Raw genomic sequence first — 144179 nt, 5'->3', positions numbered from 1 at the left:
CATGGGGAGAAGCATCTGCCAACGGAATGTCACAGAAGCTGGTGCAAGATCCCAAAACAGTCTTCTCAAAATGAAAACAAATATTACTCTCAAAATCAAAGAATCCACAGCAAGTTTCTGCGCTGATTCACTTGGTTCCTATGTTTCACTCCTACAGATTGCCCGAAATAAAATGTTTTAAGAACTGTGGTACCATGAGAACTTATCAGGTGCCTCTGGTTATAAATGTACTGATCTCATTCCCTTGCGTTAAACCTTTCAAATTGTCCTCATCAGTTGCCAAAAACAACCAGGTAGGCAGCCCGTCTTCCACCTGGTGCGGCAACGTAGTTTCTCAGTTACCGACTTGGATTATTGCCACCCTTGGCTCATGAAAACAGAAGAGCATGTAATGACAAGGCAAGCGTTGGGTTTTCTCCGTTGTACTCAGGTGGGCAATTCACTGGTATTGTCACTGGTACCATTCTCGTTCCTTCCATATTTCTCTGTTCCTCCTAACTTAGAAGAAAAGGAGCCATGCTTTGGATGCTTTGTTTTTGTGACTGGGAGTGGAGTGGGCACATGGAGATGGATGCCGGTGGAGTTAAACACATCATTCGTATTGAGCGGATGGCATGGCTTTGGAATCAGATAGCCACACTTTGGGGTACTATGCAAGCCCCCTAAAGAGATTTAAACCTCAATTCTTTATCAGTAAAAGAGAGGATAAGAATGGAACCTTTTTATTAGGATTTTTTAGAGATTTTATTTAATGGAAAGAGAGTGAGAGAGCACGAGTGGGGGGTGGGGAAGGGGCAGAGGGAGGGAGAAGCAGACTCCCCGCCAATCAGGGAGCTCGACTTGGCTCAGGACTTGATCTGGGGACCCCAGGATCATGCCTGAGTGTCGAAGGAAGGCACTCAATGGTTTGAGCCAAGCAGGTGCCCTTTTTATTAGGATTATTGTAAAAAATTATATGAAAAATGCATAAAAAAACATTTAGGACGATACCTGGGTCATGGTAAGCACTCAATAATGCTCTTTACTCAATAGGTATTTCTTGAATTAATATCCAAACATAAAAGCTGATCAACATAACAGTTTGAAAGATCCTATTACCGTTTCTAGGGGGAATCATTTGAATTCTGATTTCCTGTCTCTGATGCTGGACAGGAGGTGAGAGCTTCTCCTTTGCTCCCAGTTAGCAGCAGTGAGCGGGCTTTATGTAAATGGGACACTTGCGTTCATAGTGACTGGAGGAATGGGGTTTAAATCGTGTGGACTCTTTTTTTTCCTTTTTTTATAATAAATTTATTTTTTATTGGTGTTCAATTTGCCAATATACAGAATAACACCCAGTGCTCATCCCGTCAAGTGCCCCCCTCAGTGCCCGTCACCCAGTCACCCCCACCCCCCGCCCTCCTCCCCTTCCACCACCCCTAGTTCGTTTCGTGTGGACTCTTGAGCACCTCATTTTCTTGTTTTTTGGTGTTGCGCTAATGCCTGCATCCAGGGCACCTGGGTCTTTGCGTCGGACTGAGCTGAAGTCACGAAACAAATATGTGGAGTCTCTTTTTAAATTAACGACATATGCTTCTCCACTCTTTATGTTTTCGGCAAATAATAAAAGTTTCCAATGCAGCTATGGGCAGTCCGTAAACGAAGTGAGATCTCACCAGTTAAATGCTTACCTTTGCAAATTGCTGGTTCGTTTTTATCAGGGACAAATGGAAAAGGTTGCTGATACTGGTGCTCGCGTGCGCTTTTCATATCAGCATAACCATGTGATTAAATATGATTAAATAATGTATTAATTTTAAAAAGTTCTTGGGATGCTTCGATGGCTCAGCAGTTGAGCATCTGCCTCCAGCTCAGGGCGTGATCCCAGGGGGCCCGGGATCGAGTCCCGCATCAGGCTCCCTGCAGGGTCTCTGCCTCTCTCTGTGTCTCTCATGAATAAATAAATAAAATAAAATCTTAGAAAATTTTTTTTAAGTTCTTCGCATATTTTCCTTTGCAGGAATGTCTTTTCCACTCTTCTCCCATATAGAAGTAGTAGTAGTAGTAGTAGCAGCAGCAGTAATGGCAGTAACTATATTACGGATTTGCTTTATATCAGGCATTGTTCTACGTCCTTTACATGTTTTAAGTACATTTAATCTCAACATCCCTTGATATGGCTGCTACTATTGAATTCTACTTTTACGACTACAGAAATTAAAGCTCAGCAATATTAAGCAACCTGTTTAAGGCCCCACAGCTAACTCGGTGGCACAGCTGGGATTTAAGGCCAAGCAGTTGGTTCCAGAGTTCATGCTCTTAAATATTATACTACGCTGCCTCTCCATTTAGTTCATTCTCGACCTTTCTTAAACGCTCAGTTCATTGCCACTTTCTCCTGACCCAGCGTACCCCGCTTCCCCAACTCCCGTGGCATTATTTCATTTATGTCATTCATTTGTCATTCAGGGAACTCGACTCAGTGTTCAGAATGAATCGTTTTCACGTATAGGTCTGTCTGTCCCCACGTATCGTGCCCGGTACATGGCCTCCTTGGAACAGGCGGCGAGGGGGGAGAAACCCTCACTTCGACCATCTCTCTCTACACGGGAAGGGTGCAGCACACCTTTATCAGCTGTCCAGGAATAGATTCTTTGCACCTATTTGCAGATATATGAGGCAGAAAACCAGTCTGAGGTGGGAGGAAAGCTAAGCACTAAGGTTCTTGGATTGAGTCCTTTGTTGCTTGTGTGTGAATGATCATCTTGAGTCCATATGTTTGGAGAGTCATTTTACCCTGGCCAACATTTTACTATAGAGCTTTATTTATTAACATTAACAAGAATCATGGGACCAGGCCCTTATGCCTCAGATGGAAAGTTTACACCTACTAAGAGAGTCCAGAGCAAGGCAATTAGCACTTATGTTTTTGAGTTGAATGAATGGAAACCATCTGAGAATTAGAAAGCATGCCAAAGTAGCCAGCACAATGGAAATCAAGGTTTCAGAAATGGCTAGCTGGATCCTGTGCCTGCATAGTCCTTCTCAGAGACATTCCGCAGCCAGAATTTCCGAAGACCCACAATACACTGGTTTCTTTCCATAACACACGATGCTTGTTCTGTAGAAATCTTTATCCCCTCTGAGCGAGGTGTGTTTCAAAATGGGACCGGGACTCCTCTTGGCCGTTGGGAGTGGGTGAGCTAGATATGGCTAAACTCAGGACCTGGGGTTGGAGCATCCAGTACTTGGTGGGCTCCCTGGGCCCGTGGGACAAAGAAATCTCTACTGTGAATTGCACCATTTACGGTCCTCGGGCAAGAATGGGTCCTGGCACCAGCGAGAAATGAGGGAAGGCGGGGTTCCGTTGTTGTGCTTTAATCTCCCCCGAACCAAAGATGAGAATCGTGGCTGCCGTGCTAACCTAATCTCAGTATCAGCTTCAAAATGTCTTCAGGCGGAAGAAAGCAACAAGCGAGAGGCTTCTTTGTTAGCATCTACCTGGAAAACTGACGTGATGAAGCAGCACGCCCCTGCTGGTGGATGGGAAAGTGGGGAGGAGGGGCTGTCCTTTGGATAAATCCAAAGAGGCATTGATTTTCTAGTGCTTTTTGGGAAATGCCTGTGTTGCTTCATGTTGCATTTTCATTCACTCGTAGTTGCTTCTGCTAATAAAAGGTCCTCTGGTGGCAGTAATTCTTCTCCGCAGAGTGAAGTCGTTTAGCAGTGAAATCCTTGGTGTATTCACCGACGTGAAGTGCGAGCTGTCCTTGCACCTGGTGCACATTCAGCTCTGCGGAGAGTCACGCCGCTATTTATGCCTTTTGTTTAGTCACACAAGGGAACTAGAACAAGAAGTGTAGATTTTCACCTTGGCTTTTACAAGGTACGTTATGAGCTACGCACCTCCTTAGAATGAGCTCGGCGGTCCCCAGTTCGTAGGCAACAGTGATTTGCAACTGGATGTAAGGAAAAGGGACATTAATTGCTAATAATTAGTAGTTCGCGGTGATTTTTTTTTTTTTTTTACACCATGAATTAATCAATCTCTGAGAATGAATGAGAAAAGCAAGGATGATTAGAAAAGCAAGGTTTTGGCTTCAAACTCTGAGCGGTTCGAGTTTACTGTCACACCAATGACTCACTCCAGGTTTACTTTGTGGCTCACAAAGCTCTACGTCACCTTCCCTCTTTTAAAAATTTAATGTCATTTTTATCAAAGTTCTACATGTACATTGTTGAAAAAGTCAAATCTTTTACAAAGCTCATAATGAAAAACCGCAATCTCTAGCCGCACTCCTTTCCTCTTTGATTCTTAGTCTCCGGAGGCAACCTCTTTCAGCCCGAAGCTCTTTCTGCTATTTATTGCCGTATTTCTGATGACTTGCTTGCAAGATCATTTCTTGATTTTTTTTCTTCAGCTTTAAGAAATCAGCTTCACTGATTTCTTACTACGGCAGGTAAAAACTTAGTGCTCTTCATGAGGAACCAGGTCCTGCCGTCCCGGGACACACGCCCCCTCTTCCTCTTCTCTTACTGTCGCTTCATCATTTTTGATTGCACCAGTCTTCGCCCATCACACTATTGGTGAAATTGGTGTAACGTCGTGAATATTACTCGCGGATGTGACGTATGCCGAGGTATCGTTACGTTTCCTATCTTTTACAAGGTTAGGGTTCCTCAGAGTTAATAGTTGGCTTTCTCGGTTTCCCTCCTTTCCTCCTTTTATCTTCCCTGTGCCTTTCTGTCCTCAAGTGAAAACGATCAGTGACTCATTCTCAGCTGTGTGCCAGCAGGGTACATCTCCTCTGCGATACAACCCGTCTCTATGAAACTATTAGGAAATCAGTCCGGGTCCCTTTGTTTGGGGAGGGACGGAGCTGGAAGCACGTCCCTGTGGGGGCCTCTCTTCTGTAGGGTCTGGACTGGTTGCTCACGAGGCTCAGCGCTGAGCTGGACCCCGCGCCTCCCCTTCGCCACCCTTGGAAAGCTGCTCTTTGCTTCGCTTCCATAACCGAGCCTTTATTTCCTGGATCCTGTGTCTTTCTTGGTTTTCTCCCATAATCTGGTTTAGAACATTCTTTAGTAGTTGATCAAAAAGGGGGCAGGGGGAGTAAAGATTTTAGGAACTGACACGTAGATCATGATTTTATTTTGTCCTCACACATGACTTCTCTTTTGGTCGGGTAGCGATGCCTAGGGTGGCTGTTGTCATTTCTGCAGAGTAGCTGACACGACTGCCCCTGATTTTTGGGGCTTCAAGGGCCACTACAGGGAAATCTTTTTTTTTTTTAAAGATTTTATTTATTTATGCATGAGAGACACGGAAAGGGAGAGAGGGGCAGAGACACAGGCAGAGGGAGAAGCAGGCTCCCTGTGGGGAGCCCAATGCGGGACTCGATCCCAGGACCCTGGGATCACGCCCTGAGCCAAAGGCAGATGCTCAAACACTGAGCCACCCAGGCGCCCCTATTGTGTTTTGTGGTGAGGACTTTTAGGATTTACTCTCTTAGCAATGTTCAAACATACAACACAATATTGTTAACAGTAGTTACCATGCTATACATCCTCAGAACTTAAATTCATCTAACAACTGGAATTCTGTACCCTTGAACCACCTTCACCTATTACTCCTCCCCACCCCCCCTTCCATAGCCCCTTACACACTGCTGGTGACTACCCATCTACTCTCTAATTCTGTGAGTTCAATTTTTTAGATTCCACACACAAGTGAGAGCACACTCTGCCTTTCTCTGTCTCACTTATCTCACATAGCACAATGCTCTCGGAGTTTACCCATGTTGTCATACATGGCAGGATTTCTTTCTTTTTTATGGCTGAATTATATATATATATATATATATATATATATATATATATATATATAGTAGTTATATAATTTTATATCTGATTGTTTCACATTTTCTTTATCCATTCCTCCAATAAATGGTGATATGACAGTTGAATTTAGTAAAGAAAACCCTTCTTTTTGAAGAGCCTTGCATTCTGCTGGAGAATATGGTGATAATCTAATAAATGCATATTATAATGTCAGTATGATGTACGTGTCATAAAAATAAAGCAGGGTAAAACAATACAGCATGGTGATGCTGCTTTAGATAGGATGGTCAGATTCAACCTCTTGAGGAGTGACTTTGAGATCTAAACAAGCTAAAGGTGGACCCCGTGCGTATATCATGCAAGGAAAATGAAAACAAGAAATAAGTCGCCTAGGTAACTGGTCCACACTGTGGCATAACACTTGCATATTTAGAGTCGGAAAAATCTTAATTTTATTTGGCAATCCAGATCCCCGTTCATCTAGGATTATGTCCTCTGCAATGTGTGTGATAGACCAGATATACGAAGACCACGGGTGTCATTTCATTTGGCACACGTGTATTGCATCCAAATCCAGTGATGTTTATGATAGACTTCTTATTTTATAGAAAAGCAAGATTCAGGTTCCCTTTGCCATTTCATCTGGATGCAGAGATTTGTTAGGTTTACTAGGAACTACCTTCAGGATCACTTTGGAAGTACATGGGCTCCTGGGAGCACAGAGGGGTTAGTTTTCTGATTTTCTGTAAACCTTGGGGGAAGGCGCTGCCGTGGGTCCGAGGAGCCCGCCGCGGGGTCCTCTCCAGCAGGCCTGCTACTGGGAACGCCTGCTCTCTGCCGTCGCTGCCACAGGTCTCGGTCCACGGGATGGAGCATCTCCTCCCCGCGTGTTTTGGAGAGTGATTTGTTCTGTAGTCTGTGTCTAGCAGACAAACGTGTCTCCTTTTCTTTGGGAGCCATAGCAGCCGGGAGGGGGGGAGGCCACTGGCCCAGCACGTCCCCTGTTGGCCGTGGGCCCTGCCAATACCTGGTGCCCTGGCGCGTGCGTTCACTTTTCTCGTCCTCTTTGAAGCCGAGCTATTTGCACTCCAAAGAAGTTAGGATCCTCAAGATGTCTAGGCTGAAGGTGGTATCAAATCCAATGTTTTATTTACTGTTCAAAGGCTCTTTGAGAGCGTATTTCCCAACAGGTGACCTAGGAGGATTTGCATTGATAACTGAAATATCACCAGCTCCGTACTTAAATCGCCCCACTTTTAGAATGTGTTCGGTTTAGCTGTGGTTAAAATAACTTAATAGGGCCAACTGGTACTTCGGAGTGAAACATATTTTGCACCACTGTTTTTTTAAATCATGCAAGTGCTTTGATAGCTCTGCAATTAATTATAGTGTGCTCAGTAAATGGACATGAACAAAATATAAACATTCACCACATTAACTAAACTGGTTGATTACTCAAACATGAAAACATTGATAAATTGCCTTTAGAAATGACTTAATGACTTGTCTGTATTTTTACCTTTATAAGGTTAGAATTTAATAAATAAAATCTTCGTGGGTTATGTTGTACGCATGGCTCAAGTTCCAAGTAAAGGAAAGAAAAGACACACTAAACTACCCCGAAAGTCAGTCCTGTAACGGCTGATACTTTTTTTCCTGTGGGCTCTCCCCTAGTCCATGGGTCCCCAGAAATATTAATCAAAAGTGTGCTGTGTATCTGAGCCGTTTTCAGTAATACAATATATTTCATACGGAAAATCCATATGTAAACTATTAGTAGGCAGAACATGAATACAGATTTTTATATCATTTGATTATGTGGCTCAAATTTGTACTAAGGTTTACTGTGTATTTTCGTAGAGTTAATTGGTCACATAGGGCTTAGACTCTGTTTTGACCTAATTACTTGGTGTGGAACCACGTAGAAGCTGCTGGCAACTTCCCTTGCATGATTATTCTCTGGAAAGCTAGAGCACCTTTCCCCAAAAGAAATTTCATGCGTTGTATGTGATATTATTGACTCTTTGTACGTACTGAGGCTGGTAAGACAATGTCCCCCTGTCCTCAAGAGCACCTCTTGCTTGTGTGTGTGTGTGTGTGTGTGTGTGTGTCGGGCGTAATCTGGAATTCAGGCTCACGATCACCCGATCACCCATAGGGAAGGGGTTTTTGGTTTTTGGTTGGATTGTTTTGTTCTTGCCTTTTATCAGAGGGATCATTGTGTTATTGCTGAGAACCTGTAGGAACTCCGCTTACCAGTCTGTGTGCGTATGCCGTCTCCCCTGCAATGCCCAGTAGTCTGTTTTGGGGGCATTTGCCTCCCTTTTCCTGAGACTCTCCTGTATGCTTAGTTTTTCCCAGATCAAACACACGCTTGGTTATAATGAAGATATCATAGGACTATCAAAGTTGTGACTTCGTTTTTCTCTTAGAGGACCCAAGGGAAGGGCCTGTGGATTTGGTGCTTCAAGGTGAGGGTGTTCACATGCACATTCTCTCTCCTGACCCCTCTCCTTCTCTTTCCTTTTAATTCTTCAGCTTCAAAGCACCCACTCATGTCCCTTAGACGAGTGCCCTCAGGTGTCCTTTGGGGAACATCAGTCTCCTCACAAGATGAAGAGAGAGCCCCTTCCACACGAACCCTTGATCCTCCCTGGGGTCTTACGGACTCTCAGGCCTCGTGTTTGTCTGGGGACTGGTAGAGGCTCTCCTCTGCTCGTCAGTCAGAGCTGGGCTCAGACACTGTGGCTGAGGTTGCATGTGGGTGCCCTGTAGTGGGACTTATGGCCGGTGTCTTCCTTGTTGCTGTAAGAAGCAAGCACACGATACTAGACCAGGCAGAGAATTATGTTTTCTAATCACACACGAAGAAAACTTATTCCTCACGTCACATAACTTTGGCCATGCCCCAGAAAACCATTAGACCCTACATTCTTGTGCAAACGGGCAATTTATGTGTCATGGCCCCGTATTGGTTCTCCTGTCCGTGGATTATGTCTCCCCTGTTAGAATGTCAGCTTTATGAAGACACGAGTGCTTGTGGTTTTGACTGATCTGTTCAATCTCTGGCCCGGTGCCTAGCACATAGTGAGTGCTCGGCACATATTCGTTGACTAAGTGAATATTATAAGGGTTATACACTACCTACGAATTTCTTCTTTTTTGCTACAAAAAGCGGGGTTATTTGTGAAGAGTAGTGTCTATTTTATTGTAAATTTCATGCCAAATACAAAAGAAAATAATTTTCGAACTTACACTTTAACCCAAACGCTGATACTGATCAGGAGCGACTCAGGTAAAGCGACTCACTTGACTGAGGACAGAGAATACCCAGAGTTTATTTTACTAATAGGCAACCGGAGGACTCTAGACTTGGACCTACTTCACGTTGATCTGGTTTAGTGGCTCACACTCTGCATTCAGAATTGTAACTACCATTTGGTGAGTAGACAAAGTTTGCCTCTCAAAGCTAACAAGTAAATCTGAAAGGTATACCTATCAGGGGCACCTGGGCGCTCAGCGGTGGAGCGTCTGCTTTGGCTCGAGTCGTGACCCCGGGATCGAGTCCTGCATCAGGCTCCCCGAAAAGAGCCCGCTTCGCTTCTGCCTCGGCCTGTGTCTCTGCCTCTCTCTCTGTGTCTCTCATGAAAAAATAATTAAGTCTTTAAGAAGAGTATACCTATCAGTAATAAGCAAACATTATACAGACAGCTTTTTCCAAGCTAAAGCTCGCAGTACACTCAAGGGTGTTGAGCATCTGATTTTTAAAAACAAGAAAGTTCGATAAGAGTAGATTAGGAATAAAGCAGATACCAGTGCTGGCTTCCAGAAACGCGAGCTTTGTGGTAAGTGGCTTTCACAACCAGAAATCGTGTTGTGCGGGGGCTAGTCAAAGGCAAAGAAATGTGAATATAACGCAAACAATGGAATGAATGCAGGATTCGTTCTTTTGAGAATATGAGCATGAGAATATGTATCAAAACGAGAAAGAAGAGCTGATTGGGTTAATTTTCTTTCTGGATAATAAATACTGCGGCATCAGGCAGTAAGAGAGGGAAAGGACCGCTGTGAATGACTAAAAAGAAAATTGCTAAAATCTCTATGTTGGTAATTGATCTTAATGGAACTTAATTATTTTATTACCATAATCAGTCACCTCTTATCTTGCTTTTGCTTCCACTCCACTTTGGCAACTATTAACTCCTATTACCTAGCTGTGGTCAGGAAGAAGCTGCTTGATGACAAGTCTTAATTCCTGGTGCGGCGCAACTTCGGCAAACTCGTTGGTCTGCATCCAGAGCATTGGAAAAAAAAGTTATTTGTAAGATGAGCCGAGGTGGGTGAGATCGGTAGATGTGTGTATCTCTGTGTGCGTTTTTACTCTCAAGGCCTGTCGTGAGTGCTCTGAAGTCACAAATCAGGTTTACTTTTTCTGTATTCCCGGTGTCACACATGGTACCTGATGTAAAGTAGACACCTCATAAGTACTTATTGAATAGAATGAGCCGTAAAAATAACTAACGTCCACTTAACGCTTCATATGACTGTTGCGTCTCAGAAATGGAGATGGTCCGTGTGTTGTTACAGGTCAAATGACTGTTTTAGGTGTTTCTCTATCAACAGATACTACAGGCGCTGTGTTTCAGATGCGGACGTACCCCTTACTGACTGATCTGTTTACCGTTTGTCTAGGCTGGTAGGCATCTCGAGGATGGAAACCCACGGCCAAGTAAACCTTGGTTCTGTGCACTTGTTAAACATTTATTTTTATTATTACTTTTTTATTTTTTGCTTTTCAGTGAAAAACTGACTTTTTAATAAGGTTTTAGACTTGCAGATTAGAAGATCATGGTAGGAAGCCTTAGGAAATATTAATGCTATTGTGACCATTTTATTCGTAATTGTAGTTCCCAGCAAGTCTGCATTTTTTTCATGTATACCTAATGAATTGGATGATTCTGGACAGCCTGTTATTTCCATCTCTGTTTTCTTGTGAAAGTTATATGCTTGATTTTGTAAAATAGCTTTTTATTTTGAAACAGTTTAAGACTCATGAACAGTTGCAAAAACAGTACAGAGAGTTTCCAGGGTACCCTTCACCCGGCTTCCTCTGGTGATAACATCTTACATAAGGAGAGTGCGTTGTCAAAGTCAGGACAGAGCTTTTTCAGATCTCACTAGCCCTTAAATGGACTCTGTGTGTGTGTGTGTGTGTGTGTGTGTGCATGTGCGTGTGCAGTCCTGTAAAGTGGACCGCATGTGTAGACTCTGGTAACCGGCACCACATTCGGGGTATGAAACTTCTACCACCGTAGACACACCTGTGCTTTCCCGTAAAGGTCACCCCCCGCCTCCAAACCTAACTCCCACAACTACTAATCTGTTCTCCAGCGCTCTACTTTGTCACTTAGAGATTGCTGTATAAAGGGGATCATATGATATGTAACCCCCTGATACTTTTTTCACTCAGCGTGATATCCTTGAGATCTGTCCAAGTTGTTGAGTTAGCAATATTCTGTTCCTATTTATGGCTTCGTGATATTGCACATATGCTTGGTTTTTTTTTGGGTAACTAACCTTCAAATCCACATCCAAAGCATCCTTCAAACTGAAAATAAAGGTCTCCCAAGAATTATGGCCTTCGGGCATGATATGGAGAAGGCTCCTAACGCCAGAGAGTGATACGAGGGACGAAGAAGATAGTCTTTCTCGACTGCTTCATGTGCTCTGAAGTTTCTTACAAATGAATGCCATCCAGTCCGGCTTCCACTTAGTTTACTAATTTCTTTATATGGTGGTGACATTTTGGGATTTCCCACCACCTTCCTCAGCTTCCTGGGCATTGGCTGCTGCTTTGGCTGTCTATAATCCTAAACTTCAATTCTTTCTAACTTATCTTTCAAATCCTGATTTTAGGGCAGCCTGGGTGGCTCAGCGGTTTGGCGCCTGCCTTCGGCCCAGGGCGTGATCCTGGAGACCTGGGGTCGAGTCCCGTGTCAGGCTCCCTGCATGGAGCCTGCTTCTCTCTCTCTCTGTCTCTCTCACTGCCTATATTCCTGCCTCTCTCTGTGTCTCTCATGAATAAATAAATAAAATCTTAAAAAAAAAAATACTGATTTTAGTGTTGGCCCCAGATTGAATAAGCCTAAGTTGCCCCTCCAAGGAGTCAAGCAGTCTAGGAACATGTGTTGATCCCTGCGGTAGGTCTGGCAGGCCTCTATTTGCATGAGTGACAGTGGTTTGTTTGTTTGTTTGCGGACAGTGGGACGAAATCTACAGAAAAATGTACTTCTGAGAATTCCGTGTCTATTCGCTGAAATTTTCCAAGGGGGTTTCAAATAGAAGACCCTGAAAAAAATAAATGAGCTCTTTCTCTTTCATCTCTGACAGGTACTGAGTACAAAACATACTGGCGGTGTTCCAGGAGCACTACACTGATAGGCAGTGATGATTAGGGCAGCTCTGGCAACAGAGGTGAGATCACCGTGTCAGCGGCAATATCAGTGCACGAGGGGACAGCACCGGAACGCTTGACCTTGTTACTGGTTCCCTTAGCCATGGCATCACCACCTCTGCGCTTCGGCAGCCGTGGGCAGACCTCCGCTGGCTTGACCGGGTGGCAGTGTCTCCTGTGACCACTGGTAGGAAGGCGCTGTTTTCTTTCTTTTTCTTTCTTTCTTTCTTTCTTTCTTTCTTTCTTTCTTTCTTTCTTTCTTTCTTTCTTCTTTTTATTTATTTATTTTATTTTTATTTTTTATTTTTTTATTGGAAGGCGCTGTTTTCAACATCATTGTTGAGAGGTTGTGTGTGTGTGTGTGTGTGTGCGCACCCACGGGTGCACAGGTGCGCATGCATTTGACTTTCAATCTCTGGAGGTATCATCTTGCAGAAGTATCACAACCTCTCAAACGATTTTCTATATTGATTTTATAGAAGGCAAGTGGATCTAGGCCTCTGCCCTGGCCAGAAAACTATTAAAAAATTCTGCCGAACTTCAAAGCTTCGCTTGGTCTTATTGTAGTAACAGGTGAATGTCAACAGATATTGATATTCAGTTATTATGGGCTCAGTCACTATGCAGGTATTAAAAACACACAAGGCAAAAAGTCAGACTGGTTATCTCAACGTTACTTTCTTTTGGGAGACGGCAAGAGTGTGCAGGAAAATTACCCAACTAATGCTCATCAAGTGATTCCAGTCAATGAACTGGTTTTGCCTAAACTGTAATTAAGTCTCAGTTTGGTGATGTGGGCTTGGCATAAGTGACTACCTTTTGGGGTTGTTGTCTTGTTGTTAACCCTATATTTACTTATCTGATGAATTAAGTTAGAATAAGTCACCACATACTAGTGGGGATATCTCAGAAAAGACCGTATTTGACCAAATAACTCAGACCTTCGGGGAATATATTTCTGCGGGTGACTGAATTGCACATGATTCTTCTTCTTCTTCTTTTTTTTTTTTTTTTTTTTTTTTTTTTCCGATTCTTGAGGAGGAGATGGATCTTAGAACTAGAGAGGGGAGGCGGTTTCCCTAAAATGGGGAGACTTATGTGGCTATACATGCAGTTACCAGTGGAAATCAGCAAGTAATTACTGGGGAAGTTGAGGCCATTGAAAGCATTTACTGCCATTCCGATCGATATATTTTGCTGCTGTCCTTCCTTCAAATGACACGTACAAAGTATTGTCCGCCGTCACTACTAACACCTCTGTGGTCCATAGTGGAGTTCTCCTGAGTCTTTTTGCCCTCCGCCAACCCCACATCCTGCCGTTGTTTCCAGCCTGGGATACTCTGAGCTGCAAGGCCCGGGAAACCTTTTTGTCCTCTACTGTCACTGCCAAAACCAAGGAGTTGCGTTTTCGATATGCTGGATTTGAATTCAGATAGGAATATTAAGTAGACTATTTTGTCTGAAGTTCAGAGGACAGGTCTGAGCTGTTAAGCTTGCTTATTACCAGTATACACGTGGTATTTAAAACCAGGAGACTAGATGGGACAGTCAAGGGAGTCAAAGCCCTGGGGTGATTTTGAGGGGGAGGAAGAAGAGGAGGAACCACCCAAGGAAATGCAAAAAGAATGGTCTGGTGAGGAAGGAAGGAAACTTGGAGACTCAGGTATCCCTGAGATAACTGAAGTCAGTCTCAAAGAGGGTAGTGAATCAGGGCTATAAAATATTAGCGGTGCCTGCACATGGGCCATTGGAGGTCATTTTTGACTGTGATAAGAGCAGATTTGGTCAAAGGAGGTGGACAAAATTCTGTTTGGATTGGATTTAGTAGAGAATGAGGACAAAAGAGTCGAAAACTGTGGGAACAAATGAGGAGAGCAACGAAGCAGGGAAGAAGCTGGTGGGAGAAGTAGAGTCAAGAGAAGATAATGTCCAGAGGTGTCTTGGCACTGCATCGAAGAGGGAAGAAAACGTTTTTAGCCAGTTCGTGTCTCCTAGTGTCCTGCAGTTTTTTTTCTAATCATGATGAAAGAGAAAGAGATCTGGGGATGCCGGGGTGGCTCAGCGGTTGAGCGTCTGCCTTTGGCCCAGGGCGTGATCCTGGAGACCCGGATCAAGTCCCACATCGGGCTCCCTGCATGGAGCCTGCTTCTCCCCCTGCCTGTGTCTCTGCCTCTCTCTCTCGGTGTTTCTCATGAATAAATAAATTAAAAAAAGAAAAAAAGAAAAAAAAGAAAGAGATCTGGTTTAGGTGTTGGTAGGCGTGAAGACAGCACCACAGCCTTCACAGGGACCTTCTCAATTCAACCTGCGGTTCCTCGTTCTTTTCCCGAGATCTGGAAGCGCACCTGGATGATTCGGAGGTCAGCAAGTTTAATAGGCAATTCTTCACTTAAGACCCCAATGATGATAATCCCATCTTTCCACGCCAACTCTGCTGCTTCTCTGACATCCTGGCTATTATCCATATCCTTCCTTTTAATTCAAGGAGGAGGACAGATAGGGTGACTCTCTGCAGCATCACTGATCCCCATTACGCTCCGTCCCCTAAGTGCCCGTCTGTCCTCCGGGGTATTGAAGCTAGACTCTAACAGTTTGGAAGCTGATTGCCTCATTCTGTCATCAGTCCAGTGTCCCACTAAAGTAATCATCCATCATTGTACTGTCCCACTAAAGTCATAACCTATTGTTATTCCAGTGCTCTGGAAAGAAAGAATTAAGATTAAAAAAAAAAAAAACACCTCAACTTTGTGGCATAATTACAAACAAACAATGTCAGGAAAGTGTTGGTTGGGAGCTAAATTATATACTAGACTTTTAAAAAAGACGTCAATAGACTTCTACCTGCTAAAGCAAATCACATTTCTTCTGAAAAAGAAAATGCAAAACAGCAGCATATTCCCGGCTCTTCTCCCGGACAGTGATTTAAGTCGTGTAAAAGCAACCGTCCCTTCCTCTCCTTGTGCCCCCAGGCACTCCACCGCTGCAACCTCACACTGGTAACCAGGGAGCCCTGCGCCTCTTGCTTCTCCGTCAAGGAGCAAACTGTGATGTCAGCGTGTCCCTAACACGCGAGGTCTGTATCTCTGGAGGTCGCCAAGGCAGATCTGGAACCAGAGCCTCCCTACGAGCCCTAGCTCCTGCCACCGGGCAGACGAAGCATCCCTAGACGCTCTCTGTTAGATGCAGTGCTGGCTTCTGGCGGTGGGCTGGCATTGGGTGCGGGGGACGGGGAGTCTTGAGTCGTCGTGAAGCGTCCCTTATTCTATAGACGACTTTCCAGGGCTGGAAATGTAGCAGGTGCAACAGGATGCTAAGGAGACCCTTTAAGTTAAAATCTAGTTCCTGGCAGTTCCGTGGGTTCTGGAGTATTTCACTGATTGTGGTTATTTCTTTTTCTCTTTTTTTCTTTTTTTTAAGATTTATTTATTTATTTATTTATTTATTTATTTATTTATTTATTATAGACATAGAGAGAGAGGCAGAGACACAGGAGGAGGGAGAAGCAGGCTCCATGCCGGGAGCCCGACGCGGGACTCCATCCCAGGACTCCTAGATCGCGCCCTGGGCCAAAGGCAGGCACCAAACCGCTGAGCCCCCCAGGGATCCCCGATTGTGGTTATTTCTTATGGCATTTGGCGTCTGCTGATGAGGGCTGATGAAGAAATATGGCTCCGTAATAGCCAGGCCATCATGTGATAGAACCTATTAGAGGAAGAGGAAGACAACTGATAGAGCCGGGATGTTTTTTATTGGAGAAGTATCGATGCTTTCAAGGAGAGCTGACGTCGACCATAACACTCTCCTTAAATGTTACACACTTTCTCTTCCCTCAATTATCACGAAATCATCCCCGCCACTTTGCTTGAGTGTCATAGTTTTTTATCTAAGAGGGTCACAGGTCACAACTATGTAATAGGAGAAGGCCTGTAGTTCCGCTGTGTTACCGGATCTAGCATGGTAGCTTTAGTACATCCACCAGGTCATGGTTTTGATGCTGAGCTGTGGTCTTATTTTCTGCAATATAGAAACATATAACCTGTACCTCATTTTAGGGAGTAGAAATTGATTTGAGTCAGAAAAGAGGTAAAAAAGCAACCCACATGATCTGCCTTTGTCAAGGACACAGACATTTTTGACATAGTTCTTAGGGGAGTAAGAAGATTTTAATAGAATATAATAGCTCTCTGGAGAGAAGAACACATTTCCTATACGAGGAGTGTGGTGATGTATTATATCTGCAGAAGTTTTTCCTTGAATCCAGATTTCAGATCTGGTAAGGGGGTGCTGGGAAAAGACCACTGTGGGGTAGAGGCAAGAAGGGAATGTGAGATGGCTCACATTTTCCCAAGAGGTAGACAACACAACAGAATTTTAGCATCCACCAGGTATCTGTCAGATGGAGGCAATTTCCAGCGACAACATAACAGGGATGTATCAGTGACAGATTGAGTCGGTTATCTAGAGATGAAAGGCTCCCCAGACCGTCGTTTCCTCTCGCATTCAGCTTTTGATGGCTTGCTTTGTCCTTTGTATCTCTTTTCTTCACTATCTCCTTGGTTCTTTCTCTTCCTTTTCAGAACCTTAAGCTTATCTTTTAAACTGATTTATTTTGGGTTTTATGGCTTAGGGAGCAGCTGAAACTAACAGGAAAGATATAAAGGACAAACCTGGGTATTTTCTTATTGTCAAAGAACAGATGCTGCGGCAGGTGCTGCTGGTAAGATATTATAATCAAACAGGCACGGAAATGTAGAATTTAATTTCTGCATCTTGCTGATTCATTCATGCGATTGAGGGCAAATTAATATTTCAGAAATTTGCCCACAGTCTATAAGGTGGCAAAACCTTTGTGCGCTCCCATAATGCAGATTCCTCTGGAAGGAATGATGTTCGCCTCTTAATTAAGTCCTTCTTATGTTACATTTCATGCCATAGTGAAACGGGAGTTGCTCTCTGCTCCCAAAGAGGAGAGGATATGTACTCGTTCAAACTAATCTCAGTAGCCAAAAGAGTGTCTGGTTCTGATAAATCTCCGTGTGTTGATTATAAGCAGAATATTCAGGTTTTTTGCTTTTACATTTGTCTTAGGTCTGGTGCAACATTTCTCTCTGTAAGTTGCTCGTGTCTCAAATATTCTTTTTGGCTTACTTTATGTTTTTATTCTTGGAGCCAAAAAGATACCTGTCAGCTCCCTTTAATGGCTCTTTTGGCTAGTCTTCAGATACTCGGTTATCCATTTTTTAGTAAACTGTTGATAATGGGATTTAAACCACGTCTTTTGCCCAGAGAAGTTGCTGTGTCCCGGGCCACAGTTGTTCAGGCTGTTTGGATACCTGGTCCCACAGCGTGGGCGGGGCAGGTGCTGGTCCACGATGTGGCACTGCCACTGAATCTTCTTGATTTTAGAAAAAAAGACATTGGGCATCTTGGTTTTTTGAGCAAGACTATTTCCAGAAAAGTCTGTCTTGTCTTTCTTTCTTTCTTTCTTTCTTTCTTTTTCTTTCTTTCTTTCTTCGGGAGGGGAGGAGGTCAGGGAGGTCGGTGCGGCGGGCGGAGGAGGGCGGCGTGAGTCTGGCTTGCGGGCCTCTGCTGTCCTTCCGCCCGTCATTCATTCCTGCTTCCTGCATTCCTTCTTCCTGCCCTCCTTTGCCTTTCTCTCTTCTCCTCTTTCTCCTCTCTCTCCTCTCTCTTTCTTTAAAAAAGTTTCTTGATTTGGCAACTGATAAAATTTCTGGTATGGCTGCATCAGTGTATTCAGCAAGACTGCTAAAGATCATTTTGTTGTTAATATGTACTCACCTTCCATCTTACCCAGATTTATGTGTTTTAAATACTTGAAGACTTGGCAGTAGCGATTTCTTTAAAGATCAATTATTCTTGTGAGCAGTCCCAAATGATGTCCATGATTTCTCTGGGTCAGAATTCAAATGAAGTTGGGCCCTGTTAGTAGTGTTCTTTCTTCCCATCTGTCTTTAGGATGATAGAAATGCTCTGGGAAATGTGTCCTTCCAAGTGGAACTGGAGCTTTTCTTGGGGAACATTGAGATATCTTTAGAGCTTAGGCAATTGGTCCATTTATCTGATTGGAAGAGAGCGGAGAGAAAAATCGATTCAAGAAGCAACTATTGTGTCAGTGCCATATTGTTTTAATTGCTCTATCTTTGTGATCTGTTTTGAAATCAGGAAGTGTGATGACTCTAGCTTTGTTCTTTTTTAAGATTGCTTCGGCTGCTTGGGATCTTTTATGGTTCCATGTGAATCTTCTCTGTTTTGGGGCACCTGGATGGCTCAGCCAGTAAGTGTCTGCCTTTGGCTCAGGTCAAGATCTTAAGGGTCCTGGGATTGAGACCTGCATTGGGTTCCTTGCTCAGCAAGGAGGTTGCTTGTCCCTTTACTCTCCTCCCCACTTGTGCTCTCTCTCTCTCTCTCTCCCTCTCTTTCTCTCTCGCTCAAATAAATGAATAGAATCTTAAAAAAACAAAGAGTTTCCTCTATTTCTGTGAAAAATGCCATTGGGATTTTGATAGGGGTTGTACTGAGTCTGTAGGTCACTTTGAGCAGTGTGGCCATTTTTTTTACATTGTTAAGTCTTTTAATACACAAACACAGGATGTTTTTCCAGTTTTTTGTGTGTTCTCCGGTGTTCTCATTTTCAGTGTACGTCTTTCACTTCCTTAGTTGTTTATTTGTAGGTATTTTATTCTTTTCGGTGCTATTGTACTTTCTTTAATTTCCTTTTTAAATAGTTCATTGTTAGTGTATAAAAATGCAACTAGTTTTTAAATGTTGATTTTGATCTACAACTTACTGTTGTAGAACTGCGTTTGTTTGTTAGTTCTAACAGTTTTGCTGTGGCATCTTTTTTCTTTTTTAAGATTTATTTATTTAATCATGAGCAGTGACACAGGCAGAGGGAGAAGCAGGCTCCATGCAGGGAGCCCAACGTGGGACTCGATCCCGGGACTCCAGGATCAGGCCCTGGGCTGAAGGCGGCGCTAAACCACTGAACCACCCGGGTTTCCCCTGTGGCATCTTTATAGAGTCTTCTATATACAAGATCATATCACCTACAGACAGAGATAATTTTACTTCTCTTTTTCCTATTTGGATATCCTTTGTTTCTTTTCTCCCCCTAATTGTTCTGGCTAGGACTTTATTACTGTGTTCAACAAAAGTGGCAAAAATGAGCATCTTGCCTTGTCTTTGATCTTAGAGAAAAGTTTTTAGTTTTTACCATTGAGTATGATGTTAGCTGTAGACGTTTTCTATTTGGCATTTATATCTATAAAAATTCCTTCCCTACCTAGCTTTTTGAGAGTTTTTATCATGAGAAAATGTTCAATAGAGAGCCTAGAAATAAACCCATGTGTTTATGGCCAACTGATTTTTGACAAGGACATTAAGAATATACAGCAGAGAAAAGAAAGTCTCTTCAACAAATGGTCCTGGGAAAACTGGATATCCACATGCAAAAAATGAAATTGGGCCCTTTCCTTCCACCATACACAAAAACCAACTCAAAACAGAGTAAAGATTTAAGCATAAGACCTGAAACTATAAAACCCCTAGAAGAAAAACTAAGGGAAAAGCTTCTTGACATTGGCGTTGGCAATGATTTCTTGGATATGACACCAAAAGCACAGCAACTAAAACAAAAATAGACAAGCAGGATGAGATCAACTAAAAACCATTGACAGAATGAAAAAGGCAACCCACAGAATGGGGGAAAACATTTGCAAACCATAAATCTGATAAGGGGTTAATAACCAACATATATAAGAAATTCCTATAACTTCATAGCGAAACTACAAATAACCCAATTAAAAAATAAGCAAAAGACCAGAATAGATATTTTTTCTAAAGAAGACTTATAAATGGCCAACAGATATATATGAAAGATGTTCAACATCACTCATCATTTGGGGAGAATGCAAATCAAAACCACCATGAAATACGGCATCACATTTGTCAGGATGGCTACTATCAAAGAAAAACAAAAGATAACAAGTATGGAGGAGCATATGAAGAAATTGGAACCCTTATATATTGTCGATGGGAATAGAAAATGGTATAGCCACTGTAGAAAATAGTATGGAGGTTTCTCAAAAAAATAAAAACATGACTACCATATAATCCGTCAATCCTACTGGGTAGATACCCAAAATAATTGAATTAAGAATCTTCAAGAGATATCTGCACCCCCATATTCACTGCAGTGTTATTCACAGTACTCAAGATATGGGAACCTAAATGTCTCTTGACAGATGAAGGGATGAACAAACTGTGGTATATCCATATGACGGAATATTATTCAGCACTAAAAAAAGAATGAAATCCTGCCATTTGTGATAACACGGATGGACATTATGGATATTATATTAAGTGAAAGAAGCCAGTCACAGAAGGACAACTAGTGCATGATTCCGGTTACATGAAATATCTAAAATAGCCAAATTCATAGAAACAGAGAGTAGTAGAATGGTCGGTTGCCAGGACCTAGGGGCCAGGGGAAATGGGGAGTTGGCGTTCAATGGGTGGAAGTTTCATTCATGCAAGATGAGTAAGTTTTAGAGGTCTGTGTGCGCAGTACGCCTATAGTTAACAATATTGTAGTGCACACTGAGGAATTTGTTCAGGCATAGCTCATGTCAAATGTTCTTACGACAAAACAAGAGAAAAAAGAAGAAGTAATGTAGTGAAGAGGAGCACGGGCTTGTTGTCAAGGCAACCTGGCAAGAAGCCTGGCAACCTGGCCTCAAAGCCCGGTTTACCACTTACTAGCAGTGTGAGTTTGTCTCTCTGAGACCAACGGGATAAAGATCTGGCAGGGTTCGAGTCGGGGGACAGGCACGACGACCAGCGTACCTCTCGCAGTCTCACTGGAAGTTTCTACCTCTTATCTTCCCCTTCTCTGAGATTCAGTTTCCTCATTTGTCAAATGGAGAAAACCACAACTACGTCCCAAGGTTGTTGTGAGAAGTAGAGAATTTGGGCTTCTCCACGGTGATGGGTGATTACTGGAGAAATCCGTGTTCCGCACAAGAACGTGTCCGACCCACGGTCCCCACATCCCCTCTACGGGGAAAAAATGAGGCCACGTGAGAGGTGGGGTCGGGGGAGGCCCGGACGCAGACACTGGCTAGTGCTCACTTCGCTCTGTTGCCGTAGAGCACTGAAGCATTCTAGGTAACCCGGCTTGGGGATTTGGACTGAGTTTTAAGCCCTGTGATGAACAGACTGGATGTAGTACTACACTTCTATGATATCAGGAAATATTTGGAAATGGCTCACTGGACATCCAGATTTACCAGAAGAGAAATCAATGTGCTGTGAGCATAAAACTCAATTTTAATTTAAAAGAGTGGTTTAAATGTAATTTTAAAAACTACCTCAGACTATTTTCTTTGGCCATCTTTTTTTTCCCCCCTCTATTTTTTTCTTCTTTTAAGTACCATCGGTGTTGGCTAATAATTTTGTCTCAGTAGATTCTTTACCAGGTGTCTCTTTACCCTGAAAAGCCAAATAATAACTTCATTCTACATGACACCGATAGCAAAGTCAGATAAAAAAGGTTTCATTGCAAGGCTAAGAAAGAGCTAATTTTCTAAAATTGGAACATTATCTGTCATGTGTTACTACTCTGTAATTATGACTATTATTCTCATTGGGAAAAAAGATATTTCAGGAGGGGAAAAGATTTTTATAAGAGGCTTTTAATATAAATGGGCAATTATATTAAAATACTGACTTTCATACTTAGACATTATGTTGTAGATACATTATATTATATTTGATGTAAATTAGTAAATGATATGCATGTGAAAATCTGAAATATAGGAGTACTACTCCCTTAAATGGAAAGCATGAATAGTCTGGCAAAATAGATTTTTGAGAATAGATTCATGACTTTTATGCTTACAGAGATTTTATTGTTAATAATACATTGTGTTTTTCTTTTCTGGTGAAGAATGAATCATTTTCACTTGGCGATGATTCTGAATATTTTTTTTCTGCAAGAATGATTATGCTCTTTTAAATTGTGTGTGGGACTGAACAAAGGGCAGTGTGGTAAAAATAAAAATTATTACCATGATTCATCTTTTTCTAGAATAAAAAGACAATAGTATAAATTATGAAGATGGTATCAATTTTGCTTCAAGTGATAAGTACAAGGAGAGTTCACAGGTGGGTAGAAAGTTTGGACATGGGAGGAAATAATTGTTAATCTTTCTGAGTTTAGGAAGTTCACGTTGAATAGGCAGGTACAGGATCTTCCCAGCATAATTCACCTCAAGTGTTACTTCTAGCATGAGAATATCCAGAACTTATAGGCCAGAAAGTTATAGTTTTGGAACCTCTTTTTAAGAAAAATAACAGAGGATTAAAGCATACAGAATGAGAACCGAAGATGATATTTATTTGGAATGAGAAAACAAAGCATTATACATTTAACAAATGAGAAATACTACAAATATATCCAGAGAAACATCACAGTTTATTTATTTTTTTTTATTTATTTTTTATTTTTTATGATAGCCACACACAGAGAGAGAGAAAGAGAGGCAGAGACACAGGCAGAGGGAGAAGCAGGCTCCATGCACCAGGAGCCCGACGTGGGATTCGATCCCGGGTCTCCAGGATCGCGCCCTGGGCCAAAGGCAGGCGCCAAACCGCTGCACCACCCAGGGATCCCGAAACATCACAGTTTAAATAACTGTCTGACACAACTTCACAACACCCTTTTTCTTTATCCTTTTAGCAGATTGTTTTGATTGCTTTTTCAAAAACGTGGAAGGATTTTTGTATTGTTTTCTATGAGGAGAGTATGAACGAACATAATCCAGTGTTTCATTAAACATGGGTTACTGAGATTTGTTTGATGGTTTGATAGTTAGGACGCTTTAAGTATGACCACACACAAATCCGCTGCTGGGAGGGACTGCTAGCAGACGTGCCCTTCAGACACAAGACTTCTTCTAGGTCCAACTTCCCATAAGTCCTAGAAAAAACCACGGTTTATCTATAATTATGTTCTCTGCATTATCGAGACTTCCCCAAGATGTGAGAACTTGTGTTTTAATGAGGTTAATAAAGAGATCCTCTACTTAGAATTTTATTCATTTGATGATTGGAAGAATTTTCTATAGACTAGCTTTTGGTTCTATACAATACAAAACTTGTTTTGTTTTCTATTTTCCGCATACTCCTAGTGCTGGATGCTGCATTAGACAAGTTTATCTCAATATGACTTTTATAGTTGTCCCTCCTGGTCTGGCTCAGTGGGCAAAACAAGTATTTCTGGAAGCCATTCCTACAATGAGATAGCTCAGAATAATTTACCTATATAAAAATACACTGTGAGCAACATAAATATATTCCACTAACCCAAACTAAGTGTATCTCAACTCAACTTCCTCTTGGCTGGATCCCCAAAATGCTGTTAGCCACTCCCTTGCCACCTGACGTGAGGGAAATACGATGGAGCAGTCAGAATGGAAAGACTCTAAACAATCGTGTTTATAAAATAAATCTCACTTTTGCAAATGTCACAAAAACGTACTCGCTAGCACCTCTCCCAGGGCCATGGAGGAGGCCCAGGCAGGTAAATGGGTCTAAGGCTTAAGCTGTGTTTACTTTACCAGAGGCCTGCCTGGGCTCCCAGGTGTGGGGGTCACATGCCAAGGGATGCACGTGGGCCTAATGGACAGACATGAAGCATCATGGGGAAATCTCTTCTTCTGAGCTGTCGACTTCCCCAAAGACTTGCGCTGGCGCATTAGCGATTCACATCTTTCTCTTCTTCCTTGGCCTTTCCCTTGGCAGTATCCTCTTCTGAAAATGCTACCTGTCTTAGGAGGAGGGGCGCGTACCCCATGCGGCCTTCTTCATCAGAAGATTTAAAAAATCATCAGAAATTTATAAAAACCATCTATACATGGTTGTTGACCTATTGAAAACCTGTATAACATTCTCAAAACAGTAACTCAGTCAATGTCCCTTTCCTCATTTTCTTTTCCCCTAAGTAAAGTTAGGGATCTATGGAAAGTTAGGGTGCTGGGCCCGGCAAGGGAGCACAGTGGTGCATGAGCAAGGCAGGTGAGGTTTCACCACAGTCGCTGCAGCAGCGTCATGCCAGCCCTAGAGCTTTCAGGGCCTTTGTTGTTGCGCGTGTATGAGCATCATCGTGTCGCATGTGTCTTTGTGCATTTATTTCCTTTGTGTGTTTTTTGTACGTAGCTGTGCCGTTTTCTCAGTGTATTTTACATTCGTAAAAAATAGGAACAATGTCAGCTGCACCTTTATGATCCTCTGGGGAGGGATCACCTACTCAGGAGCAGGGCTGCTGCTGGACAGGAAATGCCACAGGGAGCTGGCTACACGTTTGACGTTCTCAGTTCACTCAAGTATTAGCTTTCGTTCTCTGGACCCGTTTGTCTTTCATGTCCTGCTACCCTCACGTTCTTTTTAAAGCAGTGTATATATTTCTAAGCAGAAATCTTTTAAGCTGAAGATTTTAATCTTTTTAGCTGAAGATAAACCTAATTGATAAAATAGGTACAGCCTTCATTAAAGCAGGGCCTGGGAGTTAAAGGCCTGGTACCTGGTCTCCTTCCCTTGTGGCAGGTCCCCACGTGAAATTCTAGAAGCCCTTAGAGCTCCCATTGAACAAAACTTTAATACTCTGGTATAGAGAAATGATTACTAGACAGAGAATAAAAAAATAGGGATTTTTATTGTGATTTGCATTTCTGCTAGTGCGGTGATAATAGGCAAGTCATTAATTGCTGTAATCCCCCCTCTTTTTTTTTTTTTTTTTGCATTTGTAAAAGTGGATAATAATATATGGCCTTGCTCAGCTTATATTACAGTGAGGCTAACGAAAGCCAAGTGGTTCATATATGTGAAAGCTCTTCAAAGTGCTTTACACTTAGGCTTGATTCTAGTGTTATTCCCTTAACCTTTCTAATAAAACCATCATTTAGATTATTAAAATCACAAAATCATGAACGATCAAATCTGCATTATCTCTGCTATTCTATGTCCTTGATAATATTCCAGGTCCCAGGTCAGTGGCCACCTACTTCCTGTTCATCTTGACAAGAACACCACAAATAGGAGTTTGGCATTTCCCAATAAGCAGTGGGACAAAAAGCCCACATACGATGACATGAAGGACAATGACTAAGCATATTAAGAAATAAATAAAAAGTCATAATGGACTATAAGCTTTCCTGGTGTTGGCAAATCTCTGCTGCGACTAACAAAGGCTGGATAACACCTGTTTATATGATACGGTATACAGAAACAAAATATTTGAAAGTGACAAATTAGTCTCATTTTCAGTTTATGCCCAAGTGTATCTGATTGTAAAATTCACATTGTAAAATGACATGACATAAGAAGACCTAAAGGAAAGCAGAGGAAAAAAAAAAAAGAAAAAGAATAGGCAGGGAAAGGTGAATACAAAGTATTTGTGGACTACTTAGCCCGAAGAAAACCCCCTGAATGGTGATTTAACAATTGGTTTTTAGGACACAAAGAAATTTATCATGTAGAGAATGTTGTATGTCTGGCTCTTCACAAAGAATTCAAGGTCTGTTGGAGCTCATGGATCCTGACCTTTCAGGGAGGGTCATGGAAAATGGAAGAGGGAAGTCATCCTATGAGAAACATTGACCCTTCCGCCATCAAATCCCTTTGCTACCTAAATCATTTCAAAGGGATGAAAATATCCCTCATCCTTAAAGACATAAACTTGATCCTAGATGGGATTTAGAATGGAATGACCATGGAGGAACTGAATTGGAAGCAGGATCCTGGAGAAAGGCTGATGATTGACACCAGTGAATTAGAGTCAGGAGATGGGGAGAGGGAAGTGCTCAGCAGCTCTTCAGAAATTACAGAACCCACTTTGGTTACCTGGAGAGATTGGCCTCCACACAACACAGATAAGGAAGAAAAAGCCCATAATAAGCAGCTTTCCTTAATTGACATGTGGGATGGCCCTGGGAGTCAGAGAAGCTCAACCTACATCAAGATAAACTTGGTTTATGATCAGACTAAAGGGCTTGTCTTTGGTTATTCAGGTTCTTAGGAATGATATCCAGACTGGGAAGTCCTAGAAGGGAGGAAAGATACACAAAGCACAAAGCGTCCTCTCCGGGTTTGTAGGCTTTCCACATTGTTAATGTAAAGGATTCGTCACATATGGTGGAGTCGGTACACATGGAATGGATCTGTGTTCATACTTCTTCAGGTCAGTGTCCCATATACTATTCACCCCAATCGCAGATACCAGAAAACAGGCTGGAAATACATCTCCCAGGAAGGCCAGATCCATCCATTGCTCGTCTCTTAGCCACAGACAGATTGCCTGGGTATGGTACTGTTCTTTGTCTTCATAACTACTGGACACAGGCCTGACACCTTCTAGATCACTAAACTTATTTGAGGAGAACAAACATGATCTAAAGAGTCAAAGGGGTGAGAAGTGAGATTTAGCAGGTGTCATATTTTGCTGTATTTTCCATTTATTTTTCTTTGGGGAAGGATTTTAGTTGTCATATGGTCTCGTTAAAAAAAAAAAAAATTTACGGAACCCACTAGTACGTAACACTGGAGAACGCTTTTCCTATCTACTTCCAACTATCAGACAAAAGTTTAAGCTGCTACTATCCTTTTTATAGTGAATTGTTAGAGGTACTTTAAAAACCACCAGGAATTATGGTCACTGTATCTTTACTACCTTCTTCCTTACTGTAGCTGATGATAAAGCATCGCCAAGAATGATCTAATGTGTGCTTGTATCTCAAGTCCGTATCTGTACTGTATTAATATAGGTAACATTCCTCTCTACAGAGTGGAGCCAACATATATCACATGTTAGTCCCAGAGATTGTTTGGCTTTCTGAGGTTTGGTTCTGCTTTATATCAAGATTTCAGTGTATGAAGTTCAGATTTTCATGGTAGCATCAGTCAGAACTGAAAGAGAGTCTATTACTTACGAGGCCATAGAGAACAAGCACTTCAAGACACCTGGGGGCCTTGTCCAGTACAGTCAACCTAGATAATGGGAAAACTAGCACCATGATACGTGGAATGTTCTTTGCATGTAGCACATCACGATACCTTTTGATATTTCTGTATCTGGAGAATCCCAGCATGGGGCTAGAGTCAGGGGCAGATAATTGGGATGCACTCCAGCCCATCAAATGCTAGGTGGCATCTGTCTCTTTGCACGTCTGATGAGTAGATGGACAATGCTTCAGTTGGACTTGTGCGTTGGAGCGGAGTAGACAATAATTTGCTGTCTATGGTCTTTGTTCTTGAATAGATTTGTGTGAGCTAAGCTAGTACCTGTGACTCATAAACTAATAATCGGTATTGCAAGTGAGATGTAGCAAACCTGATGGTTAGAAATATTCCTTGTGAGAACAGCAGTCTCTAGGAGTTCTGGCCTTCCCACCTTGGGCAACAGATATCAAGAGGGTTTTAAAAACTCATGGTCTCCTGGAGATAATCAAATGGGTTGGTTTAGAATGAATAAACCCATTTAATGGGATGAGAATTATGTTATTATACTTCTATAAACTTTGAATGATAGCAGCTGGAGGTATGATACTAATTTCCAATGCCCCATTAGTCAAATTTGGTAAAACTATGTAATCAAGTATAGCTAAGGGAGTAATATCTGTTCTGCACCAGTCTGTTATTCTTAAGTGTCTAGTTTCTAGGGATTCTCCTATAGGGGATTAATGCTCCTCTCTTCCATGGCTAAGCTGTCAATGTCATATTCTTGAACCAGGAGCCTGTGCTCTCCTGTGATGTCTCTTGTAAAATCCTTGCTGCTCGCTAACTCTCCCTGCAAGTCCTTTTCCTCTTCCCTGCAGCTCTGCAGCTGTCTGTGTTTTCACTCCAAGCACACCTTTTAGCAGAATGGTTGCCTCTCCTCTTTGGCCCCGTTGTGGCAGGGGGAGAGGCAATTTAAATCTTGCCTATTTTGGTAGAACTTCTGTAACTTCCCAGAGACAAGCTGAAACTGGCCTTCTATTCTATAGAAATGTAGCTGCCAAGTTCTGCTATCAAGGAGAATAAGCTTATAGCAGATCCTATATAGTCGGGTGCAGGGGCTATTGTAAAAAATGAGCCCAGTACTGACTCTAATGGTCTCTTAGCCTTGCTTTGTTCCCATATTATCTTTTTTAAAAGGTTGTATTTATTTATTCGTGAGAGACACACAGAGAGGCAGAGACACAGGCAGAGGGAGAAGCAGGCTCCATGCAGGGAGCCTGACGTGGGACTTGATCCCAGGACTCCAGGATCACGCCCTGGGCCGAAGGCGGCAGCTAAACCGCTGAGCCACCCTGGGGATCCCATGTTCCTATATTTTCATTGTGATCTTAATGACCATCATGTCACAATATGACTTTAGGGGAGGAAAAGGGCACTTTTCAAAATGGTGATCAAAGCGAGTGTCAGAATCTTTCGTTAATGACCCAAGCATCTCTGCAATCAGAAACAGCGCAGGTATTTTACTCTTTAGTAGTTTCATGCTACATGAGCACAGCCCCGAGAGTCTCCATTTGCACCTCCCAGCTGGGAACTAAAGGGGATTGCTTAGATGGCTGGTGTTGCTCCCGGTAGATGTGGTGGGAGGGCTGGCGTCGTGCCGGTGTTGGCAGAGGGTGCAGTTTGACTCATTAATATGTATGATGGTTTGTACTCTGTATTGAGACTGGGTGTGTTTTAAAGCTGAGACAGGGAGCTAAATAAACTCACAAACACAGTCATAAAATATCGGGCTAGGAGATTTTAACATGGTAATAATGTGAATCTCCATTAGTACGTATCCTGTACTGCCTTAAAGAGTAAGTCTTTTATTAGAATGCTGCAAATCTTACAGAGAATTTTGAGAATAGATGAATAGCATCTATATAAGGAAAATCTGAAAATCCTTGACAAAAGCACTGATTGCCAAATGCATTTATAATGCTCTGTAAGAGAAGGGAGAAGGATGGAGAAAACCTTATATAAAACAGAGAAGGGCAAACAAAGGCTTCCTAACATTCTCATTGCCATTATCAATCTTTTTTTTTCTAGGCCTAATGCCTGTATACGAGACGTGTACATTCATCTACCCATGACATCTGTGCGGAGCATGGCACAGCGTATCTCTAAGTCTGTAATTGCTTGCCACTCTGTGCTGGGGAAAATGAACTCCTGATATTTAGGAAGAAAGAGATTTTGCTTTTTCGGCAAAGCGATGGTACGCTTGCCACGTAATGTTCTTAGCTACTTTGGAGACAAAGGAATATAAATAATGATAATATAATAACATATATTACAATATATAATGTAAAACTTAAATAATTTAAAGTAGTGTTGACAGCATTTCATTCCAGTTATCTATTAGTGTTGAGAAATAATTTTCCCTCTAACCCTTCTGAGTTCTTGGCTGAGACCCCTTGTAATAAAAGACAGATTAATGTGGAAAACAAACAGAAGTTTATTAACATGTGTATCTCATGTATACTTGGGGGATGCCCAGGGAAACTGAGTAACTCCCTGACGTGGTCCAAGCCATTAAATTAAATACCAACTTAAGCTAAATACCAAAGAAACACGGTGTAGGGAAGGGAGGCCAGTTATGAGGACTATGAGGCAAAGCACAGTAAAGGGTAAGGTCAGCCATGGAGATTTAAGGGGGTACCTTCTTTATTGACAAATCCTCTTGTGATTTACAGTCATCCTCCTCTTTCTGGTGCAGACAGGGAGACACTTCCAAGTGGGGATCTGCTTTATGAGTGTAAGTTTCCCTTATAAAAGGGTTACTTCTATTTTTAGAACTTCTCTAGTGTCTGCTCTTTCTCAAAAATAATCAGCTCAGAATAATCCTTAGGGCAGAGGCATGTTCTGGGGGACATATTCTGCTGTTCTTCACTGTATAATGAGTCACTCCAAAACTCAGTGCCTTAAAACAACCATTATGTTGTGCTTTGATTTTGTGGGTCAAGAGTGTGGGTGAGTTTGGCAGGTCTGCGGTCTCTGATCCACATGGCATTGGCTGGGACACTAGGGCACCTGGTGGGGGAGGGGGTGTCTACCTCGAAGGTGGTTTTTGCACTCATATGTCCAGTGTCTCAGTGGTTTTGATCTTTCTCTTGCCACGCGAAGTCTCATTCTCCAAGGCCTCTCCAAGTGGCTTGAATTTCTCACAAAATGGTTGTTTCAGGATAGTCATGTTTTTTACATGGTGTCTGCGTTGCAAAAAGCACAGAACAAAAGTTGTCAGGTAGCCGAAGGCAATCCTGGCAGTGGTGCAGTGTAATTTTGGTGTATTCTACTGGGAGCACTAATCTCAGCACACACCTAAATTTAAGAGGTTTGAGAAATAGACCCCACTTCATTTTTTTTAAAGATTTTATTTATTTATTTGAGAGACAGAGTGAGCATGAGAGGGGGAGGGAGAAGGGGCAGAGGGAGAGGAACAAGCAGACTCCCCACTGAGTGGGGAGCCTGACTTAGGGCTCGATGCCAGGACCCGGGGATCATGACCTGAACTGAAGTCAGACGCTTAACTGACTGAGCCACCCAGGCGCCCCTAGATGCCACTTCTTCATAGATGAGTGGAAAAGTCATATTGTAGAGCGGGTAGGATGGGCAATGTATTTGCATCTGTCTTTGGAAAATACAGTCTGTTACATGCTTGAAGAAAATGAGGCAGAGGAGAGAGCGGGTGGGCCCAGAGGAAGATGGAGACGTAGTTTTAGTAGGTTCCAGTTGACAAAGCTTGGAAAGAAATGGTCAGTTTATACTCACCTACTGCCCCATCAACGATATCGATGTCGGAGTTTGCATGAGGAGTGACAAGCTAGAAGACAGAAACTCGACTTCTACCTTCTCTGAACACGTGCCTCAGTTTATCCTTAATCACTGGCATTCTTCTTTTCTGCCTAATTATGTGCGAAAGGTGTTAAATTTCAGTGCTGACTGCTCAGAGATGATTGTGGTACGGGGTTCCTAAATCCAAATGCAGACATATCAAAATTGATGTTGCCTGTAAATGCTCATGATCCAGATGAGTGGAACGGGGCTGTGGGTGTTGGCAGCGCTGTGAGTGACGGAGCAGAGAGCCCTTCAAGCCGTTTTGCAACGATGTCCATCACAATTAAGGAGGGCTTGGTTCCTTAATGTTTTTGTAAAATCATTGTCGATTATTGACCACAAGTTCTTAAAAGCTTCCCAGGAAGTCACGTGCACCACTGGCAGGTTATGAGCTTATGTTAAGTAGCTCAGCAGTTAGGGCACTCTTAATTTTCTGGGAATAGAATTTCTTCTTTGTATATGATGTATTAAGTAAACTCTATATGCAATGTGGGGCTCTAACTCACAACCCCAAGGTCAAGAGTTGCATGCTCCACCCGGCCAGGTGCCCCCGGAATCCCCTCTAAGGCACCAGTCCTTGATCTGCTTAACAGCTTCAAGTAAACAGACTCAAAATGTGTTGCACAACACTTGTTGTGCCAGTGCTCTCGTTTTTTCTTTTGGTGAGTAAGAATTTCTGGCGGACTTTTGAAATGCTAATTTCTAGGCCTTACCTTCAGAGTTGCTAATTCAGTGAGGTTGGAGAGAGCCCTGGACAGTTGTATTTTTTTATTTTATTTTATTTTATTTTATTTTATTTTATTTTATTTTATTTTATTTATTTTATTTTATTTTATTATTTTATTTTATTTTATTTTATTTTATTTTATTTTATTTTATTTTATTTTATTTTATTTTATTTTTATTTATTTTATTTATTGATTTATTGATTTTTTAATTTAATTTTTTATTTTTTTGACAGTTGTATTTTAAAACATTTCAGATCATTCAGAGGCAGACGTTCAAAGAATATACCACTTTCAGTTAATGGCTCAAGGACTTGGTGTCAACGATATTTGAAAAACATTTTTTAGGCCGTATAATATGAAACCCATCGTATGCTCAATATACTTAAGGACTGTTATTGCATTTGATTTCGATATAATCCTGACTGTGCTAAAGCTTCGTTAACGCCATTCCATTTAATTTCATTCAACAGCCATTCATTAACCACCTATAGTGGGTAAGAGACTATGGTAGGTGCAGAGTCACAAGGATGGAAAAGACGTGATACTTGTTCCCAGGGAACCTACAGTTTTGACTCTCCATTTAGTTTCTTTTCACCAATAACTATATTAGAGAATGACTTAGTTACTGCTAGGAAAGTGAGAGATGGGAAAGCATGGTATAATTCAGCTAAATTCAGAATTAGGAAATCATAGAGTCCCGATTTACCTTAAGTTTGTTTTTGTGCTTTGAGCAAAAACACTATGTATCTCAAGTCTTCACTTATTTTATATGTAAAATAAAGAGGTTAGATCATATAATTTTGAAGTGTTTTCGTATGTCTCAAATTCAGTGATTCTCTATCAAGGATACTGTGACTTTATGTTAGAAAAACAATGAACAGAAGAAAATATAGGAATTGCCAATTAGGGCATGAAGGGATGCTCAACATCTTAGGTCATCAAATCACAGGTTAATTAAAATCACGGTGAGATACCATGTCACATCCACTAGAATGACTATAATAAAAGAAGACAATGAAGCCTTGGCGAGGATATGGAGAAACTGGAAATCCTCATGCTTTGCTGATGGGAATGTAAATGGCCTTTGCTGCTTCTGTTAATGATGATAAGGTCACCAAACAGCTGCGGCTTCAGCGAGCAAAGCACACGGACGACTCATCAGCCCTTTGCGCTGGTGACGTCCCTTCATTGTGACCTGAAACCTGTTTTCTGACCTCATTTTCCTTCTGAAGTGGTTGCTTTCCATTGATTCCTTTATTCCTCAGTCTTGTATCTAAGCACATGACCAAACCCAGGCTTCTTTCTGGTGTTTTCTCTCAGAAAATCCTTTGGTTGATATACTTGACTCCTGAAAAGCTGGCAGTGACTCTAGGACCCGGGAAGTAGCGGCACATCCAAGACTCCGACTCCTGGGAATCTGGATAATCATTAATCTGAGGTCCTGTCTTTTAATTCCTTTGAGATAGTCCGCGTTTCTCAAAGGGTGATTCGTGGACCACCTGCGTCAGCCGTCGCCTGATGGGGCTTATTGAAACTGTAGACTTGTGATTCTGTTTCAGATCACAATATCTAAGGGTGGACCCCGGAGAGTCTTAGATTTGCTCAAGTTTGAGCATCTGTGGCTAGCTGTCCCAGTACGATTCCCTAAGACTGAAGCAGGTGAAAAATGATCGATGAGGGACGCCCGGGTGGCTCAGCAGTTGAGCATCTGCCTTCAGCCCAGGGCATGATCCTGGAGACCCGGAATCGGGTCCCCCATCACCGCCCTGCATGGAGCCTGCTTCTCCCTCGGCCTATATCTCTGCCTCTCTCTCTCTCTCTCTCTCTCTCTCTCTCTCTGTGTGTGTCTCTCATGAATAAAAATGATTGACCAACAGCAGGACTCCAGAAGGCTCAAGGAGGTCCGCCGAAGGGAAGCCCGAGGAGAACCGCAAGGCTCTGTCGGAGCAGAGCACCAAGGATGCGCTTCCAGGAGGCGGCAGACAGGGCGGGGGTTACGTGTCACAGCTGCTGTTCCAGCGCAGGATCGTCTGCGTGCATCTGCTGAGTGGGACGGCTGCGGGGTCCGCGTCGCCGCTGCCTATTTGCGCCCTTGCATGGAACTTGCTGAGCGCCGTGTGCCTGCTGATGAGCTCACTGCTATCGGCGTCCACGGAAAAGTGCCAGGGCTCTGCCCTTGAGGGAGCGGTGACGCGCGGGAGAGCCACCTGGAGACGGCCGAGGAGGGCCCGCAGGTGCGAAGACGGGGTCGAGTTCTGCGGAGCAAGCAACGAAGGGAGAGAGTGCCGGAGGCTGTGCTTTACACGCAGTGACTGCCGCTGTGCTTGTCGCTCTGGGCGCCCAGAGTGCAGAGAAGGTCACACCCGCCCCTCACGTCGGGATCGCTGTCAGAGGCGTCAGCTTTAACACGATTCCGCTGTTTTCCCCCGTAGGCGATGCTGGGGTCTCACGAAATTACCTCTGTCTCTCGCTTGCGTTGCATTGTTGAAGGCGACACGGGGCTGTGCAACCCACCGGAATGAATTACAGTCCCCCTTGGAAGCGATGCCAATTAGATTCCTACTTTGTTAATTAATTCGTCGCAGTCCTTGTTCTACCTCTTGCCACTGTCTTTGTCCGCACGTGCTGGGTCACGGTGTCTCACCATCGGAGATGGGCGTGCCCGGCGTGCAGGGACAGCTCGGCAGGTGCTTGCTGTCGCCTCCGTCGCCGTTCTCCTCGCCTCCGCCAACGCGCGGCTACGTGAGAAAACCAAGGCCTGTTTCTTCTCATGGAATCCTGGGGTTGGGGACGCTTCAGAGGTCGTACACTTGAATTTCATTAGTTCATATTAGGATGCTCTCTACTATGTTTTTTTGAAAGGATTTATTTTAGGGAGCGTGAGAGCGAGCAGGAGGGGGGCAGTGAGGGAGGCAGACAAGTGAGCCCGCCGTGAGCACGGACTCGGTGGGGCACGGTCTCATGTCCCCGAGGTCGTGGCCTGCGCTGACATCAAGAATCCGAGGCTGCGCCGAGTCCCCCCGAGGACGCAGTCCGTCCTTGTGTCCCTCCCGCCCGTGTCGTCTTCTGGGCCAGCTCGGGGCAGCGCTGCACAGGAACCAAGCGTGACGCCGTGTCCCAGGGCTGCACCTGCGTCTAGCGAGGCCCCCTCTGCACCGCGAGGGCCTGGCAGTGGGTCCCCCGCAGAGTCAGCCCGGCTGCCGGGTCACACCGTGTCCCCGCCTGGGACTCCACCGTGGCTCTGAAGCCAGCAGCCCCCTCCCGTGGTCTCTGGCCTCCCCGGAAGCGCCAGGCCGAGGGCGCTTCCCCACACGCACTTGTGCCGGGGTTGGGGCCTGTGCACGCCGAGACGGCTGGGGCGCGGGGCCTGGGCCTGCTCGCACGTGCCAGGGGCCTGGGGCCGCTCGCTTACCGGCCGCAGCGGCATCCTCGCGGCTCTCGGCGGTTTCCAGCCGGGCTGAAGGCTCGGTGTGTGGCGGCGCTTAGGGCGGCTGCTGTCCCGGCTGCCCCGCTCCCGCGGCTCGGGGCTGTGACGAGGGGCAGCGCCGGGGACGGTCACCGGCCGAGGAGCGCCGCCCGCATGTCCACAGGCGGGGAAGGAAGCCGCTGGACATTAGCCCTGAGCTGTCGCGGTCTCGAGCACTAGCCCGAGCAGGGCTGACGGGGGACGAGACTCCTTGGACTCGGGGACCAGGCGGGAGACACAGGGCGACGACGGCCGGGCAGCCGGGCTGGGCGTGACCAGGCCACACCGCGCCCTCCCGGCTGCCCCCCCCACCCCGGGGCCCGGGGCCGCCCCCTGGAGTCGCTCAGCTCCCTGAGGGGCGGCCGGGCGCCGTGACCAGGACAGAGCCGCTTGGTGGCCCTCGGGCGCCGCTGGCTCCCTCCAGGGCGCAGCAGGCTCAGGCCGGGGCCCTCAGCCACGGCTCCCCGGGCCGCAGCCCGTCCCCGGCGGCCTGTGCACTGCAGGGTCCCCCGTCCAGGGACTCGTCCGGGCCGCGGCGGCCCCGGCTGGGGTGCCATGTGGGTGCTGGCGTTGCTCGCCTTGCTCCGGAGGACAGTAGCTCGCGGCCGGCCACGTTCCTAACTCGCGGGTGCTCCGGCCCAGTGGGGGCAGCGGCTGCCGCGTGGGGGGCAGCGGGCCGAGGCCGCCTGGGAAGCTGCGTGCCCCGCTAGGGCCCCGGAACATTCCCTTGAGGAAGAGGTAAAGAAGCTGGTCGGCCCGTTCCCCTGACAAGGAATGTGCCGGGGGAAACGAAGGAAGCCGGGGCCAGAGAAGGGGCGTTCAGTCTCGGCTCTGGGCCCCCGTGACCTCGGCCGACCTTGGCTGACCTTGGCTGACCTTGGCTGACCTTGGCGGCCTCCGCATCTCGGGATCGCGGCCTCCGGAATGAGCGGGGCTGTGGACAGAGACCAGAGCTTCCGCACGCGTCATGGGCCTGGGTCTCGGCTGCCGTGGCTTCTTCCTCCCTTCCCTTCCCTTCCCTTCCCTTCCCTTCCCTTCCCTTCCCTTCCCTTCCCTTCCCTTCCCTTCCCTTCCCTTCCCTTCCCTTCCCTTCCCTTCTCTTCCCATATTGCAAAAATGTTCTCGGTGTCACAGTCAGTTTTTTTTTTTAAAAGATTCTGTTTATTTATTCATGAGACACACAGAGAGGCCGAGACCCAGGCAGAGGGAGAACCAGGCTCCACGCAGGGAGCCCGAGTGGGACTCGATCCCGGGACCCCAGGATCACGCCCTGGGCCAGAGGCCGACGCCCAACCGCTGAGCCCCGCGGGGGCCCCTCAAAGTCAGCTTCCTACACTTGCAGCGAGCCAGGAAGCTCGTCTTCTCAGCCACCCCCCGCCCCCGCCTTCCTGGCATATCTGAATTCTTCCCCGAGCCACTTTCTGGAGGGTCAGCACCCAGAAGGTGTCAGCTGTGCACCCGTGGCCTGGTTCTGAAGCCCCGGCGGCGACCTTGCAGGCCTTTGGCAAGCGCGGGCTCATCGTTGCGAGGAGGGAAGAGGCGGGCCCGCGAGAGCCTCCCGTGGAGCAGGTGCCGGGCCGGCCGCATGGACACCCCCAGGGGCGTGGACCGCGCCGGAGGGCAAGCAGGGGGCGCGGAGGGGGAAGTGTGGGACCTCAGCCTCGCCGCGTCCTGTAGTTCGTGGTTTAGGTCTTTGCTGCTGCTTTTCTTTCGTTTACGTCTTGGCTGCCAGACATGTGAATAGAGATGAAGAGGCTGGAGTGGTTTTTTTTTTCTTTTTTTACTTTTTTTTTTTTTTTTGACATCAAAGGCGAACTGTTTGGCAAAGGATGGCTTGGTGTGCGCTTGATGGCCCCGGAGTGCCCGATGCGGCCCCTCCGGATGCGCAGTATTTCCCCAGGAGGACTTTATTCACCGCCGCCTGGCACCAGGACGGACGGTGGCTTGCAGGCGGCGTGTGCTCCTGCCCCTGCCTGCTCCATCTCCTTTATGGCCGCAAATACCGACGCAAGGGTTTCAGCACAGAATCCAGGGCTCTTTTATGTTGCTCGTCGTTCGCGTCTACGTGCACAACGATACGTCCCTGGCCGAGGCCTACCAAAGCTAAAAGACGGTAATAACGGGCCACGTGTTCCCGTGTTTGCACAAAATGTTAGCACACTCTAGGAGCACGGGGTTTGGGTTGTTAATGAGGCGTGATGGGTCTAGGAAACATTCACGATATTCCAGACCCCTCCTGGCGAAGGTCTGGAGGCGTTTCCGCATTCCCTTTTCAGCGGGAAGACGGGAGACGTGACAATTCAGGGTCTGACGGTCAAGTGATTCCGCTGCCACCCAGACACCGTCATTGACGTGCCGCGATCATGCTGATGATGGATCTTTCCAATTTTGTCAGCGTCTCCCGTGTCATTATTCCTTCAGCCGGGTAGGTCCTGGCTGTCATATCAGCCCCAAAGAAAACCAGTTAACGGTGCTCGCATTTCTGTTGCTAATCTTTGGTTTATTAGATCTCTCCCTATAATTGCATTTCAGGGGCTCTGCTCAGCCGCCGGAATGGTCGGTGTGTGTCAGGTATTATTGTAAGACTTGGGGACGGTAATCCCGGGCTTTACGGGGCAAGACAAATGTGCTATTGGAGAAAAATAGATTGTTGATGGTGAGGCTTAGGGAGAAACATTTGTTTTCCTTCCAGCCTTGGTTGTTAAATTAAATTATGACTTTGAGGAACAGAGGCTCTGCATTCTTTCTTCCTGCCTTGAATGCGTATTCGTGGCCAGGATTTTCCGCCGCGTCCTTTCCCTTACTCTGTCAGCGGCTGGCACCCCGAGGAAGACTGCTGTCAGCTTAAGAGAAATCATATTTCCAACCTATTTTTTTGTTCGGCCCGGACAGCCAGAGTTAGCGCAAGGAACGTCAGTCTGTTGCCAGATCTGTCAATATAAAGTTTAGATCACAGTTAACCGGTGCCAGTCTAGTTAACTACCTGACAGAAGGGCTCATAATATGCCACGAAGAGTGATTTCATTCTTAAAATGATAGATGCTCAAAGCCAGCAGGGATGCTGAAACCCACACTGGCCCGTTGACAAAGGGCTTGACGACGTTGTGGGATAATGGAAGGAAGGGAAGCCTGACCTGGAAACAGGGGGAGCTGGAAGAGCCCTCTCTCTGTTTTACACGACTTACCCGCTACAGTAAAAGAAACCCCGGAGCACCCTCAGTCCGCAGCCACGCAGGGAGATCTGCCGTGCGATACAGTAGCCTCCTGGTGGGTTCACGCTGCTTGTGAGGTGTCTGTGGATAGTCCAGATTCCAGAACGACACAGCACGGGCTCAAGATGGCTTGGGGATAGCCGCGTCTCGCTGCATCTGTTGGCGTAGCCTCCTCTGTGTTGGTGAACAGAGGCAGACGTCCGCGGGCCCGTGGGCAGGTGGTCTCCGCGGCTTCCACGAGCGCAGTGCAGAGGCTTCTGGTCGGCTCGTGGCTTTCCTCCTCGGGACAATTCGGGGCCTTTTGCAGCCGTGCGTCTTCCAGGCTAGCCTCCCGCATCTCAAACCTCCATGCATATATGGCCCCAGTGGGGAGCCGCGGTTGCGGGAGGCCTGGGAGGGGCCTACGACCGACCTTGCATTGCTCAGGCGATGCCCCGTGATGCCAGCGCCGCTGATTCACGGACCAGGCTCCGAGGAGTAGCGCCCAGAGCACCTCGCCATCAACTGCGTCCGCCCGGTGGAAAAGAGCACGAAGCCTGTGGGGGCTTCTGGGGGGCGGGTTTGGAGGTGGCATGTAGCCTATGTGCTCCCTTCTTATTGAGTAGAACTCGGGAGATGGCCGCGTACCCCGCTCAGGAGTGGCCAGGGAACGTAGGTGAGCTGTGTGTTCTGGAAGAAGAAACATCTCGGTGAGCTCCCGGAAGCCCCCGCCGTGTTCGGTGATCGCAGCTGCCAGATAAAGTTCTTTCTTTCTTTCTTTCTTTCTTTCTTTCTTTCTTTCTTTCTTTCTTTCTTTCTTTCTTTCTTTCTTTCTTTTTAAAATAGTCTGCTGATAATCCTATATAAAAAATATCTGGTCTAGATTTCCCTTTCTGCTGTGCTTTTACAGTATTTAAAAGAAAATGTTGAGCGTTTGCTCTCCTTCTCCAGGAATGATAATACCTGAAATAATTTTTTTTTAAAAAAAGAAGCTCAAAGCTGCTTTTGAACCTGGTTTCATTAATCTTGTAGATTAGAAATGAGGGTGGGCTCTCATTTCCATTCCTCAAGCACTGAGCTGTGCAGAACGGACGTGGCCTCGGTGTGGCAGCGGGAGGACTGGCTGCGTAAGGAGTCGTCCTGCCACCGTCGACTCCTCCTGCAGTCCTCTGGGGTTTCTTCCGATGGCAATGCCCAGGGCTCTTCTGCTTCTCTCTTCTTCGTACGGAAGGATTTGCCATATTCTTTGGCTGAATAAAGCTTTCTCCGGGCTCGATGCTATCCATGTTTCTATTCATATGGTGCATTTGTCCTTAAAGGATTCAAGATCCATTTAGACCATGTAATTAATTTTAAACAGCGTAGCAAAGGGTGAGATGAATGCAAGCTCCAAGGACAATTTCGAACAAACGCATGTGTTCCTGGAGCTGGTCTTCAAACAGGAACAGAGGGGGATGGCTGCGGGGCTGCTGCGAGGGAGGCACTTGTTTGATTGCAGCTTGTGGTCAGCAGCACGTGATTCATTACGATCTTACTGATGCCTAAGCTGTAGGTGGGCAAAATGGAACGTTCTCTTATTTCTATTTTATGCCAACCTGGAGGAGAAAAGTCGCTTTTATAGGTTTTGCAGCCCTATCTTCCCACCGAGGCTGTGGTGTGAATGCTAAGTGATGTTACAGCCGTTGGTAGCTTTTCAAGCCTACTCTATGTATTTGGCTTACAAAACCTGGCCTGGTTAAAGGAATCTTTCGTCATTACTCCTGTGGTTTTTTTTTTTTACTTTTAATTAATTTTTTTTTTTTTTTTTTTTTTTTACTTATAAGCCTGGATGAACTCATTTAGCCGGCCTTCTAGAAATCTATAATAAATTTATTTTATTTTATTTTATTTTATTATTTTATTTTATTTTACAATAAATTTAATGTTTCGTTAATAAGCTTCATTAATTCTTTCTGTTTCGAAGCACGGCATTCTGTTTTGCGGTACTTTGGTACAAATGCGATCTTGGAATGTGCACTGAAAAGTAGGGCCAGATATTTCATTCGACAGCTCCTGGGAGGGACACAGCCTTCTTCCTCAAGAGTCCCACCCCGAGTCAGTCCAGTCTTTAGGCCTCTGCAATCCCATATGCCAGTTTCTCTCTCTCTCTTATTTAAATTTATTTATTTATTTGAGAGAGAGAGTGAGCATGATTGGGAGGGGGGAGGGAGAGAGGGGCAGAGGCAGAGGGAGATGCAAGCTCCCCACTGAGCAGGAAGCCTGCTGCGGGCCTTGATCCCGGGACCCTGAGATCCTGACCTGAGCTGAAGGCAGACACCTAACCAACTGGTTTCTGTCTTTCATGGGGATTTTCTGGGCACGTATTTGGGAAAATGAGAGGAATCTGGCACAAACTCCTGAGTTACCTGCTACACCAGCTTCTTCAAGGCTGAGTCTCCTTTGTTGGGCTAGTTACACTGTCATCCACCATTGGCTTTGCTCCTGATCACTGCCTTGCACCCTTGCACCGCAGGCCTCTCAAAGGGTCTCCTCCCTCTGCCTAAGCATCCGAGCCAGATCACAGGTCCCTTTCTTGTCCTGCTCCTTGGTTTTTCATCCTCCCAAGTGTGTGCTCTGCAGGCATACATTGACTAACGTGTTGGGGAAACTAAAAGGAACTAGAAGAAAAATTTCAATTCCGTGTCTCATGTGAGAGTGTCTATCATCTGAGGGAAGAACACAGGCATTTAATTGCTTACTAGATGTTAGGCTAATGCCCCAGTTCTTACCGCGACCTTATGCTGAATGACCTTAAGATCCTTGACCTTATGTCCAGCTTCTCGTAAAGAAGGATGCCTCCTTTGTAAAAAAAAAAAAACTCTACAGGATTTGTATGTGCTTTCTGCCAAGTTCACTATCACCCCGTGATCCCGCTCTTTCCCTCATCTGGTAGCAGGACCCTGTTGTTCCTGGCAGCACTTTCCCTACATTTGAGACTTCATGTCCTCGGGAACATCCAGTGGCAGGGATTGGGGCAGGCTTGGCAGGAGAGTCAAAGATGAGTGTGGGCAATTTTGGTCCAGTAGAAACCTCCCAGTGGATTTAGAATCTTCCACTCTGGTCCCCTTCTAACGTTCATGCCAAAGGGAACTGGAGAATAAGAATTCTTGTTGGTCATCCAGTCAGCAGGGACTGAATAGAATGAACACACATGTATATTCACTTGCTCCCCAAACATGTATTAATTCCCAAAAACAATAGCGTTTATTAATCAGTGCTAAGCAGAAAAGTGGTTCATGAAGCGAAACCTAATCCGCACAGACTCCTGAATTACGCATGCAGATTTCTGGCTTTGAGGAGTCTGAGTCCATTATGCTGAAAGCTACACAAATACCTTGAAGAAGGTTTGAAATAACCAGTTTTGGGCAGCCCAGGTAGCTCAGCAGTTTAGCGCCGCCTTCAGCCCAGGGCGTGATCCTGGAGACCCGGGATCCAGTCCCACATTGGCTCCCTGCATGGAGTCTTCTTCTCCCTCTACCTGTGTCTCTGCCTCTCTCTCTCTCTCTCTGTGTGTCTCTCATGAAGAAAGAAATAAAATCTTAAAAAAAAAAAAGAAATAACCAGTTTTTAGTAGGTTAGGATGGATCACATCCTAGTCAGGACACCCACCCCCTTACTCCTCTTTCCTTAAGTTTAAGGGAAGCATCATTCAGGTTGGAGTGGGGAGATGGGGAGGCAGTGTCAACTCTTTTACTGGCTTTGTCTTGCTCTTCTGGTTTATGGAAACTTTAGTCATTGTTTTCTAGTGAAGTATTTGTAAACAGATATTTGAAATATAAATAGCATAGTGGTCATTCTGCTGGCATGGATTAATATATGAAGTGTAATATCCCTATCTTTTTTCCTATCTTTATATATGAGCTTCTCAATGGAGGCTAGAGGATGTTAGTACCATGCAAGTCCTTAACTACCTGAATTTTATGATATATATATTATAGTTATTATATATAATCTTATATTTAATTTTATATATTATTAATAGTATAATTATATACTATATATTATATCATATATAATAACATATATTATTAATGTATTGTTATATATTGAGTTATACATGTATAATATATATGTTTAATAGATTGGAGTGGATAATTATCTGGTCTAATAGCAACTTGATTTTTTTGTAATAGCAACTTAATTTTAAGAGTCATCACTTTGTGGGCCTACACTAAAAATAGTACAATTCTATTAGTGTTGAGTTTCTTAAACATTTTGTGCGTCTTTGAAGAGACAGGGAAGCAAACTTCAAAAATATATTAGAAAAAAATCAGGGGCATCTGAGTGTCTCAGTCAGTTAAGTGTCTACTTTTAGCTTAGGTCATGATCTCAGGGTCCTGGGATGGAGCCCTACCTCAGGCTCTCTACTCAGCAGGGAGTCTGCTTCTCCCTCTCCCTCTGTGCTTGCTCTCTCTCTCTAATAAAATCTTAAAAAAAAAAAAAAGAAAAAATCAGATTCTCAGTTTTAGAAGTAAACTCTGAAATTGTCCATACACTGCAAATGAAACTGAGGGCCAGAAAGATTAGATTCAGTGACTCCACTGTATGTCATTTAAAAACAGTTATGATAGAAAGAGAACATCAGGACAGTAACAGCCTTCTTGTGTTGGCTACAAGATCCTACATCCGTCAGTCTAGGAGAGAGGAAGAGGAAAAAAAAAAAAAAAGTGGTAGAAAAGCATCACTGGCTGAAATCTTAAACAAATTTGAATGTTTCTAAGGGATGTTACCTCAAGTAAACCATGTCCCAAGCTACCCAAATCATAGAGTATTGGAATTGGGGTAGTTATCAATGGTCATTCATCTTTACTCCAAAGGATAGGTTTGGAGCAATCGAGTGGACTGTTCTTGGTGACAGTCATAGGATTAGAATTTAGGTCTTCAGAATCTTCACCCTAGAATTCAGGTCTTTTGATTGGTGATTTCTATATTTCTGTGGAGGGGTTTAGAAGCGATCTTGAGGGTGATGGTGAGGTTGAGCCTTTGGCACAGGGGCCCACTTTAATCAGCATATCTGGAATTTTAATTGCTTTAATTATTAAGGTTCTAAGACTTCATGATTTTAAAAAATGCTTGAAACCTCTGTGTTATTAAATGCTTTTAAATGATTTTAAAAAATGCTTGAAAACTTCTGTGCTATTAAATGTTTCCATTTATGTACTGCAAACAACTTATCTGAATTATAAACTAGGAATGTCTTTTTATGCCTATTAATATGGCCACCACCTGTGTAGTTATTCTTGCTTTGTTCAACAATACCCAAAATAATTAGCCTTGTAGACTTCAGCAGATGATATGGTATATCTTTATAAATATAGGTTATACTTTCAGGAACCTAGGCAAAAATAAAACTCCTGATTAATTACTTTTTGAATCTAACAAAAATCTATTAAAATGTTTAAGACTGAATAGTTTAACTTCTCATTAAGTCCATGGATAATTTTCTTTTAGTCTTTTTGAATTTCTTTAGGTTAGACACTTTTAAAAAGAGCTTTTTATTTTTGTTTTTAAATATTTATTTATTTATTTATTTATTTATTTATTTATTTATTTTGGAGAGAGTGAGTGAGAGAGCACGAGTTGGGTGAGAGGCAGAGAGAGAGAGAAGCAGACTCCCTGCTGAGCAGGGAGCTCAATGAGGACTCAGCCAGTCCCAGGACTCCAGGATCATGACCTGAGCCAAAGGCAGCCACTTAACTGACGGAGCCACCCAGCGCCCCTAAAAAGAACTTTTAAATAAAGGATGTGGGGTAACTTGTAGACATGAGGCAAAATTCAGATATTGCGAATTGAGCATGAATACAAAATCCATAAAGCTTAAAAAATGGTCATTGAACACAGTGTGCTTGGGATTCCCTACAGTTGACAAAGGATCTGTTTGGCTTCTTCCTTATGGTTCCCTGTGGCTTAGCAATTAGGAATGATCTTTCTGTCATCATCCATAGATGATAGAGCCCTTCAAGAGAACTGGAAACCAAAGATGGGAGAATATAGCATGGGGGTTTGTGGGAATTCATGTTCAGCAAAGCCTTGAGCTTTTAGTTTTATTTTTGGGACTTAAGTTCTTATAATCATGCTCCTAGAGTATGAAAGACTACAATAGAAGGGGATGGGGACCAAAGGGGAAAAAAAGACATGACTCAGTTGTTTTCATTGTGTCTATGAACCAGAAGATGTGCTTTTTATCAGTAAATCTTTTATTTTTTTAAAGATTTTATTTACTTATTCATAGAGACACAGAAAGAGAGAGGCAGGAGACACAGGCAGAGGGAGAAGCAGGCTCCCTGCAGGGAGCCCGATGTGGGTCTTCGGGATCACGCCCTGGACTGAAGGCAGCGCTAATCCAGGCTGCCTGATTATCAGTAAATTTTTATTAATAAAAGAAGAGTCCCTAGATTTTAAAATGTAATGAGATTTAAAATTAGAATTTTAAAAATAGTGGTTATCAATGTACTTTCAGCTTCAAAGTGAAAAAGAAAATATATCAAATTCCAAAATGTCTAAATAGAGACATGTCTCCTTTTCTAAGGACATTTGTCTCCCCTACTTAAAAGATTAGTTTTATCCAATAACTTTAACACCAAACCTGAAATAGGAAAATCCTGATATTTGATTATTAACACCTACTCATTAGAGTTTGATTTTTTTGTGTTATTAAGTAAAATAATGTCTAATTAATATACACATGGAATTTCTTATGGAAATACCAATGGAATACCCATGGAGTTTTAGGCTTACATTTATTAAACTTAAGATTTTGCAGTTTTACTTGGTGTATTTATGTGCCACGCATCCTGTTAAAATATTTCTCCTTGTTCTCCTTTCTAAGGCAACTTTTTTGGTTGTGGTGGGGAGAGGGTCAGGAGATTTCTTAATGCAAAATTCACCATGGAAATCTTGAGGGACTTTACATGATTGAAGACAGGATCTTCACTTTGACAGTTTAATGCATTTTACATTATGATGCTTCACAGTTCCTGAGAAAAAGCTTACGTTAGGTCTCAAAGTAGCCTCTTTTTCTCCTGGTATTTCCTGATCATTTCTTTTACTCACATCAGATCCCAGAGGGGATCCATTTGTGGAGGAGAGATAATTTTGCCCCTTGGGAAGGATTCATACGGTTCTCTGCCTTGAGTAAAATCAGCTACTTAAGGAAAGAATCTTTCCTTGAAAGTGCTTTGTCCAGCCATGGAACGGCTTAGAAGATTAGCCCCCTGACTACATCTTGGCTCATGACTCCCTGCAGAAATTCTATGTGTAAATGATTCTGCAATTTTCCTGGTGTCAGGATTAAGGAAATGGATACTGACACCAGACTTCAGTCTGCTCATCTCTTCCACCTACGTATTTCCTCTCCATGTAAAAGAACAAAGAGATTTATTATGTATGCATGGCACACATCTCATTTCGAGGGCCCCCAGTCTATCCTGGACTCTTCCATTTATTCGTCGTAAAATTTTGGATATTGGATAAACCATCCAATTTTTGTAAAATTTTGGATATTGGATAAACAATCCAATATCTGAGTTTCAGTGTCCTTATGTTATAAGAGGGAAGATCACAGTATCACATATTAAGTTCTTGCTCTGTATCTTAATTTATGTCAGTTCTTTAGTTGAGTAGTATTTACCTGGGAAATAAATATCATTAGTCCCTTAGTACCAATGAGAAGGTAATTCCCAGAGAATTTAGTGGAATTGCCCACCGTCTCATTGCTGGTGAAGGGCTTTTGAGCCCAGTTCATATCAGAATTCAAAAGTAATGCACTGGGTGTTATTCTGTATGTTGGCAAATTGAACACCAATAAAAAAATAAATTTATTATTAAAAAAAAAAGTAATGCTCTTTCCAAGATGCTGGAAGCTGCTAGAAAATGCAACTGCTATGCTGGGTATTATCATGTAAAGTGCAGTGAGGGTATTCTAAACTGCAGGGAGCTAAAAAAATGTCTTGTAATTTACTAATTGGCTCATGGTGTTGTTATTAATGATGCCACTCTGACAGGAATAAGCCTTTAGCATGTTTTGATGTCAGGTTCCAGCCTCCTTGAGTAGCACAGACAGCTTGGTCTAAGAGGCCCTCTGTGTCATGTTACTTAAATTTATTCAGCATTTTGGCAAATATTCTGTAATATTGGAGGACAGCAGTCACTGATCTATTTGACTTTGGGTGATAACCTCTTCTGGGGCGGATTGAGGTAATCAGCTTTTTTTGTTTTGTTTTGTTTTTTGGTTTTTTGGTCCAAGTCAAATTATCTGTTTGATAACTGCCGAGGAGAGGTGGACATAATAGTCTGAGACAGTCCTTTAACATTCTGGAGAAATTACTTTAAACTGATGGATAAATATTCCCAGGAAGTCGGAGAATCCTGGTTACGACGTGAAAAGAAGAGCACTGCCAAAGTTCTAAGTCTATTTAGGGGAGCTGAAGGCCAAACTGATTATATTTTAAAGGTTATTATAATAGAGTACGATAGAATTAGAATAGTTGGCTCTTGATCACTCCAAATCCTGCATATTTCACATGTTATCCCTTAGTGCTCAATAACACATGGAGCAGGAATTAAGTTTGTTGTGATAACTTCTGATTTTTTTGACCCAGGATAGCCAAGTCTGTCCTAATTTGCCTGGACTGCCTCCGCAGCTGTCTGTGTCAGAGCCCTGAAGAATTTGCACTGGTGCGATAAGAGGAGGTTGGAACACAGTGAACCAGCAGCTGCTCCCTCCCCTGGGATTTAGGATGCTGGACTCTAACCAGACTCCCTCCTTGGGAAGGAGGAGCTGATGGACAGGGGTTCAAAAAGAATATTATTGCCAAACTCAAATTTCTACTTTTAGGATACATACCATCCCTCCCCACCCCCCAGCAGTGGCAGTTCTTTTTTCTGAACTCCAGAGGCACAATTGTACACAACCCAGGAGGGTTACTATTATTTTGTTTTTCTTATCTTTGTCCTCAATCTTGAGATTTCAAGTAATATGGGGGCCATTTCCCTCTTCTATGGTTCTCTGCATACCTTGTGCTGTGAGTACGTAATGCGTGTTTTAAGATCTCGATAGGTTAATTGGTTCCATAACACTTTTTTTCATAAATTAGGTCTCATCATTTTAGGAGATATATTTTCAGTTCTGTGTATGAAGCCAGTAATATTTGACAAAGTTGAAAAAATATTGGGAAAAGAGATTTCCTTGTACAAATATAATTTATAACTTTAAATTGCCCACCTTAAATCAAACTCAGCCAAAACAATGATAGCTAGTCTATTCCCCATTTAAACTAATAGATAAGAGCACAATTTGTGGGGGGAAAAAAAGAGCACAATTTGTGTTACATATGAATGAAGGATTCTGAAAAAAATGGACTATGCTTGAAAATAAATGACTGTTTAAATATTTTTAAAGAAGTATTTCAAAACAGCAAAACTAATAATTGCTTGTAATAAGGAAAAAATGTCCAAGCAAGAGAGAAATGCTATGACAAAGAGGAAATCCTCCTCCACAATCTCCCCCAATGTGGGAGACACAGTCTGGGCCCCGGAACCTCCACTCTCTTGTGTCACAACAGTGAATATTTTACCCTACGTGGCAAAAGAGACTGTAGATGTAGTTGAAGTCCCTAATCATCTAAGATAGAGAGAGTACCCTGGATTATCCACGAGAGCCCAATTTAATTATATGAGTCCTTAAAAAAGTGCTTTCTTCTGGCTGAAAGCAGAAGTCAGGTGGCTTGACAACGAGGAAGGTCATGTACAAGGAGGACCAGAAAGAGATCTCCAAGAGCTAAGGCTAATCCACAGCTGTCAGCCAGCAAGGAAACAGGAGCCTCAGTCCTACAAATGCAAGGGACTGGGCTCAGCCAATGTCTCGAATGAGACTGGAGTCCCCAGAAAAGAACACAGCCATGCGGACACCTTGATTAGAGCCTCGTGGTGCTCTAGCAGGGGAACCAGGTGGCTTACACAGTAATTGGACTTTTGATCTATAGAACCGTGAGATAATAAAATGAGTGTTGTTTTAAGCTATTTTCAATGCCTGGTAATGTGTTACTGCGGCAATGGGAAGTGGATACGCCCACACCCGTTCGCAAGGAGCGAATGGCTTGCTGGGACCCATCAGACCGTGCGTGTGTTGGAACGTTTCTGAGTGGAAGTCTTAGGAGCACGGGTAAGCTCTATTATCATCATGACGAAGGCCTGGCCTGGTGAAGCTAGACGTCTGCCACGGTCGTGCTGAAGGAGGCAGTTTCCAGTCCCGGGCTCATGACTTCGCAGTTCTAACGAGTTCCACCAATGGCAAAACCTTAATAATCAGATGAGAACCCGCCTCACGTAGGAGTGTCTGCCTTGGATTCCCTCTTTTGTAAATGAGCACTTTGAGTCATTTTACTTGTATTTGTGAATGTTTTCCGGCTTCTACAGTGATGGAAACTTGAGACCACGAGCTCTCCATCAGGGACTGAGGGACCCGCATGGGACTCCTCCGGTCAAGGGCTCCGGTGGCAGGGTAGAGTTTCATGCAGTTCACTCCAGCTTTACGCTCCAGTGCAGGCTTTATTGAGGAATACCAAAGCAGATGACTGAATACAAACTTTTTTCAGAAGGTGGGGGACGGGGAGAAAAATAAAGGTGAGCTTACTACTGTAATCCTTAAAGTTTGCTTTCAGCTTTCTCTTTGACGTGGGTGCACGAAGCAAGCTTCTGTGTTGAATTTAGGCAGCGTTTCTGTAGCCCTTTAAGTAAAGTGGCTGCTGACCTGTTTGTTCATCCACGTGTGCTTTGCTACGGGGTTTATCACTACAGGTTAGCACCCAGCGACTGATGGCCTCGACTTCAGACTCCATTTGACCTAATTGCAAGAGTAGCTGTAATGGAAATTTAGTTAGTGGAAAGAGATCATCTAGGGCTGAGACTCAGCAAATATATCAAGATACTCATCTATCTTACAGCATTTTTAGCTTTGTATTTTACTCTTGTAAATATATCAGAGCATAAAGGGCAGAGCAGACTAGAAGTGCCTTCTGGAAGAGAATGCATGCTGAAGGAGGGAGGACTAAAGAGTAATGACTTGGACCTAATAAAGGATTTTGCACCCAATTCTAATGTTGGCCGTAGGTATTTTCTACCACCAACAAACAATTCTTTGACACCAGCTAAGTGTCCTACAATTCAACTCAATTTCTAATGCTGTCGCCCCAGGGATAGCGTCAAATTCCACAAGCTAAGGGCTCAGCCCTATGACTTTGCCACCCACCCTTTCAGAGGCTGAAAATGTATTATTACCTGTCCTTGTGACCAACTGACTATAGATTGGAGGTTCCAATATCCCCCTCCTTACATTCAATTAATTTGCTAGAGCAGTTCACAAAACTCAGAGAAACATTCTATTAATAGATTACTGGTTCATAACAAATAGCTATAACTCAGGAACGGCCAGATGGAAGAGATGCATAAGATAAGGTCTGGGGAAAGGGCACTGAGCTTCTACATCCTCCGCAGGTGTGCCATTCCCCCAGCACCTCCATGTGTTCATCAGCCTGGACGCTCTCCAAAACCTCTTCATTGGGGTTTTCATGGATGCTTCATTATGTAGGCATGATTGATGCAATCATTGGCCAGTAGTGATTGAACTCATTCTCTAGACCTTCTCCCTCCCCAGAGGTCGGGGGTAGGAGTGAAAGTTCTAACCTTTTCATGGTTGGCACCTCCAGCCTTAGGTGGAGTTCACAAATCACATCACAGCATAAGAAAGGACACCTTTATAGCTCTCATAACTTAGGAAATTGCAATGGCTTTAGGAGTTCTGGGCCAGAAACAGCAATGAAGACCAAGGATATACATAGTTCTTATTATAAATCACAATATCGTGCCCAACAACAACAACAACAAAATTAGTTACCAGAGGAGAAGTGAGATTTTGCGTAGAGAGGAGATCCCTTGACTTTGAAACAGATCCTGCCTGGTTTGGCACCGAGGGTTCCATTTCCTCTGTGGCAACGCATGGTGGAGCAAAGCAGCGACAGTCCTAGCCAGGAGGATGTGCCGTGTGGCAGTACGGCAGCCTTTCTAGGAACTCTCAGAAATGTTGGGAAGAAAGGGGATTTTTTAAGAGTTGGAATGTTTAGTTAGTGATTGGGGCAAGAGCTGGTAAAGTTTAATGTATCTTGCGTGACTTTGACCTGCAGGTGACTGGAACCTGGAGAGACTCCATTGTATATTGTGGTAGCCAACTTCCAGGGTGGCTCCCAGTGATTCCTGCCTGCTGCTATTCGTGCCCTTCGGTAGCCCCTTCTCTCCTTACATAGAGCTGACAGGGTATTCTGGAAATGATGGTGTGTGACTTTGGAGGGGCGGCCATAAAGAACTCGCCAGCTCCACCTTTCCTCTCTCTCAGATGACCCGCTTTGGGGAGAGCAGCTTCCATGCTGTGAGGGTGCTCAGGCGGCTCAGGGCAGACACCCATTTGGCAGGGAGTTGAGACCTCTTGCCATCAGCCACATGACGGAGCCATTGTGGAAGCAGATCTTGCCACCCTAGTCAAGCCTTCGGATGACTGCAGCTCCAGCTGATACCCTGACTTCAATCTCACGAGAGGCCCTGGATCGGAACTACCTAGCTAAGGCACTCCCAAATTCTCAACCCCCAGGAACTGTGAGCTAGTACGTGTTTTTTGTTTTAAGTTACAAAGTTTTGAGGTAATTTGTTGTGTGAATAGACATACACATACATCGCTATAGATGTTTGAATTTTATTCTCCAATACGTTCTCAAATACTCGTTCTTTGAGGGCAGCATCTATGTGATTCATCTTTGTATTCTCCATAGTTCCAAGTACAGTGCCCAAACACATTCATACACACACGTGTGTGTGGGGGGAGTATAATTTTTTTGAGAAAAAGAATAAAATGCCTTGGACAAATCTCAAATTTATTGACACTGGGGGATGATGAAATATCAGAATGAAAATAATTATTAACAAATTAAGGTCTTCGTTTATTCTTGTTGTTGAATATCTACAAAATGTTTCTTGAAACAACCTGCATTCCCTTCATTTTATTAATAAGGAACCTGAGGCCTAGGGTGGTTCTGAGGTTTTCCACCATGGATTAAAGGGTGAGGTGTGATTAGAACCCTTTTAACTCTAAGCTGAATATCTGACATAGATATTTGAATATCTATCTTTGAATATCTATCTCAAAATACCATTTGAAGTTTCTTTTCTTTTTACTCTTCCAATATGCAACATCAACTATATGCATGTGCACAAAGGAAAAACCAGTACTAGGCTTCTTATACACATTTTCCCCTAGTATGTAACACCCATTATGTTAACTTTAAAGAAGAAAAATACTATGCTATGCTTATTAAATATTGGAGGTCTTTTAGAAATGGTTTTATATTGGAAAAACGAGATGGAGGAAGCGAGTGCAACTCACTTTCCCCTGACTCTGATACATGGTAAGTGTCACTAATAGACCCCAGTTCATCATCACCATCATTATGCTAATGATGATGATGATGGGATAATAGCAATAACAATAATAAATACGGTAGAAAGAATCCTAGTCTGAGCCTAATCAGTGTGTGCCCATGTATTCAGACATGTCTGGGATGTCTAATGGAGGCGGGGTGTCTATTTATATGAGAGACCATGAATCTCCAGGGAAAGAACACACCCTGGAGGAAGACAAATGGAGTGAACAAAATTGGCTCAGAGATGATGGGCCAAGAGAGAAAAGGAAGATAACTTTGGGTGCTACCTGGTAACGTTATTCTGAGGCTGAGGTGGCTGCAGATGAGGAGGGCGTCAGTCCAAGTGTTCTGTGTAGCTGCCCTCTCAGGACCAACGATGTGCTAGGAGCAGTGGCTCTGGTGCTGGCAGCTCCTGCAGACACAGGAAAGGACATTCTCCTCAAGAGACTTAGAGTTGAGAGAGCGGGCCCTGGTGGTTGCTGCACAGATTTGGTGAGGATTAGCTGTGGCACAGGCACCTTGAGTTGGTGTCCGTAGCAGCAGTGGGGGCATCAGCAGACATTAGCAGGACAGTTGATACCAGGTACTGGGCGCATTGGGCTGGACGACTGGAGAGAGTGGCTGGTGCTGTTGGGTGGGGGAACCACAGCCTGGGACCCCAGACTATTTGGGAGGAATTTGAGGGGAGGGAGAGACTCTAAGACTGGAGAGGGGTGGGCTGGTACAATTAGAGAAGTACTGGCTCTCTGATTTGAGCGTAATGCTGTTTTTAATCAAGCCGGTGTGGACCTATTGCAGGAAGTCATTATTAGGGAAATCATCACAATCCACTCTATGCCTGTACAGTTCCCATCCAGGAATGTCAAGTAGGCCACCGAAAATGCATTCAGCTCAAAAGACCTCAGTCATTAAAATAATTATAGTACAAGCTATGCAAGTTAAAACAACAACCCGATTCTTATTCCCCGTCAATTCAGTAAGTGTGTTTCAGAGCGGGTGATGGTACTGCCTGTAACTGTGAAGGATGATCTGTTTCTTGCCCCTTGACATGGTGCTGTCTCTGTGACTCTCTTCTAAGCTCTTGCTTTCCAGGGGGAGCCTGAATAGGTCTCTTGATATAATAATTATAATAAAATGATAATAGTCCCCAACCTCAAGGTCTAAATCACGGCCCTTCCTGGATCCATGAGAGTAAATACTGTAAGGTGTCAGGGTAAAAGCAGCCACATTCAACCTCTGTTTAGGCACGAGTAGAGTGAGAACCTGATCTGTGTGGTTGAACAGGATGGGTCTTCCATTCCAGGTGATGTTCCTCAGGTGGCCACCCACTGAATCTGTTGAGCAGCCACCCCAAACTAGCCTTCCATTAGCCTTACATAAGCAGGGGGCACGACTAGCCCTTGCATGAGCAGGATCTTTGTATGTACTGCGCATACCAGTGTGTAGCAATGTCACGATCGCTTGGATGTGGTGCCACAAGATTTCCATGACTTTCTGAGGAATGGTGGCCACTCTAGTGTGTAAGTAAGAACACAGACTTTGCAATCAAACTGTTCTGGCTCAGAATCCCAATCTTGGGATTGGGCAAAGGGGCAAATCACTAGCCTGTTTTTTTACTTTGGTTCCCTGTCTCTAAGATCAAGACATTTATATTCCCTACCTCACAACCTTGTTATAAAGATTGAGTAGATTAATGTAGATAAAGCTCCTAGAATGTTGCCTGTTTCATTCTAAGCATCTAGTAAAGATTAGTTATTTTAATCATTACTCATTGGCCAGTTTAGCCTGACTTGGTATTGATGAAAACCAAGGTCATTGTAGCTCTTAGGAATTTGTGAATAGGGACACCTGGGTGGCTCAGCGGTTGAGCATCTGCCTTCAGCCCCGGGATCGAGTCCCGCGTCGGGCTCCCTGCATGGAGTCTGCTTCTCTCTGTGCCTGTGTCTCTGCCTCTCTCTCTCTCTCTCTCATGAATAAATAAATAAAATATTTTTAAAAAAAGGAATTTGTGAATATTCTCACCGGGGGGGTGGGGGGGGGGTTTCAATTAATGGGTCAGTTCCAACAATTTATAGTTTCTGTTTCTCTTCTTCGTGAAATTTCCGGGAGAAAGAGTAAAATGGCCTAGCTTGGATCAATTGTCCACTCTTAATCTAAATAACTCTAGTCAGGATCACCTAGAAACTGGGGCCCATCTCTGTGGGGACAGTGTCAGTGAGTCATGGTAAGCTGAGAGCTACCTCGTGGTATCTGTTATATAAGCCCAGCATCAGACACAGATAATCTGTGTTTCTGCAAATGTGTGCTGTGGGCACACATGTGTCGAACTGTCGAACAATATTGACAAGTATCTAGGTGACCTAAGGTCATTTAATAAAGCTGTTGGTCGGACCAAAAACGTGCAGGCTTTCTGAAGAGCAAGTTCTTAATTCTAGCAACAACCTTATAATACTGCATGACTTTGACACAATCATGGGTTACTTTTAGAAATTTATCCATAAGAAAATAATAAAAAATTATTGTAAAGATACTGTGATGAAGAATTCCATCAGAACATATTTATTAACATGGGAAGAGCATAAATATTCAACTACAGGGAGTGATTGAATAGATATCGGTACATCTATGGACTATTTATCCTCAATGGTCATTGAAAATGTTGTAGGAGAACATTGAATAATATGTAACTTTTCTTCATGATATATTAAGTAAAAAGAGCAAGTTATGAAGTAGTATGTAGGGTGATTCCATTTTTGTTAAAAAAGCATAAAGGACGTTTGTGTAGAAGTAAAACTTCAACAAACCGTTAATAGTGACCATCTTGGAGTAGTGAGAGTACAAATAATTGTTATGTTCTCTTTTTAAATTGGAATTTTGATTTTTTTCCTCAGTAATGATGTTTTCCTTTTGTAGTAAGAAGAAAATGCATAGAGTAATTTAATGTGAATCTGTGAACCACCTATTTGGCTATAAACTTTCTAGCAGCCAACACAGGCAGCAACATTACCAGGTCCCTGATTCACTATGCCAATAAAAGGAAAACGAATTTAATTGCCTGAGGGAAACACAGCTCTTTCCAGCACTAAGACCTATGAGGAATCTATCCTGTGGGTCCTCTTAAAGGGGTCACTGGGTATGTAAGGAGCAACGTACTTGATGGTATCCTTAAAGCAAGTGTGGTCCTGAGCTTTGCAGGGCTCGCCTTAATATTGTTCCTTTTGTCGCTCGGCATATGCTGATAAGAGATTGCTAGAGCACATTCGGGAAAGGGCCGTTTACCTAGGAAACCGGTATTACACCATCCGATTACGCAATTTGCTTATCAGGCTTAATCCAGTAGAGGCCTGAATGGCTGAAGGAATAGACGGATGCACAGCCCTGGGCTTCTCCCGGGCAGCAGAGTTCAAGGTGATCTTCCCCGACAGGTAGCTGGGCCTTCCAATTTCATCCTGCCTGTGCCTACGGACAGCTTTGTCCTCGTCAGGAAGCCTGAGCGAAATCTGTGGAAAGAAGGACAACGTTGCCTCTTCGTGAAGGTTAGGGGCCTGACAAGGAGACATTCCCAACCGCAGCCCCGGTCGAGATGACGCACACGGTCAGGATCACGCACAGAATGTGAGTGTTGAGCCACTTCGACTCGTAGACAAAGACGAAGGCAGATGAAGCGGAATATTTTTCATAGAACGGTGGGTGCCCCGATGCGTGTGGCCTACGTGGTTTTCTATGCAGGAGCAACCCGCTACCCACCTATTCTCGTAGGGCTGGACAGAGCCACACGGTCAGAGCTGCGCTCGGAAGCCACGGGACACTGACAGGAGTGGTTTCATTTCCTGGCTCGTAGTTTAAGATGAACTGAATGAGTTAAATCATTTAATTTTGAGTCAATCGGATAACAGCGGACACCTGCCAACAAAGGGTTACCTATTTCATAATGTTTTCTTTTGTGGCTCTTCTTGGCAGTAGTTAGGTGTGTTAGTGGGGGCAGCCTTTAAGGGAAGTCCCAGGTCCCCCCAGAGCGCCGTGTGACCTGCGGCGAAGAGCACGCTTCTCTCTGCATGGCCTGGTAGTGATGGGGGAGGGAATGTGTTAGGGTCATGAAGGAGACATCGTGGTATGTGTCCCCATCTCCCCCTTCCTGCCATTCAGAAACAGATTTGTATGCCGTAGGGAGTCCATGCTGTATCCCGACCAAAAAAATACACTCCCGAGCTGGTGGGCCCTACTCCGTTTCTCCTCTCCCAATCTGCTTTAATCAAAGGCGGGGCGAACGTGCCTGCTGATTTTGGTCCCGGTCAAAGAAATGTGGGGCGAGGGGGAATGGGCATCTCTCCTCAGTAGTGGGTTCTCTTGCTTATGTTCTCTGTCCTCACTGCTTCTCCACTAGGTATTGGAATTGGTTTCTGTTGCAAAAATAAAAATGCTGGCAACGTTGATTGATGGAGCATATGAACCATGAACTGCAGCAGCGCTGGGAGACCCAGTGAATTTCTCCATGATAAATATGGTTAAAATGCTTAAGTGTTACCAGGTGTATTAACAATCCAGTTGTTGGACAAGGCGGTCTGGCACAGGACAGTCAGAGGCCCCTTGATCACATGGGGGGACTTCACATTTTCTGTCAGTTTCATTTAAAAGTTCCTCAGGGAGAGGGAGAGAGGGGGTACGTGAGCATTCGAGTTGGAATTTGGCGAATCACGCTTATTTGAATACACGGGCGTGAGCCTCCTATCGTTGCACCTTTTGAGACTTGCCTGGATCACTGCAGACAGCAACTGCCCGGCCTCCTGCCCCCTGTCCTGCTCCCTGGCAGCCCAGTCTATGCACAAAAACCAGACGGATTGTTTGAAGATGCAGTTGGTGGTTCCCCGCCGGGCTCCTAGGCTGGTGTCCGAACTCCTCAGGTGTAAGAGGCCTGTCCTGACCCGTCTTGGGCTCACCTGCCAGCCTCAGCTCCGAGTTTAGGTGCTGTCCCCCAACATGTCCCACTCGTGATGCCTTGAGGCTGTCGGGCCCTGGCGTTTTCGGGCCCTGGTCGCTACCCGTGGCAGTCACACCGCAGCCTCTCGTCCCGGGTGGATGCTTGGGGATTGGTTTTCATCGGAGTGCTCTGGGCTGCAGGCTGGGGGCCCTCCTGGGTCTCCCACCGCGGGGTGGGTGTGAGATACTTGGGAGGGGGGCAGGGGCATGCGTGTGGGAGTCGCTGTGTGCACACCGCCTGCTGCTGAAGCCATCGCTGCCCTGTTGGTGGTTCCTTCTGCCCGGGGCGAACTTCCTTGAGGACACACACTAAGTCGTTTTTATTACACTATTTTCATGATTACCTATTTCCGTGCGCGGCATGTATTTGTGGCCAAGCCAGTGACTTTCACGGCTGGTATTTGGCACGAGGCTGTGAAAAGCACAAGGAGAACAAGCCTCTGCCAAGCCACAGGGTGGAGAGGAGGGACGCGGCGCGGTCAGGCAGCCAGGGCAGGGTGCGGCCGCGGGACAGGGGCCTCCGGGCCAGTGTACCTCTGGGAGGGCTAGGGCGGGAGCACCTTGGGGGCTTCTGCAGGGCACAGGTGGTGGGGCTGGGGCAGGTGGCAGCTCGGAGACAAGAGGCTCGCGATGCGGTGCCACCGGGGCTCCTGGCGGGTGACGGGGGAGCAGGCCACCCCGGGCCTGGGCCGCGAGCAGAGTGGGGCCTGGGCCGCGAGCAGAGTGGGGGGCCTGGGCTGCCAGTAGAGCGGGGCCTGGGCCGCAAGGAGAGCAGAACCTGGGCCACGAGGAGAGCAGGGCCTGGGCCGCAAGGAGAGCAGAACCTGGGCCGCGAGGAGAGTAGGACGCGGGCCGCCAGCACAGCGGGGCTGATTTCGGAACATGAGGCTGAGGTTGCGTCCCAGCTGCGCCCCGCGTGGAGGCCCCGGGCTCGTGAGCCCACGGGAAGGTTCAGGGAGTGGGCGTCCAGGGCACCCGGGGGGGTGGGGGGGGCTCGGTGGCTACGCGTGTGCCTGGGACTCGGCTGAGCATCCGGGGCGCGGGGCACAGCTGCCACCGGGCCTTGGCCTGTGTCCTCCGCGGCCGAGGCCCCAGCAGGAGGCGGCGGGGCGGTGCAGGGAGGCCGCGGAGCGCAGGCTGCGGGGAGGGGCCCGGGTGGGCTGGAGGGCGGCGGCAGTGGGAGGGCCCGGGAGCCGCCCCGCCCCCGCCCCCGGAGCCCGACGCAGCCGCAGGGCCATGCGGGACAGGCGCAGACACGTGCACAGGGACGCCGGCCTCGCGGCCCATGAAGGCCTCACGTGTCCTTCCTCCCGAGGGACGCGGATGGAGGCGGGGCGGGGCAGCCCGCGGGTCTGTGGGGTTTGCGCCCTGAATGGCGCTGGGAGTTCAAAATCCGACGTTTGTCCCGAAGTCTCTGAAACCTCCGGACCGAGCCGGACGGGGACAGTGACTCCGGGTCCGCTGGGAAAGTGGGAACGTCGGGCCAGTGGTGACGAAACGCCTTGCTGGAGGCCGGGCCTCCAGGGACGTTCCGACTCCATCCACGGGACCTCGGGGTCTAGAGACTCCCTTTGTGTTTGCAGCTTTCCGTATTATTTACCTCGTCTATTTTATTATTATTATTATTATTATTATTATTATTATTTATTTTATTTATTTATTTTTTTACCTCGTCTATTTTAAAAAGAAAATGTCACAGTCAAAACATGAGGTTCAGGAGCAATGACATCAACTGTAAGGAAGTCTTGAACACGAGAACGTGATCCCTCTCCCTCTGTGGCTTCCCGTGTTTCACTCCCAGCGTGGGGCCAGCACCTCAATAATCTCGTCCCCTGATTTTTTTACCTTCGAGGTGGATTTCTGTCCTTTATCTAGAGGTCAGCGGGGTCAGCTGTGTGACCAGCTGGCTACTCCAAGGCCGAAGGCCGGAAGGGCGATATCCTTCCTGCCCAGTAAGCCCAGCAAGCCCAGTGCGAGGGCACCTGGTGTGTTGGGACGGGGTCCCTTAGGTCAGAGACAGGCCCTCACAGACGGAGGCCACAATCACCTACGAGGCCATCATCTGCCCTGTTTCTCTCTGCCCCACGTGCTTCCAGAATTTTGCTGATACAAATATAGGAAGTGGAAAACAGGATGCTCTTTGCCAGGGAGGGAGCACCTTGAGGCCTGCCCGTGCAGCTGGGGCTCAACACCGTGCACGCCTCTGCGGTGAGCTCCCCCATCTCAGGGCTGTATCCGTGGGGCCAAGAGTGTGCACAGTCACCATGACATAGAGATGGGCCAGCGCAGGAGCCCCTGAGAGTGAGCCCCTGGGGTCTCATCTGCATGCTCTGGAGGTGACGTGAGCCGGGCACAAGCCTCCAGGGCTGCCACAGAACCGGCGGGGCCCTCAGCCGGTGGGGCTTCTTCTACCTACTGCAACAGCTGCGGTCACTGAGGCTGTGCTGCGACCAACAGTCTTGAATAATTTGAAAATAAAAAAGCAAGTGTGGGTGCTGGATCTGCTGGAAAACAAAACACAAAAACAAGGATCCCACCTGCAGGTTAAAATAGAAGTTTTACGGTCGCTTCAGGTCCTTTCATGGAAGTTCTTGAGGAGCTGCAGGGTGAAGACCAGCAGACCCGGGCCTGTGGGACCCCTTCATCTTCGGATGAGCGTGATCAGCAAATCTGCAGCCTGGACCGTTGACCCACAGCCACATGACGTGCAGCCGTGGGGAAAACAAAATATGCCAAGACCTTTGTCATGATCTGAGGGGACTTGAGGGAAGAGGAGGGTGATTCCAGATGATGCTGAGACCTTGAGACCCTGGAGCTACGCTGAAGAGTGCTGATGGCGCCCGTTTCCAGAGTCATAACCCGGTGCACCAGGCTTGCAAACCTGTGGTAAAGGGTTGGCACGGGGACAGATTCTGCACAGGTTCTATTTCCGTCCCACCTTGTTCACAAAACAAATGTCCCCCCGATGCCCGTGTCCACACTCCAGCGACTGACTCCTCTGCCCTCTTCCCAGAAGGTTCCATGTGGCCGGCACTCCTGTTCTCCTTTGAACAAGCTCACTATTTGGCTTTCTTTCTCTCTTTCCTCCTCCAGGCCCCTTCTTTGTAGACTCTTAATGGGAAAAGGCCACTATGCGTCTTTGCCTCCAGGGGCATTGCAATAGCTTCCTAACTGCCCCCCCCCCCCACCTCTCCCATCCTCTGGGTGTGTGCGTGGGTATGGATTTCTGACCCAGGTGAAGCAAGACTTTCTCGTTGGAGAGCAGATCTTTGTTATTGAGAGTCCTCTGGGTGTATCTCAAAACAGTTACCTTTCCACTCCCCTTGCCAGAGCCATGAGGGGATCTTGCTTGGTTCTTTCCCGAAAGAATCTGGGGGATCCTGGAGGGGGTGTGGGGCGCGGGAATCAGGAAAGCTGAGGGTCTCCCTAAGCCGTCAGGAGCTATTTGCTGTTTTCTATCAATTTGTCAAAATTACCCTTCAGATGTTCCTACCAGGTTGTGGCTCTAGCTGCTTCTGCTCCAGATGAGTACATCTTGGCTGTGAGCTCTACATTCTCCTGTGTCTTCAGATTTCAGGGTGGCCCTTTGCCCTGTAGCCTCAGTTCTCTGGCAAGTCCAGGAAAATTACTGATTTTCAGTTTGTTTCACTTTTTCTGGTGGTTAGGAGAGGGGTGACAACTTCTCTTTACATGTTAGTGCTGAAACCAGAAATCTATCCATAGCCTATTTTGAACACAGCAACCCATCAAATTCCCGGAATGTATAAGGCAGGTCACGTTGCTCCTCTGCTTCCATCTTGTCTTTGAGTGAAAGCCAACGCCCTTGCACTGGCACATAAGGCTTCCATGGTCAGCACACACTCTTGTCTACTCATTAGCCACTTCTCTTACTTCCTTTTCCTATGACTCCTCCAGTCACCTTGGTCTTCTGCTGTCCCTTGGACATACCAGGAGGCTCCCACCTCAGGGCCTTTGCACTTGCCTGGAATGATTCTTTCCCCTAGATGTCCATTGTCCCTAAACAAAAGTCACAGGTACCTTGTGATGCCTTCCCTGCCCACCCTATTTAATCTAACAACCCCAGCTCTTCCATCCTCATTTCCTCATCCCTTCCCAGCCTTATTTCCATAGCACTTTGCACCATATAACATACTTCATACAGTATTTTTCTAATTTTTTATGTGTGTTGTCTCTCTCTCCTACTGGATATTAAGTTCCAGGAGAGCGGGGATTTTTGCTTGTTTTATTCCTTGCTTTATAGACCACTGATATAATGAAGTTGTTAATTCAGGATTATCAGCTGTTGTTAAAACCATAAGTGAATGGACAGGTGGTGAATGAAACACTTGTACCATGCCAAAGCGACACCCCACAAATTAGCTTCAGGTTGCAAAGGGAAAAATGTTAGCTATTATATAGGGAAACCAAACTATCACAACTCGAATTCAGTGGTCTAGCTTAGTATTATTAACGGTGGGTCAACCAGATGTTCTCTGCTTTCTTGTGTTGCAAAATGAGATCGGTAACCTCACTTGTGAGTTATCTAGCCAGATATGCTTGACTTGAATCACTAGAGCCTCTAGATGTAGTTCTTAGTTATGAAGTAAGGAACAAGCTAAAATTCATCACGAAGAAACTGGACAAATTTAGAATGTGGGGTCTATCCTGTAAGACAACAGTTCAGGATCGTTAAATAAAGGATCTGTTGTAAATGGAAGGAGACAGAGGAATAAAATAGGTGCGATATGAGCTTGGCTAGGCTAGGATTTGTGCAAATCAATCTTAAAAGGTATATTTAGGTCCATGAAGAGTATCTAAATTGTAGTATTAGGTGAGATGAACATTTTCTGAAATAAAGATGATGAATGTGAACTGGAAAAATTAGCTTTCAGGGGGCTATGTTGATAATGATCTCATTTTGGTAAAAAATATATATCATTTTACTGTTGGGTAAAATAGTTACAAACGGTATGTACAGCATATTAAAAAGAAATATACACGTGCAGATTTAAAAAAATCAGACACTTAGCTCATAGATTTCTTTGAATTTTTGTTTCTGGATGAGAGGAAGGAAAATTGCTCTCAGGTACAAGTAAGAGAGGAGAGGGGATACACGGAGACCAGACTGCTTCATATTTCAAGATACAAATCTTCCACACGCATAAAGGCAAAGTGTTTGTTGTGGTCGTTTGAATGGCTGTAGGCACAGAACGGCTTATAATTGTGTGCCTCTAAAGACTCAAAACTTCTGGATTTGTTTAATTCAGATTGACCCTCCTCTAATTAATATAAATTCATGAATTTTATTAAATTATAATCTAGCCCTACTTATACATTAAAGTAAGTGTTTCAGAAAGTCTGGAAATTTCTACTTTAATCTGGTTTTTAATTTATAGACTCTACCTTGAAAGACAGAGTCTCAATGATTTGATCTCCAAGTGGTAGACTCTAAAGATTCTCCTTTCTTCCCTTCTCCATTCCTGCCTTCGCCCCTCCCTCTCTGTTTTCCTCTCTTCCCTCTCTTCATCCCTTCTCTCCCTTCTGCCGTCTTCATATTTTCTCTCTTTCTTTGCACCACCCACTAACACCGTATTCATTTCAGATTTTCTTTAAAGATTTTATGTATTTATTCACGAGAGACAGAGGCAGAGACACAGGCAGAGGGAGAAGCAGGCTCCACGCGGGGAGCCTGATGCGGGACTCGATCCCAGGACCTGACCTGGAGTCAGGGCCTGAGCCCAAGGCAGATGCTCAACCACTGAGCCACCCAGGCGCCCCATTTCAGATTTTGTTTTTAAAGAAAACTTAAGGGTCTTTCCTAACAAAACTCTCTCATTTCGTTCTTATCTGTCCTTTTTCAGAGAAAGCCACTACTTTGTTTTGTTACGTTTCTTATCTGTATGATTTTGTACTTTTTATATAAATACAAACTGAATGTTTCATGGTTCAGTAAAGCATAAATTACCATAAATTGCCTCTATAAACAATATGTCATATTTTTCATACTTTTGGACTTTATGTGTATTGTGCTATTCTAGAGTTTTACAGCTTTCCTATTTTGTCACCACTGTGGTTTTGAGATTTACCCATGTTTCTACAAGTAGGTAGATTTAGTCTGTTTCTTTTTAGCTGCTGCATAGGGTCTCACTTTATGAATATATCAAAATACATCCTTTAAAATTTTAAATATGTTTGAGTTCCTATGGTTTTGTTTTTAGAAATAATGCTGAAATTAACATTTGTTATGTCTCCCTTGGATATATGCAGTTTCTCCAAGATACCCACACAGAATCAGAAATGCTACGTGTTAGGCATCATGTATCCTCAACTTTACTAGACAGTACTAAATTGTGTTCCAGAGTAGTTGTTCCAGTTCCATCAATTATATATGGGAATTCCTGTTGCATCACATCTGGCCAATAACAGGTATTTCTAGGATGTAAAAATTAGTCAATTTGGGGGCACCTCAGTTGGTTGAGCATCAAACTCTTGATTTCAGCTCAGGTCATGATCTCAGGGCTGAGATGGAGCCCTGCTTTGGGCTCCACATTCAGTGTGGAATCTGCTTGAGATTCTCTCTCCTTTCCCTTCTTGCATTCTCTCTTTCTCTCTCTAAAATAAATCAATTAAATTTAAAAAAACTAGTCAACTTGATAAATTGTGAAATGATATCTCATTGCTTTAATCTTGTTTTCCTTATTACTAGTCAGATTAAAAATCTTTTCATATATTAAGTGGCCATTGGTTTTCCTGTTTTGTGAATTGCCCATTTTTCTGTTGGGTTATAGATTTTTATTTTTTCTTTTTATGTTCTGGATACTAATTCTTTTGTTAGTTACGCGTGTTGCAAATATTTTCTCCAGTCTTGTTTTTTCACTATTGGTGTTGTGTTTATTATAAAAAAAAAAAGCTTGGTTTTAATATAGTATATTTGCTGATCTTTCATTGTGCCATTTGTGCTTTTCTGTGTTTTATGTAAGAACTCCTTCCACACTTCAACATCACTTTAGCGTCTGTTCTTTTCTCCTTTTTTAATATTTTTAAGTAATCACTACATACAACATGGGGCTTGAACCCACAACCCTGAGATCAAGAGTTGCACGCTCCGTCAACTGAGCCAGCCAGGTGTGCCTCCTTTATTTCCTTCTAAAATGCTTAAGTCTTACTTTTTTCTGGAATATTTTGTTGAAGATTTTATTTATTTATTTGTGAGAGAGAGCATGAGGGAGAGGAAGAGGCAGGCTTCACCACTGAGGAGAGAGCTCAATCCCAGGGGCTCCATCCCAGGACCCCGAGATCATGACCTGAGCTGAAGGCAGATGCTTAAATAGCTGAGCCACCCAAGTGCCCCTAATCTTCCTGGAATATTTTTAATGTTTACAAAGTAAGGAATCATATGGATATCTTATTTCCCAATCACCACTAATTTATTAGCTCTTCCTTCCTCCACTGTAATCCCACCTCTGTCATATATCGAGTATCCACACATGTGGTTGTGTTCCACTTCTACTGAGCTATTTGTCTCTCACACTCTCTCATTTCTCTGACTTATGAATGGGATCATTTTTTTTTGTATTACATTGTCTAATTAGTTATTCTTGGTACATACAGTTACCAGTTTTTGTATGATGAGCTCATATTTGCCAGTCTTGCCGAATCTTTCATTAATGGTATATTTCTGACTTGAATTAAAGAGGCCTAGTTCCTACTCTCAGCTTTATCATTAACAAGTTCTGTGACCTTGAGAAAGTTACTAGTGTCACCAAATCTCAATGTTCTCTTTGGAAAGGGGCAGGTCATAATTATCTAATTCATGAGTTGGGTTGTTGTGAAGGGTAAGAAAATGGATGTAGATAGCCCGACGTTAAGTAGAGATCCCCAAAATGCTAGGTTCTTGTAAGAATCTTATTGTCTGGCAAAGAGTCTGATAATTAATAGATGTGTAATAAGGCTAATGAAATTAAAATTTACAAACACACACACACACACACACACACACACACACACACTGAAGACCCTTCTTGCCCTCCAAAGCTCCAGGTTACACAGGTTACTAGGACATTTCTCTAGTTAGGATGTCACAAGCTTCACTGTTTTTTTTTTCTTTCTTGAATAAGAACATACTATCCCTTTTATTAAAGAAATACAAAATATTAGGCTACGGGAAACTATTCTGGGGGAGATAACCACTGGAAGGACACAAAGTCATCTCTTGGTTTCAGGTAAGATGCATGTGCTTTATGTGATTCATTAGAGATCTTAAAGCTGTCAGGGGAAAAATGGCCATTACAATTATGTGACTTTAAAGTATTTTCCAAAAGAGCCATATCTGTCATCAGTTATGAAAGCTGACCAAATGTGCATGATGACAGACAGACAGCTGGTTCTCATTCATATTAAGTTCCTCTCAAGCAAAAGGAATGCTAAGGCAATCTGGCCTCATATTATGTTGATTCCAAAGTAATTACATTTGTTATTTCCTGGCGATGCAGTAAATCAAGCTGTGGCAAGTAGGTGGATATTTCACAGAAGTAATTTCGGAGACCATTAAATACGATCACGTGGTGTGTTGAACCCTCTTCTGCCTCAAGACAAATATTGTCCAGTGCAGGTGTGGGGGAAGGGAGAGAGTGAGAAACAAACTTATTTCCTTGAAAAGATGGGAAACGCAGGGTTTCCTACATGCAGAGCAAAATTTGTAAGAAACAAAGGGGTTCAGTGAAGGCATGTGTGGTCAAAGGAATGGACAGACTGCCCCTGTGCGAGAGATTTGCTATCTCTCTGTTCTCACTCCAGAGGCTGCCAAGTCCAGCTGCTTCCCAGGCAGTCATGTGCCTCCCCCAAACACACCTGCTATCCCAGCACTTTACTCTGGGGTAGGCCGGCCATTCATTAATGTCTACAGCACAAGGGTTTATGACCCTTCTGATTTCATTATAGTTAGAAACTCTGTAGAGCTTACTCCCATTCACATAAAGGCCAAATGCTTTTAGAAGCCTTTAATAAACCGATGGCCTAAAGGCTAAATTCAGGAGGGAATCTAATATAGGCACTAAAGGATCATTTTGTTGTCTAAAAAGTCTCCGTTCAAAAAATGGACATAAGTCTTCTTTTAGCCTGTGATCTGACCTCGCTTTGATACCAGCTTCCTAAAGTGTTATCAAAATGCAAGAATAAAGAAAACAAAGCTGAATTTGACTTTAAAGGGCATCCGATTTGCCTAGAAGTAAAATTAAGACTCACTGACTCTAACATTTCTTCCTGTAGACATCAGAGATTTAGTTATCAATTGCTCAATGCATTTTAAAGAATCGGAGAATAAAAAAATCTGGAATGCTTTAGAGGAGCACTGCCTGGAGGCCTTAGGAAAAGATGACCTCTGGAAGACCTACCCAGCTCTGCGCCATTCCTTGGGAGAGCACACAAAATGGATCCGTGTGTACAGCGGCAGAGGAAGGCAGGGCTCTTGACCCATTAAGGGGAGGTTAGTTTCAGCTGCCATGAAATAATTCAACCCAGTGGTGCAGACTTTTCACTTTGAAACTCTTCAGAGAAATCGGGTCTTTCTCAGTGTTTCCCATCTTTGTTTAACTTGGCCAGTGTTTGTCAGTTATTTAGCTCATAGCCCATTGAATTTCATTCAGGGAATCTGGAATCAGAAGTGACATAAACATATGGGGGCATGGGGGAGAGAGGGAGAGAGGGAGAGAGGGAATGAGAATTACCAAATGGGGAAAAAAAGACTTTTTTTTTTTTTGCTTAATTTTGTTTCTTTCTCTCCAGATCAATTTACTTCATCTACATATTATATTTCAAAAATGGCCAGGGACGGCTTATTTTGAGGGAAGTGGGTTTTGGTTCCTTATTTTGGGGAACATTTGCAATTCCAAAATATTCACTAAGTAAAATTAGTTTTTTATTTTTAAAGTAAGATTTATTTGGTAAATGGAAAGAAAAATGAATAAATATGTATAATGCATACAGTGTATTGTATATACACATAAGACATCACCTTTAGCAGATCCACAATACAGATAGTATAGAAAGTTCTGAGAAAAGCAGAATAGAGGAGCCCACACAAAATGGTGTGGAATTGTGGGTGAGAAATAGTCATTATATGTCTCTTTATTTATTCTTTTCTTTCCTCTACTTCGTATGAAGATGTCACAGACTTTCTGCTCTGTGGGGCCCACAATGCCGGCCGTGCCTAGGCTGGGTTTTACGTGCTCATTCCCCCCATCTGGGGAGCACCACGCTGTGGCAGGAGCCTCAGCTGCGTGGGGATCCAGACTTTCCTGCTAGTTTTCCCACTAACCATCTGCGTGCCCTGGGAGACCTCACTTCATCCCTTAGCCCCTCGTTTCTGCACTTAACTTGATATAAGGTGGATTTGCAGTACAGTTTCATTAATTAATTAACGAGTATGGATTTGACCCGGAACTTGGAGACTTAAGGCTCCCCCTGTCCCATTCAGTAGTTCTGGTCACCATTTTTCACTCAGAAAAATCAATGGATTTTTACTGCATTGGCTGACAAGATGGCATATCAGCTAGCAAACTTAGCATTTCTAGATATGTCAAGAAAGGTGCACTTTAATATTATTAAGAAATTCCTGGGGATCCCTGGGTGGCGCAGCGGTTTGGCGCCTGCCTTTGGCCCAGGGTGTGATCCTGGAGACCTGGGATCGAATCCCACATTGGGCTCCTGGTGAATGGAGCCTGCTTCTCCCTCTGCCTGTGTCTCTGCCTCTCTCTCTCTCTGTGACTATCATAAATAAAAAAAAAAAAAAAAAGAAAAAGAAATTCCTGAAATTGTTTGTTTCAGCCTTGGGGTTTTAAGCTATGCTGATTTTGCATACTTTTCAAAATGATTTAAAATAATTGCACCCCTTCGTCTAGCATGATGTAACCTTCCTCCAAAGCACATGGCTCAGGGAGCACAGCATAAGTTAGATGTCGGGTCCATTCACCCTCCTCAGCCAGGAAACACCACTGTGTAGCACACTGTGAAACAATACGTGGGGGCCCAGGAGGTATCGTGTGCATGACAATTCCAAGGCATGCGTAAACCTTACACTACCTGGGAAGCGGTCATGTCTCCTTCCAATCACTGATAGGTACAGTTTGGCTTAAAATCAGAGGTCTCGGGCAGCCCAGGGGGCTCAGTGGTTTAGAGCCGCTTCAGCCCAGGTCATGATCCTGGAGACCCGGGATCGAGTCCCACGTCGGGCTCCCTGCATGGAGCCTGCTTCTCCCTCTGCCTGGGTCTCTGCCTCTCTCTCTCTCTGCTCTCTGTGTCTCTCATGATTTTAAATAAAATCTTAAAAAAAAAAAATCAGAGGTCTCCAGAGTAAGGAACTGTAAAGGGAGCATAAGATGATCTATGAGTATGCCAAAGGATTATAATAAAAATTTAATTTACATTAACCTTAAAAAATTAAACTTCACCAATTTTCTGGTGATTTTGTGTGTGTGTGTATTAAAATAAATAAAATACGATATTTACATTTTACCTATTTTTAAATACAATTCACTGGCAATAAGTATGTTCACAGTATTAGGCAACCATCACTACTATCTACTTCCAAAACTTCTGCAGTATCCCAAACAGAAACTCTGTGTCCATTAAACAATAATTCCCCCCCCGTTCGCTCTTCCCCTTCGCTCATGGTAACTTCTATTCTACTTTCTATCTCTACGAATTTGTCTATCAGTGTCCATATTGTCTCATTTGAATGGAATCATATATTTATCCTTTCTTGTGTAGCTATTTCAGTTAGCTTAGTGTTTTCATAGTTCATCCATGATCAGAATTTTACTCCTTTGAGGCTGAATGGTATTCCATTGTATGGGTTTACCACATTGGCTTATTTATTCATCCGTTGAAGGACATTTGGGTTGTTTCTACCTATTGGCTATTGTGAATAATGCTGCTATGAACACTGGCATTCAGGTATCTGTTTTAGTCCCTGTTTTGAATTCATTGGGGTATAGACCTAGAATTAGAAGCCCGGATCACATGATAATTTTATGTTTAACTCTTCAAGGAACCACCAAACTCTCTCCACAGTGACTGTACCACTTTCCATAACCACTAACAGAGCATGAATTTCCAGCATCTCTACATTGCCAGTGCAGGTTATTTATTTTATTCTTTACAGCAGCTAGCCTAATGGATGGGAAGTATTGATTGGCATTTTCCTGATGATTAGTGATGTTGAGAATGTTTTCATGTGCTCATTGGCCATTTGTATATCTTCTTCAGAGAAATGTCCACCTAAGTCCTTTGCCCACTTTTTAATTGAGCTGCTCATTTTTTTTGTTGTGGAATGATAGGAATGTTATGTATTCTGGACATTAATTCCTTATCAGATATATGATATGAAAATATTTACTCCTATTCCATGAATTATCCATTCACTCTGTTGGTCGTGTCCTTCAATGTACAGATGTTTTAAAACTTTGATCAAGTGGGACACCTGGGGGGCTCAGGGGTTGAGGCCTGCCTTTGGCTCAGGTTGTGATCCCAAGATCCTGGGATTGAGTCCCACATCGGGATTGCTTCTTCTTCTGCTTGTCTCTGCGTCTCTCTCTGTGTCTCTCATGAATAAATAAAATCTTTAAAAAAAAAACAACTTTGATAAAGCCCAATTTATCTATTTTTTGTTATTCTTTGCACAACTAAATATATTCATTACCGGTGATGTCTTATCCACCACATGACCATTTGTCATCCGGTGTAGAAGCTATTTTGTAGGTAGGATAGGAGTTCGATATCATGAAGAGTTGGTAGTGGTAGCTTCATGCGACTGGTTATTACCAGTGTAGTGTAATGCCTTGTAATTCAAGTGTTTCCAGAAGTTGATGTTTGGGTCATATTTTTATGTTATTTATATATATATATTTCTATTTTCATTTATCTCTTTGCTAAATTAACATTCACAATTGTGGAACCAAATCATAAAGAAAATATTTTACCGAAAATTCAAGTGCAAAATAAAACTAATAATGTAAGCTGAAGGCAATAATAAGACCATAGCAGAGTTGACACTTCTACTCTTTGTAGCAGCTCTTTATCAGCCACATTAAGAGGATCTGACAAGAAGTCAGTAAAAATTAACAAATATCAACGCAACTATTTAAAAATATGTATTTAACTCAACTATGGTTAACCGCATATCAAAGTAAGCATACCTTGTGTGTTAGGGTATTAGTCGATGTATGGACATATGAAAATTTGTAAGATACTTATAAATATTTAATTTATTATATCATTTTAAATACATTTTAAAAACTATTGCATCTAGAACATATTTTTAGGGTAGGTTAATACCATACATGTACATAAATTTTTATATAACCAACATTTACTGGGGACGCATCCTCCAATTTTTCTCATTGATATGGGTATTTTAAAAAGTTTAGGGTCCACTGGAATGCATAAAAAGAAGTAAACTTACAGATATATTTATCTATCAACTTTGTCATATGGAAAACTGGCACATTTTTATGCCTAGAATTTCCTCTCATTTAAAAAATGTAACGTTGACTTGATTCCAGTCTGTTTGGCAAAAGTTCCCTGATGGATCACTGCAAAGGCAACAAAGCATTAGCACATTTGGCTTTATTATTTATGTGACAACAAGTGTGTTTTTTCGTTTGTGTCTATACAGAGTCTGTGTATATATAGTTGAGTAATCCTTGGGACAAAACACTTGTAACCCCAGGAGACTGGTCTGATTCCCAAAGAAAATAGCACAGCTGAGTTGTGTGGTGAAAGCCATGCTGGACCTCCGTTGTGTTAATAGAGAAGCTAATTTTCTCAACTGCAAACTGTGGATAATCCTTCACGTTGAATCTGGGGTTCTCAATGTACCATTCTATTATCCAAGCTCATAGATTTGCTAGGGTCCTTATTTACCCAGACATGCTCCCACTGTTTACCCTTCTGCCCATTTCACTGCTCATTAGCACATCCATCCAAGTGAACCAGGGCAGGGATGGGAATTTTATTTGGTGGCTTTATTCCTTTGTTGTTTACATTGGCATGAAAGTTTTGGGTTATACATGAATCTTCTTTACCCATATGGATCTTGACTTCACAGCCATGGATAATCAACTGCCAATCAAACCTACTTTCAAAACATCCATCTTAAAACTAAGACAAGCTTTTCTGATCATGCTTTAGATGATCATAGTTGTAAAGCTGCTTATGAGAAAACCTGGAATTTTGATGTGACTTTATAATAAACTTATGCACTAGAAGGGCAGCAAAGCCAGGCTAGATACTGAAAATTTTTATACTTGAAACGACCTGAAGTTAATCGAGAAAAATGTATTCAGCTTGTAGTTATGCCCCTCACTTAAAACCTGCAGGTTGGGGGCCCCTGGGTGGCTCAGTCAGTTAAGCATCTCACTCTTGATTTTGGCTTAGGTCATGATCTTAGGGTCATGAGATCGAGCCCTGTCTGACTCTGTGCTGGGTGTGGAGATTCTCTTTTTGACCCCTCAAGCCCTGGCTCATACTCTTTCTTCTCTGAAAAAAAAAAAAAAAAAAAGAATCACAGGAGTTAGAAGGGAACCTCAAGAGCACCATATCATCTTTCCTCCTCTCTGAAATTTATAGTATATAAGGGAGTATTAACTCTCTTAACACAGAATTTCCCTGTATAATTTCCTTGAGAGACATCCTTTTTGTCCATTTCAGAGGATAATTTCTGGACTGTTTGAGGTGATGGGGAGCTTTCTACCTTCTAAAGGGGATCACCAGCACCTTAAATTGTTCAAGTCCAGATTTGATCTTCAGTTGGCTGACCCCTTCCCTTATCACATCTATCTATGGCTTTCTTACTCTTTAGTCCCAAGGAATCTGTTCTTTGGCTTTGCTTAACCTCTAGGTCGATCGTCTTTTCATTTTTCTCTAGTCTACGAGACATATTTGTCTTCATATGCTTCTCTGCTTAGTCAGGATCCCACAGTCCTTCGCCTCAACTTCTCTCTTAACAACTAGTTCCACTTCCCTGGTTTCTTTTCTGAGTGTAATCCTGCAACTGGCCACGTTCAGTCCCATTGAATCATCAGACCCTGGCTATCAGAGAAACCTGTCCACTTAGAGGCCCAAATAAGAAAGGGCTCTTCTGTCCAACATGCAGCCCAGCTCTGTGTCTTCATGCCCCTGGAACCCCCAGCACATCTATGAGACCTTTGTCAACTTGTGACATTTTTCAAAGGTGCAACAGCTCTCCGAGTAGCATCAACAGATCTTACTCACTCCAATCTGCTGGTGGTTCTTGGGATGGGATGCAGAACCTGCTCAAACTGGGTAGTGGGAAAGGAGGAGTGGAGTTATGAGTGGACCAATAAAGGCAGTAGGACATTTAAATAAAATATAAACTGAGTCATTCTGAGACTTTTTATAGAATGTAGGTCACCTAATAGAGAGACTGTATTTCTTATCTATCTAAATTACAAAAAAGGTGACCAGACTCTGATCAAGAGTGATAACGTGTCAGAAAACGTCCAGGATAAATAGCCACCCACGACACCGGCTCCACATCCTGCATCAAATCATTTTTGTTTAACCTAAAAGAAGGAGAGAGACATAGAGAATGCTTGAACAGAACACTGGAGCTAGGAAGTAAATCTTCTCCAATCATAACCAAACTGGGTTTCTTAGTTTCCTGCTTAGAAAGTAGGCGCTGAGTCAGGAATCTGGGTTTCCCAAGGCAGAGCATCCTTAATGAATGTTTAGTATATTTTTGACACAGACCAGACTCCAGAGCTTTCCCAGTGGAGGGCTAAGCCTGTGCTGTTGTTGACAAAAATGTCTTTCAAACGGCTCGCGAACAGGGACAACCCGGACTCTGCACCGGGCCAGCAGTCTGCTCCCTCTCACCCTGCACCAGGGCGTCTGCACCCTGCATGGTACTGCCTGCACAGCACAGTGTCTCTACCTCAGCCAGGAGGTTGTTCAGGTTTCTCCTGTTCAGGTTTCCCGTGGCAGCTGTTCTAATCCTTCAATATTCTGCAGTTTGATGACTCAGTTACACTCACTTTATGCTCAACAGGTAATCATGCTTCCTACTTCACGGGAAATAGATGGCATCACTGCTTAGCTAAGAACAAGTCATAAGAATTGCATCTCTTATTACAGTAATCCCTCCCTTATGTGCAGGGGACATGTTTCAAGACCCCAAGTGGGTGGTCCCTAGAGCCTTGGATAGGATAGTATCAGACTCTACATATACTATGTTTTTTTTCCTTTACATACATACCTGTGGTAAACTTTATAAGTTTGGCACAGTAAAAAATTAACAACCATAACCAATAATAAAATAGAAATATTACAACAATACACTCTAATAAAAGTGATGCTAACATGGCCTATTTCTCTCTCTCTCAGAATGTTTTAATGTACTCATCCTTCTTCTGGTGATGGGAGATGAGAAAGTGCCTACGTGGGGAGAAGTGAGCTGAATGATGTCGGAGCTATGACATAGCATCGGGCTTCTACTGACCTTTGGACCCTATTATTTGCTTTCAGATGCAGTCAGTCGACCCCTGGTAACTGAAGCCACGGAAAGTGAAACCAGACATAAGAAAGGCTGGCTGTTCCAGGTAGCGCTTTTATTGTTTTTCCAAGTGGTCTCATTAATATTAACATCACCTTTGTGTAGACTTACTCTTCCCTCCTTTCAAGACACTATGAAGCCTTGGAGAGTTCAAATCTAGGTCTGAGGAGCCACTAAGCCTCTGCTCTTTTTAAAAACAATTTTTTTTAAAGATGTACTTGTTTTAGAGAGAAAGTGGGTGGGGAGTTGGGGAAGGGGCAGAGAGAGAGGGAGAGAAGCAGACTCCCTGTTGAGTGTGGAGCCTGACCTGGAGCCTGATCCCATGACCCTGAAATCAGGACCTGAGCCGAAATCAAGAGTCAGATGCTCAACCAAAGGAGCCACCAAGATGCTCCACCTCTGCCCTTTTTATTACTTCATGCTTTCTCTAGAAAACAGAACATATTGAAACAAAAACTAATCCAAACCCAACCTTTTTTTCTCATCTGCTCTAGCTATCTTTTAATGTGGACAAAGATCTTAAAGTTTGGAGATCTTTTGACAAAGTAAAAGCTGAATAGAGATTGCGTTCAAGGGTGCCTGGGTGGCTTGGTCAGTCAAGCGTCCGACTTGATTTCAGGTCAGGTTATGAACTCAGGGTTGTTCAGGCTCTGCACTGAGCATGGCGTCTGCTTGAGGTCCTCTCCATCTCCTCTCCCCCTCCTGCTCACTCTCTCTCTCAAGTAACTAAATAAAATCTTTAAAAAAGAGAAATTGCATTCAAATGTGAGCAGTTGATAGGAATGCATTTCCGTACAGATTGTAATGAAGGGGGAGCGTGAGGGTGAGGCGCTGGTTGAGGACAGAGTGGGTTGAGGGTGAGCTGCGGGACGGCTTCAGCATGTGAAAGGAGGAAACTTGGGAAAACCAAATGCAAGCACTAAGTGGTTCTCAGCGTTACCTACTCTTGGCCGCGTCTGTCAGTGTGGTGACTACTTCGGCAAGAAGAAATAACCAAGGCATTGCCTCTAAAAAAGAGCAATGGCTGGAAAGTTAAGGGAGTGACTTAGGTTAAAGGTCATCGATTAGAGATCACCTCCGTTTGTCTGAGGGTAGTCTCAATCAGTGTCTGCCCAAGTGTTAGCCAAGACTTCATTATGGTGAAAAAGAACCATCAAAATATTCATTTGTGGAGCATGGTCGTAACCCAGGGGGATAAGCCCTCAGCTCATGGATGGCAGTGTGACCAGATTCAAGGACAACATTGTTTGTTTTCCGGAGGAACATTCCACTCACTTCCTCTCTTTTTTTTTTTTTTTAACTTAACAAATTGTGGAACCATTCATTCTCTAGAGGTTCAAGGAAGAAAAACAAATTGTATTTAAATGAACATTTGGTATTTGGTTCAGCAAACTAATGTGACCTGGAGTCATCTTAAAAACTTTTTTTTTTTTTTTTTTTTTTTTTTTTTTTTTTTAGCAGAAGGAGTCTCTTTCTATGGCCCAGACACAGGTCCAAGTTCTTATTCGGCTCTGGACTTAAATTGAGTAACTCCTTATTGAAAGTAGACTGCTTGGCTGTGTGTCTCCTGGAATTGATCTCCTCCAGGACATAAATGTTCTCAGCTAATGAGACGCCTTCTTGTTATTACTTATAAAGTCACTAATAATTTTCTGAGAGTCTGTGTATAAAATTTATGTTCAGTGCGTATCCTCCCATACAATAACCTGAGTAGCTGTTTTCCCATTAAGGCAAACTCATTGCTAATGTATTTCAGTAGAAGTTTTATTCCAAAGGGTTTCTCTGGCCGTTGGAAATATTTTTTTCATAATTTTATATAAGCCGATAGGTTATTGATAGGCTTGTTTATAGATTATTCCACTGTTTATATCTCTGATTAGGAAATGCATAGGATCAATTGGGATTTTTTTTTTTTTAAGATTTAATTTATTTATTCCTGAGAGACAGAGGCAGAGACAGAGGCAGAGGGAGAAGCAGGCTCCATGCAGAGCCCAATGGTGGACTTGATCCCTGGACCCCGGAGTCACACCCTGAACCTAAGGCAGGCGCTCAACCCCTGAGCCCCCAGGTGCCCCTAAAATCAATTGTTAAGGAAGTGTGATTCAGTAACACAGCTCTTTGAGGAGTATGCGAGTGAGACCTGGAGGCCGCATAGAGGTGTGACTCTCCTGCAGTCTGTCACTAAGTATCTGTTCTTCTCTGTGTAAACTGTTCATCCTGGCCTTTCTGAAGCAAGAACCAAAGTTGAGGGGAAGAGAACCTATCGGAGTTAACTCTGTATCCAGGGAACAAGCTTAAGCTAATTGTCCCATCAGGGGTTTGAATCCATGACCTTGATCAATTGAGCTAAGTGATAAGGGGAAACCTATGAGAGAAACCTGATGTCAGGTCTAAGGAACTACATGGTCTCAGGTCACCCCAGCATCAGCGTTTCAGTTGTCACTATTAACTCAAGGAATTTTGGAAACCATATTTTTAGGAACATTTTTTGATATGCCTTACAAAGCTAGAAAATTCTTCGCCTCCAACAGTGTAGATATGGCGCCATGACAAACTCATGGGGAATGATAATAGTCTCTGGACTTACTGGGGTTACAATGGGCATTTTCAAAGCAGAAAGATTTCTTTTCTACTATATGTGTCACAATGAGAAAAAGCCATAAGGTACTAGAACTATTGCTATCATCATTCACTTCCAGAGGGAAAATGAGAATTGACTTGACTTCCTATTGACCCATAATCCTGGGCATGAGGGAAATGTGTCATTCATTCATTCATTCTTCTTCTTCTTCTTCTTCTTCTTCTTCTTCTTCTTCTTCTTCTTCTTCTTCTTTTAAGATTTAATATATTTATTTGAGAGAGAAACAGAGATAGTGAAAGCATGAGTGGGGAGGAGAGGGAAGCAGGTTCCCAGCTGAGCAAGGAGCCCGATATGGCGCTCAATTCCCAAGTCCCTGGGATCATGACCTGAACTGAGGGCAAATGCTTAACTGACTGAGCCGCCCAGGTATCCCTCATTCTTTTAATCAAAAATATTCATTGAGCTTCTTTTTGGTGGCAAGAATTGTCATAGGCAGTGACAATGCAGAGATGACCAAGAAGACCAAGACCAAGATGGACAAGGCCTGGTTCCCATAGAGCCTGTATTATAGCAGGAACATAGTGAATCAACAAGGAAGCAAGTACATGAGCAAGAATTGATCACCACATGCTGATAGTACCTGACCCCAAGTTCTCATGATGAGATTTTCTCAAACTTCAAAAATATGCTCTCCTGGAGTCACAAATTGTTGAAAATTATAGATAAGTTGCAGTGGATGTGGTTTATTGGATGGAATGAGATGAAAGATCAAATATGAAGCATTTTTGCAGTTTCCATTAAAAGTCTGAAATCACACACACATTCAAATCCTACCTCCTCCACTTGTTAGTATTAGGAACTCGGGAAAGTTTTTTAATCTTTCTGAGTGTCAGCTTGCTGGTCTGTACAAACGATACAGGTTTGGTGTACTTTGGTACGAAGTAAAACACGTGGCACTTAGCAGATACTCAAGAAATATCATTCCTCCCTTCCAGTGAAAAAGGACGGCATTCCTTCCTACAACAACCAGGTGTGACTTATTTTGACCATTAGGTATAAGCAAATTCAGAAATACAGTAAAGAATTTGAACTATGTTGCTTTGCAGAATGATTTTATTAAAATACATATAGTTCCCTCAAGAGCGTTGTTGCCCTTACCCGTAAAGGCAGTTCCATTATAACCCTGCTTTTCAAGATAAAATGAACATTTGCTAAATCATATTTAACTTTTCACTAGTGATTTACAACAGTCTTTATCTGAAGATACTTTTCTTCCAACTTTCCAGAGTTGAGGAACAGAGCAGACAATAGGTTAAGGGGAGAACTGCATGTTTGACTTAAAACTTTTCATCTCTCTGCTCTGATCTAAGCATTCCTTTTCCAGGTAGAGGTTTGGCATTTTCAAAGCAAAAGAATCAAGTTTCTTGGCACTCTGTGGCCTGAAACATTTATCAAAATAAACCCCAGGAGCTGGGCCCTGCACCAGCCTTTGGAGATTAGAAGAATGCTGTGCATGTGGCCAGGGGTGTGAGAGAGGGGAGATGATTGCCCCTGAGGGACCTGGTTTCTGGAGGCTTCTGTGCTCCAGCCCGGCTGTCTCTCTATTAGTAACAAAGACTAGCTTTCCTCAGCCCTAGGCATCTGGCTTCGTTCCCAGATGCTGCTCTGAGGCCAGAAAATGTCTGGGTGTTTTAGATTCAGTAATACTTGGTATAGTAAGAACGGTGATAGTAATAAAAATTACATTAGTTATTATAAGTATTACATACTTAATATTTATAAATCTATAAATACACATAGTATATATGATAATTGCATTAAATAACATATAACAATAAGCATTGTTACTTACAGAAATAACGATATTTTGGTGTACTTACCGAGAATTTCACACACATCACCTCTTTGAAACTCGGACCCAAATATTTTGTTTTATTTAAAAAAATGTTTTTTAAAGATTTGTTTATTTTATTTTATTTTTTGCTATTTATTTTTTTAAGATTATTTATTTATTTATTCATGAGAGACACACAGAGAGAGGCAGAGACACGGGCAGAGGGAGAAGCAGGCTCCCCAGACCCGGGACCTCGACCTGAGCCAAAGGCGGACGCTCAACCACTGAGCCACCCAGGTGCTCCTGTTTATTATTTGAGAGAGAACTGCAGAAGTGAGAGAGAGCATGCGGGGGTGGGATGGGAGGGGGTAGAGGGGGAGTCTTAAGGGGACTCTGCACTGAGCACAAAAGCTGACTTGGACCTGGATCTTATAACCCTGAGTGCATGACCTGAGCCGGAATCAAGAGTTGATGCTTAACTCACTGAGCCACCCAGGTGCCCCGAAACCCAAATATTTTGATTTAGGTGCTATTATGTCCTCATTTCACAGAAGGGGAAACCCAGCTGCAGTTCAGTGAAATAACTTCTCCCAAGTCACCTAGCAGGTAAGTGAAGCTGGGAACCGAGGCTTTACAAGTCGTCTCTCACCCCCATGGGCACGTCTACAGTCAACCTCCTTTTCTGTTAGTGACCCCAGGACTTAGGTAGCAGCAGCGTTGAAATGTAAATATCAGCAACATAATCTGTCGTGATCAATGACATTAGGAGAGCAACGCGGGCCTTCCCCCGAAGAAATACAGAGAACACACATTTCCTCTCCATCCTAGCTAATGCTGTGCACTTGGGACGGTGCTCTAATTTAATTAGCAAAGACAGTAAATCAGTTGAGGAAAAAGGAGGAAGCACTTGTGATCTGGAGAGACAATTTATATCTTTGGTTTGTAAAAGTCCAAAGAGCTTGTGTTTTCTTTTCCCTTCTTGATGTCAATTCTTATGTTAGTCCTTGTTGTTTTTGCATCTGCAAGTAAATGACCCAATGACTAGTTTTTCTTTTGTGCTCATGGACCTAAAGCCCAGATGGCTTCAGACATAACCTTCTCACCCTTTGCACGGTTTTTTGGCCAATCACTGAGCTCAATTCTGAGAGAGTCTTTCAGGCTCATTTGCTACCAGAACCTGAGGTGAGAGTTTACACCTTCTGGTTTTTGTTTACAAAGGTTGCTTTCATCCAAAATAGCATCCCGTGTTCCAGAAAAACTAAGATGTGTCATTGCTCACTTTGAAGGACCCATATTAGGCTGACATTTTCCCTGAGGTCCCACGCGCTGGAGGAGTAGTCAAAATTCTAACATTGCAGGTCCACCAACTTGGCAGTTTCTTTCAAAAAGGTCAGCTGAAACACAAAAGCCCAGTTTTTGAAAAAGCAGGACCACGAGGCGCTTTGACCACGAGGATAAACAAATACCCATTAGACACCCTTTTTTGGTTTCACGTTATTTTCTTCTGGTGATTTTAATGCATCTCCACACGCGCTGTGAATCGGAAACTGATTGGGAATCCAAAGTCCAGACTGACTTACTGGCTTAGTATTTTGGAATACTCAAGTCAATTCAGAGCTCTCCAGCCAGCCCCACTGACCAGGACATCTGTAAATCTGTTTTCATGTGATATTTGTCGGGGAAAGGAGACTAAAGGATGGTGGAAAGAATGGAAAGGAGAAATTAGCGTGAATCCTGCCTTCTTGCCACAATGTTTAGCTCAAAGAGCCCGAATAACTCATTTATTCACCTAACAAATATCGTGAACACTTACTACGGTCAGAGGACCATGTGGGGAGATGCTAGTGGTGGAGATACACCAACAATTACAATAAAGTGTGGCAAATGGCACAATGGGGGTAGGAGGCTTTCTTGTAATATTTGAAGGATTTGGTTTGGTCACATGATTCAATTTATCGTCTGTGTTTTCAAAGGAAGAAATTAAAAATAATGTTTAGAGATATGAAATTCTGACTTCAGCTGGGTTATAATAATAGTGCAAGTGTGTACACTGCAAAGTAGTGAACTTCTTGTCACTGGTACTAATCAAATAAAGGCCTGTCATTCAAGAGATTTCTGCTTGGGAAAAACCACTGGAGCTGATATTTGTGAGGCTTCCAACCTAGAGATGGTGCAATTTTGTGAGTTAAGTGTTTCCTTTGAGTCGTTCCTGGTCTCATGAGAAGACCATGGCCTGAAGCCCACACATATTGGCAGTTTATAAGTGGGAACAAAGGGCAGTAAAACAGGTGAGAAGACCCCTGACTTTTCCACGTAGTATGCCCTGTATTACCTCGGTTTTGAGCAATTGAGTCCAATGGTTACTTACTGTAACTGGAATTTCCCTAGAGACAACAAACCGGGGCCTTTCCCATTACAATAAAGAGAAGGTAATACGTTTTATTTCGAAATATAAGTGTTTTAAAATGAGCTCTATTTTTCCGAGCTTTCTCTGGCATTATTTCTTTAAACAACATTCTTCCTTTCTTATTTTACACGTAGAGCCTGAAAGTAGTCATGGGCTTTTCCAGTCACAAAATCTCAGCTCCTTTGAGATTGAATAAAGTTTAAAAAAAAAAAAAACCCACAGGTGCTTATGAACACAGGTTTGCTAGTATATACATCTGTGAAACCCATGTTTGCAACAGATAAAGGAGTAGCCTTTGATGCTAATTCAGGTAATTACTAAGCGTTCTTTACATTAAAATGTTTTTCCTACTGACAGAGCACCTTGGCTTTTAATCAGAGTTTCAGTCCCACAGAGCAACTAAGATGTATCCGATAAATATTCTGGAAAACCAAACTTCTGAGAATCATGAACCTTCCCTGTATTCATTATTTTTGTTATTATTATTTTCTTAATAATAGATTTTTGGTTATTTTTTTTTCTAGTAACTCTGTCATTCCGCTTTTATTAATAGATTTTAATTATTGATAATGGCAGAAGTAGTTAATCCTAATTGACATCCACTGAGCCGGTCTTCTATGCCAAGTATTCTCTTAGTCACCGTAATGTATAGTTTCGAGACACCTAGATATTCTTCGGTAGCAGAGCTGATTCCTGCAAAAGCCAGCACCTCACACAGTCCACAGGGAAGGAGGCTGTTTACCTGGCCCCCAAGAGCTTTAAGTTAGTCATGGTAACACAAGAAGGGATTTTCCCAAGAGAGAATTGCGTCAAAAAATGTAAAGGGGATTTTCCTTATGCACGGTTAAGTACATCTCATTTAATGAGTAACTATTAGCTCCTTTTACATATGTGAACTTTATTTGTATTTTCTGGATGTGGGAGTTAACCTTTGCTGTGGTTGCAGGAACACCTGCCCGCATTATACAGGTCAGGCTGGGAAGGTTGAGGAGGGTTGTCAACGGAAGGGGAAATGCAAATGCTCAAGGAGAATGCTTGGCAGCACTCACTAATCCCACGTTAACTATAAGAACTTTTTGTGACTCATTCACAGTTAATTTCTGAATCATTCGCAGAAGAATCTTTTTGGAAGAAATATGTAGCATGAATGGAAGTTTGATCCTTCCTGATGTTCATAGGACTCCCACAGAAATAACATCAGATCCTGCTGCACCTGGAGAATCAGAACAGAGCCACCTTTCTCACGCTGTGCATGCGCTTTACAGTTTGCAGGGCGCCTGGGTGGCTCAGTCGGTTAAGCATCTGCCTTTGGCTCAGGTCATGATCCCGGGGTCAGGATCGAGCCCTGCATTGGGCTCCCTTCTCAGTGGGGAGTCTGCTTCTCCCTCTCCCTTCACCCGGCTTGTGCTCTCTCTCTCTCTCAAATAAATAAATTAAAATCTTCTTTTTTACAGAAACATTTTGCTCTGAAAGGAAATTAGCACAGAGCAGCCCTGGCTGCATCAAAAACCTTTTCAATCAACAAATATTTATGGAGTATTGTTATAGGCTTTATGAGGAAGGCAGATTCTGTCCTCAAGAAACTCACAATGTATTTGAGTAGAAAAATTCAAATTAAAAATAGTTTTGTAACCCCAGTGAGTGCATTAAGACTTAGGAGGAATTCTCCGGGTCCTGTGGACACATGTAAACACATTATCATTGTTCCACAGATGCCATTTTAATTGTTTCCTAATTAGTCCATGAGTTAGGGGCAGGAGTAGTGTTCCGTAAGTCTTGTGTCCTCTATAGCTTTCAGTACACATTTGTTGATTGATATTTATGATCTTGGTAAAATTACTTTCTTTTCTTTGTGAATTGTTTTCTCCTATTGTCCAATGTCTCAGAATTATTCTAAGAAAACATCTGGGTTTTCCCATGCTGTGACGTAGTCCTTTGAAAGGTGACATACCCATTTTTTTTTTTAACCACAAATGGATGATATGGCATTATCTGATCAGAGACTCATACGAAGGAAATTAGCATTGGATAGTTATTAATTCATCTCTTGTTCCAAAGCAGAAGTGCGACATATTCCCACCTGTCACCTACTCTAAAGGCTGCTGATGTTTTAGTCATGTCTTCAATAAAGAGCTGCATACGAGGGTGGTGTCCCATGCCGTATTATTCACTGTTGGTAGAGCTGAAACAAGAACTCTGTTTGTCAGGGCTAAGTCAAAAATAGCCAGAGCCATTGAAGACTAGATCAGCATGAGTAAAATGCCATGGCAAAGCAGTGAAGTCCATAGTCTTTAGTGTTTCAGACGCGTCAGCAGACAGTAAGTCCTCCTAGGATAACAAAAAGTTGGAGAGAGGCACTGAAGAGATAGGCAGGCTTAGAAACAAGATGGAAACAGCTTAGAACCAGGGATCAAGTATCTTCTTGAAAATGATTACATTACCCCCTAAAGTCCTCCTACCCTTCATTTTTATCCCTTTTTATGACTGTTCAGAAATGAATGCCGATAAACTTTTCGGTGTCATTACCACCAAGTCAATGTTTTTCTGTTGTGGAATTTAGGAAATCAGAGGCTCAGAATTAATTTTTAAAATAAAAAAATATATTTTTACTATAGATTAGGAAACTTTGTCTCTGTGCAGCTCTTGGATACAGTGCCGGAATAGTATTTCAGTCAATAGGTATTTATTCCTTTTACAATTTAACCAGAGAAGTCCTCTTGACTCTATTGTATATTTCTGACTATATATTGTCAGTGTTAATAGGACATGGGTTGGGGCCCCTGTGGAAGAAATCCATGCTATCAACATTTTTTGAAATACTGTGACTGTTAAAGTTATGGGTAATGAATCAATGTAGGTATATAAGCTGGTGGTGGATTCATATTTTGGATTTATGAGTTAATATTTTATCCTTTCTCTATGTAGGAAAAAATAGTAGCTCTTTGAACAGAAAAAGAAAAAAACAAACTTGAAAATCATGTGATATCTCCTGTTTTAGTATCAACTGGGCAAAATTTAAAAATCCAGTTTGGGTAAAATTATGCCCCACAATCGCCTTGTAAATATTACTATAAAAATCCGGTGTCTGGAGGCAATGCAAATGGACTATGAAGATGACTCCCAGTTATTGAACAATGACAGGGCTCTGGAGAGTGAGGCAGTCTTTCATCCTGCCCCTGACTGAAGCCCAAACTCCTGGACTCAGCAGAAGAGTGCTTTGTTCCCAGATGTGCAATGATGGAGTGAGACATGATGCTGAAGGTCACTGATTTTAGAGCTCTATTTAGGGGCTGCTGCTTCTAGCTGAAATGGAGTACCTCTTACCAGACTCTTCTCTTTGGTATCCACTATAAATTTGGGCAAAATTCAAGGTAAATAAACAAAACCAAAAGTCATCATGGAGTCATTAGAGTATAACCTAGAGAACCAGGACTTGAGGTGCTAAGATCCTATAGAGAAGCATAACCTTGAAATTAAGACCCAGTAAGGATATTACAAAAAGGAAAATCTTACAAACAATTTCTTATATAAATATAGATTTAAAAATCTTAAATAAAATATTAGCAAATCAAACACATCGTGACCAAGCTGAGTTTATTCTAGAAATGCATGGTTGATTTAATATTAAAAATTCAATCATCATTAACAGACCACAGTAAGAATTCAAGAAAAACCACATGATCATCTTAGTAGATGCAGAAAAAGTATTTGATAAAATTCAACACCTATTCATGCTAAAATTTCTTAGAATCTAGAAAGAAGCGTTCTTAACTGTTAGCGGATATCTGTGAAAAACTTATAGCCAACCACTTCATAGGCAGATAATAAATGCCTTCTTTCCTAAAGTCAGGAATAGCACAAGGATGTTCATTCAGTATTGTACAGCTGACAAAAAAAAAATGAAAGTCATAAGAATTAGAAAATGTAAAAATTTCATTATTTGGAGATGATGTGATTGTGTTTATAGAAAATCCAAAACAATCTACAAACAAAATAATTAGGCTTGATAAATGAATTAGCAAGGTAACTAAATATAAGGTAACTATACAAAAACTATTTTTTATATAGTAGCAATAAGAATGCAGGTAAATTCATTTGTAAAATGATACTCTTTACAATGCCATAAAAACATTAAATACCTAGAAATAAATCAGTCAAACTACAAAATAGCATTGAGGTAAATGAAAGAAGAACTAAGTAAAAGAAGGCATATATAATTTCCAAGGATTAGAAAATGCAATGCAAAGATGTCTGTTCTCCCTAAACTGATTTATAGATTTAATGCAACCCCAGTCAAAATTCCACTAGCACTTCTTAAAATGAAAATCGATAAGCTAATTCTAAAATTTTTATGGGAAAGCAAAGAATCTAGAATAGTCAAGACAATGTGAAAAACAAAATGTGAGACTTATGCCAGCAAATACTTATCATCAAAGTCTATAATGAAAGCATTATCGTACTGGCACAAAGGTAAATAAATAGGCCATTGAGCAGAATAGTGAGTCCAGAAATAGATCTATACATATATAATTACCTGACTTTCAACAAAGATGTAATTTTAATGCATTTTGAGGAAAGGATTTAAAAAAATAACTTGAACTGGATTATCCGTATGGAAAAAATATAAAGTTTGGTTCCTTCTTCATATCATACACAAAAATTCCAGATTGATTTAATGTATGTACTTAGTTAAATATAGAATGCTTAAATGTAATATGCTTAAATGTGAAAAGTAAAACAATAAGTTTTTTTAAAGATCATCATACAATAAGATTTCCATGACCATGGGTTGAAGAAAGATTTTGAAAAAGGATGCAAAACAGATACAGGAAAAACTTGATACATTTGGTCTTTTTGTTTTTGTTTTTAATAATCTTATTTATTTGAAATAGAGCATCAATGGAGTGGAGCGCGGGGTAGGGAGTGGTAAAGGGAGAGGGAGAAAAAGGCTATCTATTGGGGCAGGAGCCTGATGTGCGGCTCCACCCCAGGACCCAGAGATCATGACTTGAGCCAAAGGCAGATGCTTAACCAACTGAGCCACCCAAATGCCCTGATACATTTGGTCTTATTAAAAAAATTAAGAAATCTTGTTAATCAAAAGATACCATGAAGAGAGTTGAAGCTCAAGCCATAGAGGGGAAAAGATGTTTGAATCGCATATATCTACCAAAGGTTACTATTAAGAAATTGAAATAAAGAAATAAAAAGACAATCCAAATAAATTGGGCAAACGTCTTGCATTGGCACTTACATGTGCAAATTTTTCACGTGATAGGACACTCAACATCATTAATTACAGAATTATATATGTTATATTCACAGTGGTATAGGACTACCCACCCATCAGAGTAACTGCAATGAAAGAAACAAAGAACAGATAACACCAATTGTTAGTAAGAATGTAGAACAACCAACTTCCACACTACTAGGTAGTGTAAATTGGTGCTGCTATTATAGAAAACAACTTGCAATATCTACTAAAGTTAAATACACATAAACCTTACATCACGGAAATTCCGATCTTAGATATACACCTAAAAGAAATGCATATATATGTTCACCAAAAACATGTACAAAATGTTTATATTAGCATTATTTGCAAGAGTTCCAAACTAGAAATAACCATCAATACGTTGTGATATATTTTACGATAGACTCTTTTACAGCACTGAAGAAAGATCAAACTATGGCCACAAGTAAAAATTTGGATGAATCTTGCAGATAAAATGTTGAGCGAAAATGCTGGACTCAAAAAAGTATATATATATATAAGATAATGTAGGATTCCATTTATATAAAGTTCAACAACAAGCAAAATTAATCTATGATAATGGAAGTCAGAATTGGTTACCTTTGAAGGAATAATGATTGAGGATCATTGAGAGAGGAAAGGAGGAATTTTCTGGGGCGCCGTTAATAGTTTTGATCTTAGTCTACGTGGTAACAGGGTGTGTTGAATTCCTAAGAATTTTTTGAGCTGTGCTCTTTACTGTATACGCAGTGATCTTTGATGTATGTATATACTATTTTAATACAAAAGTTTACCAAAAAGAACCCCCCCCCCCGCCATTTTCAGTGACAAATTCACACCATTTCAAAATATCAGGCTTTTACGCCTACTTTGAAAGAACACTTCCTAGAGATACGTTTTTATAGTTAAGCATTTGTAAGATTATACTTATTGTATACCAGTTGTGAAATTATATAAGTTGTATGATTACAGCTATTACTTGGGAAACAGGCCACAATTCTTGGTGTCATCTTTATCACAACCCATCAATTTAAAAAGATCCAACTAGTTATTTTATTTCTATTTATAATGGTGAATCATTCTACAGTGGCGTATTCTACAGTTAGCTCTACACAACACAAGATTTGTCATTAATTTGGGTCTCAGCAAACTCAGCGGTGATTCTGAACTGGTCTTGGTAGCTTAAAGAAAGCTTCATTTTGGTAAGGAAGTGGTTCTGGCGTAGCTTCAAGGAGTTCAGTGAATTTATCTTGGCCTCGAGGCATCAAAGGCAGTTTGGTTGAATTTGGCCGTGTGCATGTGTGTTTTGCCTGCTACTATTCATTTTGGGTAATTAGGAAACAAAATTCTACTTAATTTTAGGATCTTTAAAAAAAACATGGCTATTTTAATGAGTATAACACTGGATTGTATCTTTGAAATAACATGATTAAGAGTTTATAGGAAAAATATTAAATTCTTCCAACCATAACCATTACTAGCTAGTGTGTCAGTGTGCAATTCACAGAACTAACCACACCAGGTCTTTAAAAGTTCAATGCAGTTTGAGTGAGTAAATAGTAAATGAAGAACTTATGATGCCTTCTGATATTAATTATTGGTTTATCTTTTTTCCTGACCCTTTATTCATATAATAAACAATAACATAAGTAATACTAAGTAATAAACATTATGATTTCTTGATATTCAGTATTAAGTTGTTCATATTAATAATAAAATTAAGATGTATTAATAGCACAAATCCTTATGGAAATGTCACTGATATAGCTGAAAAAGTGAGTCAGTTATGAAATTATAAGCCCATGTCAAATATCTGAAGAATAGACAAAAAACAGCATTTCCAGAACAGTGCTACTTGTCATTTGCTCACCACCTCCTGGACTAGTCTTATTAATGAAGAAATTGGAGATTAAAAAAAAAACAACAACAGATTTTCAGAAATTTCAGGGAAAACGAAAACTCTTATTCTTATTTTGCTGTTATAGCTAATAGAGAGTTTTCACATGCTCTATAAACATGGGTCTTTTAAAACTTATTAAATTGAGAAAATAAATAAAAGTAATGGTGGTTAACTTGGATTTCTCCCAAAGCAGAGCCTGAGCGAAGGGTTGGTATGAAAGAAGTTTATTTGGAAAGTGATTTCAGGGTGCTGGGGTGAAGAGTGAGAGGAATTAATCAGGGAATTGGAAACAGCCAAAACATGGCTGTGCTCTTGGATTGACCTCGTCCGTGGGTGACTGCTGCTTGATTCCACAGATCTTCTGATGGGTCCTCATGAAATGAGCATCAGAGCCATCCACTCAGGAGACAGAGGAAGAAGCATTTATGCTTTGGTTCCGATCTCTAGTCAACGGTAACCTTAAGGACGATAATTGCCCTGTAGTTCCAAATTGTACATACACGGGCACCAAGTAGATTTTCATGGATGTTCCATGCTGCAACCAGGGGGTCCCAGGAGCAGGTGTGAGAGATACTTGGGGCAGGTTCAAGTGAGATGTGACTGGATGACATCTGCATGAAGCCCTTTGGAGGGAAGTAGGACAAGTTGCTGCAGTGGTAGCTAGCGTAAGGAGTGGGCAGGAGAAGATTCAGAATGGCAGATGAGAGGTGCCCAATGAGGTTCCCATCAAGACTGTATTAATCTGGACTTTAGAAAAATATAAGAAATTGAAACAGAATTCAAACCCCCTTAATTAAAAAGGAAATTGAATTTCTTGAAAATGAAAAGTTTACTCATGGAAAGGCAATCTCTCAGACTTTCCACTTGCTAACCAGATAACTGGGTGAATTACTTAAGCCATCCTGTACTTGTTTCCTCGTCTGTAAAATCAGGATAATAAGATCTGCCTCATTGGTTTGTTGTGAAGATTAAATGAGTTTGATCCTGTAAAGTACTTAGCGGAGTACCTGGCTTATAGTATTAATCATCATCAGTATTGCCATTATAATATTCATTGCTATAATTTTCATGGTTGCTACATCATCATCATCATCATTATCATCATCATTGCTGTCATCATCCGGGGGTATCATGTTGCCAGCACTGTTTTCCCTCATGTCCTAGATGGGCGGCAGGCTAATAGGCAACCCAGTAGCTTGAAAACCCAGCAAAAGGAAAGCACCATTCTAGCAGAAAGCTAGTGGGGAGGACACTAATTGGTCTGCTCATGGCTGTAGCAGTAGGGTGACGGGCTCTCTGTGGACTGGATCTGGATTATGAATCCATCCCTTTGGCTGAGAGCTGGAGTTGGAGGAGGGAAAGGTCAATACACTGCAACCACAGAGCACGTGCTCTCCACACATAAGGAAAGGTCTATAACTGGATGATGGTAGTAAGGTTACTGGGAGGGCAAAACAGAAAATACCTATCAGCAGCAATATTTTAAGTGTATTTTAATTGTTCCTGCAGTGAAAGAAGGGAATATATTTTATGTCTCGTTCACGTCTCCATAATACACATACATTAGCTTCTTGCTTGTTGTATCATTGAGAATTCCCATGGACATGGATATGAGTATTAGTGAAAAAATTTCAGTTGATACACTATCATATAATAGAAAACACTTCATATTTCATCATAAAATTTATGATAACTCCACGGGATGATTTTTTATTTAGGCTTCTTAACAGCTCGTCTTACCCTCTATACAAAGAGGATAATTCTTTCCGCATTTTTTTCTTTTTCAACACAAACATAATACAGACTCATTATTTAAGTTTTAAAAACCCAAATATTAAAAAATGTAAGTCCCCTTTTTTTACTCCTTCTGTGAGGAATCACTAATAATGATTCAGCGGCAAGTACCCAAAGCAATATTTTCCCCATCAGCTAAAAGTATATATCACATCAAATGTGGGGTAAGAGGTTTATGAAAATAGTACCAGAAGCTGAATTAATACTATGTATATTGGTATTATTGAATAGTTTTAATGGAGTTGAATTTCAGCTCTCACACATTGGCAGTTAATTCTCTCTCTTCAGATCCCATAAGGTCATAATTTAACTCCGGCCATAATATTTTCCAGGTCCCATTCATTCAGCTGTTGGTTAGTCCTCCTGGGTTGAAGTAATGTTTATGATAACCTTCATAATAACCAAGAATTTCTATCAATTCCTATTGGGATGTCTTTCCCCAAAATAAGAGAGAGAGAGAGAGAGAGAATGGGCTCCAGGGAACAGGGGATTGAACATAAGAGAAAGGAAGAAGTAATTATCAGGATGGCGTTTAAAAGAATTCCCAAGACAACAGCTATACAGCAGCAGCCCTATGAAGCAACCAGACAAAACTGGAATAGGAAGATTTAGGTTTTTAGAAGGATTCCTTAAGAGAAAACAAAACAAAAACTATATGTGTTTTATACAAGTTGTTGAATTTACTGGCATATTATTCATAAAGGTTCTCCTATTTTCCATTAGATATTTGTAGGCTACAGTGAAATCACCTTTCTCATTCCTGATACTGGTAATTTGTGACTCTCTACTTTTTTCCTGATCTACGTGACAAGAGGCTAATAAATTTTATTGATTTCAAAGGACCAGCTTTTGGGTCTTTAAAATTTTTTATTTAAATTCTAATTAGATAACATATAGTGTAATATTGGTTTCACGAGTAGAATTTAGTGATTCATCACTTACATGTAACACCCAGTGCTCAACCCAGCAAGTGCCCTCCTTAAAACTCATCACTCAGTTGCTCCCCGCCCCCCACCTCCCTCCATCAGCCCTCAGCTTGTTCTCTATAAGAGTCTCTTACGGTTTGCTCCTCTCTCTTTTATTTCCCCTTCCCCTGTGTTCATCAGTTCTGTTTCTTAAATTCCACATTTGAGTGACATCACATGGCATTTTTCTTTCCCTGACTTATTTCATGTAGCATAATACACTGTAGCTCCATTCACGTCGTCGCAAATGACAAGATTTCATTCATTTGATGGCTGAGAAATAAATATTCCATTGTGTATATATACCACCTCTTCTCTATCCATTCATCAGTTGATGGACATATGGCTCTTTCCATGGTTTGTCTGTTGTTGGTGATGCTGCTACGAACACTGGGGCTCATTTGCCCCTTTAGATCTGTATTTTTGTATCCTTTGGGTAACACCTAGTAGTGCAATGGCTGGTTCATAGGGCAGGTCTATTTTTAACTTTTGAGGAAACTCCACACTATTCTCCAGAGCAGCTGCACCACTTTGCATTCCCACCAACAGCTTCAGAGGGTTCCCCTTTCTCCACATCTTCGCCAACATTTGTTATTTCCTGTGTTGTTAGTTTTAGCCATTGTGACTGGTGTGAGGTGGTATCTCATCATGATTTTGATTTATATTTTCCTGATGATGAGTGATATTGAGCATCTTTTTATGTGTCTGTTGCCCATCTGTATGTCTTTTTTGGAAAAATATCTCTTCATGACTTTCTGCCCATTTCTTAACAGGATTATTATTTTTTGGGGGGGGCGTTGAGCTTGATAAATTCTTTATAAATTTTTTATACTAACCCTTTATCAGATACATCATTTCCAAATACCTTCTCCCATTTTGTAGGCTGCCTTTTAGTTTTGTTTCCTCTGCTGTGCATTGATCATTCTACTGTTTTCCAAATTTCTATTTCATAGATTTCTATCTGACCTTTGTTATTTCCTTTCTTCTGCTTACTGTGGGTTTCTTTTGCCCTTTTTCTTCTGGTTTATTAAGGTGGAAACTGATTTGAGACCTTTCTCCTTTTCAAATGTACACATTTAGTGCTGAAATTTTCCTGCAATTTCTCCTTGAGCAGCATCCCACAAATTTTGGTATGTGTTTCTTTAATTTTGACTCATTTCAAGGTACTTATTAAATTCTGTTTTGGGGCGCCTGGGTGGCTCAGCGGTTGAGCATCTGCCTTTGGTCCAGGGCATGATCCTGGGGTCCTGGAGTCTAGTCCCACATCAGGCACTCTGCATGGAGCCTGCTTCTCCCTCTGCCTGTGTCTCTGCTTCTCTCTCTGTGTGTCTCTCATGGATAAATCAATAAAATCTTTTTTTTTTAATCGAATTAAGTGAAGTGGAATTCTTTATTGCTTTGTTTTTTTTTAGTATATTTTTATTGGGGTTCGATTTGCCAACATATAATAAAAAACCCAGTGCTCATCTCATCAAGTGCCCCTCTCAGTGCCCGTCACCCAGTCACCCCGTCCCCCTGCCCTCCTCTCCTTCCACTTCCCCTTGTTCGTTTCCCAGAATCAGGAGTCTCTCATGGTTTGTCTCCCTCTCTAATTTTTACCACTCAGTTCCCCTCCTTTCCTTTATAATCTCTCTCACTATTTCTTATATTCCCTGTATGAGTGAAACCATATGATGATTGTCCTTCACCGATTGACTTACTTCACTCAGCACAATACCCTCCAGTTCCAGCCACGTCGAAGCAAATGGTGGGTATTTGTCGTTTCTAATGGCTGAGGAATATCCCACGGTACACATAGACCACAGCTTCTCTATCCACCATTCTGTCGATGGACACCGAGGCTCCTTCCACAGTTTGGCTACTGTGGACGTTGCTGCTATAAACATCGGGGTGCAGGTGTCCCGGCGTTTCACTGCATCTGTGTCTTTGGGGTAAATTCCCAGCAGGGCAATTGCTGGGTCATAGGGCAGGTCTATTTTTAACTTTGAGGAACCTCCACACAGTTTTCCAGAGTGGCTGCACCAGTTCACATTCCCACCAACAGTGCAAGAGGGTTCCCCTTTCTCCGCATCCTCTCCAACATTTGTGGTTTCCTGCCTTGTTAATTTTTCCCATTCTCACTGGTGTCAGGTGGGATCTCATTGTGGTTTTGATTTGTATTTCCCTGATGGCAAGTGATGCAGAGCATTTCCTCGTGCTTGTTGGCCATGTCTATGTCTTCCTCTGTGAGATTTCTCTTCATGTCTTTTGCCCATTTCATGATTGGATTGTTTGTTTCTTTGCTGTTGAGTTTAATAAGTTCTTTATAGATCTTGGAAACTAGCCCTTTATCTGATACGTCATTTGCAAATATCTCCTCCCATTCTGTAGGTTGTCTTTGAGTTTTGTTGACTGTTTCTTTTGCTGTGCAGAAGCTTTTTATCCTGATGAAATCCCAATAGTTCATTTTTGCTTTTGTTTCTCTTGCCTTCACGGATGTATCTTGCAAGAAGTTGCTGTCGCCAAGTTCAAGTTCTAGGATTTTGATGGAATCTTGTCTCACATTTAGATCTTTCATCCATTTTGAGTTTATCTTTGTGTCTGGTGTAAGAGAGTGGTCTAGTTTCATTCTTCTGCACGTGGCTGTCCAATTTTCCCAGAACTATTTATTGAAGAGACTGTCCTTTTGCCCAGTGGATAGTCTTTTCTGCTTTGTCGAATATTAGTTGGCCATAGAGCTGAGGGTCCACTTCTGGGTTCTCTATTCTGTTCCATTGATCTATGTGTCTGTTTTTGTGCCAGGACCACACGTGTCTTGATGACCACAGCTTTGTAGTACAACTGAAATCTGGCCAATGCCCTCGGCTCTGGTTTTCTTTTTCAATATTCCCTGGATATTCGGGGTCTTTTCAGAGTCCACACAAATCTTAAGATGGTTTGTTCCAACTCTCTGAAAAAAGTCCATGGTGTTTTGATAGGGATTGCATTAAATGTGTAAATTGCACTGGGTAACATTGACATTTTCACAATATTAATTCTTCCAGTCCATGAGCATGGAATATTTTTCCATCTCTTTGTGTCTTCCTCAATTTCTTTCAGAAGATTTCTATAGTTTTTAGGGTATAGATCCTTTACCTCATTGGTTAGGTTTATTCCTGTGTATCTTATGCTTTTGAGTGCAATTGTAAATGGGATTGACTCCTTAATTTCTCTTTCTTCAGTCTCATTGTTAGTGTATAGAAATGCCACTGACTTCTAGGGCATTGATTTTGTATCCTGCCACACTGCCAAATTGCTGTATGAGTTTTAGCAATCTTGGGTGGAGTCTTTTGGGTTTTCTATGTACAGTATAATGTCATCTGCAAAGCAGGAGAGCTTGGCTTCTTCTTTGTCAATGTAAATGCCTTTTATTTCTTTTTGTTGCCTGATTGCTGAGGCTAGGACTTCCAGTACTATGTTGAATAGCAGTGATGAGAGTGGACATCCCTGTCGTGTTCCTGATCTTAGGGGAAAGGCTCCCAGTGCTTCCCCATTGAGAATGATATTTGCTGTGGGCTTTTCGTCGATGGCTTTTAAGATGCTGAGGAATGTTCCCTCTATCCCTACACTCTGAAGAATTTTGATCAGGAATGGATGCTGTATTTTGTCAAATGCTTTCTCTGCATCTATTGAGAGGATCCTATGGTTCTTGTTTTTTTCTGTTTTGATATGATCTATCACATTGATTGCTTTACGAGTGTTGAACCAGCTTTGCATCCCGGGGATAAATCCCACTTGGTCATGGTGAATAATCTTCTTAATGTATTGTTGGATCCTATTGGCTAGTATCTTGTTGAGAAGTTTTGCATCTGTGTTCATCAGGGATAATGGTCTATAATTCTCCTTTTTTGCTGGAGTCTTATGGTTTTGTAATTACGGTGATGCTGGCCTCATAGAACTAGTTTGGAAGTATTCTATCCCTTTCTATCTTTCGAGAACAGCTTTAGTAGAATAGATATTGTTTCTTCTTTAAATGTTTGATAGAATTCCCCTGGGAAGCCATCTGGCCCTGGACTTTTGTGTCTTGGGAGGTTTTTGATGACTGCTTCAATTTCCTCCCTGGTTATTGGCCTGTTCAGGTTTTCTATTTCTTCCTGCTCCACATTTGGTAGTTTGTGGTTTTCTAGAAATGCGTCTGTTTCTTCTAGATTGCCTAATTTATTGGCCTATAGCTGCTCATAATATGTTTTTAAAAACTGTTTGTATTTCCTTGGTATTGGTTGTGATCTCTCCTTTTTCATTCTTGATTTTATTAATTTGAGTCTTTTCTCTTTTGTTTTTAATATGGCTGGCTAATGGTTTTCTATCTTATTAATTCTTTCAAAGAACCAGCTCCTGGTTTTGTTGATCTGTTCTACTACAGTTTTTCTGGTCTCCATTTCATGGAGTTCTGCTCGAATCTTTATTAACTCTCTTCTCTGGTTGGTGCAGGTTTTATTGCTGTTCTTTCTCCAGTCCCTTTAGGTGCGAGGTTAGCTAGCTTGTGTATTTTCCAATTTTTTGAGGGATGCTTGTATTGTGATGTATATCCTCTTAGGACTGCTTTTGCTGTATCCCCAAAGATTTTGAACGGTTGTATTTTCATTTTCATTAGTTTCTATGAATCTTTTTAATTCTTCTGTAATTTCCTGGTTGACTGTTTTATCTTTTAGCAGGATGCTCTTTAACCTCCACATGTTTGAGTTTCTTCCAAATTTCTTCTTGTGATTGAGTTCAAGTTTCAAAGCATCATGGTCTGAAAATATGCAGGGGACAATCCAAATATTTTGGTATCTGTTAAGACCTGATATGTGGTTTACTCTGGAGAAAGTTCCATGTGCACTTGAGAAGAATGTCTATTCAGTTGCGTCTGGATGTAAAGTTCTGTAAATATCTGTGAAATCCATCTGGTCCAGTGTATCATTAAAAGCTCTTCTTTTTGGAGATAATGCGCTTGAATATCTGTCATTTGCAGAAAGCGCCATGTTGAAGTCTCCCAGTATTAGTGTATTATTATCTAAGTATGTCTTTACTTTGGTGATTGATTGATTGATATACTTGGCAGCTCTCCCATTGGGGCATAAATATTCATGATTGTCAGGTCCTCTTGTTGGATAGACCCTTTAAGTATGATCTAGTGTCCCTCTTCATCTCTTACTACTGTCCCTCTTCATCTCTTACTACAGTCTTTGGGATAAACTATAATTTATCTGATATGAGGATTGCTACCCCTGCTTTCTTTTGAGGACCATTTGAATGGTAAATGGTTCTCCAAACTTTTATTTTCAGGCTGGAGGTGTCCTTAGGTCTAAAATGAGTCTCTTGTAGACAGCAAATAGATGGGTCTTGCTTTTTTTATCCAGTCTGAAACCCTGCGTCTTTTGATGGCATCATTAAGCCCATTCACATTCAGAGTTACTATTAAAGGTATGAATTTAGTGTCATCATAATACCTATTCAGTCCCTGTTTTTGTGGATTATTTCTTTGTGCTTCCTCTTTCTTTTACAGGGTCCTCCTTAATATTTCTTGCAGAGCTGGTTTGGTGGTCACATATTCTTTCAGTTTCCGCCTATCTTGGAAGCTCTTTATCTCTCCTTCTATTCTGAATGAGAGCCTTGCTGGATAGAGTATTCTTGGCTGCATGTTCTTCTCATTTAGGACCCTGAATATATCCTGCCAGCCCTTTCTGGCCTGCCAGGTCTCTGTGGACAGGTCTGCTGTTAATCTAATATTTCTCCCCATATAAGTTAGGGATCTCTTGTCTCTTGCTGCTTTAAGGATTTTCTCTTTATCTTTGGAATTTGCAAGTTTTGCTATTAAATGTCGAGGTGTTGAATGGCTTTTATTGATTTTAGGGGGGACCTCTCTATCTCCTAGATCTGAATGCCTGTTTCCCTCCTCAAATTAGGGAAGTTCTCAGCTATGGTTTGTTCAAATACACTTTCTGGCCTCTGTCCCTCTCAGAGCCCTCTGGAATCCCCAATTATATGTAGACTTTTTCTTCTGAGGCTGTCATTTATTTCCCTTAACCTTTCCTCATGGTCTTTTAATTGTTTTTCCTTTTTTTCCTCAGCTTCCTTCCTTGCCATCAACTTATCTTCTATGTTGCTCACTCTTCATTCTACCTCCTTAACCCTGGTCATTAGGACCTCCAATTTGGATTGTGTCTCATTTAATTGATTTTTAATTTCGGCCTGATTAGATCTAAATTCTCTAGTCATGAAGTCTCTTGATTTCTTTATGCTTTTTTCCAGAGTCACCAGTGGCTTTATAATTGTGCTTCTGAATTGGCATTTTGACATCGAATTGTAATCCAAATTCTGTAACTCTGTGGAGAGAGTACTGTTTCTGATTCTTTCTTTTGTTTTGAGTTCTTTTTTCTAGTCATTTTCTCAGTGCAGAGTGGCTGTATGAATGGGCTGCATCAAGAATATCAACCACAACCTAAGTAAATCTCACCCTAGATGATTCTGCTGAGGATAGAGACCATAAATTGAAAACAAAGATCAGAATGAAATAAAACAAAAGGATCCCTAAAGTGAAAAACAAATTTTAAAAGAAAGTGGTAAAGAATAAAAGGCCAAGAATCCTAAAGAAGAAGAGGGGGGAAAAAAGAAAAAAGAAAAAAAAAGAATAAGAAAAGAAGGGGGGACTGGGAGATGGTGGTGATGACAAAGTTGCAGTGGAGGGAGAATGTAGTCTACCTGAGGGGTTCTAGAGGGTGATCCTCCTCTGGGTTCTGAGTATATTAAGTTCTGTAAGTCAGAAGATGCTCAGTCCCAAATTTATATAAATCAGAAATACTTGTAGAGGGCCCCAGTATTGACCACCAAAACATAAATGAGATAAAAGAGGGGGGCAGAATGGGAATGAGGAGTCTCACAGAATGAACCAGCATGGTATACCACTTGGTTCTGGGTGCATACTGGTCATGTCTTAGAAGGTGTTAACTTTTGCCATTATAGAACAAAATGAGGCAGAGAAAACAAAAAAACACAAAACAAAACAAAAATATATCTTGTATATCTCTCAAAATTAAGTTGAGTATGTTGAAGGGAATCTAGAAGTGGAAAGTATATCTAGGACCTGTAATTGTAGAAATATGAAAGTCAAAAAGGAAGAATCTTAAAAATGAAGGGGTGGTAAAATATTGTTGTTAAACTGGGAAAGGAGAAAAGATATTGGAAATTTTTAGTATAATGTAAAGAGTTGTAATGGAAAAAGGAAAAAAATTTTAAAAAGGGGGAGGAACCCTCTAGTTCTATATACTATATTCCCTCGATTTTCCCTTGGTCCTGGAGCTTTCCAGCGCTGCTTGGTCAAGGACTTGCTCTTCCCTTGTCCTTCCAGTGTGTCTTCTGGGGCAGGGGCTGCTGTACTGACTCTCAGGTGTGTGCACCTGGGGGAGATGCCCCGCCCCCTGCCAGGTGCTGGGCTCAGTGGGCCTGTTTACCCCATGAGGCCTCTGTCTCCTGGTGGTCCCACCCCTCCCAGGCACAGGGTGACACAAGGAGGAACAACACCACTGGCGGCGGCCAGCTCTCCAGTTCTGGGGTCAACTCCCACAGTAACTACCACAGTCTCCCAGTCCACACTGGCCTGGATGCTCTGGGGGTGGGGGGCGCTGACCTACATAGCTTGGGGGCATCCTGCGGCAGGAAAGTCCTCGCTGTCCTGGGCCCTCCCCACCTCTGGCTGTCCCGGGAGGCAGGATCCTCGAGCTGTGTCCCTCAGTGCCCTGGGATCTGGGGCCTGTGCTGCTGGAATCGTGCTCCCAGGGCCGCAGCTCCCAAAGGCAGCAGGATGCAGCCCTCTCCACCCAGAGCCCCTGCCTGATCCACCAGCTTCTCCCTGAGGCCCTGCAGGTGCATGCTCCAGCCCTTTACTGAGCTCGGCCACAGTGTGGGTGCGCTCTCCCCTGGGCACACTTCCTTTGCTAGTGACCTGGGGAGACTGGAGGCTCCACTGCCCCTCCTGTGGTTCTGCCCGAGTTCCTTGCTAAGTGACTTTCCCTCCAGGAAGAATCCTGTGCAGATTTCTAAAGTTCCTGGTTCTCTGGGACTGGGTTTCCCTATCCCTGAGGCTCCTGCTGCCCCCACTGGATTCTTTTTTTATTTTTATTTTTCCACCTTCCTACCTTGTTAAAAGTGAAAACCCTTCTCTCTGTAGCATTCCAGCTGTTCTCTCTTTAAACCTCAGGTCAATTTGTAGGTTTTCAGGATGACTTGAAAATAATCTAGGTAAGTTGTGGGGGCAGGTGAGGTGAGGACCCTACTCCTCCACCATCTTGCCTGTTCTCAAATAAAATTTTTAAAAAATTTCTGTTTTGAATTCTGTGATACATAGATTATGTAGACATGTGTTACTTAAATTCTATGTATTGGGGAATTTTCTAGATATATTTCTGTTATTGATTTCTGTTTTAGTCCATTGTGATCAGAGAGTACAGCTTTTTAAATTTATTGAAACTTATTTTGGGACCAGAATATAGTCTGTTTTGATAATGTGTCATGTGCACATGAATATAATGTATATCCCGCTGTTGTTGAGCGGAGTGTTCTATACGTGTGAATTAGGGCAAATGACTGATCGTGTTGTTCAAGTATTCTACATCTTTAGTGATTTTCCATCTACTTGGTAGATCAGCTTTTGAGGGAGGGGTATTGAATCACTGATTATGATTAGAGAGTTTTCTGTTTCTCACTGAGGTTCTCTTAATTTTGTTTCACATATTTGGAAGTTCTATTATTAAGTACACACACATTTAGGATTATGTCTTCTTGATAAAATGATCTTTTTATCATCATCTTTTTCTCTGATAGTACTCTTTGTTTTGAAATTGATTTTGAAATTAATATGCTAAATTCAGCTTTCTTTCAATTAGTGTTATCATGGTGTATCTTTTCCTGTCTTTATACATTTAACCTATTCTTGTTTTATGCTTCAAGTGAATTTCTTGTGGGTGGCATACAGTTGGGTCTTACATTCTTAACCAATGCGACAATCTCTACTTTTAAATGGAGATGTTTGGGTACTTTAGATTTTAGGCTTGGGATAATTAAATTTTATGTGACCATTCCTTTGTTGGGTTTAACTCTACTAGATTGCTATTTGATTTTTCTTTATTCTAGCTGTTCTTTATTTTTGTTTTCCTCTTTTCCTGTCTTCTTTTGGGCTTCTAAAAAAATGATTATATCTCCTTTGTCAGTTTAACAGAGACAAATTTTTGGCTTATTTTAGTAGTATGTTAAGCCTTATAGCATACATATTCAGCTTACTACAGTCTACTTTTAAGTGATATTATATTGCTTCATATACAGCATAAGCTCATAAAATTATGCTTCTGTTTCTCATACTCTTTGATTATTAACTTTAAATAACTGATTATATTTTAGAAATTCATATAAATAAAATAAAATAAGTGTATAAAAATAGTCTCTATACTTGCCTTTATACTTGTTACATTCGTAGTGCTCCTCGTTTCTTTGTGTAGCTCTAGGTATTTTCCTGGCACTATTTTTTCGTATGCTTAAAGGACTTCCTTTCATATATCTTATAATGTAAGTTTAATGTTACTGAATTTTAAAAATTTTTTGTAAGCCTGAAAAAATCTTTATTTTGTTTTCTTTGCTGAAAATTATTTTTTTCTGAATAAAGAACTCCAGGTTGCCTATTTTTCCTTCAATAATTTAATGATGTTAAATGATCCATCACTGTCTTTCAGCTTGCATTGTTTCCACAAAGAAATCTGTTGCCATCTTGATTTTTATTCTATTGTTGATAATGTGTCTTTTTCCTCTGACTAGTTTTAAAATTTCCTTTTTTATCATTGATTTTAAGGAACTGATTAGGATGAGTCTTGGAATAATTTTCTTTATCTTTCTGATACATGGATTTTATTGATGAGCTTCTTGGATCTGTGAATTTATAGTTTTCATCAAATTTAGAAATTTTCAGCATGTATTTCTTCAATATCTGCACGTTTCCTTCCAATGCTTTAGAGATATGTTAAGCTATGTCTAGTGGTTTTATTCTTTGTGTTTCATTTTAGAGAGTTTATGTTGCTGTGTACTGATGAACATCTTAATATCTGGAATGCCAATCTTTAAAGATATCACTTTTTTTCAAACAGAAATATAGACTGAAACAGAAGTATAGACTCAAACCTAATCAAAATCTGAATTTTTGTTTTATTTTATTATTTTTTTAATTTATTTTTCTGATGGACTAACAATGTAAAGGGTCAAGAATAGCTAAGACAACTTAAAGGATACAAATAATAGGAAACCTATTCTGTTAAATATCAAACCTTACAAATATGTAATCATTAGGTGACTATGATATTGGTAGAAGTATCCTAAACAGTATAATAAAACAAATTACTGGACCTAAAAATAGGACCAATGATATATGAGCTTTTATCTTTAAAAAAAAGGATGGTGCTGAAAAGCTAAGTAGAAAGGAGAGCTGTCTCAACAAAAGGTCCTGGGACAGTTGGATATCCATATTGGAAAATGAAACTAGACATCTACAAATCACCATACATAACAATCGATTATAAAATTGTATTTTAATATATGAAAGACAAAACAATTAATCTTCTGGAAAATAAAATAGGGTAATATCTTCAGAATTTCCACATATGAAAGAATGAAATTAGACACCTATCAAAAATTAACTTGAAATGGGTTAAGCAACATAAGATATGAAGCCATAAAACTCTTAAAAGAAAAGATAAGGAAAAAGCTCCTTGACATTGGTCTAGCCAATGACTTTTTGAATATGACACCAAAAGTGCAAGCAAGAAAAGCAAAAATTTACAAGTGTGACTATAATATCCAAAATATATAAGGAATGTGTACCACTCAATAGCAAAAATATACACAAAAATGGGTGATTGACCTGAATAGGCATCTTTCCAAAGAAGATATTCAAATCATTAATAGGTACACGAAAAGGTGCTCAAGGTCACTAAGTATCAGAGAAATGTAAATCATAACCATAATGAGAATGTGACCTGGTGCAGCCACTCTGAAAAAGTGTGTGGGGGCTCCTCAAAGAGTTAAAAATAGACCTGCCCTACGACCCAGCAATTGCACTGCTGGGGATTTACCCCAAAGATACAGATGCAGGTGAAACACCGGGACACCTGTACCCCGATGTTCACAGCACCAATGTCCACAATAGCCAAACTGTGGAAGGAACCTCGGTGTCCTCCAACAGATGATGGATAGAGAAGCAGTGGTCTATGTATTCTCAGCCATTAGAAACGAAAGATACCCACCATTTGCTTCAACATGGATGGAACTGGAGGGTATTATGCTGAGTGAAGTAAGTCAATCGGAGAAGGACAAACATTATATGGTCTCATTCATTTGGGGAATATAAAAGATAGTGAAAGGGAATAAAGGGTAAAGGAGAAAAAATGAGTGGGAAATATCAGAAAGGAAGACAGAACATGAGAGACACCTAATTCTGGGAAACGAAAAAGGGGTGGTGGAAGGGGAGGTGGGCAGGGGGTGGGGGTGACTGGGGGATGGGCACTGAGGGGGGCACTTGATGGGATGAGCACTGGGTATTATGCTATATGTTGGCAAATTGAACTAAAAAAAAATCATAACCACAATGAGATACCATATCACACTTTTCAGAATGGCTATTCAAAAAGACAAATAACAACTGCTGGTGAAGAAGTGGTGAAAAGAGAACCATTGTTTTACTATTGGTGGAATGTAAATTGGTGGAGCCACTATGGAAAACAGTATGGATGTTCTCCTCAGAAAGTTTAAAACAGAGCTGTCATGTGATCCAGTAATTCTAGGCAGATATCCAGAGGAAAGGAAAACAGGATCTCAAAGAGGTATCTGCACTCCCATATCCATTGCAGCATTATTCACAATAGCCAAGACGTGGAAAAAGAAAACCTGTTGTCTATATACAAATAATAGAATATTATTTAGCCATAAAAAAGAAGAATATCCTGCCATTTGCAGTGATATGGATGAAGCCTGAAGGCATTATGCAAAGTGAAATAAGTCAGACAGAGAAAGACAAATACTGTTTAATCTCTCTTATACGTGGAATGTAAAAAAGTTGAATTCAGAAACAGAGAGTAGATTGTTGGTTGCAAAGGGCTTGGGGGTGGGGAAAATGAGTACATCTTGGCCAAAGGATATAAACTTCCAGTTATAAAATGAACAAGTTCTGGAGATCTAACATACGGCATGGTGACTGTAGTTAACAATACTGAATTGTGTGTGTGTGTGTATATATATATACATAAAATAATTTCCAAAGTTGAAAGTGCTATAATAAAACACTAATAATAAGTCATGCTAAATTAAGTAGGTATGTTTCCACTCAGATATACGCAAACACATGTATAGTATCTTTCTTATTTTTTCTTATTTGTTATTTTTAACTTTAATACTAGAGATTTCCTGCCTGTAAGGGACTGGTTCAACTTGGACCAAACTGTGATCCCAGAGTTTGTGGCCATTCAAAGCTGCCCTGTGAATTAGCCCTTTACTTCTTTTACAATGCTTTAATTGTATTTTAAGTTTATTCCCCTTTCAGTGTTTTCCTCCAAAAAGCCAATCATACTCCAAATTCCTGAGCTTTGAAACCTCCTTGAAGAAAAGAGAAGTCATAATAAATGATATCATCACCCCCATTTGTTCCTCGGTCTTCTCCCCTCTCACTGGCTCCCCGTCTGCTTCAGCGCTTGCCAAAGACCAGCTGCCTTCTGCTTGACCTTCCTGCTGGTCTGGAAGTCTCTTTAAACATGCTGTGCAGTCTCTAGGTGACCATTTCTCTTGGGGGTGCGGAGGGGCTGCATGGTTCCTGCCAGGTTGGCTTGCCTTCTTAACCTCTTTGGAATTCCAGCACACAAATTTTCTCTATCTAAACAAATATGTATATATATTATTTATTTATCTCTACTTCCAAGGTATGAGACCGAAGAGTTCTTCTATTACCGATAGTTGATAGCCATCTTACTAATTTTTATCAATCTAAAGGTAAACAGTTTGTCTCTTGTTGGTTTAGTGTACATTTTTTGATACCTGGTAAGGCTGATCATCTCTTTAAAAATATTCACTGTCCATTCATATTTTTTTTTCTGTGAACTACTGCCTTATAACGTGTGCTCATATTTCCATTGGGTTGTTTTCTTTTCACACATAAATATTGAAATAGGAACTCCTTATAGATTTTGATCATTAGAACTTTGTCTATTGTACCTGTTGCATATATATATATATATATATATATATATATATTTTTCTTTCTGCTATTTAACTTTTGTTGCAGAGTCTTTTCTTAAAAGAAGTTTTAAACTTTTAAATAATTTTTGATGGTCTTTCCTACTATGTTTCTTGGCTTGCTCTCAATATTCTTGCTAACCCCAGGGTGGTGATAGAAATTATACTATATTTAGTGCTACTAATGTTATAGTTTTAGAGTTTATATTTTTAATTCACCTGGAATATATTTATTTGTTCACATTTCTATGCTGTGAAATAAGAATAACCTTTTCCTCAGATGTTTAGCTTGACTCAATGATTTTTTACTGAATAGTCCATCCTTGCCCCTGATTTGAAAAGTCCTCTATGTCATGTATTAAATTCCTACATGTGTGTATGTATGATTTTACACATGTACTTCTGTTTCTGTACTTTCCATTTTACTCATTAATCTCACAGGATTTCCCTGGAACTAGAGGAGAAATGGAAGTCACCCAGAGATCCTGAGAAGATAAAAAAAGACAGGAGTGGGGAGAAGCGAGATGTTTCAGTATAAACATTTAAATAAAAAATCTATATCTATATATCTATATCTATCTATATCTATATCTATATCTATATCTATATCTATATCTATCTATCTATATCTATGTTGGACTATGTGAATGTGTGACAAATTCAAAAGTTAAACTAAAGATATTAAACTAAGGGCACCCAAGTGGCTCAGTGGTTGAGCATCTGTCTTTGGCTCAGGTCATGATCTTGGGGTCCTGGGATCGAGTCCCACATCAGGCTCCCTGCAGGGAGCCTGCTTCTTCCTCTGCCTATTTCTCTCTCTGTGTCTTTCATGAAAAATAAACAAATAAAATCTTTAAAAATTTTAAACAAATCATAAACTAAAAACTACACAAATTTCTGGTGTTGCTTTTTTGTTTGTTTGTTTCCCCCCAATGCTTATTTTTATTTTAAATTTCTCCTTGATTACTTTAGAATCATTCCTTTAATGCTGTGTGTGGTGGTGGGTGTGTCTCAATGTCTGTTACTACGTTGTGTTTGAAAGTAGAAAGTTAACTCTATGTTTTCGAAAGTCATTGTTTAGATTTCTGGTGTTTCATCCCCTAATAACTAATTTTAAAGGAGTGGAATATTTTTCTGGTAGTTTGCCTGGCATGGTTGAGACAGAATGTTGCTAGAATTCTTCCCTATGGCTTTGGCTTGCATATATGCTCTGTTTCATTTGCATATTGCCTCAAGGGAATTGGTATTTGACTACATGAAGTTTGACCCAGCCCACATGGGCCATCTGGGAGAGGAGTTTCACCAGTCAGTCGCTCAGTGACTGAAATGTGAGAAAAGATTGAGAGCCAAGGCTGCTTTCTTTTGAATCTCTCACATGGATTGACGTAGACTGGAGAATCGTTACCTATTTGCAGTGGATTCGGCCGTTATAAATAACAGTGGGAATATCTTCTCCCATTCTGTAGGTTGTCTTTGAGTTTTGTTGACTGTATCCTTTGCTGTGCAAAAGCTTCTTATCTTGATGAAGTCCCAATAGTTCATTTTTGCTTTTGTTTCTTTTGCCTTCGTGGATGTATCTTGCAAGAAGTTACTATGGCCGAGTTCAAAAAGGGTGTTGCCTGTGTTCTTCTCTAGGATTTTGATGGAATCTTGTCTCACATTTAGATCTTTCATCCATTTTGAGTTTATCTTTGTGTCTGGTGAAAGAGAGTGGTCTAGTTTCATTCTTCTGCATGTGGATGTCCAATTTTCCCAGCACCATTTATTGAAGAGACTGTCTTTCTTCCAATGGATAGTCTTTCCTCCTTTATCGAATATTAGTTGCCCATAAAGTTCAGGGTCCACTTCTGGATTCTCTATTCTGTTCCACTGATCTATGTGTCTGTTTTTGTGCCAGTACCACACTGTCTTGATGACCACAGCTTTGTAGTACAACCTGAAATCTGGCATTGTGATGCCCCCAGATATGGTTTTCTTCTTTAAAATTCCCCTGGCTATTCGGGGTCTTTTCTGATTCCACACAAATCTTAAAATAATTTGTTCTAACTCTCTGAAGAAAGTCCATGGTATTTTGATAGGGATTGCATTAAACGTGTATATTGCCCTGGGTAACATTGACATTTTCACAATATTAATAATAGTGAAAGGGAAAATAAGGGAAGGGAGAAGAAATGTGTGGGAAATATCAGAAAGGGAGACAGAACGTAAAGACTGCTAACTCTGGGAAACGAACTAGGGGTGGTAGAAGGGGAGGAGGGCAGGGGGTGGGAGTGAATGGGTGACGGGCACTGGGTGTTATTCTGTATGTTAGTAAATTGAACACCAATAAAAAAAATAAATAAATAAATAAATAAATAAATAACAGTGGGTTTCCTAGTTTCAGAATCACCTTTGGATTCTGAGTGTAGCTCATAATATTCCATTTTATAATGTTTTGTATTTAATAAACTTTTTATTTGAGAATAAGAATTTACATTATTATTATATAGTTATATAATTCTATATGAATTATAGAAGATAATGCTATAATATAATGCTCTATCTGCTACCTTTCATATGGTAAATATTAGTTTAGGTAAGCAGATGATCCGTATTGTGGCTCTTCATAGAAAATATCACTTGTCAAACCAAAAGTTACTTTTTCACTCTAGTAAAATTGAGCTAGAAAATGTGATTTGGAGAAGAATTTTAAGGGAGAAAAAAAAAAGGATGTCAATAATGTCAAAAAGAGCAGAAATTTCTGTAAAAATTTAAGAAATAGTTAATATAATAATTTAAATATTCTTGACTTCAGTGATGAGCATCCTCTCTATACCTATTAGTAAGTGGGGGTGACTCCTGAAATTTTTTTTGTCATATTTGCCCAACTAAGAGTCTGCAAGTTTTAAGCTGCAATCTCTTTCTGGCCGGTACATATTTATAGAAATCATTTCTCTTTCTACTTCATTTAGCCAATATCTAGCTATTCTATTGCTAATGGATACTGCGGATAATTTAAAATCTATCCCATAGGGCAAGAGCTGGTCTCAGATTGCTACCATTACATTTATGGAGTATCCATTTAGTGATAAATCTACTAAATGTTTGACATAATTTTTGATGTGTTACTATCTGTTTTCCACATGAGTTTTTGTTTCTTTGCTTGTCTCCCTGTACTAAACACTTTCCTAGAGCCATGGGTGAGGAAGGCCTCCTGGGTGAGGCCTCTCCTCCCAGGAAACAGAAGAGCAGTCCACTTTCTAGAGGGCAGCCTGGGTGTGCTGCGCCGGCCTCTTCCCAGCCCGGGCGGCGATCTGGAGGCCTGCACGGGGGCGGGAACATGCGCTGTAGGGTTTCCTACTCAACTGACTGTCCATCGTTGCGGGAGACCTCGTGTATTAGTGGGACCCAGACAACCTCTCAAGTGTGCAGGCTCGTGGCAGCCCTTTGAGACATCGCTAGAATTATTTCTGGCGGTCAGAACCTCTCGACCTGCCTAACTGAACCCTCCCGACTCTCCCTGTCTTTTCTCCAAGGTACAGATCACTAGGCCTATTGACATTCTACCTTTAATTACCATCTGCTTTATTTGTATGCGGATTATTTACTTTTATGAACATCTGTGGAAATCCCACTGCTGGGAGCTCTGGGAGGAGGACTGGAACAATGCTGTCTCTGTTTTGACTTTCTTCTCTTTGGGCAAACTCCAACAAAAGTTGGTTCACTTCACTTTTGGGAAACATCTCTTGGTGCAGTTCCCTCAATCTTCCATAATTCTAAGTGAAGTTCCTGCCCACATTCCTCTGAAGCCCTTGGCTTCTCCCACTCTACTTACAACGTCACTTCCTCTGGGTGTGTACCTGGCCCCTGAGCAATACTGCCCTCCAGCCCTACCACCATAGGCCAGATCTCAGCTCCTCCTTCCAGAACTGTTGCCACTGCCTTTGGAGTGCTCTCCTCTTCTCTCTTTGCTTTCTTCTTATCCGCATCTCCTTGACAAATTATTTTTCCTAAAATATTTATTTCCTTCTGTCACTTTCCAAGGACCCAGATTGTTCTTGGTTAACTCTTCAAGTAAAAAGTAAGTTCTTGTGCATCAAGGCTCGCCGTGACTTTTGTGTTCCGGGCAGTCCGGGCTATGTGGTGCGCCCCAGCCTCTCCCCGGACCCCTGGATCTTTAAGCCATCTTACATTTGACAACTGTAAGTCCCACTCCACTCAAGTTTTAGCCTACTCTATAGCTCCTCTGTGAAGTCTTCTTTGAGAGTTAAATCTTCATTCCATAGCCTTTCCCCTCTCAGTTCTAAGAGCATTGAAAATCTAACACGTAATTTAATGTTTTTATCTTCTTCTGGTTATTTTGTTTTGTATCTGTCAGGAAGGGCACTTGGTCACTTAGAAGAGACTTGAATACAGTGGCCTGAATATGACAGATACTTGTTTCTCACGTAACGAGATGTCAGGAGGTAGGGAGCTCATAGTTGCCACAGTGGCTCCTTGTGGCTCTCTGTTCTTTGGTCCCCTCAGGTCTGGTCCACAACTAAGGCAATGCTGCCTTAGTTCTGACAAGAAGAAAGAAGTGGACTACATGACTAGCCTATTTTGAAGAGCTTTTCTGGAAGTGCTGTCCGTTGAAAGGCCGCCATCTTCTGCAAGGGAAATGTAATCTTTGAGACATTCCTATCACTGCTCTGCCAAACCTAGGGATTCTGTTAGTAGGGAGTAAGGCAAGATGGTTACCATGGGCCCCCCCCAGCCCACATGACACACGCATCCATGTGAGGCTCCCCCTTTGCTGTAGTTCCAGGGACACAGTAGATGTCTGCTTTGCTTTCCCAAGCAGTGGCCACATAAGTCAACTATGTTTCACAAATCAGGATTTGGTCAGGAAGGCTTTCTACTTTGTCTCATATTCTTACTCTTTTCCCAGAAATATGTACAAAGAGATAAAAAAAATTTTAAAACCGATATAGAAGACAAAAATGGATGTGAAACTCGTTTATTTATGAACACTGCTTTGTTCTGTTGAAGAAGACAATCATGGTGGTGTATCTGGATTTTAATACTAGACTATTGGGTTATCATATTCCACGAATGTCTAGTAAATACTCTTCAGCGTGGCACACAGTTCTGGGACTACGTCACATGAGATTCTTTTGACATTCATCTTAAATTTGCCAGGTTTGGGGGGCAATTAATGCCGAGGTTGTCTCAGCCAAGTAAACTGGCTTTGCATTCTTCTCAGAATTTAAACACAGAATATGCATGATAAATATTTGCTGTTGGTGATGCTGTTGTGGAGGGTCATTAGGAGCTTCAGCTGGAGGGTGTTTTCCTACCTTTGTCAGACACAAAGCAGGTCTCCTTTTGTCTCCTGATCACAGCTCTAATTTTCCCAGCTGGATGAATTCACTAAGTTGAGAATCTGAGAGGCCTTAACATTAGCAGAATCTACAAAGCGCCAGAGGGGCACAAAACCTGCGTAGGAAACAGTCGCTCTCCAGGCTTGGCGGGGTGGTTGCCACAGCTACCAAAGCTGCTGATTTCTCTGCTTTGTGTTCACGTGGGAAGAGAAGCTTTCAAGGTGACAGGGGCCTCATTATATAACTGACATTGCAATTCATTTGCTTTAATATCCACATTTAAATCTATGCTACCCAGTCCTAAATAGGACTTTTCTTTGGGAACGATCTTAGGTGGGGGCCGGACAAAGTTTTATACAATCAGGATGACAGATCATAGAGTGAATGAATCTGTGATTATGATTTTTCCCTGGACCCTGTGACCATGCGTCCCATGGCTTGAACGGACATTAGGGAGCTCGCTGCCTTGCTGCATCCACCACAAAGAGAATATGAGAACCCTTGATTCATATCCATACACATTATATGCGCCAATTCTAAAATAGCAATTAAGATGAAATCACAACAGCATGTTCTTGGTGAAGTTTAAGTAGATATCCATGCATAATTAACTGGAGAGTCATTCTGAAGCCTTGAAGTTCCACAATTTATTTAATGATCTTTAAGCGCTATGTATAAAATATTAATTGCAGATGAGTAGGCTTCACTTAAAACGAAATCCTATACATAATATAATTGACGTATGACCTTCTCTGGGTGAAACTGTGTAGTGACAGGTGTGTAAGAATGCGGTAACAGTGGGTTTACAGTTTATTTCCATTTCTTTTCATAAATATATATTATCAATGATAAAGAAGTCTCTAAATTCCTTCTGCTGTCTTGTCTCCAATCTCCGTTTTGAAGATAATGTGTTTTGTCCCTCCTTTTTTGACGGAATGGCATTATCAACAGCAAAATACTCTGTGGTTTTTCATTTGTTTTGTTTTGGCTAATAAGGGGCAGCTGAAGCACTGTTTATGAAAGTTAGCTAGTTTTCCTTTATTAAAAGAAGGCTCCCTTGACCACTATTTGCAGTTTGTTAGCAGTTTCTATCAGGCCTTCGGTGCGAAAGTAACAATTTTTTGGAGCACCTGTTAGGTTTTTCTCTCACTTTGTGTATATTGTCTTTTTTAATATAACACGATTACATATTATTATGTTGTTCATTGAGCTCACTGTTAAGTATTACTATTATTATTTTTAAGGATTTACTTATCTATTCATGAGAGACAGAGAGAGAGAGAGAGGCAGAGACAGAGGCAGAGGGAGAAGCAGGCTCTTTGCAGGAGCCTGATGGGAGACTTGATCCTGGACCCCGGGGTCACGACCTGGGCACAGCCGCCCAACCGCTGCGCCACCCAGGTGCCCCACTATTAAGTATTATTAATTTCTTCTACAGATGAGGCTAATGAGAGGATTTTCACATCCACAATCAGCAAGCCAGTAGAAAAGACATAGTGGTCTTTCTAACAGAGACATGGGTCTTTCTAATCCCAAACCCCTTGTTCTTTTCATCAACTCGGGAGACAGACTCCACCAAGATGACTTCAAATGTGGAGTGATGGTATGCCATAATTCTCTTTTGTTTTAATTTTCAGCAATCATTAAATTGCCTACACGGAATTTGATGTAAACATGATTAAATATAATCTGGATGCCAGGTTTCAACTGCTGCAGCCGTTTCCCCTGTCTTGCCACAAAGACCTCTAGTTTTCTTTGGGGGGTCCTTTTGGGTCCAGGGAAGCTGTATTTAACCCTAGTTTAAACGCGTCGTATGAGCGAGGCTGAGCCAATCAGCTCTCTTTTCCCCTGGTCCAATGATTAGTTCAACAACTCAGCCTGGTACTTTATCTAATTAGTATGAGTCTCAAGACTTACTTTGGAATGCTGTTCAGTTAATTTCCCCGCCCCACTGACTTCAGACTAGGGCATACAACTGACTTTGGTCAATGACCTAAGAAGTAGCGTGTGCCACGTGGGAGTTGGAGCTGTAAGAACCCACACGGTGGTTTGCACTACGTTCTCCCCACCCTCTCCACAACTCTGGCAATGTCCCCCAGGGGCTGCTCCATCAGCCTGGGTCCAGGAATAAGGACTATGTGAAACAGAACCACAGTTGACCTACAGGAGAAATGTATAGTGAATGGCGCCTGGATGGCTCAATCCATTAAGTATCCGACTCTTGGTTTGGCTCAGGTCATGATCTTGGGGTCCTGGGATCAAGCCCCACTTTGGGTTCCTGGCTCAGTTGGGATTATGTGTGAGGATTCTCTCTCCCTCCACCTCTCCCACTATGCATGCACGCACACCGCCCCCCTCCCAAGTAAATAAATAAATATGTAAAAAAAAAAAAAAAGAAAGAAAAATAATTTTTTGTTGATGTGAGCCATTGAAATGTGGGAGTTTTTGCTTTCTCTGCCGTATAACTTAGTGTAAACTGTAGGTGAGCCTTGGAAGAGCTGAAGCCATTTTTACCTCGTGAAGTCAGTCTAATGACAAAGCTAGCATAAGAGGGAAGCAGAGGTAGGGAAATCATAGAGAAAGACGGAATGAATTCTAATGATATCACAAATCCTTGGCTCATGGCTGTAATCATCCCTACAGCCGAATTTTTTATTTAAGTGAATCAATAACTTTAAAAAATATATTTATTTGTGCGAGAGAGCATGAGGAGAGGGGAAGGGTGGGGAGGAGAAGGAGAAGCAAACTCCCCACTAAGCAGTGAGCCCCATGCAGGGCTCGACCCAGAACCCTGGGATCAGGACCTGAGCCACCCAAGTACTCCTAAGTCAACCAATATATTTGCTTAAGGTCATTTTAGTTCAGTTTTCTGTTACTTGCGACCAAAGCAATCCGATTACTTTATGTATCGTAGCACAAGTTCCACTTCATTTTCCTGCCCCAGACATCTGAAATAGCCTTGAAGCCAGCCCCAATAATTTAAATAATAGGGCCCTAAAAATCACTAGCCAGATCAATACTGACAGAGGAAGAGAGCCACTCAGTAGGCAAGTTCAGTATAAAAGTAGGTGGGTGCCAAAGAAGAGCTATGTAAGCTTCCTAGCCTAGTAATAAGGTTCAAATGATTTCTTCAAGGGTAAGTGAAGAATCTACCATTTTCAAAACTACGCCTATTTGCAAACGTTTAAGCAAAGATTTCTAAAGAGAAGGGCTGGGGAGGCACAAGGGGCCGTGGAGTGATGTCGTGAAAGGTCCCTCCCACGTCACAATGAAGGGCCTCAAATACTGGATTCTTTTCCCTGATTAATCATTGTGGGGGGCCCCTGGGTGGCTCAGCCAGATTAAGCGTCTGCCCTGGGCTCAGGTCATGGACCCGGGGTCCTGGGATCGAGCCCCTGCTCGGCGGGGAGCCTGCTTCTCCACCCCCCTTCCCGCTCGTGCTTGCTCTCTCTGTCTCTGTCGTCAAATAAATAAATAAAATCTTTTTTTAAAATAAATAAAATCTTTAAGAGAAAATAATACCCCTGAATAGCCTCTGTGCACTGAAGTTTGTATTTCATTTTTCATTTTTGTTTCATTTCTTATTTACTTAAAACATTTGAATAGGGAATACTTTTACATGATTAATACACAATACAAAGTGGTATACGGTAAAAAGTTTAGCTCGCAACTCTACCCTCATCAGCCCCATTTTTCTCTGTCACCAGCAGGTCACCACATTATTAATTACTTAGCATTCTTCTAGAATTTGTTTATGCAAGACGAAGGAAATGCAGATACGTATTGTTATTTCCCCTCTTTCTTCCATAACATGTGGCACACTAGACTGTTCTGTATTTTGCTGTTTTCGCCTTTGGAGACCTCTTGGAGATCTTTCCTTCTCACTAGTTCTAGGGCTTTGCCTTTTTTCCTAACGTTTTCATAGTCCCTTCCCGTGCCGTGCACACGCAGTAATGCATCTAACCAGCTCCCTCATGATGGAAAGCTGGATTACTTCCAGTTTCAGCTCGTGCACACAGTGCTTTGGATAAATAACCTTTACATATGTTGCTTCATACATGCTCATTGCTTATTTTCAGAGAATGAAAATAAAGCCAAGTCCTAAAAATCGAGTCACCCTCAGTTTTGGCAAGCTCCTCAATCTGAGGGCTCACTCGGGTTATTCTTTGCTACCTAAAGTCACTAATTTAGCTTTTCGCTCTCCAGCTCATTTAGCCAAGGGAAGTGCCTTTCATTTGTAAGTAACTACAAGCCACCTAGATATTTGGAAAGAAGGGGCCGCATGTTATATATATATCCATGGGGCAACCCAGGACCTCTGCAGAAATGCTACTCCCCACCCAAAAAAAAAAAAAAAAAAAAAAAAAACGATAGAAGAAAGAGTGATTCCCCTAAGAGCCACTAAATAACACAAAGCAACAACTGGCCTTTGGAGTAGTAATTTAGACAGCAGTAAAGATCTTGGCTTCCTTGTATCCTGCCATCCATATTTAATTCTGAGGATTTTTCCTCTGAATTGATTCTCACAAGCATCCCTTGCCTCATATTTCCTTTCCCACCAGCTACATCCTCCGCACGTGTTTGCTCTGCATCTTTTTTTTAATTCCAACCTGAGTGCATCCTGTTGCTGAGATATCACTTTAAAATAGCCCACGAAAAATAAATAAATAAATAAATAAATAAATAAATAAATAAATAAATAAAATAATTAAAAAAAATAAAATAGCCCACAGTTGTATAGTATCTACAGCGGTTCTTTTTGGTTGCTGCTGTTGCTTTCTCAAGAATGTTGTGGGTGATTAATGGGATTTGGCTTTTGATGATTTATTCTCCCCCCTGCCCAACCGTCCTCCCAATAGTACATTTAAAACGTGGTTTTAATTTAATTTAAAATACATACATAAGGAGATCCCTGGGTGGCTCAGCGGTTTGGCGCCTGCCTTTGGCCCAGGGCGCGATCCTGGAGTCTCGGGATTGAGTCCTGCGTCGGGCTCTCTGCGTGGAGCCTGCTTCTCCCTCCTCCTGTGTCTCTGCCCCTCTCTCTCTGTCTATCATAAATAAATAAATAAAAATAAATCTTTAAAAAATACATACATAAAATACAATAGTACATTTAAAACATGGGTAAGATTTTGTGGGGGGTTTTGTTTGTTTCCTTTGCTTCCTTCTCAGTCACAAGCTATTGGAATATTTAATCAAGTCAACATTTTAGCTTAGTAGATCTTCATAGGTTAGTATCTCTACAGGAAACCAGGATTTCCAAGTCCACCCAGTCTGATCTCTGCATACCCCTCTTACAGGGATCACCTTCCCTGAGTCACCTTTCCTGGTTTCAGCAGTTGGCATCGTCACCAGCTCTTCTCAGTGACTCCACCATGCACACCGGGCTCTCCACTGGTCACACGGATCCCTGGATTTCTTTTTGAGTCTGCAGCTCACCCCTCTAGGTTTGCTTTGAAGAGAAAAGTGTGAATGGGGAATGGGTGTGGGGGGTGTACACTCTTACTTTCTTTTCATTGCTTGATTCATTACCATCTTCTTTTTTTTTTTCTTTCTTACTGCCTCTATTTTTGTTCCCGAATGCATAAATTCCTGTCCTTCATGGGTCTCTGGGCAAGTAGTTCTTCTTCCAGTGCCTTTATCTGCCTTCCAGAATTCCAAAAGCAAAGTCCTCCAAAATGTAGAAGACCTGCTAGTATACTGGGAACAGTTTGTTGGTTCAGTATAGTGAGAGGTCAGTCAACATTACTGCAATCCAATTTATTTTATTTTATTTTATTTTATTTTATTTTATTTTATTTTATTTATTTTATTTTATTTTATTTTATTATTTTATTATTTTATTATTTTATTTTATTTTACTTTATTTTATTTTATTTTGTTTTATTTTATTTTATTTATTTTTTAAAAAAAGATACTTAAGTTGGTTTAGGATGGTTTTAAATAATTCTTAGACGGGGGATCCCTAGATGGCTCAGTGGTTTAGTGCCTGCCTTTGGTCCAGGGCGTGACCCTGGGGTCCCGGGATCGAGTCCCATGTTGGGCTCCCTGCGTGGACCCCGCTTCTCCCTCTACCTGTGTCTCTGACTCTCTCTCTGTGTCTCTCATGAATAAATAAATAAAATCTTTAAAAAAAAAATAATTCTTAGACGTTTGCTAGTTGTTCTTCCTAATAAGAGTGAAGTAGTTTGGTTTTGTGTTGGTGACGTCTTGCATCAGCCACAAAGGTATGGTCACCCACATATATAAACTGAGTGTTTTAACAGGGCTGCAGAGATTACACTGTGGGTTCATGAATTCAAACTCATTTTCTGATATAAGTGAGAAAAAAAAACAAAAACAGGATTCTTTGCAGTGGTCATGGTTACCTTATGACGACTAATCCTCCAAAATACTATTATTTGGACAACAGGATTTTTAAAACACCAAAGGGCAGAAAAAAAAAGAAGAAAATATTCAGCAACAAAGAGAGAGGAAATTATGTGTCCCCAGATTGCAGGGCTCAAATTGTTGGTTAAACTGATGGCCTGCCTGATATCCCAAGGCTGATTACTCCGTCCCCAGGGGGATATTATAAACAAGGATTTACTATCAAAATACTTTTTGTTTGTCTGAAAACTAATTTGCCAAGCCTGGAGATCAGAGGAAGAGGCAGATGGGAAAGGCAACCTGCTCCGCTGCCTTTAAGGAGTCAGCTGTGGGGAGAACTGGACCAGCGGGATGGACGTGTCACCTGAGCCCCGAAGCCCCATAAGTACCAGGAGAGACGATGTCGCCCATCTGGCGGCCCGCAGCCCGGCGCCCGGCTCCCGTCCGGCGGGGAGTGAGCCCCGCTGGCCCTTCCCTAAGAGGGCCCTTCCTCTGGGCAGCGGAGCGCGGGGGGATTTTCCCCAGCAGCTCCCGTCGCCTCGTGTGTTCTTCCCGGTTCCTTTATCCCTCTGAGAATCTTCGGCCTGAAGGTAATGAAGTGCTTCCTTCATCACCCGGCATCATGGAAGTATTTATCCGGTTATTTGAATAAAAGATGACTGCAGCCCCGGGAGCTCTCCGTGCGTGTGCCCAGACTTCAAAGGGACAAAGGAAGCCCCACCGAGGCCTTGGGCAGTAGCAGGCCACCGCGGCTCGGGCTCTGCTGGGCAGCCCGGCCAGGCCTGTGCACCGCCCGCGCGCTGGGCGCAGGCTGAACCGAAGCGGCCGCGGCCTTGGGGTGATGGTCGACAGCAGTAAGTCCAAAGGGCTTTCTTCCCCACACCTTCGAGTATTTCTTTTCTTTTTTTTTTTTTTTTTTTAAGATTTTATTTATTCACGAGAGACCAGAGAGAGAGAGGCAGAGACGCAGGCAGAGGGAGAAGCCCGGTGTAGGACTCGATCCCGGGACCCCGGGGTCATGCTCTGGGCTGAAGGCAGGTGCTCACCCGCTGAGCCCCCCGGGGCTGCCCACCTTCGAGTAATTCTAAGTACAGGCCTGCCGTCGTGCTGAGTCCCTGACGATGCTGTGGACTCATGAAGGCTGTTGTCTCCGGCCCCACTTCCCTCCATCCCCGCGTGTGTGGCGGGCCCTGCGTCCCTGGTAGGGCTCGGGGGGTGTAAAAGCCTACCACGGCCAGCCTCCTCCTTGCAGAGGACCCCCCCCAGGCGCCCCCGGAGTGAACTCCAGAGCCGGCGCAGGTCCCCGGGCCAGGCTGTGCCCTCCCTCATTCTGCGAAGGCCACATGCACCTGTTTCTGCTGCTCTAACCGCCGTCTGGGTGTTGGAACGGGTCATGAGCACCCAGCCTCAGAAATCCAGCGCGGTGACAAGGACCGTCCCGGGGCCCCCTCTCAGTGGGGAGTGAGGGCAAGGAAAGGCCGTGGCAGGGGCGGCTTTGCTCAGAATCATCCCGGGGCTTGTGAGACGGTCCTCCCAGTGGACACACTCCTCGTCTGCCGAGCTGTGGACGCCCGGGGGGGAGTGGACGGCTTCTGTGCAGCCTCGGCCTGCAGCTCCCATCACCCCCGACCAGCTGGTTGTTGCATTTTATTCACTCCGCGGAGTCACTCTCTTTCTGGCGAGCCCTCCCTCGGGGTCCCCGTGGCTCCCCTTCGACTTCCCCTTTACAGTGCTCTCCAAGGCTCATGTACAGGCCCCAACGTGAACTGCGCAGGAGCCTGCCCACGCCCCGCTGGCTTCCGTGCCTGGCAGCTGACACGTGGAGGGGCGACCGTGGCCTTTGTCTACTGGCCAGGGAGGTGATGTCCCCGCTAAGCCCAGGTCTGTAGCCATCGCTTCTTACATTGCTCAGTGCACAGAAGCAGGATGATGATGTTTGCCTCCAGAGCTTCTGTGTGTCCAAACGGATGTACATGTTTGAAGTTTTCGTTTTTATTGTTTTTAATTGACTTTATTTTTTTTTTAAAGATTTTATTTATTTATTTATGAGAGACACAGAGAGAGAGAGAGAGAAGCAGAGACCCAGGCGGAGGGAGAAGCAGGCTCCATGCAGGGAGCCCGACGTGGGACTCGATCCCGGGATCCCGGGGTCACGCCCTGAGCTGAAGGCAGATGCTCAACTGCTGAGCCCCCCTGGGATCCCCCTCGACTTTATTTTTTCATAGCGGTTTTAGGTTCACAGTCAAATTGAGTGGGTAGACCAGAGGTTTTCCGTATACCCCCCAATGCCTCCCCGATTTTCAACATGTCTCACGACAGCGGTTCGTTTGCTAGAATCGAGGGGCCTGTAGTGACGCATGATTGTCACCCAAAGTCTGCAGTGTACATCAGGGTTCACGCTTGGTGCTGTCGTCCTTCGGGTTTGGACAAAGGCGTGAGGACACGGTCTGTCTTGTTTGTGGCGGCCCGAGGCCGTCGTGCAGGCGGTGTGGCACGGGGTACGGAAAGAATCCGACTCAAGCCGTTGGCACGTTTTCTTGACTTCCTTTGGTCCGGGGTCACTTTTATCCACGTTTCTCCGAGACGAAGTGCAAAGCAAATAGAAACAGCGGCGTGTAGCCGCTCCCGTGGGCGCTGGACGGTGGCCTCGTCTTCCGTGGGCCCCAGACTCCAGGGAGGGCAGGGCGAGGGCAGGAGGGGCGGCCGGGAGGGCTTCCTCCCATTCTAGGTCCTCGGCCTCGCACACGAGGGCCCTCTGCGCAGCACGCGGCACCCCAGTCACTGCAGGCTGGGAGGGCGAGCAGGGCCGAGCCACCCCGGCGGGACCTTGCGGCGTGGAGAGTGGTGTGGGTCGCTGTCCCCGCCTGGGCAGCTTCCGTGGGCGTTTCTCACCCGCGATGAGACGTGGCAGCAGAAGCCGGCTGCGGGGTCCCGGCGTCAGGCCCTGGCCCAGGCCCAGGCTGAGGTTTCCGGGCCGAGTCGGCGCCCTGGAGGTGCCTCACTCACCTTCTCTGCTGTGTCGCGTCCTAATTTGAGGCGTGCATCCTAGCGCGGAAGGTATTGTTCCTCTGGGCACAAGCCTTCTACTTGCCCTCTCGCATTTTTAGCTGATTTTGCGTTTTTGCCTATTCTAGATCAGTTTGGCGGGGATTTATAGCTTCATCATAGGTGATTTTTTTTTTAAAGATTTTATTTATTTATTCATGATAGTCAGAGAGAGAGAGAGGCAGAGACACAGGCAGAGGGAGAAGCAGGCTCCATGCAGGGAGCCCGATGTGGGATTCGATCCCGGGTCCCCAGGATCGCGCCCCGGGCCAAAGGCAGGTGCCAAACTGCTGCGCCACCCAGGGATCCCCATCATAGGTGATTTTGATGAATAAAGGGATACGGTGTTCCGACCCAGCGGCGTGTGCTCACGTTTCTTCTTTCTGCAGCGGCTCTGAACCGGGTATGAAGCCACTGAAGCACCTGATGGGTAGCTAAGGGGACAGAGGGGTCTTGCGCGTGAGCCTCATCCCCAGAACAACTCTGCGCCGTGTTCCACCCGCGTACCGGGCCTCCGTGTCCCCAACTCAAGTGGAATCTGAGATTTCGGACGTTCTTCTTGATGCCTTGCTGATTAACCGTCATATGCACGGTTACCTCGGGATTATAATGACGCTTCCTGCAGTAGAAGGAGGCGCATAAACCAGTGGGACTAGAGGGTCCCGACGAGCCCCATGAGCCAGTGGTCCCTTCTGATTTTCCAAAATTCATCTTAGATGAACATTTTCACTTCGCCTATACTTCTGATCAGTCTTACTCTTTCCCGATGGGTAGAACGAACGCTGTCTTTGGCTTTTTTTTTCTTTTTTCTTTCTTTCTCATTTTTTTTTTTTTGCAAGCCTACGCACTAGCCAGTTTCATAACCAATTTTCAAAAAATTTTTTTTTGCCACATCTGTCCCCTAGAGTTCCCATTTAATAGTCAATCAAGTGACCTATGGGACATGAAGCTCTGGGTTCTCAATATTATCTTCCTTATTATGTGTGTATCACGTACGTTTGAATCAATGATGAGCTTACTCCATTGGGCCCCAAACAGAGATGCCCAGCTCTATTCTTTTTTTTTTTTAATATTTTATTTATTTATTTGAGAAAGATGGAGAGAGAGAGCATGCGCAGGGGGGCGGACTGCCAGAGGGACAAGAGTCCGTGCTGCCCGGGAGCCCGAAGCGGCCCCGACCCCAGGATCCTGAGGTCATGACCTGGGCTGACATCAGATGCTTAACTGCCTGATCACCCAGGTACCTTTTTAAGTTGCCCTGCAGAAATTTTACTAGGGGTCTTAAGCCCTTTCCAATCAGAACTCACCCCTGACTTGCCACATGGAACTCACCTGCCTCAGTTTACCTTACCCACCAACAGAGCTGATGGAGGACGGCTAAGTAGCCAGAATGCAGAATAAATTTATCGTTGTCTCCCTCCCTGCTACCACCATCGGATCTTGGCCGACAAAATTAAGGGAAAACGAGCATTCGATTTAGAAAACATTTCCATAATGACGGGGTAAATAATTTCACAATTTCGACTCCTCAGTATGGGGGACATAGAATTTATGTATTCGTTAGACACGGATTTGTTCTGCGCTCCCCGTGTGCCCGGTTCTAGGCACCCAACGTAGGGTGGAGGTCTCAGGGGTGCACGGCCCGTGGGGCAGACTGTAATAAAATGTACAGAGCACGATGTCCGAAGCCCTGGATAAAAATAAAACAGGGTATGGTCTAGACGGGGGCCGCCGGGGTGTCGAGGAGTCACCGACTGGTCCACCGGTCTGGTTCAGGAGCGCGAGGGTGTCGTCTGGGAAGTGTCGCTGTGGGGAAGCCCACCCAGAGCCCCGAGGGTGACCAGGGGAGGAGTCCTCACGCGTTGGGGTCGTGATTGGGGCCACCTGGGACCCGGCAGCCCAGGTGGGAAGGGTGAGCGTAGAGAGAAGAGCCAGCGTTGGCCGGCCGAGGGTTGGCCCCGCTGACTGGTTGTGTGCGCAGGTCACCGAGCCCACGTGCCCAGAGCCTCACGTCCTCGCCAGTCAGGCGGGAAGTATACAGCAACCAGCAGTCTCTCATCTTCAGAGACACCCAGCGCACGCCTAGGCGCGTGACTACGTGACTTTATTGGACAAGAACGCTTGTAGCGAACGACGACTCCGTCCGTGTGAAGCCGGGCCGACCGAGGCGTGACCCGGGGTCCCCGGGCTGTGGCGACAGACAGGGTGTCTGAGGGCTTACCCGGGAGCCCTTTGTGCTGGTCAGTTTCCCGGCGCTGCTTCCCCCGGGTTGGGGGGCCCACAGACTCGATCCCCAGCGGGCCGGGACCCCCGGGGCCCAGGCCAGTGCAGCGGGCATGACCTGGCGATGCTCTGAACAGATGGCCTAAGGCTCAGAGTATCTGGGCTCGACCCACGTGTTTGTTCCCCCACGCGAGGTGCCTCGTGGTGCCCCGGGAATCCCGCTGGCATCGCGCGGCCCGGTGGTTGCCCACCGCCTCCCTTGACTGCTGCGGGAGCGGGGCCTCGGCGCCTCCGCACGCTCTGCCTGTAATTCCTGGGTGACACCAAGTCACCTGGGAAACCTTTGTAGGGCGATGGCTTATTTCTCCCGGGGAACCAGAGATCAGAGATCAGAGACCAGGTCCACGTGGCACCGACGTCAGCAGCTGTGCCTCAATCCCTGACCTCTAGAGCTGTCGGGGGCCAAGAGGGATGACCGGGAAGCACTCAGCTGAGCCCCTGGCAGAAATTTTTCATACAAAATAACTACGACAGTTGATCCGAGAACACAGCATGGGGCCACTTACACAAGGTGGATTATTCTTTTCGGTCAATACAGTATCGTATGTGTATTTTCTCTTCTTTACAATCTTCTGAATGAAACTTTGTTTTGTCTCACATACTTTATTATAAAAATACACATAACACAGAGAATGTCTGTTACTTGGCCTTCATGTTATCAGAAAGGTTTCTGGCCCGGAGCAGGCTCTCTGTCCTTACGTTCTGAGGGTGTCGTGGGCTATCGTGGGTGTGCGGCGTGCAGGGGTGTCGGGAAAGTCCCGCTGCTGTTCACGGCTCAGCTGTAGTCGCGGAGTTGGGCTCACCTTAGGGCTGCGAGCTGATGCCGCAGGAAGGTATGTGGTGTTCTTACAAGAGAAACGTGTTACTGGGATCCTGCGGAAAGAGTCAGCTGCCCTGCGCCCTGTTCTTGGTGTTCACAGGATGGCTAAGGGCAGACAGAGCAGTCTTCCCTCGGGGGAGCTCGGTGGGACCCCTGGGGAGGGTGCCTGGGGCTGCTGGGGCTGTGGGGGGGACCCCTGGGGAGGGTGCCTGGGGCAGCTGGGCTATGGGGGGGACCCCTGGGGAGGGTGCCTGGGGCTGCTGGGGCTGTGGGGGTGACCTCTGGGGAGGGTGCCCGGGGCTGCTGGGGCTGTGGGGGGGACCCCTGGGGAGGGTGCCTGGGGCTGCTGGGCTGCAGGGGGGCAGGGGGGGGCCAGTGTGCAGCAGGTGCCCAGAGCCAGGGGCATGGGACGGAGCCCGGTGGGGGCCACGGGGGCAGGAGCACCCTGGGGCAGGTACGGGGGCAGGGTGGGCGGCCGAGGAGCTCCCGAACATTAGAGATGTCTAATCACGGGAAAGCGCAGAGGCCCAGTCACACTGCTTAAGAAAAGCCAGAGACAGGGAATCCCGGGTGGCTCAGCGGTTTAGCACCTGCCTTTGACCCAGGGCATGATCCTGGAGACCCGGGATCAAGTCCCACGTCGGGCTCCCTGCATGGAGCCTGCTTCTCCCTCTGCCTGTGTCTCTGCCTCTCTCTCTCTGTCTATGTCTCTCGTGAATAAATAAATAAAATCTTTAAATAAAAAAAAGGAAAAGAAAAGCCAGAGACAGCACATGGCTGCTGCACATAGCCTTCGTCTTCCTGCAATTTTCTTTTTTTTTTCTTTTTTTTTTTTTTTTAAGATTTTATGTATTTACTCCTGAGAGACACAGGGAGGCGGAGACGCAGGCCGAGGGAGATGCAGGCTCCTGCAGGGGCCCGAGCGGGACTCGATCCCGGGCCCCGGGTCACGCCCTGGGTCACGGGCAGCCGCTGCACCGCTGGGCCCCGGGCGTCCCCTCCTGCCGTTTTCCAAGGGCTTTGTCCCCGAGGCCGCTGGCCGAGGCCCGGAGCCGCCCAGACCTATGGGAACCCGGAGAAGCCTTTACTTCTAGTATCTGGGGCAGAGCCGGCCTCCCCCACCCGGAGCTCCCCCACCCGGAGCCCTGGCTCGGTACCGCCCCCGCCGGAGCTGGGCTTGTGGGAAAGCTCATCAATACGGGACTGACGGGATCAGACAATAGACTTTTGCTAATTAATATGTAATGGGCCTATGGATTTTTCCTCAGCAGCTGGAGTGCTAAATAATAGTCAATTAGCAAATGTGTTAATTAACTCTAATTACATAGCACATGAGCTTCTCCAAGGCTTTTTCCTTTACGGATTTACACATGAATGTCCCACCACTCTCCGCGAACACACCAGGCAGCTAATTAATTGATAAGCAATAATCCTTTCTTCTCTCTAAAACATGTGTTTAAAAACGAAACCCGGTTTAATGCCCGATGACTTGTAAAAGTGACATTTAAGTGTGCAAGACGAACGCGACGTCTGCTCTTTACACGGGCTTCTCCGAGTCACTGGGAAGGATCTCACGGGTGTGTGAGCGAGGAAGCGGGAGAGAGCAGTTTGGGTACGTGCGCGGGGTGCCAGAGGGGGAGCGAGGAGGACGAGGGGGCGGCCGAGGCGGGGAGGCCCGAGGAATGAGGCGGAGGGGCCCGGAGGAGGGGCAGGCCCGAAAGGAAGGGGCAGAAGAAGGGAGAAAGGTGGAAACAGGTGAGGGGCCGCTGCCTGGGGAGGAGTCAGGACGGAGAGAGCCCCGCGGCCTGCGTGTCCTGGGCAGGTGGCAGGTGGTGGCCCTGCCCCGGGGGCCCCGCGGCCTGCATGTCCTGGGTGGGCGGCAGCTTCAGCCCAGGGCGCGTGCAGAGAGGGCCTCGAGGGGACTCCGGGGACCAAGCTGCCCGCTTCTCAAGTCGGAGAGGGTCCTGGAATCCAGGCCACAGGCGCCCCTCAGGTGGAGATCGCTGGGTCACCGAGGCCGCACACCTGTCAGGGCCGCCGCGGCCTCGGCTCCCCCCCGGGAGTGACGGGCAGCGGTAAAGACTGTCCTGGGATGCAGGCGTACAGTTGAGCCCTCAGGCTGGGCCTGTTGGGTCACGTCGGGGCCCGAGCAAGCACGCCCGGCCTCTGCGTCTCCTGGCGCCCGGTCTCCTTGAGATCACCCGAGAACCGGGGGGCCTGCGGCCAGGTGCACGTGCACTGCAGGTGGCCAGCCCCGCTCCCCGTTTGCTGTGTGGGGAAATGCACGGCTGGAGGAGGGCCAGGCGGCTCTCAGAGTCCTCCCTGCCCTGGGGACCCGGCCGATGGCGTCCGTGGTCCTCGAGGGCCAGGAGCCCGTTGCCGGTGTCTCCTTGCATTTGGGGGGCCTGGTTGGGAGGACCCCCGTTGGAGAGGGCACCCGGGAGGCTGGAGGCCAGAGGGCCTTGGTGCTAGGACTGGGCCGCGGCCTTCCTGGGGCATGAAGCAAGGTGACAAGTGGGGTGCAGGTCGCCTGGGTGGGTCCTCAGCTGTGGGGAGCCTCTGCACCCGCACCCGCACCCGCTGTCATCCCACCTTCCTCTTGGTTCCAGCCTTGCTGTGGCCGCGGTGCCCGGGGCCTGGCCTCTGCAGGGTCACTGGTCAGCTCCAGTCCTGTTCTGGCGTCTGGGGCCTCGTGGGGCCTCCGCGGGGCTCAGGCACAAAGCCTGAAGGACCGAGGACTAGAGACGTCTAGGGTGGTCCTTAGGGTCCTCTCCGCCTCTGCACTGCAGACCTCGCAGCGCCGCCTGGGTGGGAGCAAAGCCCGGGGCTGGACCTCCACGGCGGCGTCGCTGAGTCCACCCACCTGGCCCCGGCCTCCCGTTGCCAAAGAAACGGGAAATGCAGTGTTTGCTCGTGGCCTTCCGACCTGAGTGGGATACATGCTGGGGGCGAAAGACAGGACACTTACAAGTGAGCGAGCGAGCGAGCACCTTTGCTTTTCTTCTGGTTTTCTCTGCGCAGGTACAAGCCTGCCCTGGTGGCACTGCAGGGGACATGCGGCTCTTCCCGGGTTAGCAGACAACTGCGGGTCCCGAGCCCCTTCCCGTCGGGGCTGCAGCAGATCACTGCGAACTTGGTGGAGTAGAAACAACGCGAGTGTATTATCTTATTCTCTAGATCAGAGGTCTGGCCTAGGTCTCGCGTGGCTGAAATGAAGGTTTTGGCAGAGCTACGTGCCTTTCTGAAAGCTCTGGGGGAGAACTGTTTTCTCGCCTTTTCCAGCGACTCGGGGCTAACTCCTGCTTCTTTTAGTTTGGGTGCTTCCTTGCGCCTTCACGGTCGGTGCTGACACGCCGAGTCCTCCCCACATTGCATTGGTCCGGCCTCTCCCGCCTCCCTCTTCTATTTTTAAGGACCCCTGTAATTCCGCTGGGCCCACCAGGGTGACCGGGGGTAATCTCCCCATCCGAAGAGCTCTTGTTGGCGACCTTCATTCCACTGACAACCTTAATTCCCGTTTGCCACGTAACAGAACGTAGTCGCGGGTTCTTGGGGATTAGGATGTAGATTTTTGGAGCAGCCATTCCCCTGCTTACCCTAAGTCCTTTCTGAACTCTACCGTATAGCCTGGAAATGTCCTCTAGCTAGAAGGTCCCCACCCTGGCCTTGACAGGGTCTGACGTCTCTTTCAAGGTTCAATCAAATATCACCTGTTTAAGCCCCACCTTGAATCCACATAAGTGGGAATAATTCTTCCCTTGATACTGTTTTCTACAATATTTCGTATATGCCTTTGCAGTAGCCCTTAGACGCACACGTAGACCCTTAACATGCTGTGGGTTGTTCTCTCCTTCCTTCCTTAATATACGTACGGACTAAGAGAAGGGAGTGGTCGTGATCATGTTTGCATCCCGAGCTCACAGGTGAAGAAGTGAAGGTTGGTCAACATCCACCAGGGTTCCTTGGACTGAATGATAGTGGAAATTCCAGCAAAGATCTCGAAATGCATCTGTCACCTCAAGCCCCGTGACATGGAGCACAGGGCAACAGATGATGTGCTGTGGCTCAATGACAGGCCACAGAGAGAATGAAATAGAGGAGTTTGTTACTCACAGGTCCTGGAGGAGGTTCTGGGGCTTCGTGGGCCCAGCACACCCTGAGGGGCCACACAGAGAGGTCAAGGTGGGGTGTAGACAGACAGCTTGATAGGACCCGGGACACGTGCCTCTGTTAGGGTCAGGGCATGGGATGCTTTGGGATTCCTGGGCTAGTGGCTTGCATTGCTCAGTTCAAAATTAAAAAGCAGGGCTTGGTGAGCCCCACAGGGATCTTACCTAAGGGGTGCTGGAGGAGAAGGTGCTGGGGGTGGGGGAGACTGGATCACAAGGGCTGCTGGGAAAGTCGTACCGGGGACTTACAATTGCTTGCAACTCTGTGGGGTTTTGCCTAGGGCATGTGCTTGCCTGAGGGGCTGTTGTTGGTTTAAGGTCCATGGGGGCCACTTGACCAGATAACATGAAGGCCAAGGCCGCACTACCCTGGAGTAGCTTAGCTAAATTCTTGACAGACCCATATCTCCAGACCTGAAGCTTCTTTAAGGGAGAAACTGCCTTTTTCTCACCTTCACGTGTACTTACACACCGAGACTAACACCTTCCTTCTAGATTGGCCAAAGCGCTTTGGCCCTAGCTCGTGTTGGAATGCAAGCACGTTTATTTCCTCTTTTAGGCTTCATATTTCTCACCCGTAAAATGAAGATGTCATTTCTCCGGATGTCTTTTAGGTTCCTGCCAGTTCTGACGTTCAGCGCCTTAATTCCACACTGACCCTACTAGAAATGAACTGAATTCCGATGCAGTCGAGGAATAACTACGTTGATATCTTGCGTTGACATCTGACCGTTTCCTGCAAACAACTCCTGGGACTAAATTTGTCTTCCTTTAGTTGAGGACTAATAACCACGGGGTTGCCGAAGGGCTGCGTGTTCTCCCGGGAGCAGCCGGCGAGGGGCAGCCCGCGGCCTCCTTGCTGTGGGCCTCCTACTCCTCGGAGGCAGACGCCAGCAGAGAAGCGCTCGCTGCGCGGGACGCTCTTCATCAAAGGGTTCACAGAGATGGGGAAGTCGACCTGCTTGGAGAGAAGAGGGGAAATAAGCGGACTGGCAGAGAAAAGGTTGGAGAAGTTCCACGAGGTTATGGCAATAGTTTCTCCTCCTTTCTTGCTTCGCCTTAAGACAAGAGCCTTGGGGATGTGGCATCTTCACTGCTGCGCCTCTTCGGTGCCCAGATTCCCAGAGCTCCCATGTAGAAGGGCTACTCTTTCTACTTCTGCCACTGGGATGGGGGAAAGAAGAAGGGATAAGACAATCCATCTAAAACCTCGAAAGAAAACCGTACAGGTGGGGGTGGGATGGGGGGCCTAGGTGGTGCAGCTGATTAAGCATCTGACTCTTGGCTTCAGCCTGCGGTTGTGATCTCAGGGTCATGGGATTGAGTCCGGGGTCGGGCTCTGTGCTCAGCCCGGAGAAGGCTTGGGATTCTCTCTCCTTCTCCACCTGCCCTTCCCCTACCTCAAATAGGCAAATAAATGTTTAAAAAGGTAAAAAGAAAAGGAAACTGCGCCTGAGAACGCGTTTTAATGACTATCCTTGAGATCGTAGATCCCCGTCATAGAAAAGTTATGACCCTCTTAGACGGCAAAGATTCCATCACTGTTTGCCCCGGTGCACATACAGATAAGCATCGTAATGTAACTGGAATTATTTGAATTCATCCTTATTGTCCTTGAGAGAGCAAGGGGAGGGGTGAGGGCAAGCCTCATAAGGATTTAGTAATCAGGCTCCATTAAAACTAGAGGAATGTGGAGTCTCTGATAGTGGAAATGCAGAGTGCCCAGATTGAGAAATAGATTTCTTTGAGGTTGTGCATTCTTTCTGCCCACATTCAGAGGGGGTAACCCGGGACTAAAATAAGTGGAGAAAGTAGCTGCTATAAAATGTGTTTGTAGGATTACTGGAATATCCAGTTTATGGTCTCAGTATAAAAATTCCTATGCTTTAGGCTATGCCATTAAAACATCTTGTAAGCTGAAATTTGAAAAAAGAAAAAAAACCCTCTTTGTTTTATTACAATCATACTCTTAAAGAAAGGTCTGTATAAGATAAATTAGCTTAATTGGTTTATTTTTGTTTAATAAATATTACATGTCATTTACTCTGTGTTAGGGACTATTCTAAATGCTGTACAATAGTGTTATTCAATTAGCTTTACTACCTATTTTAACTGTAAGAGAATAATTTACAGAGATGGGGAAAAATTTATCGTGGGCATTAGGAAATAAAGAAGTGATAGGTATTAAGGCTGGGGCTGGGGGGTGGATGACCGAGCTAGGAGGAAGCAAAATGGAGGAGGAAAGAATTAGGGTGAGGAAAGGTGCCTAAAACCCGGTTCTGTTTGCACGACCCTGCCCCGGGAGGTCAACCTCTCGTTCTCTCCAAGGTTGTAACCTCCAGGCTGAAATAGAGAAGAAACCCTACAAAGTGTTTGCAATGGGGAAAGGGAAGGGAAATGCCTGTCAGCCAACCCCAGTGTGTCTTTCCGGCACGACCAGAAGAGACCACAGGCTACTGCGTCCTAACTTAGCGCCTGCAAAACATCCAGATCCGGAGTGAGCTGTAAAGCAGCAGAACGCCTAATGCATTCGCCAAAGTCATTACCAAAAATAATTAAATGGATTGCTGGTCTAGGGGATTTCAAAAGGGAAGAAGATGCATGCCAGAACCACCCATCCATTTCCCAGAGGAAGGACCAAAAACTATGAATAAAATTAGGGCCACGCTACAATAGGTGATCCAGCAATTAGCATACAGGACGAGCCAAGGTGAGGCAACCCCACTATTTATTTTCCACAATTGATTTCCTAGATTCCATGTTTCAATAATATTCATATGTACTTTCATAGCTATAAAATATGAGAAGTGGAAAACTCCTTTCTGGATTAAATTATTGAGGAAATCATCATCATCTCGTTCATGTCACTATGGTGACAATTTTGGAACATACGGTGGGGAAACGATGTTACTTTTCACTGGTTGGTAGCTTATGGGTTTCAGGGCACAGGGTGAGGTTTAGGAAGAATCAATAAAAACAGAATTATCTTCTGACAATTCAGCAAGGAGTTAGGGAAGGATGTTGGGCTTTCTTCTCTAGGACCTGAGTAAATTGTTCCGTGTCTCTGGTCCTTTGTGTTCTCAGCTATAAAATGAGATTTTTTTTTTTAGGTTAGATAAGAAAAGTGATAATAATAAGCATCATCTAAGTACATAGTGTTTTTCAGCAATCGTCGAAACATTTAATACATTTTAACTCATTATATCCTTAAAACCAGAAAGGATTATATCATCAGATTATTATTTTTTCCCACCAAAATGGATGAATTGGTATTTTTTTAGGCAACTGATCTTGATTGTGTGTATGTGTGTGTATGTAGTGGATGGTGGTGGTTGCGGAGGTAGGTGGTTCCTTTATGATTGGTGAAACTCTTCCCTGGTAATTTTAGAAAGTTTTTTGGAACATAGAGATTTATATACAAACTCTTGAGTCTATGCTGTTCTGTAAATAAGTAGCCGGGCCTATTTGGAATGCACCTTGTCCACTGACGACTCCTTCTGAACCTGCTGTAGCAACTCATGCAATAGTCCCCAAAAGATTTTTGCTCAAACTTTCTCTAGGTAAAGGTGTCTCAGAAATTCCCTAATTTTAGCTTGTATAAATATCACCTAGAAATAGGTCTAAAAATGGTGATTCTGGATCACCCTGGTCTTTCTCCCAGTTCTGCACCAGGAAATATAGATGAAAGATCCTAGGAAATATCGTTCTTCATACGTATACCTAAGTGAGTGTTTGAAGAGGACCATGGATGAAACTGAAAGGTGTTCATTCAAAGATTTTACTTAATTGTTTGGTCAAAGCAATCTGGTCACGTATCCATAAACTGCACAGATATCCTCATCTTGGAGAGGAAATGCCAATTCTACTCACATAGTTTCCTTTTAAAATAAACATTTCCATAGTGGCAATAATAACTAGCATATATCTTGTTTTTATTGTGCATCAGGCATTCGATTTTACTAATTTAACCCTCAAAATAACCCTATTCAATAGGAACTATTATTGCATCCATTTTTTTAAATTTCTTTTTTTATTGCATCCAATTTATAGAGGAGACTGCAGCTTGTGGGGGGAATGTGGAGAATCATTGAGAGTAATTCCTACTGAAGGACACACAGCAGGGAGTTCTGGAGTCCTTGTGCTCCTCCCCATCTCCTGACTCCCTTCTTCCCCCTTTCCTTCCTTCCTTTATACTCCCACTTTCTCTTTTTCTCTCACTTTCATCTGTAGGGGAGGAAAAAGTTTTCCTGAACCTTATTAGGGTCCCTGCCTGGGTCTGGAAATTAAACTGACAAAGACAGATTATCAGGAACCTAGCCTACAAACTTACTTAATGTAAATTTTATGGGACAAGGGAGACTTCACAATGACATGAAGACCCAAAGACACCAAGGACACCGTTTGACTTGAGTCTTTGATGCTAGGTTTGATGAAAAATGGACAGTTGTGGAGGGATGTGATTGGCTAAGGAGTGCGGGGCAAGTGTAGTGAACTGGGGGAAACTTAGCAGGTCTGTTTGTTGGGATTCTTCTAGGAATCCCTTTGTTTTTGGAGGTAAGGATGCTTCTTCCCTCGAGGTATAGGGAGAGCATCTCTCATGGGAGGGTTTTATAACCGTTTTCAGGGAAGAAGGGTGAGGGAGGGGAAGGAGGTCAGAGTGACCCACCTGCTTCTGCTGTTTTCTCCAATTCTTTCAGCCTAAAACATTTGATATGGCCAAAGTGCTGTATTTTGGGATCGTGTGTCCTGAATTCCATCTCTCTCTTCTTTCGTTTTCTTGTTTTGTTGTCTTTCTTTAGGGAGGTTGATTTCTTCTGTTTTTGGCGGGAGGGGGGAGGGAGGGGAGGGAGGGAGGGGGGTGCGAGGGAGGAGAGGAGGGAGGGAGGAGGGCGGGGAGGGGGAGTGAGGGAGGGAGGAGGGGAGGGAGGGAGGGGAGGGGGGAGGGAGGGAGTGGGAGGGAGGGAGGGGAGAGGGAGGAGGGAGGGAGGGAGGGGAGTATAGGGGAGGGAGGGAGGTCTGGAGGGAGGGGGAGGGGAGGGATGAGGATGGATGGAGGGCGGGAGGAGGCGGAGGGAGGGGGAGGGAGGAGGGGAGGGAGTTCTTTCGTTTACTTTTATTCTTTTTCTTTTGCGTCTTGTCTTTCTTCTTCTTTCTTTCTTTCTTTCTTTCTTTCTTTCTTTCTTTCTTTTTTCGCTTTCTAGTAATTAGTATTTATTTTACCATTTTCCATAGTTCACGCCTTAAACCTTAAAGAAGTGTTTCCTGCACAATTTTGGACTACCTTCATGAAGGCAGAAAATTAGCTCCCCAGGGCAGATATGAACCTAGCTCTCTGCCCCATGTCTTTTTCCTGCCATCTGTGTTATATCTGCAATCATAAATGTCAGAGGTGGCCCTCCACAGATATTATACAGATGCCAAGGTAAGAGAAGCAAAAAAAACAACAAAAAAAAAGATTGTATCTTGATTTATATGATAGCTTAAAAACACTGTAAAAAGAAGGGAGTTACTCCATTTTTCGTCCTTGCATTAAAAGGATCATTGCACAAAAGTATAGCCATTTTCTGTGACCTTTTCAAGTTAACCATTTTGCATTTGAGTAATTTTTGGAGAATGATTAAATAAATTATAAATGGAAATTATCAATCAGTAAGATGACTTTTTAAAAAAATCATTTATATATTTTAGAAGAGAGGGAAAGGGAAAGAGAGAAAGAATCTCAAACAGACTCCCTACTGAGTGCAGAGGCCAACATGGGACTTGATCCCTCAAGGGACTTGACCCTGAGATCATAACCTGAACTGAAATCAAGAGCTGGCTGCTTAACTGACTGAGCCACCCCGGTGTCCTTACGATGACTTTTTAAAAATAGTTTTGATGTAGAAAATAATCCTTCTACATTAAGTAGAAGAAAAAATTTTAAAAAGCACAGGTGGCAAAGTAAAAATTTAAAAACAAATACACCAAAAGGTTAACTGTGATTTTCTCAGAGTTGGGATCACAAGGTATTTTTATCTTATTTTTTGTTGTTCTCTGTATTTTCCTGTTTTCCCCCAAATTTAGCTATTGCTTTTTAACCCCCTCCAAATTATTATTTTTTTCAATGGTATAGTTTTATGTTGATAGAGTGAGACAGGTATAATTTTATCTGCAAAGCAGCCTTTCCAAGTCAAAAATGTATATTGAACTTCCTGGCAATTCACACGGGGGGGGGGGGGGGGCGATTGGCAAATTAGAAAATGGAATGAGAACACAATGGGTGGGAAAAGGGATGGGGTGGGGTGGATGGGCAGGCAGGAACTAAAGAATTCCTCGTAGATCGTTTGCTTCCTGAAACGGGATTCTGTGTTGTGCGGTACTCCCCAGTGCAGTGCTGGTACCTAGCGCAGGTGCTCGGTAGATGTTTGTGACTCAAGTCAATAGGGAATATGTGGCGGAGCCGATCACATGTGTCAGCTGCCAGCGCTTCCACCTCGACGGGAGGGCAAGCCATTTTCCATATTACTGTTTCTCTTGGGAATTTTAAAAACTAAAGATGTCCATAGAATTCCGACCGCTTTGACCACAGTACATCATTCTTGGTTACTCATTCAGTAATAACTTGAAGTCCAATTTTCTCTACCTCTTGCCGACAATATGTCTAAGCCTCTTCCTCAGGCATCAGATGGTGGGGGCAGAGATGAAGAAGCGCAGTGTTAATAATAGTCTAAACCCAATAATTGGCGGGTGGGGGGGGGTCAGCCTTGCATTATGCATTTAAGTGACTTCTGATCACTGACAGTTTGAGCCGTCCATACAAGTTAAGCACACATCACTTTAGCACGATTCACTGTGGGAGTCTCAGAAGGAAAACAAATTGCGTTATTTCCAGTGTAAACAGAAAGCGGCAGATAGAAAACCAATAAATCACGCCCATATCATTGCAGCTGATCCGGAGCACAGACTCAGGTCGGCCGGCGGCCACGTGCTTTCCCTAGAAAGGAAGATTCAGATCGGTGATGGGCAACGCGTGGTGTTGCCCCAAGCCATTGGAAGGTTGAAGCGACACAGGCCATTTCGTTGTCCTGCTAGCTAAGGACAGGCCTAATTGCTTAAACCTATCGCTGTCAAAATTCCTAATTGATTTCCTACTCATTAAGGCCATTTTCCTTTCCAAGGCCAGATTGCTGATGTGCTGATGACCAGGGGAACCAGCTTCAGAATCTAGATTAGGCGCAAGTCTACATCAGCGTTGATATAAACAGAGTTTAATGAATTGTAGGAAGCAGAGCATAAAGCCAGGACAAGGTGTGACTGATAGTTTGGTATTCGTATAGGTTATATATGACCATCAACTATCTTATATATCCTCATAAAGACTATTTTTTTTTTTTTTGAAAACTAGGCAGGACTTTTGAATAAGGCTAAATTTAATGGTCCTTCTCTCTTACTGTCACCTTTTTGTCTCTGTTTAATCTCATGAACACAATGTCTTTCTTTACGTTTCTTGAAAAATTTATGCACACACACACACACACACACAAACTTTAAATCTCATTAATTTTAATTTTGAGGGATCCCTGGGTGGCCCAGCGGTTTGGCGCCTGTCTTTGGACCAGGGCGCGATCCTGGAGACACGGGATCGAATCCCATGTCGGGCTCCCGATGCATGGAGCCTGCTTCTCCCTCTGCCTGTGTCTCTGCCTCTCTCTCTCTCTCTCTGTGTGTGACTATCATAAATAAATAAATAAATAAATAAATAAATAAATAAGTAAATAAATAAATATTAAAAAATTAATTTTGAAAATAAAACTTAAGATGGGTCTACACATTATGTAAGACTTTGCTCATTGTTTAAATAAGATGATTTAAATAATATATTTTTTAAATATTTTATTTATTTATTTGTGAGAGACACAGAGAGAGAGAGGCAGAGACACAGGCAGAGGGATAAGCAGGTCCCTGCGGGGAGCCCGATGTGGGGCTCGATCCCGGGACCCCGGGGTCAAGCTCTGAGCCAAAGGCAGAAGCTCAACTGCTGAGCCCCCCAGGCATCCCAAGATGATTTAAATAAATTTATTTATAATACTATATAGCTTTTTTTGAAGAAGACGACAAACTTTGTTTAGAAAATATACAAATACGTATAAAGGCAGAAACACAAAATTTATTTCGGTCTGGATTTTTAGGCATGTTTTCCCTTCACATTTCTTTCCTTTCCTTAGAAAGCTAACTGTGCTGTTCAAACAGTAAATATTGTTCTTTTGATTTTGATTTTTTCATAGTATAGTTAATGAACTTGAAAGACTTTATATGACTGGTGATTTTCTATTGGATTTTGCTATTGCTATTCTTTCATTTCTTTGACTAACTGAACGTGGCTCATACATCTGGCAGTGAAATTTGTTTATCTTTACCCTTTGTATTCTCAAGAGACAATTGCCTTTGGGATTCTCTATAGAGCGATTGATCGAGCTAAGATAGACTGAACCTGTCTGAACAATCCAGCTTCAAATGATACAGACACAAATTTTTTTTTTATCTTTCCAGATTTAGAGAACAAATATATATTTTTGATTCTGTATCATGGGCATTTTTTTTTTTTTTTTGGTTTGCTAAATTTTCCTCATCCTTGTTAGCATCTGTTATGAGTTGAGTTGTGTCCCCTCTCCCCCAAGTAAGATCCATTGAAATCCCAACCCCCAGTAGTTGGAGTATGATCTTATTTGGAAATAGGGTTGTTGTAGGTATAGTTAAGAAGTTGTACTGAAGTAGGGTGAGCCTCTGCTCCAATATGGCAGGGGCAGGGTGGCCGAGGCCGCCAGCAGGACCGCACAGCTAACCAGCAGGGGAGGGGGAGCTCTGGGCTGCCCCCGACCTTTCCCCGCTGCGTGCCCTGTCCTTTTCTCTCCCGCCGCAGGCTCTTGGCTTCAAGAGCTTCAGGCCTCCTTCGTCTCCCCATACACTTGGTCTAGCTGAGCATTTCTCCAATTCAGCATTTTCCTCTCTCATCCTAATTCAGGCCTCATCTGCTCCAACAACAGTATTTAGGCACCGTGGCTGCTGCATGGAGCATACGGAACACGGTCCTGGGCTGGTGCTACATGTAAGCGGTCGGCCTTCCAGCCTCTACGACCTGCTTCAGGAAACCAGCTTATAATTATGGCTGCATCTTTGCTTCTTTGCTTCTTTTTCTTTTTCTCTCTCTCTTTGTTACACCTGAAATCTGTTTTAATTTATTATTGCTAACATAACTATATTTTTTGTCTTTCTCAGATTCCCCACTTCCCCATTTTTATTGGGGTGTATTGGTACATTTACAGCCATACAACGTGATGGTTTGATATATGTATACGTTGTGAAGTGATTACCACAATCAAGGTAATTAAAACATCCATCATCCTTGAGAGCATTTACCTTTTTTGTGTGTGTTGAGAGCATTTAAGATCTCTTCTGTTAGCAAATTCCAAGTATACGATACAGTAGTACTAGCTGTGGTCACCATGCTGTACGTTAGGTCCTCAAAACTTACTGTTTTTTTAATCGATTATTTGCCGCCCCCCCTCATATCCTGTTAATGGGGACTTCATAGTCTCCCCCAGAAAGCACTATTTGTCCCCTCGTCTCTCCCCTCGTCTTGAATAAATTTGAAGAATTTGGAGCTAACTCAGTTTGTTCTCAAAGGCAGGACTCAGTCCTGCTTCCAAACACCAGTGAGAACAGACGTTGCCATTGCCTGTCCATGCCACCAAGTGCTGCCCCTGAAAACGCTGTTGTCCTGACCCTTCGTCACACCCAGCCCGCCCTGGATGGCTGTGCCAACGGCAGTGTAACTCCAACACTGACAGCCAGTACTTAGGATCAATTCATATTCTGGCACTGATTGTAAATATACCTTGGCTTTGTAAAAAAAAAAAAAAAAAAAAAAATGCAGCAGAGTTTCTCAATCTTTTCATTTTAACCTGTCTAAAGGTTTTTTTTTCTTTTTCTTTTTCTTTAGAGATTTCATTTATTTGAGAGAGAGAGAGGGCACAAGCAGGGGGAGCAGCCGGCAGAGGGAGAGGGAGGAGCAGATTCTCTGCACCCCAGGGACCCAGTGTGGGGCTCCATCCCAGGCTCCTGGGATCATGATCTGAGCCAAAGGCAGATGCTTAACTGACTGAGCCACCCAGGTTCCCCTTAAAGGTTCTTTTATCTTTCAGCCCCTGTCATATTACTTCCTTTCCCTTTACAACTATGTATTATTGAGTTTGAATTCTTCAGGACACTAAAAAAGCATGTGGGATGGAAAGATAATCCATCTAGTGAAAGTGGCCTACCCAGATCTCTTAAGGAAGACATTTACGGCTAGAAACTGATATTTCGGTTTGTTGCTCCAAAACTACTGCTACACATCGCTGACCCCTGATGCAGTCTTGACTGATGACAAGGACAGAACCTGGAGTACAGTAAGTTCTCTGGCCGCATCCCTTCTCCTTGACCACAGTGATTGGTTTAGGGCAGTCGTCTGACCCGAACTAGTTTGTTCACTGTGAAGTTCAAGACTTTTGTTCCACGTTTGAAAAAAGAAAGTTAAACCCAGAGTATATAGCCTGTAACGATGCCTGGATAACTGAAGCCTCCTGGATCAGGAGCAGGATGGAGGGTGAGGCGGACACCATGCAAGGTGGAGCCTGGACATAGAGAGACATTGGGTCCTTTGTGACATTTGCTGGGTTGCTGGACCAACTTTTACCTAAAACCCAAAGTGTTCAGGAATTTTCGATTACTCAAGAGGATATATTCCTATATTGTTAAAAGTAGTTTGAGTTGGGAATTTTTAAAAAAGATTTTTTAGTTATTTATTTGAGAGAGAGAGAGAGAGGGAGAACAAGAACGAGAGAGAGCACATGAGTGGGGGCAGGGAAGGGGCAGAGGGAGAGAGAGAAGCCGACTTCCCACTGGCGTGAGGCTCCATCCCAGGGCTCTGGGATCACGACCTGAGCTGAAGGTAGACGCCTAACCGACTGAGCCACCCGGGCGCCCCATGAATTTGCTTTTTTGTTAAGTAAAATAATTCTACTTGATACAGCTAATTTAAAAACCCTTTTCTGTTTCTCAGCTGTTAAATTAGTCGACTGAGTAAGTCGCTACTCACTGGCATAAGGACTCCTAAACAAACATTTACATTCTTATAATAAACTTTTCCCCCAGTGGAATAGCTCTACATGAAACTTTTTCTAAAAATTTTATTTGAAACAAATCACAACTGAGGAAAAAAGAAGACCGCAGACAAAACCTTCATTTCTATTAGGGAAGAGAGATCAGAGACAAGATTTGGCAGTTAGCTTTGGGGTACTTCAGGTCTAAACCCACACAACTGTTGACCCTCCTGACTCCTGCCCCCTACACGCAGTTCCAACATTCCGAGGTGAGGAAGTTACAGGAAGGAGTTGATGCAAAATTAACCTGGAGGTAACTGTTTGTGGCTTAATGGATCAAGAAAGACATAAAATGATCAAGAAAGACATAAAAATCAGTGTTACTTGATTCCTAGTGAGGAGAGCTGAGGACTCAGTAAAGCAAGTGAGTTCAGGGGATGTTTAGCTAAGCTTTCCAAATGGAGTTTTGAAAGCCCCAAAGATGTGGCTCTGATTCCTTCTTGGGAACAGAACCTCTCCCTGTTCGTCTCCAGTGCAGAAATAAAGCCGGCTTTGGTCTTACTGGTCTTCCTTCTTGGACTTCAGGGTTCTGTGGCACCACGGAGGCACCAGAGTTGCTGGTTGGCCCCACAACCAACGGCTGAGTACGGCCCTTACGTGACGGGAGGATAACATCACAGGAAAGGTCTCCGTGGGGCCCAGTTACTTTTCTTGCCTGGCATAGCTTAAGCAACCAGTGTTACATGAAAACTTATATCGAAAGATTCCTTCCAAAGCATTCCTGGCCCCAGATGACTCCGTTCCACTTTGCTTTACCATCTCTCTCTTTTTTTAAATCCTTTCCCAGTTATTTAAATAAGACTGGAGGGAAATCACAACTTTTGTCTTTCTGTTTGACCTCGAGTTTGCTCCCATCTCTTCTTTTGTCTTCTTCCTATCAGGCAAGTGCTTCTTGAATTTACTAACTGTAAATTGCCCACTCAATAATGATGTTAAAGAGCACAGCTCAGGGACTGAAACGCAGCAGGTACACAAACGTTAGGGGCTGTAACACCGTATTATTATTACTGTTACTTTTATATCAGCTTTTCATATATTTCAAATATCACTTCAGAGATTTAAAAAAATCCATATCTAGATGATATCTGGTTTTTATTATATTCGTAGAACGCTATTTTTTACTTGGGAGACATATTCTAAGTGCAGGCATGCATCATCTAAAGCGAATCCATTGCGACATCCGTCATAATCTACATTTATACGACTTTGGTAGGTTTCTCTTAAAAAGCTGATTCCCTTTTTGAAATTTAAATATGATTTAATGACTTTTTCTTTTTTTAAAGGGAGTCGCCAATTGTGTTAAGGGGAACTCACTGATGTGGTCCTCCTGACAGCCCCACCAAAACAGTGTTTAATAGGAACTAGTGAGGGATCCCTGGGTGGTGTAGCGGTTTGGCGCCTGCCTTTGGCCCAGGGCGCGATCCTGGAGACCCGGGATCGAATCCCACGTCGGGCTCCCGGTGCATGGAGCCTGCTTCTCCCTCTGCCTGTGTCTCTGCCTCTCTCTCTCTCTCTCTCTCTCTCTGTGTGTGACTATCATAAATAAATAAAAATTAAAAAAAAAATAGGAACTAGTGTCCTCAGCAGGCTTTCTGAGCTCAGCTGCTGTACCTGACACAAAATAATTCTACTGTGGTTTTACCCACTAGGATTTGTTTTCATTGTTATGCTGGTCTAATTTTTCATTCAGACAATGAAATTTGTTTTCCATGCAAATTTCCTGGCTATCCATCCTTTGCTCCATTATTCAAGTTTCATAATGTAGTCACATTATTTTCACTTGCTCCTACTAGCTTTGGTTTGTATGTTTAAGTTAAAAAGAAACAAAAAACAAACCTTTATGTACAGATCCCTATAATAAAACTGTACTTCAGGTGTTTATTTACATCTCTTGTGATAGTTTTTGAGTGATTTCTTTCCACTTTTATCTTTAAAGTAGAAGAGAAATTTATTAAAATTCTTAGAATTATCTGGCATCAATCAGATGCTGCACCTCATCTAAATGTGTTCAGCAATAGCCAGGACTGGCCTCATTAGCTTTTATCTTCTCATCTGCTGTAATCGTTGATTGATGAAGAAAATTTCTAATTATAGGCATGACAGTGGTCCAGCCAGACTATATGATGCCTAAGGCTGAGTGAGCACTTCCTTCTCTGGCTCCCATTCCTCAGCTGGAAAACGATGAAATAATTTGCTGTGGTGTCCAACTGCTAGAATCTTTAGAGATTCTGTTTTTTATCCTACCCCTTAAAACACCATCATGTGTGAGTGTTCATACACATAAACCATGTACCAAAATAATTGGTTCATTTACTTAATAATTAAACCAACGATTATGAAATGCCAAACAACAATTAAAGTAAAATTTTTAGGTAGACTAGATCAATCAGTTTATTTAAATGTTTGCTTTCAATGATAAATACATACATGTAGACAGACAGAGAATGGTTCATATAAAAATAATAAAAATGGACTAAATTTTACGGAAATCACTTTCAGAAATGTGACATCATGAGCCAAATTTTACATCAATAAAGCAGAGAATGGGGTTCAGCCTTTGGGTAGGAAAGGTGAATTGAGAAATGAGAATTTTTGAAACAATTAATATACTTTTCCTTATATTAGTAAAAGAATTATAATGAGAAAGACATCAAAGTTATGAAAACTATCTAGTTAAAACTGAATTATAGTAACAGATTACTTTTGGGAACAGTTTGGCAAAACTCCCTAGAATTATTAGAGAAAGGTTATGTGAAAACATATGCTGGCAGATGGTTGCCTAAATGATACTTATTGTTAAAATGAAACTAATACTACTATATTTGGACAAAACATAGGAAACTTAATGGGTATGAAAAGTCTTACTGTAATCAATGAACATTCAGGAAACATTCACTTAAGTAACCCATTTTAGTTACTTTTTTTCTGTAAGTAACTATGAATTGGATAGTCCAGATTGATGAGGAACAATGGAACTTCCAAGAACATTGTTTTTGTTAACCACTGAAATAATAGACGATACAAACAAGGAAAATAAATACTGCTTTAATAGGAACTATTTATTTAGTATGTAATAAATAAACAAGTTATGTGTTTATTTGGGGGAAGCCACACGGTATGTTTATAATCTGAGCTAAGCCTTAACATTAAAACTCACCCATCAAGTGCCAAGGACCCTAAATAATTTCCACGTTATGTTCAGCATTTCTTCTCTGCCTCACATGTGTGAGACTCTCAAGTAGGGACTGTAGCAGTGCAAGGAACTGTAAGCCATCACTCCTTTGATCCATGAGTCTAGTTATAGAGTTAAGCTTTCATGTAAGCAGTGAAAATGACAATGGCAATGCGGATTGTCAAAATGTTGAAGATACATGTATAATTTTTCAGCTCAGCATCAGAGAAAGCATCTTAGAGGTTGGCTTTGGACTGGGTCAAGGGAGATAGTAGAATAGAAACAGATGTGGGAAAGAAAAGAAAAGAAAAGAAAAAGAAAAGAAAAGAAAAGAAAAGAAAAGAAAAGAAAAGAAAAGATGAACTTAAGGCCAACAAGACATTGATGACTTGAAGAAGAGTGAGGGAGATTTAAAAAAAAATGGGCAGTGCCTGGGTGACTCAGTCAGTTAGGCACCGATTCTTGGTTTTGGCTCAAGTTATGATCTCAGGGTCGTGAGATCGAGTCTCCCACCCCCCAACCATCTGGCTCTGTGCTCATCACAGAATCTGTTTGGGATTCTTTCCCTCTTCTTCCCCTTTTATTCCTTCCCCCACTTGCTCTCTCTCTCTCAAATAAATAAAATATTTGTAAAAAAAAACCCACAAAAAATGTAAGGCATATTTTGGTTGTCAGTTTGTCTTCCTGTTAGTTTTCTATATAGAAATAAAGAAATGAGGCAAGGAATAAAGATCGAGACCAGATTCTGGGGGAAGAGGGGTTTGGTTGTAGATAGAGGAGCTGTTGAGTAGGGTAGCATTCATTCCTCAAAACTGTCCCAAGGGGCACCTTTTCACCCTATCCCTTTGTGTTCCTATCATCTACACACCCAAGTCTTTGGCCCCTCTATATAGTCTTGTCCACCTCCTCAGAAGTCCAGGCTTCATACCTCTTCATAGTTCTATGTCTATATATATATACCTTAAAATGAGTATTCAGATTTCATTTTGCTGCACATTTTCTGGGGCAAACCCATTAGACCAGAAAAATTGAGGCAAATTTTTACCAAGAAGAGTTTTCTGGAACCAGAACCTAAACTTAGGCTTCCAAGGTATTACTGGAGAAGCAGCAACAGAAGATCTTGCCGTATCTCCTTCTTATGCCCCAAGCCTTCTGTTTTTAACTCAAAGTCCATCAGGTTTTTTTTCCCTGCAAGATGACATCGGGATTATCCAATAAACTGAGTCTGATTCCCCTACTCCCAGTATCCTCCACAAAGTCATTAATTATTGTAAACTTTTTGAGCATCTACGCTATGTTGGGAACCATGCCATGGAATGCCGAGAAGAAAACAAAGCAAGCTCCTATACAGATCTCACTTTGAGAAATTGAGTACACAAATGGACAATGGCCAGGTCATATATAAAAATATAAACATAGAAGGATGAGCTGTCCAGGAAAGCAACTCCCTTATTTACACAAAACAACCTAGAAAGCTAGCCGGCTGTACATCAGACCTGCAGTAAGCCTGACTGCAAACTCTAATAGTAATCCAAGAACCTAAACAATAACTTTTGTAACAATTAATGAAAAATAGTCAAGACTTGATTAATAACTGACAGCTTCTCTGAATTTTGTTCCTCTTCAAACTTAGGACCAACCAGAGAAAGCCAAATATGCACCCCTAACCAATCACACGGGATGCCCTGCTTCTAGTGGGTCCCCGATTGTTCCCCCAACCCAATAGCCTCTAGTTGGGGAATAGTTGCAGGCTTCCCTTTTTTTGCACGAGAAAGCTTTTCCACTCCCCTGCATGCCTGTGAGTCTCTGCCAAAACACAAGTGACGGTGGCTGACTCCTTTGCTATCATAAGCTCTGAATAATAGCCTCTGCCTTTCTCATTTACTTGGTCTTGGGTTATTTCATGCTTTAATGCAAAAGAGTTGCTCTTGGCAGTTCAGACACTGAACTAGTGGGTTGCAAATCTGGAAAAAGTAAAATGCTGTAGTAACACCAGTATTCTCTCACCCAAATCTCTCACTTACTTGGGGAGATCTGGTCCAAACTTCCAGCCAAGGAAGCTACAGGTAAATTGGTTATTGCATGAGTGACAGCCCCTAAGGTGCAAAGCATGAGAACAATTCTTATTTTAAGTGCATTGTCTCTGAAGCAGTTGTACCATGGCAAACAAACAAACAAACAAACAAACAAAAAACCTAGGATTAGAGCAGGGGATGGAATGGGAGTGACTTGACCAGGGCTGTTATAAGTTGCCACGGGAACCTTCTCACCACATAAAATAGCAGCAGAGGCAATACTATGGCGATGGTGAAATTCCAAAGGACCCTAGGGAGCAGACTACCTCCTGTCCGTGATCTTGGAACTCCTACGTTGGAGCCAGTTCTGCTCTGGCAAAGGTGGAGAAGCTGGGAGTTCATGTTATCTTGAATTCAGGCCTTTGGCAGCAAAGGCCTTAAACCAGGGATTAGCAGACTTTTTCTGTAAAGAACCAAGTAGTAAATATTTTAAGCCTTTTTGTTCCAATATTCAACACCACCACTGTGGCTCAAAAGCAGGTACAAGCATTTTGCAAATTGTGCAAATAAGTATGCAAATATGCAAATCAATGTGGTTGTACAGCAATAAATATTTATGGATGCCAAAATTTGAATTTAATATACTTTTTATATGTTATGAAAGATTATTCTCCTTTTAACTTTTTCCCCTGATCATTTAACAATGTAAAAGCCATTGTTACCTTGTAGGCCATAGAAAAAGAGTCAGCGGACCAAATTTGGTCCATGCGCCATTGTTTGGGAATTATGACCTTATACCAACAGAAAGCTACTGTGTATAGCAACAGGAGAGGGGAAGGGAAGGACGTTTCTAGAAACTGGGTCCAGAGATGACTGTTTGGTGCAGGTATATTTTGTCAAAGGTGTCACAAAAATATCAGCTGCAATTCTGGAAATAGAGATGATGAAGGTATCTAATCTTGGCAGTAGCCAAGGCAAAGCAGGGGAGCTGAAATAGAGTTCAGTACAAGGAGATGAGGAACTATTCCTGCAGGAGACTTGCTGTGTCATAGTAGGAAATCAACAGGGTCGGGGGTGAGCATCAAGTCCTGGATGATGGAAAGGATGTTGTTCAAGCTCTCAGTCATGGGCTGCAAAACCACGTTTGGACCTGGGTTCTCTATAGTAGTTGATCAGAACAAAGACAAGTCACCTGGCAATGACTTAGTCTCATCACGTGTGCCAAATGTGGGAAGCAGGCTCTGGAGGCAGAATCAGAGTAGCAGGAAGATCAGGGGCTCTGGCGTCAGCGCACTTTCTAGCTTGATGACCTTGGGCAGGTTGCTGGGGAATAAGGAGCACTATCCCTCCATCCAGTGTTGTTGAGGAAGTTAGTGGTGTGAAAATCAAAACCATCTACTTACTTACTTTATTGCTTACTACATTAGACAGATTTTACGATTCCACTGTTTTCCTTAACGTCACTCATCCAGCAAACTGTTGGTTGGAATATAAAAGTTGCAGGTAACTTTATTATTTATTCCAAGAATTTTCTGAAAGGCCAAATAACTCTTCAACAGAAAGCATCAGATGATTGTTTTTATTTTTAAAGATTCTATTTGTTTATTCATGAGAGACACACAGACAGAGAGAGAGGCAGAGACACAGGCAGAGGGAGAAGCAGGCTCCATGCAGGGAGCCCGACATGGGACTCGATCCTGGGTCTCCAGGATCATGCCCTGGGCTGAAGGCGGCTAAACCACTGAGCCATCCAGGGATCCCGCCGATGATTGTTTACACCCCAGGACTCTTAGATTCTTTGCTCTCCTAGCTGTGCCCAGTAATTCTAAACTCTGATGTCATGATCTGTACCCAATCCAATCAAGTCCTCTGTGTTAGAAGACCTACCTTAAATAAAAATTTCATTAATACCCCAACATTGTCTTTCTCTCTCTGAGATATAACTAAGACCTTGTTAAGGTAGTGCTCTCCCTTACAGCAGTGAGTGAGAACCTCAGCTTTGTCTTGTCAACATATTATTTTGGTGACATTTTTGGGAGTCGGCCTGTAGAAAGCTCTCAGTTGATGTTGGTCTCATCATAAGTACTCTGTGAAATTAAGTATATTGATGCCCTGTAGCATTATGCACAATAGCCAAAAGGTGGAAGCAACATAAATGTCTACTGACAGATGAATGTTATGCCTAGTAGTGTG

The 144179-nt window shown here is 43.2% G+C and overlaps 1 long non-coding RNA gene across 1 annotated transcript; it reads left to right on the top strand.

Annotated features, from left to right (window-relative positions):
• Positions 1-37462: 37462 nt before the first annotated feature.
• LOC119864410 lies at positions 37463-126820 on the top strand. The gene is made up of 3 exons (XR_005373850.1): positions 37463-37778; positions 73569-73642; positions 126234-126820. It is a non-coding gene; the product is annotated as an uncharacterized LOC119864410 (long non-coding RNA).
• Positions 126821-144179: the final 17359 nt, after the last annotated feature.

The sequence above is a fragment of the Canis lupus genome, chromosome 19, assembly GCF_011100685.1.
Source record: "Canis lupus familiaris isolate Mischka breed German Shepherd chromosome 19, alternate assembly UU_Cfam_GSD_1.0, whole genome shotgun sequence".
NCBI classification, from domain to species: domain Eukaryota; kingdom Metazoa; phylum Chordata; class Mammalia; order Carnivora; family Canidae; genus Canis; species Canis lupus.
Note: the sequence above shows the minus strand (reverse complement) of the source record. Positions and strands in the feature narration are given on the sequence as shown.